General features: G+C 34.5%; 6 protein-coding genes across 13 annotated transcripts; 2 read left to right on the top strand and 4 right to left on the bottom strand.

The window, feature by feature from the left end:
- The first annotated feature begins 15,921 nt into the window (after positions 1-15,921).
- Positions 15,922-29,918, top strand: LOC132044650 (TNF receptor-associated factor homolog 1a-like). 2 transcript variants are annotated; one of them, XM_059435154.1, is made up of 13 exons: positions 15,922-16,031; positions 17,379-17,588; positions 18,720-18,831; positions 20,991-21,079; positions 21,227-21,295; positions 21,382-21,511; positions 22,524-22,682; positions 22,959-23,307; positions 24,301-24,413; positions 25,182-25,320; positions 26,564-27,027; positions 27,144-27,324; positions 27,756-29,918. In XM_059435154.1, the coding sequence occupies exons 2-13, from the start codon at positions 17,408-17,410 to the stop codon at positions 29,712-29,714; spliced, it is 3,945 nt and encodes a 1,314-aa protein (XP_059291137.1). In that variant the 5' UTR covers positions 15,922-16,031; positions 17,379-17,407; the 3' UTR covers positions 29,715-29,918. The 2 variants fall into 2 exon arrangements, with proteins under 2 accessions (XP_059291137.1, XP_059291138.1); XM_059435155.1 differs by having other exon boundaries at positions 17,379-17,524.
- Positions 29,919-46,632: 16,714 nt separating this feature from the next.
- LOC132044691 (flotillin-like protein 6) lies at positions 46,633-51,090 on the bottom strand. 3 transcript variants are annotated; one of them, XM_059435202.1, is made up of 3 exons: positions 50,943-51,090; positions 48,257-49,213; positions 46,633-47,371 (listed from the first exon to the last, which is right to left on the bottom strand). In XM_059435202.1, the coding sequence occupies exons 2-3, from the start codon at positions 49,184-49,186 to the stop codon at positions 46,835-46,837; spliced, it is 1,467 nt and encodes a 488-aa protein (XP_059291185.1). In that variant the 5' UTR covers positions 49,187-49,213; positions 50,943-51,090; the 3' UTR covers positions 46,633-46,834. The 3 variants fall into 3 exon arrangements, with proteins under 3 accessions (XP_059291185.1, XP_059291184.1, XP_059291182.1); XM_059435201.1 differs by lacking the exon at positions 50,943-51,090 and adding an exon at positions 50,776-50,918; XM_059435199.1 differs by lacking the exon at positions 50,943-51,090 and adding an exon at positions 49,969-50,257.
- An 11,818-nt stretch (positions 51,091-62,908) lies between these two features.
- Positions 62,909-66,453, bottom strand: LOC132044648 (4-hydroxy-tetrahydrodipicolinate synthase, chloroplastic). Of its 4 annotated transcripts, none has more exons than XM_059435149.1 (3): positions 66,346-66,453; positions 64,955-65,038; positions 62,909-64,034 (listed from the first exon to the last, which is right to left on the bottom strand). In XM_059435149.1, the coding sequence occupies exons 1-3, from the start codon at positions 66,405-66,407 to the stop codon at positions 63,107-63,109; spliced, it is 1,074 nt and encodes a 357-aa protein (XP_059291132.1). In that variant the 5' UTR covers positions 66,408-66,453; the 3' UTR covers positions 62,909-63,106. The 4 variants fall into 4 exon arrangements, with proteins under 4 accessions (XP_059291132.1, XP_059291131.1, XP_059291135.1 ...); XM_059435148.1 differs by having other exon boundaries at positions 64,955-65,041; positions 66,346-66,407; XM_059435152.1 differs by lacking the exon at positions 66,346-66,453 and adding an exon at positions 65,160-65,862.
- Positions 66,454-76,076: 9,623 nt separating this feature from the next.
- On the top strand, positions 76,077-83,668 carry LOC132044714 (phosphatidate cytidylyltransferase 1). Of its 2 annotated transcripts, XM_059435220.1 has the most exons (12): positions 76,077-76,255; positions 76,586-76,839; positions 78,937-79,088; positions 79,297-79,438; positions 79,968-80,124; positions 80,408-80,455; positions 80,544-80,630; positions 81,562-81,690; positions 81,794-81,850; positions 82,802-82,885; positions 82,963-83,087; positions 83,239-83,668. In XM_059435220.1, the coding sequence occupies exons 1-11, from the start codon at positions 76,181-76,183 to the stop codon at positions 83,050-83,052; spliced, it is 1,275 nt and encodes a 424-aa protein (XP_059291203.1). In that variant the 5' UTR covers positions 76,077-76,180; the 3' UTR covers positions 83,053-83,087; positions 83,239-83,668. The 2 variants fall into 2 exon arrangements, with proteins under 2 accessions (XP_059291203.1, XP_059291202.1); XM_059435219.1 differs by having other exon boundaries at positions 82,963-83,668.
- A 1,843-nt stretch (positions 83,669-85,511) lies between these two features.
- LOC132044649 (magnesium transporter MRS2-I-like) lies at positions 85,512-95,395 on the bottom strand. The gene is made up of 11 exons (XM_059435153.1): positions 94,823-95,395; positions 93,653-93,682; positions 92,017-92,167; positions 91,760-91,881; positions 90,112-90,186; positions 87,644-87,868; positions 87,477-87,521; positions 86,380-86,424; positions 86,266-86,295; positions 86,005-86,124; positions 85,512-85,891 (listed from the first exon to the last, which is right to left on the bottom strand). The coding sequence occupies exons 1-11, from the start codon at positions 95,090-95,092 to the stop codon at positions 85,805-85,807; spliced, it is 1,200 nt and encodes a 399-aa protein (XP_059291136.1). The 5' UTR covers positions 95,093-95,395; the 3' UTR covers positions 85,512-85,804.
- Positions 95,396-98,702: 3,307 nt separating this feature from the next.
- Positions 98,703-105,192, bottom strand: LOC132044712 (protein transport protein SEC23 G). Its single transcript, XM_059435218.1, has 2 exons — positions 103,952-105,192; positions 98,703-100,569 (listed from the first exon to the last, which is right to left on the bottom strand). Exons 1-2 carry the CDS (start codon positions 104,963-104,965, stop codon positions 98,914-98,916), a joined length of 2,670 nt encoding a protein of 889 aa, XP_059291201.1. The 5' UTR covers positions 104,966-105,192; the 3' UTR covers positions 98,703-98,913.
- Between the last annotated feature and the right edge of the window lie 2,080 nt (positions 105,193-107,272).

Genomic DNA, 107,272 nt, shown 5'->3' on the forward strand with positions numbered 1-107,272 from the left:
CTTTTAAGAATATATAATTTAACTTGTGTAATGGACATTTGCTCCTCCCTTATAAGATTAGGGATTAGGAGTTCGAATATGGATATAAAAAATCTTTGGAGGAGCGCTTTTCCAAACGAGCGCGATACAATGCGAATTATCTGGATTAATTGGTGACTAGAATGCGAATATCGAGTACCAAAATAGAAAACCAAAGAATATGAAAAATGAGGTAAGAGGTTCGATAGCTTTTGAAAAGAACTGAAAATAAAAAAAAAAAAAAATTGATAAATAAATAAGAGACCTAAAAGTAATTAATTAAAAAGTTTTAAAAAAAATTGAAAATTCTTGTGAGGACTACAAAAGTCCCTAAGTTTGCCATTATATATAGTAGTAATATATGGCAAGCTCAAACTAAGGGTCGTTTGATATACGGACTAAATTATTCTGAAATTATAATTTCGGGATTAATTTATCGATAAAATAATCTCAAATTTAGTGAGATAAGGTGGATATATCATTCTTAAAATTGTACTTCATTTTATACTCTATTTAATAGAACATATAAATTTATACCTTTCATTAATCATGATACAAAATTAATATCAAAATTAATATTGAGATATCTCAGCTTATACGCACCAAACGACTCCTAAAAAGTTATTGCATAGGTTGTCCTTCAAATACATTGGTATTTAATTTTTTTCCCTCATATTTGTTGTTTTTAATTTTTATCTTCATATCTATGGTCTTTAATTTTTTATCCTGCTGCTCATTAAATAAAAAAGTCAGACCCGTTTCACTCAGTATAAATTATGTAGCATTTATTTTTGGAGATTGAATTATTGCCTCGCTCGACATTAATTATGTTGAAATTAAGTTATGTGACTTAAAACTGTGTGCTCTTTCTGTCTCAATTTATGTGATACACTTTTTTTTAATCAGTCTCAAAAAATAACATATTTATAATAATTTAATTTTAAACTTTATCTTTTACGCTTAACGAGATAATTTATAACTACACAAATATTTTTGGCTCTTTTTTTATCATAAGATTCAAAAAAAAATCTTTATTTGTTAAATCCTGTGCATAATCAAATTATATCATATAAATTAGGACGGAAAGAATTATATTTTTCAAATTTTGTGATGTGCTAAAAGTTTTACTAGTATAATTTATAGAATATTATGATATGTATGTCGAGCAAAAATTTAATTTATGCCGCACGAAAAATGTAAAGAGGAAAAATTAAAGACTACAAATTTGAGGGATTAAAATTAAATATCACTCCCAAATAAGGATATTTGTGCTGAATGACACGAACCCAAACCGACATATCATATTTGGGCTTTAAAGAGCCCGTTCTAGAATCATCCAACTATGACGATGGCCACGTGATATCAGATCCAAGTGCATCGAGCACAGGAACTGTAAAATTAAGATATCCTAGCAACATGGGTTGTGGTCAGGGGCTATTTTATAGTCTAAATTTGGGTAGGGTCTTTCCGTAAAATTAAGTATTTTATGTAAATATTTTTTGTTGATACTCATGCTATGTGAAGGCTAGATTGTGCATTTGATTAGATGTTAAGTTGTTTACCTAGAAGAATATGGAAGAATGTCAACTTAGGGGTCGTTTGATAAGCGGATTAAATTATTTCGGTATCATAATTTTGGGATTATAATGTTGGGATTAATTTATTTCATCTGAAAGGTGGGATAAAATAATTTCAATTATGATGGGATAAGGTGCGATGTTTCATGATTAATTTTGAGCTTCATTTTATATTCTAATTGGTACAAGGTATAAAATTATTCTAAAATAAATTTATATTTTGTATCAAATAGAGTATAAAATTAATACCAAATTATAAATTTTGCCGAATTTGCCTTCTTTTTGTGGTCTTTAAATTTTGCCCTCATATCCTACCTTACCCCGCATACGTGTTCGAAACGACAAAATTTTAAAAAAAAATAAAAATTTCCTTATCTAAGACATACGCTTTTTTTTTTTTTTTTAGTGATATATAAGTATGCGGGTCGGCTAGATAAAGTTTGCCCGTTAAGTATGTCCCCCGCAAGCGTAAATGTTATATCCGCATTTACGTCGAATATTTTAAGTTGGTTCAAGAATTATGGACAAGGTTATCTCTACTTAGTTTTAAGAAAATGGTGTTATGATTTTATTGGAAGGAAAAAAGATTTGGGATAAGAATGTGATGGAAAAATTTTAAAAAATTCAAAATGAGAAATGCTATAACATGGCCACATGGAGATTTGATATATATATATACATATGGAATTAGATGACATGTTCGCATATTAGTCATCTTTCATTATTCAAAGAAAATTCTAGAAATTTGAAAAGTTTTGGAGGGAAAAAAAAAAAGGAGGAGGAAAGTTTTAAGGCCGTTGTGAATACCTATATATATAGTAAAGGTGATGAAAAATAAGACACAATTTATCTGCTCAGAGAATTCAGTAAAAAAAAGGAGGAAAGGGGTATATTGGCATGTGCAAATCTGATCAAGTGGGTTCTTCATGCTACCAGTTAGGTCCCCACAAGTGGAGTAGTTGGTGGAACAAGAAACACTTCCTCAAACATGTTCTAAGTGAAAGGGGAGAAGATGAAAAAATGTAGAGATTAATATGTTATGAACTATCTTGTGTGTCAATGAATCAAACGAACGAAGGGATGTTCGTTTTAAGAGAAATTGCTGGGTATGCATGTGTTTCTGTGGGTGTATTGTGTTACATAAGGAATTACTTGTATTTAACATGTTTGTATGTTGTTGTAAGATGTAGCAAATGAATGAAATCGTTTAAAAATTATATGTTGGTGTTGGTGGCATGGTTTGAAACCCCAACGTTATTTGGTATTTTGGATGTCGTTATGAATTCGATGATGTAAAATGAAGGTTAATGTTCCATGTTGATGTTAAAAACTATGTTTAATTGAGAATTAATGTGATCTTGTTATAGTTTCTTGAATTTGTAAGCATAATGTTACAAAAATGGGATTGTTGATTGATGAATTTGAAAGAGAAAAGTGTGTTGTTGTTATTCTAGTTGAGTTGGAAGGTATCGGGTGCATTGTGTATTGCACGGGCTGATTTGAAATATTATGCGACTTGCGTAGAATGCATTATGAATTGACTATGGATGTTGTTATTATGATTATTGGTTTCATTTGTTGTTGATATTCCGAGTTGAATTCTCGGGGTTGGTGAATATTGGGAGGTGCTGCCGAAATTTCCATAGAAGAAGTGACGGCTTGGAATTGAGTTCTTTAATGCTTATGGCTAATGTTGGGCGTCCAATGACATTTTTGTAGATCGCGAGAAGCCGAGACGTAAGCGTGGATTAGAGAATGTTTTGATAAAGCTTTCTTTCTTTCGCATGTCTTAGTACTATTAGGCTATGACCGAGCCTTGGGGTTATTCCACTTAAAATCCGAGCTCAAATTGACTTTGTTCGATCCTAAAAGCATACCATGGTTTGAAGATCCTTAGGTTTCAAAGGATGATTTTAAAAGGCCTATATTTAAGAGGCATTTCAGCTTTCGCATACGAATAACGCCCCAAAACATAATTAAGTTCGGACATAGCGTTCCCCTAATTCTCGTAGTCGGGCTCGGATGGGGTCGGTCCGTTCGTTTGCCCTTCTTTTACCTTTGGTTATTTTTGAAAAACTTAATACTATTTTCCTTCGACTTCCGCATATGGATTCTTTTGGAAATGAGTTATAGTTATGATTTCGTGAATATGATTATCGCTTCCCGGTAAGTCTGAAATAAGGAACTGTATATATATGATTTAATACGTAACTCTGATTGCTAAGTTATATTTGATATGTTCCGAACAACATTCGGAAGAAATCTGATTTGGTCATTGCTTGGATTCTTCATGATAATCGTTTTAAACTGTTAAGTCTGTGTATATGTTTGGAGATATGACCAAACACACAACAGTAATAATTTAACTTTAAACTTTTTATTTTATAATTAATGAGATAGGTTATAGTCGCACAAATATACAGATTTATTTTACACCATAAGTTTTAAATGTCTTTCTTTCGCTCTTAAATTTCGTATCGAGTCGAAGCAGCCCATAGTGAGACGGAAGGAGTAATGCTTATTAATGCATAGATCAAAATATAAGTTTGGTCTAGTGGTAGATGAAGGAAAAATGAATGTGAGCTCTGATTTAATTTGACATAATCTAACTAGGCCAAACTTTAACGACGAGTGCACTGTGTTGTGATGGCGGATGGTAGTAGATACCGGTTAAATAATCATGATAAGGGTAATTTGGCTCGAAAAGCTCTGATGTTAAATGATGTACTTAATCTACTTTTTCTTTTCCTTTGATGGATTGTGTGTTATGACCCTCCGCTTTTCTAGTCCATCATTTATCTCCCGTTATGATTCCGTTAATACAATTTCCTATAAATTTTGATTATTATTTATCTAGTGAGCTAAAGATTTTAACAAATGATGTTGGCGGAGACTCGGCGAACTACATTACTAATGCTTGATTTTATGATATCCCAGTCTTTAATTAAAATGTGTGTATTTTGTATATTGAATTTTATACATGCATTAAAACACATTTTTATATTTCAACAAATTTGAAAAGATATAAAGTATGTTTGTTCTTTTGAAAATTTTCACGATGTATTTATGAGTAACACCCAATGTGAGTACGGGTATTACGATAGTCGTGAGGGTTCGCTAAGTCTAGATAAGGGTGCCCATCACACCCTAGGAAAGCGGGGTGTGACAATAATCAGGAAGGAATTACCAAACTTATCGGATGAACTTATGACAATTAATGAAGATGCATAGTGACAAAAGCTTGCATTTCCTTATAGTTTGATGTGGATATGAGATAAAACTTCCATAATGCAAGCCGACTCGCCTAAATATGGTGTGTTTGGAATTAGAAAGTTTGTCAACCGTTCATGTCGAAAAGCCCCGTAACTCACTAAATGGGTCCGCATATGCTAGGCATTAAAAGAATGTATGCTCGACACGATACAGATCAATAGTAGCGATTTTTTTTAAATTTATACTTGAGCGGGAGATCTTTCAACCTTTTTCCTTTGAAAGCTCAAAGTTGCCCAAAGGGTAAAAATTAAAAGATGAAGTTGTGTGGCATAATTTAAAGACCACAAATATGAGGGGCAAAATTTAAAGACCTTTTCAAAAGAAGGGCAAACAAAAATTTGGTTCTAGAAGACTATAATGTAGAGACATAATAATTACTTATGTCTCAATTCATCAAATATCATTCTTTTAATTCCATGATACATTTCTATGTGGGCGTTTAGACATGCAGTTTGAAATCATAATGTGAAATCATGATATGAAATCAGCAATTGGACATGTATTTTATCTCATGGCATGGTTTGAAACCCCAAATCATCCAAAAAGACATGATTTGGAGTTTCAAACTATGGTTTCAAAAATTTTAATTAAAAAATTTGACCCATAAGTTTATATTTTGTAAAAAAAATCATAAGTTGGTAGATATCTTTAACAATTACTTCCACTAATCATTTACCGACCTCATTAACTTTCACCAACCTTTATTTATGTTTATCTATCTTTATTTATGTCTACCAACCTCATGACTGTTCATGTTAAATTTTCATTTTTATTGAACTAAAGTTTGGTCAATTGGTGTTGTATTTTTTAGAAAAGCCTTCTAATAGCGTATTAATTTTGTTACGAACTATGACTTGCTCATTTGGTAAGATTGTATAAGAATTGGGAATGTTTTGATAGTTTTCATAACTTGTGGGTTTTATGCCTATAAGAGAAAATACAACTTAAGATATCCAAATTGCATGTCCAAACATAATTTTATACCATGGTTTGAAATCATGATTTTTATTGTCCATAGTCATATATTTACTAGGCGTTCAAGGTTGAGAAATAATCACTTTTTTCGGAATATTTTCTATTTTATTTCAGAATCCTTGTTTGGTTATAAAAATTTCAAATCCAGCTTGGAGTTAGATTTCAAATTTGGAAAAGTGCTCTAGACCTATTTTTAGACTCTATCTTCACAAAGTCCGAATAAAGTGTTTTCTTCTCCCTTTTGCAAAAAGTATAACGAAACACAACTCATCTTCAACTCAAACTTCATAATATTAAATAAAGTGAAAAATATTTGGAGTATGACCAAACACCTGCTTAGTAATGATTTAACTTTAAACTTTTTATTTTATCATTAATGAGATGAGTTATAATCACACAAATATCTAAGATTTATTTTACACCATAAGTTTTAAAAGTCTTTCTTTCATTCTTAAATTTCATATCGAGTCAAACACCTTCACAAAAATTGAGACGGAAGGAGTAATACTTATTAATGCATAGATCAAAATATAAGTTTGGTCTAGTGGCCGATGAAGGAAAAATGAATGTGAGCTCTCAAGTTTAATTTGACATAACCTAACTGTTTAAACTTTAACAAGCAGAGTTACCTAATATTTATGATGGCAGATGGTAGTAGATGCCAGTTAAATAATCATGATAAGGGTAAGTTGGCTCAAAAAACACAGTATTAAAAATGATGTGCTTAATCTACTTTTTCTTTTCCTTTGATGAGTTCTCGTTTTCTAGTCCATCATTTATCTCGCATAAAATTAATACAATTTCCTATATAATTTTTTGATTATTTATGCAAGCAACAAAAATGACAGCTCAACACTACATTACTAATGCTTGATTTTATGCAAATATTAGTGTTAATTAAAATGTTGTATTTTGTATATTGAATTTTATACATGCATTAAAACACATTATATTTACAACAAACTGACCTCTAAAAGTTTTATTGTGTCCATGCACGTAGTTTAAGTAACACAACAACAACAATATATCCAGTGTGATTCCATAAGCGGGGTCTGTAAGGGCAGAATGTACGTAAACCTTACCCCCTATCTCTCATGATGAAGTTATGACAATTAATGAAGATGCATAGTGAAAAAAGCTTGCATTGAGCATTATAATTTGATAGTAGATATGAGAAACTTCCATAACGCAAGCCGACTCACTAAATATGGTGTGTTTGGTATGAGAAAGTTTGACGTTCACCACGAAAAGCCTCATAACTCACTAAATGGGTTATGCTAGGCATTAAAAGAATGTATGCTCGACACGAGGGAGATCAATAGTAGCGATGTAGTAAGGAGATCTTTCATATTTTCCTTTCGTAACTCCACATTGCCCAAGGTTTAAATCATAGATGAAGTTGTGTAGTTTGTCCTCCTTGAAATATTACTTTTCAAGCATTAAGAAACAAAAGTTCTTAACATAGTCACACACTAGGCCAATCTATGTGAGTCCTTCAAATAATCTATAATAATCCATGATGAATTGCTTCGAGGGAGCTAGTCCTTCATTTCCTTCCGCCAACGATCGTAAGTATCAATTTTATGTTTTCCAGCACTTCCATTATCAGTCATATGAGTTTGTCACTATAGTTTAGCATCATTTGTCATAGTTACTTTCTTGTTACCAGGCACGCGAGCAAGAGTGAAGTGTTGTTTCATATTTGGCAGAAATTTCCAACTCCTTTGTACTCTTTGTGAAACCAAAGAATTTGAGTTTCGTCATTTTAGGTCGTTTATAATATATTGGGCTTTATTAAAACAACAATAACAACATATCCAGTGTAATCCCGCAAAGTGGGGTCTGGAAAGGGTAGAGTGTGCGTAGACCTTACCCCTGCCTTGGAAGGTAGAGAGGTTGTTTCCAAAATATGTTGGGCTTTATTGCATAGTGCATTTTTCAATACTACCAACTCAAGGTTCAAATCATTGTTGTCCTTGTGAAGTTTTGTTATATGTTTAACGCAAGCTTTGTGAAAGGCTTTGCCTTAAACTCAAGACATAAAATTCTTGAAACAAGGCTCATAATCTTGCCACATTCAAGAACAACATTGATTAAGGCATCAAGCTTTGTAAGGCGCTCACATAATTCAGAGTCCCAGCTACTTCATGAACACATGCTTCATTACCAATTGGGACTAGTTTAAATACTTTCATAAAAATTCCTTCGTGGCAGACAAGTCTGCTTGACTGGCTTGACCTTATTTGGATCTTTAGGGACTTAAAATGATTTTGGCGACAATGAACAAAAGGAGCACACATAAATACATGTCAATTATGCATCTATTTTATTAATCTCAATTACAAAATGGAAGTTGGCAAAACTTGCAACATTCATTGCCTTAGTAAACTGATAACAACATAAACTAGTAGCCTACTAGTGACAATCACAAAGATAATTAACTATTAGAAATAAATATGTGCAATGAACATCACCATTTTTGGTTATTGTGCGGAAGCCACATTTTTACCATGGTTACATGATCGCGTGGAAGCAACTCTCTTATTGGGGCACCGAGAAGACATGCGTGTTTACCATACCACGCATGGTCTCCACATATTTGACTTGTGGTTTGCCAAAGTTCTTTGCCTCCCTACGGATTGTACATCCCAGCTTGATACAACCTCTCTTATTGGCGCCAAGGGGCAAGGTATTGATTCTAGTAAATTCTTTGTTGATAATGCAAAACCAAAGTCTCGTTCTTTTTTACTTACATGTCAAATGCACATAGGTGGAGAAAAGTCTTTCCACACACATTGTGTTGTTTTACGCACATACCACATTCCATAATTTTTTACTTGCCTTATCACCAATTTTTCTCAGTCTGATCTGTATTGTTCTCAATTTTTACTAACAATTTGAAAGTGATTTTTTACCAATATTGATCAGATGGCTATTTCAATGAACAAACCTTTCCCGATTTGTCAAAACTTGAACCTTTGGATGGAAACAATTTTAAACGTTGGTCTAAAAAACTTTTGATTTTCTTTGAACAATTGGAAGTTGATTATTTGTTTTCTTGTTTTACTTAATGAACCACAATTTGAAAGTGATTTTTTGATGTTCAATGAACACTCTTCACCGATGTTGTCAAAACTTAACGCTTTGGAGAAATTTTTTTTGGTGGTCTAAAAAAACTTTTGATTTTCTTTTCTTATTGATGTTCCTACTCCCGCTAGTGGTTCGTTACCGATGATCTTGCTAATAAGAAATTTGAAAAAGATAACAAAACTGTTAGAGGACATCTGCTGAACCATATGATTAACCCTTTGTTTGATTTATTTGTTACTAACAAATCTGCTAAGGAAATATAGGACAGTTTGGAAAAGAAATATGGTGCTAATGCTGGGAAGAAAAAGTATGTTGTTGACCAGTGGATTAAGTTCCAGATGGTTGACAACAAAACAATTATGGAATAGGTTCATGAGTATGAGAACTTGACTGCGACTGTTCTGAACGAGGGCATGAAGATGTGTAAGGTTTTTCAGGACAATGTTTTGCTTGAGAAATTCCCACCTTCTTGAAGTGATTACAGGAACCAACTGAAGCATAAGAAAAAAGACTTGACTCTTCAGGAACTGATCAGTCACATGAGGACTGAAGAGGCAAACCGTCTCAAAGATAAGATGGAAGCTCTTTGCTTTAATTCTCTTAAAGCTAACCTTGTGGAAACTTCTGGTACTGTTGTGAAAGACAAGTTCAAAGGCAAACAGAAGAAAGTTCCAAAAAAGGGAAATGGGAGTAAGAAGAATTACTTCAACAAACCGGAGAGCCAAATTCAGAAGTTCAAGGGACCTTGTTTTGTTTGTGGGAGCTTTGGTCACAGGGTTGCTCAGTGTAATCAAAGACAAGGGCAAAACTCGAAGCAGGGAGGACAAGGTGCTACCCAAGCCAATCTTAATGAGGGGAATGAAGTTATTGCTGCTGTGGTCGTTGAGGTGAATCTGGTGTCTAACATGACCGATTGGGTGCTGGACATGGGCTCTTCAAGGCATATTTATGCTAATAAGGAGTTGTTCCGTAACTTTGAGGAGTCTACTAATGGCGAATGTGTTTACATGGGTAACTCCACTACTGTTGGAGTTATGAGTAAAGGAAAAATCCTACTTAAGTTAACTTCTGGAAAAACTTTAGCCTTGAACAATGTTCTGTATGTACTCTCCCTTCGTAGAAACTTAGTTTCTGGAGCACTTCTCAACAAAGCAGGCCTTAAACTTGTTTTTGAAGCTGATAAAATTATTATTTCTCGTGGAGGAGACTTTGTTGGGAAGGGGTATCTTAGTGGGGGTTTATTTGTACTAAACGTTGTTCAAGAGATTATTAATAATGAAAATGTTTTCAGTTCTGCTTTTATTCTTTGAGTTTGTTGATTTATGGCATGGTAGACTAGGTCATGTTAATATTGCTTCTATAGAAAGAAAAATGGAATTAATCCCTGCGGTAAAAGTTGATGAATTTTCTAAGTGTCCTCTGTGTGTAGGAGCAAAACATGCTAAGAAACCATTCAAATCCATTACTAGTAGAAAGACAGAATTGCTTGAACTAGTACATTCAGACTTAGCTGATTTTAAGAACACGGTTAGTAAAGGTGGAAAGAAGTATTACATTATTGTTGTTGATGACTTTTCTAGATACACTAAGATATATCTTCTTGAGTCTAAAAATGAGGCAAAAAGCATTTTTTTGAAATTCAATGCAGAAGTAGAAAACCAATTAGACAAAAAAATCAAGAGACTTAGATCTGATAGGGGCGGTGAATATAATGCCAATACTCTAGAGGCTTTTTGTGAGAAAAATGGTATTATAAATGAAGTTAGTGCTCCCTATACTTCCCAACAAAATGGTGTAGCTGAACGCAAAAATCGAACCCTTAAGGAAATGATGAACTCCATTCTTTTAAGTTCAAGTCTATCTGACAACATGTAGGGGAAAGCTGTTTTGTCTGCATGTTATATTCTTAATAGAGTCCCTCATAAGAAGTTAGACAAGACTCCATATGAGTTGTGGAAAGGGTTTTCCCCTAACTTGAAATTCCTGAAAGTGTGAGGGTGTTTGGCTAAGGTTGGTCTACCTGATTTCAAACGGGTAAATGTAGCATCTAAGACTTTTGACACTGTTTTTATTGGTTATGCTCAAAATAATGTTGCTTATAGATTTATGTCTTTGAATGATTATTCTATTTGTGAATCTAGAGATGCAGAATTTTGAGCATGTTTTTCCTTTGAAAATTAATGTGCCTAGTGATGTGCAAAATAATGCTTCTACATCTATGTTTTTTAATTCTTATGTTGTGCCTTCTTCTAATGTTGTTGATAATGAGCATGAAATTGACCTTAGAAGAAGTAAACAACGTAGAATTGAGACTAGTTTTGGTCCTGATTTTATTATCTTTCTTGACTGAGAATTGTGATATTGATGTTTTAAATGATGAATTAGTGTCTATTTACTTAATGGAGGAAGACCTTAAAACTTATGATAAATCAATGAGGTCAATAGATGCTATATTTTGGAAAAAGGCCATTAAAAATGAATTAGACTCTATAGTTTCTATTCATACTTGGGACTATGATTTGCCTAAATGATCTAGACCCATAAGTAGCAAGTGGCTATTTAAAAAGAAATTGAGACCTAATGGTACAATTGATAAATATAAGGCTAGATTTGTAATTAAGAACTTTATCCAAAAGCATGGTGTTGATTACTTTGATACTTATTCTCATGTGACTAAAATAGGGACCATTAGAACTCTTAATGCCTTGGCCGCTATCCATAATTTAGTGGTACACCAAATGGATGTTAAAATGGCTTTTCTAAATGGTGATTTAGAGGAAGAGATCTATATGACTCAACCTGAAGGTTTTGTGATCCCAGGACAGGAAGATAAAGTATGCAAATTAAGAAAGTCCTTGTATGGCCTAAAGCAGGCACCTAAGCATTGGTATGAAAAGTTCAATGGTACATTAGTGGCTGATGATTTTGTTGTTAATGCTTCTGATACATGTGTTTATTCTAAAATGATAGGATCAGATTGTGTGGTTATATGTTTATATGTGGATGACATGTTAATCTTTAGCCCTAATGTGAATGTTGTTAATGAGACCAAGAATTTTTTGTGTTCTAAGTTTGAAATGAAAGACCTTGAAGAAGCAGATGTGATTTTAGGCATTAAAATCAAAAGAAGCATTAATGGCTTTTCTTTGTGTCAGTCTCATTACATTAAGAAGAAGTTGAAGAAGTTTGATTGTTTTGATGTTGCTCCAGTAAGAACTCCTTACGATCCTAGCATACACTTGAAAAAGAATGAAGAATCCAGTGTTTCTCAAACTGAATATGCTAAAATAATTGGGAGTGTAATGTTTCTTATGAACTATACTCGGCTTCGATATAGCTTATGCTGTTAGTAGATTTAGTAGATATACTCATAATCTCAATAGTGAACATTTGGAGTGCTCTTCATCGTTTGTTAATGTATTTGAGAGGTACTATGGATTGGTGTTTGCATTTTAATAAATTTCCTGCTGTTTTAGAAGGTTTTTGTGATGCAAACTGGGTAACTGACAATGATGAAGTTAGCTCCACTAGTGGCTATGTGTTTACTTTGGGTGCAGGTGCTATTTCCTGGAAGTCCTCCAAACAGACCTGTATAGCACGTTCTACTATAGAGTCTGAGTTTATTGCTCTTGAGTTGGCAGGGCAAGAAGCTGAGTGGTTGAGAAACGTTTGGCAAAAGTCCGTTGGGGAAGACAAGCTTCGCCGGTCCTCACATCATTGTGACTCACAAGCGGGGGGATTCCTAAGAACAGTGTAGACAATGGAAAAAGGTGACATATTAGCATCAGACATGGTGCAGTTAAACAGTTGTTGAAACATGGTGTTATCTCCTTGGAATAAATAAGGTTCGAAAGAAATTCGACGGATCTTTTAACCCAGGGTTTAGCAAGAAAAATGATCCTTGAAACGTCGAGGGGATGGGGCTAAAGCCTATGGATTGAGGTAACATGGTGGATACCCGTTTGTGGTCAAACGAAGCCATATAAGGCATCAATAAACACTAAATTTCCTATCCCTATGGCGTGTAGTAGTGTTTATAAGGTTGAGCATTTTTGCTCGATTCCATGATTCCATGTAAGGTGGTCAAGAGATAGACTTGATGGAATTACCTATGTGAGTGTAAAGGTGTGGTCGCCTTTTATGAAAGACTTAGGCCATCTTTCTAAAGCACTCATTAGACCTAAGGTGTGTGCATGACCATAAAAGTTGTGTGCATGACCAAGGTGTGTGCAGTGTGACCAGTTTGCATAAAACTAAGGATATAGTATGTGTTGTAGGGGTCTCAACTCATGTCTATTTAGTTCAAGAGTACTTCACTTTTTGGATATTTGCTATTGCCTCATTTCACTACATGTTAGTTCAAATCGAAAGATATTGACACTTAAGTACATGTTCCTTTTTTTACCCAGAAATTATTCCTATTCTTTATCTTTGCATTAGTGGGGGATTGTGAGAGTTATATATTGCTATTCTAGTCAATTCTTTATTGGTAATGCAAAGCCAAAGTCTCTTTGTGGGTTCTTTTTCCTTACTTATCTTTTCTCCTATATGAATTGGAAATGACTCACATAGGTGGAGGAAAGTCTTTCTTTCCTCTTTATATTGAATTGTGTGTTGTTGGGTTGGTAAATAGGTCATAATAAGAGATGTGCCTAGCGCACATGAGAATTGGGTTCAGTAGGCAAAAGTGATGAATTTGCCTCCCCCTGCGCTTGAGGTATACGTGAGCCCAAATTATATCTGGTTTTGCAAAATTTATTTTTTGATATTTTGGCCTTACCCGAAACAGTCCAAATACATGCTTCCCGGCTTAATGTCCAAATTCATTCCCTAGAATTTATATCCGGTCAAGGTTCATTATTCCAGAGTTAAATTGGCAACGTTATTTCCGTCCACTATCCATAATTAAATGGGCGTTTTTATTCAATCCATTATACCGACTTAATCGTGATATTTATTTTTCCGAACGTTAGAGGACGTTTCTTATCTTGTCCTTTACTACCGAGATATTATTTACTACCCATATATACCACTAGATATTTCTCTTGTGAACACACCGAAAAATACTTATTCTCTTCTACACAAAAGTTAATATTTTCTAGTTTTTGGGCAATAGTTTGTGCAAGCTCCGTACTTCCAACCATCAGTGCAGGTGTTCGAGAGTTGTTGTGGAACCTTGGGAGCGTACCAGACTAAACGATTTGCACTGTGGTCGGTCCGAAAATCGCTTTCAGGGTAGTGGCTTGCCACCACACAACAGTGGTTTCATAATTTGTTTTCTTGTTTTACTTGTTACTAATCTATATTGTTCTCAATTTTTACTAACAAATGTGCCAATCCTTGCCATTGCACAAGCCATGCCCAAGGGTCATTGTTCAGGAGTTTAATGTAGGTTCAATTGATTGGCTATCTAGCCTTCAACCTTCTTGGTGGGGTTTAATTGCTCACCTTATAATTCTCCATGTATAAAAATGACAAGAATAATGCAATCTAGTGATATTAAGGGAGAGATGGATTTAGCCCTTTACAAACTTTTTTTTTAGCTTTATAGTCTTTTTACAAGAAATCTTAGTTTTTTACACATAAGAGATCTGCAAAGGCCATTTTTTTCTATTCAAATTGCAAGAATGCAAGAGATCTCATTTCCCGATATTAATGGGCTTCACATTAAACCTACACTCCAAATGTGAGTCCCCGTTTAATTTTTTTCACTCAAATTTTTATTAAATCAAATAACTTTTTGATAAATATTGGCAGAGATTAAAAGAGTCCAGTTTAGCAAAGTTAAAGAATCAAAAATGTTGAAGATATATTTTAAAAACTTCCTTAAATCTACCTCAAAAATAATGAGGTTTGTTTAATTTTTGATAGAGATCTGAATTGCTCTCTTTTAATAAGTTAAAAAATTTAAAATTGCTCCGGGATATATATGTGAGATTATGTTAATCTTCTCTATATCATTCTATTTTTATCATGTTTTCCTTATGAATTCAATTTTTATTTTCTTTCCCATTCTCTCTGTGTGTAATTAAATAATAAAGAAATAATTACTATACATATAAGGTTTGTTTTGTAGCTGGTTAAAGTTATGCAGATATCATTAATGTAAGGATTGGTCGTGTATTAACTATTCAACTTTTCATCCTGCATAAAATAATAAATAGATTTCCTAATAACTTATACATATTTTAATTACTGAAAAGGATCAAATATACCCCTATACTATTGAAAAAGGGCCAATACATCCTTCGTTATACTGTGACTGGAGAGTAAGGAGGTGTAAAAAAGTGTTTCAACTGCCCAAGGGAAGAAGCAATCTTTTGAGTTATGGGTATGGGTCTTTTAATTGATTATTCCGTTATGAGGTGAATTTTAATTTCAATTAGTTTGAGAATAGTTTAAAATCGTCACCAGAGATCTAGTAGGTGAAATTGATTAACTAATCTTTGGTAAGGTTCGAATCACCAAATTGTAATTAAAACACTAGCCTTTCTACCCTACATGTAATGAAAAAAAAAAAGAATTAAAAAAAGTTTAAAATAGACTACTAGGATGATAACATGTATCGCTCTGTTAAAATGAGAGCTACATCTGTGCCAAAATATAACGGGAAGATATATCTGGACCCAAGGGGATATTTGGCCCCTTTCGTATTAATTATGCGAGTTTCTATATTGCAAATCAAACACTATATTAATTTTACACCTGAATGACTTAAAACAATTACCAAATATATACTTCATTACCTACACTCACGGGTTTGAGCGTTAAAACATTCCCTCTTACGAAATGCAAAATAAAGCGTATAATAATGGTCCATTATTCCCCGAACCCACACATAGCGGAAGGCAGGTAAATCGGTCATAAAACAGTTACTATATATGTATATTTGCCCCCCACACACTCATATTCACAGTGTGACACATTATAAATTAGATAAAATTTTCCTATTAGTATATATAGTATTATTCATTTCCTCATATCGGCTTCTTCAACCTCTAAACTTAAAATCTTTTCAATTCACACAAAAAAAAATAAACTCTTAATTCTCTCTGCTTCATTTCAGCTCTGTGCTTCCTTTATATCGATCTTCTTCAGGTAAATTATAATTTTCACTATTCCCCGATTTGCCCTTTAGTTTTTTATTTGTTTTGCTTTAGGGTTTCCGTGGGTATTTTAGGTAATTTAAGTTTTGCCGATCCTTATCGTAATTTGTTGTTTTGATTTTTTATAATTAGTTTATCGATCTTATATTCAATTTGGGTTTAATTTAATTCTGAACTGGGTTTTTAATAACTAGTTCATATTTTTTTATTTTTTTTTGTTGATAGACTTAATTCAATTAAGTTTAATTATTCAATGGATTCTTGATAACTAGTTGATATGTTTTCTGTTATTTTTATTTAAATTTTGTTGATAGAGTGTTTTTTTTTTTCAATTGGGTTTAATTATTCATTGGGTTTAATTATTCAATTTGGTTTAATTCTGAACTGGGTTTTTGATAACTAGTTGATATATTGTCTGTTAATTTTTTTTTTAAAATTTGTTGATAGACTTTCTTCAATTGGGTTTAATTAAAAAATAAAAAAAAATAAAAAAGGGTTTAATTTGTCACTGGGTTTTTGATAACTGTTGATATGTTTTCTGTTATTAATTAAACAATTTTTGTTGATAGGCCTTTTTTTTTAAAAATAAAAAATAAAAAATTGGTTTTAATTATTTAATGGTTTAATTATTCACTGGGTTTAATAATTCTGTTGGGTTTAATTATCACTGGGTTTTTGATAACTAATGGAAAATTTTGTGAAATTAGGGTTTATTAGGATTTATCTTAATGTGGATTTTCAATCTAATTTAAAAAACCGATCGAATTCGGTCGGTATTTTCAAAAAACAGCAACAACAACATATCCAGTGTAGTCCCACAAGTGGGGTTTGGGGAGGGTAGAGTGTACGGTGCAGACCTTACCCCTACCTTGGGAGGTAAGGAGACCGTTTCCGAAAGACGCTCGGCTCAAGGGGAAGGCGGGCAAGAAGTCAGCCAAGAATTGATGAGAGTAAAGGAACCATGGCAAAATATTATAAATTAGCAGTATGAAAATAAGTAACAGTAAATGCAGCAAGCTAATACGATAATCGACCGAAAAAGGTATTTTCCAAAAAAAGATGTTATATATCGTTGCTACAATGATAACAATTATGCCTTGATGGGATTGTAGTTGGGTCGGTTCGGCGATACTCACAGTCCATTTCAATTCATTTTGCGTGTTTATTAATGAAATTCACACCGTGAATTAAAATCTGCCAGTTTGGAAGGTCAAAAATTTAGCCGATATACTATTCCTTTCTGAGGTTTTCTTAGATACGTTAAATGTAGAATTGCGGTGTTTCATTGCTTTTAGCTCTCTGAATCAATTCTGTAAAAAAGTGTAATTTTTTGGTTTAGGTGAAGTTGCAGGAGTTGTGGAGCGAGAAATGGCTTCAAGTGCATATGAGGAGGCAGGCACAGCTAGGTCTTCGGAGGGAGTGTCAAGTGGGCAGCAGCAATGCCAAAATAGTGAAGCATTGGCGGAATGGAGGTCATCCGAGCAGGTAGAAAATGGAACTCCATCAACTTCGCCTCCTTACTGGGATTGTGATGACGATGATGATGGTGGTATGGTGTTTGCAATCTCTATTTTTTTTTTACCAATTCATTCAAATTTGTGTTTGATAATCGAGGATTCATGGACTTTATGATGTTTGATTTCACAGTATTTTTTATGACCCTACTTGGTAAACAAGATTGTTCGTTTCTTTAGATTTTTCCTTTTTATGTTAAAAGTGAAAAAAGCTGTGTAGGAGTTCTATTATTGATTATGGAGGCTGGACTAACCTGCTCTACTTTTATGTAGAGCTATCTAGTCTGCCCAAAATTCCTTTTTTTGGCCTGCTAATAAGTGAGGCACTTTACATGCTTCATTTTGGATGAGTGTTCTTTTCACTCTTTAGCATAGGAGGCTTGTATCCCAGTCTGTTAAGTCTTTCGAGAAAGTATATTAATCACTTCTTTGTATTTTCCTTGTCCTTCCCTCCTTCCTTGTCGAACTCTCCCCCAATTTTATACTATGGTGTTTACAAGGACAAGAATTGCTTAAGTAGCATAGCTGACATAAGGCCTTTCTCTTTTGGGGTACACCACTATATGAGCATAGCTAACATCATGAGATCCAATCATACTCTGGCTTGAAAGCTACTTTTCTATAACAACGCTCTGCATCCATTCTGTTGTGGTACCCTGTCTTCATTTTTCTAGTTCGTAACTTCGTATAACTTTTAAGCTGTATGAAAATGCCAACTCTTTAGTGATGGTTATAGTTATATGGCTGGCATAAAGGTCTTAGCCATGCCTTATGCCGGGATATTGGAGTTGTATTTGTTTCATGTTTCTGGCTGTTTTTCTTAGTTTTCATAAAATAGTTATTGCAGTTAAGTTGTGAATTTTACCTAAAAGATATAATAGTGACTATCAGCTTTCTTTAAAAGTATTAACATAAAAGATACCATACTGCCTACTTATCACTTGCCCAGCTACATAGATTTTATAACAAATGTAGATTTAAAAAATTAGAGGATTTAGGTCCGCGTTAGATCTAAATTGCAACACAATGCGTCTTTTGCCTATTGGGTAAAGACATGATCTTTGAGGTATAATTGAGAATTTTCTTTTTGTGTGGAACTCCGTGGCATTCTTATTCAGTTTTACCATTTGAGTTTTTATTCAGTTATCCTTTTTTATTGTCTTTAGGCCCTAAACCTTCTGAGCTATATGGGAAATATACGTGGAAGATTGATAAGTTTTCACAAATTAACAAGAGAGAACTTCGGAGTAATGCATTTGATGTTGGTGGCTACAAATGGTATGATGCTTTGTGAAGAATTATTTTGTGAAACGTACTTACTTGGCTAGTTTCAGTTAACCTCTTCTGTAAGCTCATTTTTGTTACTGCATTTAGAATCTTATATAAAAAATCTCCCATGTGCACCCTATATTATTGTTTAAGCACTGAGAATAGGAGAATGAGAGTAGACAGAAAATGATTTGTAAATTGCTTGAGCGTTTTGACACTCGGCAGCTGATATTAACATCTTATATTTGCTAGAATCACAAAGGGTGTGACCTAGCTGTCAATGAAGTGAGATGAGAACCATGAGGTCTCGGGTTCAAATCCGGCGGAGACAAAAACACTAGGTGATATTTCCCATATGTCTAAGTCTTGGTAGACAAAGTTACCTAGTACCTGTGTTGTGGAAGGAAGCAAGTACCCTGTTGAATTAATCGAGGTGCGCGCAAGCTGGTCCAGACACCACGGTTATCAAACAAAAAAAAGTTTATTAGATTCACAATGAATCTTGTTATTTACAATGACTCTAACTCCTAATATCTTTTTCTTTGTTACAATAAGTATTTCTTATTTCCAGTGCTATATTAACTTTTGTTACTCTCTCCATTTCAATGTATGTGAACCTATTTTCTTTTTAGTCCATTTCAAAAAGAAAGGACCCTTTCTAATTTTGGAAACAATTTAATTTAAATTCCCCAATTTACCATAAATGAGAAGCTTTTATAGTCATATAAATATTATAACATGTTCAAAAACCACAAGTTTCACAAGTCTTGTAGTATGGCATGTTTAAGACCACAAGTTTCAAAAGTTATTCTTTATTATGTTCACATAAATTGAAAAGAATGTAGTATCATTTATCAGGCTACATGGAATCTTCTTACTTCCAATGCTACATTAATCTCCGATATCATTTCCACCACTCTTTCTTGCGCTGGCGCGTATCATGAATGGACCAAGCTTGTTATAAATATACTGACTTCTTGAGATCTTCTACGACGTTTCATAAGGATGTCTTGCTGGTTGTTCGTTTGAGCTGACTGTTGAGTGATGAAATTTCCTTGGAGAGAACCTTTTCCTAAACAATTTCCTTGGAGAAACAGTCAGGATTATGTTAGATTGGTTGATAGACCGTTGTAGCTCGGATTGGCTTGATAATAAACTATAAGAAAGACTTGAAAAATTGAGAATTGACTAGGAAAGTGACTTGTGAATTTCTCGGAGTGATTTTCACTCAGCAACGAGAATTTATTTACACAAAAGATAAGTACAGCTTTTTGATAAAGGTGGTATTTTGGGACAGCTTGCGGGTACCTCCAGTGTTCCCTTGGGTACCTGATACCTCCCATCAAGGCTTAGGACAAGGGGGGAGAAACCACCACATATTTTTCGTCTCTACAGGGACTTGAACCCTAAGTCTCTTTCACTGGTTTATGGACCTCTGGGCCACACCCTTGGATACATTAACTACATCTTATATTTGCAAGAACAACAGATCATTTCAAATGCTATGCTAACTACTATTTTCATTTTCTATGTATATTAGCTTTTCTAATTTTTAATGCTGCTTATTTCAGTTCTTCATTAATTGCTAATGCCATTTTCAAGATAAACTATATTAGTAGGAAGAAAATAAGTAAAAATGGAAAAGTGAGTTACTTCCATGGTTTGGTTAGATAAGAAAAAGTTAAGGTGCATGATACCTCTTCATGTAATCTTTCTTCAACCCTTGAGAAAATTGAATGAAAATCACTAAATTCTTCTTACTACGTGTTAAACAACAAGGTAAACCCTTTTTACTTTCCTCTAGAAGTGAATGATCAATAGGTCAGCGAAGGAAAGTAATGATCAACACCCATTCCTGTTCCCTTCCTTCTTCTTTTCCATTGTTGAACCGAATAAACTTTTAGCTTAGTTAGAGGCAGACGGGGTGGTCACAGCAATAATAATGTTCTTGTTACATTGATGTAGAGGTTGGTGATTGTAATTGTAAAATTTGGAGTTTAGGTTATCATGTTTGCCACTCTCATCATCGTAGTGGAAGTTCCTTGGGGAAATGCAATAAAAGCAGCATCTGCTCTATTATCATATGTTCGTTTTCTTTCATTGAGTTGAAATTATCAGTTCATGAATTAATAATGACTGACAAATTTTGCTTCCAACTGTTGCGGCAGGTACATTTTGATATATCCTCAAGGATGTGATGTTTGCAACCATCTCTCTTTGTTTCTTTGTGTGGCTAATCATGACAAGCTCCTTCCAGGTGCGCGATAATGTTGTGATAGTTCTAACAGTACCAATTTTAAAAAAAAAAAAATGTTGTGATAGTTCATCACAAATTCGGTAGAAAGTGACGTGTTAGCTATGGTTATGACTTATGATGTTTCATTCTCTATTTTGATAAGAACAGGTTGGAGTCATTTTGCTCAATTCACTATAGCTGTGGTGAACAAAGACCCGAAGAAGTCCAAGTATTCAGGTTGGTTTATTGGGTGTGTTCTTTTACAGTTGTTTTATTGGTTCCATTTGTGCTCACATTAATATACAGTTGCAAATTTTCTGCAGATACATTACATCGTTTCTGGAAGAAAGAGCATGATTGGGGGTGGAAAAAATTTATGGAGCTGTCGAAAGTTTTAGATGGTTTTGTCGATGCTGATACCCTCATAATAAAAGCTCAAGTTCAAGTAATCAGGTCTATCACGAGCCGTTCCTATTTGAGGCTTTCTAGATTGATGTTTGTTTCTCTTCTCCGTTACACGGACAAATGGGAGGCTCTTCTAAATTTGGAAATTTATTTTTAGGTTCCTTTTAATGCAGCTCACAGTGTTACCCTTAAATTGCATCTTCAGCCAGAAAAATGAAATCCGTTCTTCTTTGATTGTACTGTGATTATTAATTCACCCCTCTTGCTTTCATCTATCTCAGTTCAAATGCATATACCTTTTGTTTTACCTTAAGAGGTTTAGCAGATGCGCTATGGTAAATGTCAAAGTGATATCTTATGTATGCTTGTGAATGGGGTGTAAAACGTACGGTTTGAGCTTTTTTAAAGTGTTATGCATAAAAAAGATCAAGTTGGTTGATCTTAAGTATAGATGTGGAAAACACGCCAGAAGTATGGCATATGACCTGATATGGACATACTGACATGAAGTATGAACATCATTGAATTGGGTTTCCAAAATTTCTATTTTTTAAGCTTTACACACATATTAATCTAAGTAGGAAGTTATACTTTCATTTTGTTTGTGCGTTACAAATTAATCATACAATACAACAATCTCTTTTTCCTCGATGCATTTATCCTTGTGTTTCGTTACCTTCTAATATTCTACTATTATAAGTTGACCTTGCGTATCATAGGACATGATTGAAGTGCCCTTGCTGCATACTGTGAAGTTTGAACCAATCAGCAACTTAGACCATTATAGACCAAGACAACACAATCTTGAAATCGGAAGGCTTCATTTATCTTACATAAATATTCGATCTAACTTTTAGTTCAGCTTGAGAATGTGTAGCAGTTCTTCTCTGAATCCTTCTTTCTGAGGATAGACTTACTGTCCTTTATATTATTTGGCAGTGAGTTGCTCCTAAGCAGTGCCTTTGATGCTTGAATGGGTCTCAAAACAGTGATTATTGGATTTGTACCGCTATGATCCTTGCGATGCTGAACTGCTACAATCTATGTTCTTTGTCTGTAGGGAGAAAGCAGATCGTCCCTTCCGTTGCCTTGACCGTCAATATAGACGGGAGCTTGTTAGGGTATATTTGACTAATGTGGAACAAATTTGTCGCCGTTTCGTGGAAGAGCGACGAGTAAAGCTTGGGAAGTTGATAGAGGATAGAGCGCGGTGGTCAAGGTAGGGTTGTCAATTTTTCTTAATTTTTTGGCAATGTTTTGAAGGCTCTTAGTTTCTATAGGGTAGCTTCTATTTTGGTTTGTGCTCTCCGCTGTATCTAGTCTAGCTGGGTTGTTTGTGGCCAATGACTCATGGTTAATGTTTTTATGTTGAAAAAACTGTGTTCCTTCTCATCTCCTTGAGTGAAATGCTTAAGATTTTGATGTCAGTCTTTCATTGGTCACATTTCTCAGCATTTTCACCTAAACTTAGTGACTACTTGTAATGGAATTTCAGCTTCCGTGCTTTTTGGCTCGGCATGGACCAAAATTATAGATGCCGCATGTCCGAGGAGAGATCAGATTCAATTTTGAAAGTGGTTGTCAAGAACTTTTTCATAGAGAAGGAGGTTACTTCCACTCTTGTCATGGACTCCTTGTACAGCGGGCTTAAGTCTCTTGAAGGCCAGATGATGGGCAAGAAAGGTAAGGCAAAATATTCGGATGCAGTGGAACAACTGGTTCCTATTGTCCGTTTGGAGAAAAACATGTTTGTATTGGTGGATGATGTATTGCTATTGCTTGAGAGTGCTGCATTGGAGCCATTGCCTCCAAAGGATGAGAAAGGCCCTCAAAACCGGACAAAGGTGAGTGACAGAATGCCATTGTTGGAATTATAAGCCAAATATATTCTCATGCTTATAGCTCAGATAGGCTCCTTTATGCTATATATAAAGCTCAATAATAAGGATATTCACAATTAGATACATAAAGATGAAGATGATACATGCATGACAATTTTTCTTCGAAAAAATAAGGAAATTAACAGTTGATAAGAATGTTACCCAACAATTCAGTGCAGGTATACGTAAGACGACACTTTTAATGTTCATTGCTATAAGTCTGATTATATTAATTACGCTAGGTAATTGATTAAGGTTTTCTTATTTCTTGCCTGTTCTTGGTTTTGTTTGTTTGTTTGTTTGCTTATTTATTTAATTATTTATTTTCTGTCATAGATTTGTCCCTTTTATTTAGGAGTGTGGCAAAAGTCAAAAGTATGCTTACAATATCATCGTCTGATCGTTGACAAGCATTTGTATGTAGTCCGTGACCTGTTTGGACACATGTTAAGCTGGTGTACTCGGTAGACTTCTGGACTTTTAGTGAAAATATGCTCCTTTGCCAGTGTTAAATACACCTATTAGCTGGTATACAACTAGTAAGTCTGTTTTCGGGGCTATGATGATTTCAGCTGGAATGCTTTTCCATGTTTGGAAATTTCATACTTGAACATTTAATGGCTTTGGGCAAGTGAAGAATTGAACTATACATCTAACGGTTGTGTACTAAAAAGCCTTTTAACTTAGAATCATCTTATTTCCTGATGCACACCCCCTCCCCTCTTTCCCCAAACACACACACAAGAACTCAGAAGATCCCTTGGGTGGGTGGGGGGATATCATAGACATTTGTTCTTGTTCTTTATACGTCTATTTTTGGGTAATCATATCTTTTGAGCTATTTGTCAACTTCGTGGCCTGTGTCTGCATGCTTGCAATTTATCTTTCTTTTTGGCAGGTAACATTTATGCATACTGCATTGGCATTTTCTTATTGTACCATTGCCTTTTGTTTCAGGATGGCACTTCTGGAGATGAGTTCAACAAAGATTCAATTGAGCGTGATGAGAGGCGTTTAACTGAATTAGGTCGTCGAACCATTGAGATATTTGTTCTTGCACAGATTTTTAGGTAAACTCTTTAAGTCAATTTTTTGGCATATTTTTGACACGTAATTGTGATAGAATGCATAAGAAATGCTTCGGAACAGAAGTTTCTTTTTGCCCTTGCTATTTAAATGGTTAGAACTTAGAGATTTTCTTGCTTTTTAGTTCACGTGCTTTTTACTGAGGATTTTTTTCTCAGTTCTATTTAGCAATTGCATATTAATTCCGAATTCAGTATATTTTGTGACGTCCTTCAATATATCTCATGCACAACTTATGTATGGTTTGACTCCAGGGTTGGATAAGGTACATTTCCAGCAAATCATATCTTCTCCGTTCGACATTCAATTTCAGATTTGCTCCAAATTAATCCAGACCTTAGTAGCCAGCCCTCATACAATTATCATGTACTTTGCTTCTCTTGAATCTCCTTTCTCAGAACCTAAAGGTTTTGCATGTTATATACATGCTAATGCCAACTGATTGGTAGGAAATAAAGGAAGCCAACATTTGAAGCTTCATTTCTATATCGTATCAGTTTAAGGGGAAACTCGTATTATGTGACTAGTGCTCAAACATTCGTACAAGCTGGCTATTATGCATGTCTATAATGACCTCAATTTAATATCTTACTGATTATTTCTTTCTGTGCTGTGCAATTAGATATGCTAACATAAATAGATAACCAGTTGCATCAGTAACTGCATTTTGCTCATTGCGAATAATTAGCAGCAGTTTGTTATCCTTGCAGCTGTTAATGGTTAACGACGACTTTTTCATTTATCTTCTGTAGTAAAATAGAGGTTGCATATCAGGAGGCAGTTGCTTTAAAGAGGCAAGAAGAGCTCATCCGTGAAGAGGAAGCTGCTACTGAAACTGAGCAGAAAGCTAAACGAGCACCTGGAAAGGAAAAAAAGTCCAAGAAAAAGCAGGTATTGTGCTTTATATGATCTGTGTGCAAAGTTTGATTGAAGAGCTATGATATCATAGTAACCGTTGTCAACAATTTATTCTCATGGACCAACAATCAGTTCGTCGGTCTGTCCAACGTGGTCTGGGGTTGTTAAGTGGCATCTCTTTGTTGAACAGTGGAACCTTGGCACTGAGAGTTTAATTTCTGTTTTTAAGCCATTCATCTGTTAGTAATGGGGTGGAAAATTAGCTACTTAGTAGTAGTTTAGTTCAGAAACAAGCTATGCAGAGATTAAGAATGCCGAGATATTTTTTATCAGGCGTTTGGTTCTTTGATATAACAATGGCATAGTTAGGTTAAACTTTAAAATATGGGTTTGTTTTTTAAACTTAATAAAATTGAAAGGGTGTTGAACTGTTGATGGGTTTGATGAAAAGATAAAAGGTAGTTTTTGTCTAATCCATGTATTGCTATTCCATGTGATATTAGCTATAAATAGTACACAAATTTGTGTATTAAATTATATCAGGATTAGCTATATAAGATTGAAAATACAAACCAAACACTAGATAAAGCAATACTAAATTTTGTACATCAAATTGGACGAGTGCTTAATGTTATGTAGGATAAGAAACGAGCTTTGGAATTGAATTCTTTTTACGCACGTTGTGTGAACAGAAGCAATCGATTTGGATCTATTTGTCTATGAGCCGAGCATCTGCCTTAGGTAATTATTGCTTGGAGATCTCGTCTCGGGCACTCAATATTTGCTACAATTTTGTAGTTTTCGGACATATTAACAATTGCATATAGTGGCCTCTTACTCCTTGCTTTTGTTTTCTTAGAGTTTTTTAAATAGGTTGACTCGTTGAAAACTGTTTAGTGACAATTAATTGTCAAAGCATGTTGAAATGATGAATGCTATGTAGAATAATTAAATTGTTGGTGAAGATCATTTCATTACATTTCCTAGATTTTCCTCGGCCCCTCTTCCAACCCAAAAAAGGAAAAAGAAAATTAAAAAAACCGAACCAGAGATGGACTGATGTAAAACTGTAATCTATCTCTGCTGAGATGGACTTAAATGTTCTATCCTTTGTGATTTTGTTTCATGGAAGCACGTTATTTGTCAGTTTCCTCTTTTAATGTTCAGAGAGCACAACCTTTCTGCTTTTCGCCTAACGAAGAAAGAGAGTAGTTCAGAGTAGTGCTATCTATGAACTGGGGTCTTTTCATTTCATCATGCTTGCTTTATATGTCAGGCTAAACAGAAGCGGAATAATCAAAAAATAAAGGATAAGGTTATTGATGAAAAATCTGCTGCGGCGGAGCTATATAAGACTGATCAGGATGGACCTATTTGTGATGGAACGTACATGAATGAGGAGCCAGAAGTGGTGCATGAAAGACCAGATGTACTGGAAGCAGTATCGGATGTTTCTGATTCAATAGATTGTGTCCCAGAGGTAATTAATCCCGACTCTGATGACAGAGATGCAAGTCCTGTCAATTGGGATACTGACAGCTCGGAAGTTCATCCTTCCACGGAAACTAGCTGCAGTGGGTTAAGTGACCTTTCAGCAGTGCAAAATGGGTTAGCAGGAAGGAGAAGTCCTTCTGTAATGGATGATAGTTCATCTACATGTTCCACGGACTCAATTCCTTCAGTGGTTTTGAATGGGCCTTGGACGCCTTCGAACCATAAAAAGCAGAAATCACCCAGCAGGTAACCTCCTTTTTTTCTTTTTGCTTTGTGTGTGTGGGGGTGGGGGTGGGATTTGTTATTCTAAATATGTTAGAAATGTTTGTTTTATTTAAAATTGTGGTGCTTCAACTTTTCAGAGGGAAAAACCAAAGAAACAAATCAAGTTGTAAAGCAGCCGATTGGGATAGCGATACACTAAGTCAGCCATTGGATGCTGTTTCGGATGTAGGGCAGCTAAGTGATACGAGTTGCAGGGCGCCTGGATCTGAGTCTCAGTCTACTGTGCTTTTGTCGAGTGAGCAGCGAGACGTGAAGAAGGTTCTTATCTTCCTTGTACCCATTCATTTTCTTCTAGAGAACAGGCTGACCATCATAAAATTCTTTTACCAAGGAGATAGCACCCAATGTTGATGAAAACAATTATTTTTGGTTCTGCTGTCTCCCTCACTTATCTCTCGTTACTTCCCACTGCTGTTAGATAACCTTAAATTCCCCTCCGTCATCACGTTTGTTACATGCTTAACTAAAAAAAAATGCAAGAGAGGAAAAATCTCTTGAAACTGAGTTTCATGGTCTTACTGTTCATGTAAGGAATTACTATTCTCAAAATTCCGGTAAACTGACTTTTTTTTCAAGATGCATATACCTTTCTGATTATGAGTTTATAGGAAATTTCTTTTCTGTAGTGCTGTGTTTCTGTTGGGCTTCCAGTAAGTACCAGTTTCATGCTACTTTCTTACTCTGAGCAGGAAGTAGTAGCTTCGCCACAGAGGAAGCCGAGGAAGGCTGAGACAGAGAGACCTTCCAAGGAGAAGTCAAGTGTCCAGTCTTCTCTCAAAAGCCCTACAAAAGATGCAGCCTCTGCTGTTCAGCAAAAGTCACAGACGAAGACCCCCGTCACGAGAGATCCTATTTTGGTCAAAAAATCTTCTTCAGATGGTCCCAAGCTTTCTGATAAACCAGCTCAGGTGGCTAATTCATCTGCAACTGCTGTCATGTTGAAGGCTGATCCTCATAAAACTGTAGAGCCAAGGGTCAAGGATAAGCCCTTGGTGCAGGCTGCTTGTGTTACAGCTGGGAAAGCCCCGTCTCAACATGTAATAGTCCCTGCTACAACAGAAAATTTCAAATGGCAACAAGTGCCTGTCATGTCCAGACCTTTGAGTGATCCTTTAGTTTCTGGACCTAGGCCTGCTGCCCCGCCTGCCCCTGTTGTTTCTATGGTTCAGACAATGCCATCACTGGCTCGTTCAGTGAGTGCAGCTGGTCGATTGGGTCCTGACCCTTCACCGGCAACTCACAGTTATCTCACTCAGTCCTATCGGAACGCAATTATGGGTAGTCCTGTTTCTGGAACTCCACCTAGTTTTGGTCAACCTCATTCTCCAATTTCAGCAGTTAACTCATCATACTCCCAACAGCCTCCTGTTTCTGGAAGTCCGGCTAGTCTTGGTCAACCTCTTTCTCCAATTTCAGCGGTTAACTCGTCACATTCATACTCTCAACAACCTCCAGTGGTTTCTGCGGCGTTATTTTTACCACAGGGCTTGGAAAGAACAGAACCTAGTTCTGTCAGACCAAGCTTTTCATATGGAATGGTGAATAATGGCAGCTTGCAGAATGGACTGCAATGGGACAGCAACAGGAGTTTGTCGCAAGATCATGCTTCTGCATCAAATGGAATGGTGAATAATGGCAGCTTGCAGAATGGACTGCAATGGGACAACAACAGGAGTATGTCGCAAGACCATCCTTCTGCATCAAATGGAATGGTGAATAATGGCAGCTTGCAGAATGGACCGCAATGGGACAACAACAGGAGTATGTCGCAAGACCATCCTTCTGCATCAAATGGAATGGTGAATAATGGCAGCTTGCAGAACGGACCGCAATGGGACAACAACAGGAGTATGTCGCAAGACCATCCTTCTGCATCAAATGGAATGGTGAATAATGGCGTCTTGCAGAATGGACTGCAATGGGACAACAACAGGAGTATGTCGCAAGACCATCCTTCTGCGTCAAATGGAATGGTGAATAATGGCGTCTTGCAGAATGGACCACAATGGGACAACAACAGGAGTATGTCGCAAGATCAGCCTTCTGCATCAAATGGAATTAGGAACTTTGCATTGTTCAAAGCTGTAAACAGCAGAACACATGATCACCTTCCTGATTCTCTGGCATGCGCGTCAGGACGAGGGCCCCAGAGTGTAGCAGCTGCTGATGAATTTCCTCATCTTGATATAATTAACGACTTACTGAACGATGATCATGGGATTGGAAGGGCTTCTTCTATACCCGACTTAGGCTTTCAAAGTTTTAGCAGTGGGTTGCAGCATCTGAATCATGGGTTCGCTTTCCCAGGCGATATTGGCACGCCAGTTGATCTAGGTCCCTCATCGATCTCGTGTAGGTTTGAACGATCACGAAGTTTTCATGACGTGTTCCAGCATAACTACTCTGGAGGCCTTTATGATAGTGCTAGTGATATGATTATGCAGCAGCCCGATCCGCGACTTATGAACGGGCATCATATCGATGGGTTAGTTCCTAACCAGTGGCAAATGATGGGTTCTGATCCCTCATTTCTTGGAATGAGGAATGGGGCCATTGATGGTAGTCACCCGTATCCCGTCCCAGACTATTCGAACTTGGCGTGTGGTGTAAATGGGTATGGAGTATATAGGCCTTCAAATGGCCTTTGAGAGCTTCTATGGTGGAGCCTAGTCTTGATTATTTTCCCTGTCTTCCTTTGTAATAATGCATTTGAGAGGAGTCTTTTGGTCTTTAAAGGAAACATTTTGTATAGAGTGGTTCTGCTTTGTTTCAAATTTTTAACTTTAAAAAAACATGGCTTTGCTATTGCTCCAGACTGGTATTTGACATTATAGAAGTTTGGCCTTTTCTTATTCCTCAAGTTTGATGTATGCTATTAATCCTGATGCTGTTGTAACCAATATGTTATAATAAAATTATATCATATACTAGGGGTGTTTACAGTTTGGTTAAAAATCGAGCCAAACCGAAAATCAAATCAAACCGACTAAATAAACCAATAATTAATTGGGTTTGGTTTAGTTTGGTTTTGAATTTTTAAAAACCAATAATATTTGGTTTGGTTTGGTTTGGTTTTGGTTTTACTAAAAGCAAATCGAAGAAAAAATCAAACCGAACCAATAAATTTTATACATAATATTTATAATTATACATATACAATATGTTGATTTTTATAATTATATATATATATACAATATGTTGAATTTTATAAATGCTTTTAAATAATTTATATACTTTGTAAGCAAATTTTATTTATCTCTAACAAACTAATGAACTTTATACCTTTAAAGCCGATTTTACAAAAGAAATTCATGAATTTTAACTCATTTATTCAAAGAAACAACTATGAGATTTACTCGAGTCCGTTGCATTTTGCACCCTTAATGTGTGTTATGTTTTGTGATTTGCACCCTATCCTATTTTATTTTATGACTTGCACCCTAACCTCTTCAACTTTTAGCAAAACAATAAAATTACTCTTTTTTTTTTCTTAAATGCACTAGGGCAAAATTGGAAATACAAAAGACAAAAAATAAAACATCAAATAAGAAAAGAGAGTTCAAATTTAAAAACGCAATAACTTCATTCTTCAACAAGATGACTACAAGGTAAGTTCATGCACTTACTGGTCTTTTATAAATAGGTTCGCTTGGTTACCTATGCTCAAACTATGATTACCTCGATTTTCTTCTCTAAGGAATGAGAGAATTTAGAGCTTTCTTTGCAAATTTAGTGAGTTTTTCTTCTTTTGATTCCGGGTGGATTTGGGAGTTATTATAAACTTCATGAACATTCAGTTGCTCTTCTGCTAACTTATAATGAATTATCAGCGCAATTATATCTGGATATTAGTTTACGAAGGTTTTCAATTTGAAGATTCCATTTAGAATGCCTATAAAAAAAAAGTAAAATCTATATTCTAGTTTTATTCTTGTAATTTAAAGAAAACTCTGATGAATTCTACAGTTTTTAATGTCACAAACTTCACGGACAATTAGGATTAGGGTACTTAGAACTAATGAGGTTTCCTTTAGACTAATGCTTTTGATAAGTGAAATTCCCATCTTGGATGCACATATGATGATAAATATGGTTAATGCAGCTAAAATAAAACCAACAAAAGGAACCAAAAAGAAATTGGTGGATATAGTTTATGCACTACTGGGTCTGCTTAGTAGCTTCATCACTTGATATGCATTTAATATGTTTTATAAGCCTATTGGTTCTCAATTTCTTCTGGATTTGTGGATAGCACCAAGGACAAGGGAGGAAGTTTGGTGAAAAGGGCCACCAACTTTAATCATTAGCTTGGAAGTTTTCGTCACTAAGGAGCACCGTGCAACTACTGTTTGTCTCCTGCAAAGAATGAATTTGGTGGTTAGGAGTTACAAATACCCAAAAGAATTATAATAAATAAAGAACAATCTCAAAAATCAGAAAAGTTGTATGTAAAAATAAATAAGCAAATATAAGAAAAAATGATATATTATTTGTATTTCCAGTTTTTCCCTAGTGAAAATTAACAAAAAAGTAATTTTATAGTTTTGCAAAAAGTTGAAGAGGTTAGGGTGCAAGTCATAAAATAAAATAGGATAGGGTGCAAATCACAAAACATAACATAGATTAAGGGTGCAAAATGCAACAGACTCGATTTACCTAGATTCATTTTTTGTATTTCTTATAAACTTTATTCACTTAAATAAAATCATAAATCCTAAGCATTTTATTCATAATACAAAAGCCTATAGCTACCACAATAAAAAGATAATAATGAATTATAAGTTGGAAAAAGTTAAAAAATTCTCTCCTAATTGTAGGAAAAAAAAACATGAAAAAGAGAAATACTATTAGTTTTCTTAAAATCGAAAAATCGACCCAAACCGAACCAAAACCGACTACAACCAAACCGATGGTTATGTATTATATTTAGTTTGGTTTGGTTTTAAATTTTTTAAAAACCGACTTAATTGGTTTGGTTTTGGTTTTCCTAAAACCGACCCAAACCGACCCATGGACACCCTATCATATAGTATTATACTTCAAGAGCTTTGGGTCAGTGGTGTAGAGACGCAACACATGATGCGTAATTTAGATGCATGTCGTGGATTTCAACCCTGTCGCGGACAAAACCTGCAATTGAAGTTGGGAGGAAGGTGGCAAAAAGATAAAACTTCATTTCTACTTGAAGTAGGGATCTAGTAGCTCAGTTGGTTGGCTACCTGAACTTTCACCTTATTGGTGAGAGTTCGAATTCTCACGTTGTAATCCCCTTTCCCATTTCACCTTCCCCTACCCCCTATGTAATAATTCTTTTTTTTTTAAAAAAAAAAAAAAAAAAAAAAACTTTCACCACTATTTATGTATGATTATTTAATTTGAAATCCCATTGTTTTTGAAGTTGGGAGGAAGGTAGCAAAAAGATAAACTTCATTCTACTTTCATCATTAAATACGTATCGTTATTTAACTTCAGATTTTTATCATAATATTTTGAACCCATAAAGTACAAATCTTGTAGCCGCTTCTACACAACGAGCCACCATTTTGCATGGTCGCATGAAACACTCGCATTTGAGTGTTTACTCCTAGCAAATGTTCGAATACGCAGTTTCTATAATTTTCTTCTTATCCAACCAGCATTTATATATAATAGTATAACACCACCGAGGGACGTGGAAGGTTGGATGAGATTACTTTCTTCGCTTTTAACGCGACTTGAATCTGGATTAGTTGACTAGCGGGTTTCGAATACTTAAATGTACCGATTCTTGAGTGCACGTTCATGTGACTTTCTCAAGTAAAGCTCTTCGCATTGCAAGCGCTTATTGTGTCGGCTCGGCCAATTGATAAGTGGAGACAGAATAAAGCGACCATCGTAAAGGCGTTTACTATTCGTTCTTCGCATTCACTGTAGTGTCTGTGTAGATACTGCATGCTATTTTCTCATGAACCATAATACTACTCTCTTTGTCCCAATTTATGTGCTACAGTCCGGATTTCGAGCGTCAAACTTCTTTATTTTGATCATCATTTCGGACATACAATCTTTAAGTTTTTTTAAAAATAATTGATATATTTAGAAACTACATGAAAGTAGTAATATCAGTCACAATAATTAACAATCTAAAAGGGCATACGAGTAACTTCGCGGTCAAAGATTTTCTTATTTGACTCTCGAAAAACAAAAAGTGTCATATAAATTGGGATAGAGAGGGAGTCTTATATTTGATTAAATTATCGAATCATTTATTTCTCTTGAGATTTTTTTCTAATGTTTCGTTCTACACATGTCTTATGGTTATACCCTAAAGAAGAAGAAAAGACGGAACAACGACTATAACGAGCCTTGTGTTGCATGCGTTGATTTACTTGGACAAGACTTTGTATGGAACATAAATTTATACACATGACACATGAGTAATATTATTTATTTTCACAATCTTTTTTCATGTTGCCAGGTTATGTAGCTAGGAGAATTAACAACTCATTTCTCATCAGATATAAATCATGAGTTGACCAAAATATTCACCATTCACAATGGAAAAAAAAAAAAAAAGAACAAAGTAATTGACAACCTTAAATAAATTTTTTCTGTATCTCTATTTACATCAATTACCTGGATTTACAATCAAAGCTAACCATGCATGCTATACAGCATCAAAAGAAAATGAAACAAACCAAAGAATTAATTAAATAATAATGGTGGACTAATACTATTTACACTACTAAAATTCCGATGAATGTTTTGGTTGAAACCCGTTGGAAATTCGCTTGTCGGAAACGTTTTCAACGAAAATCCCGAATATCCAACGAATTTAGAATGAAAATGTCCATTGAAAATTCACTTGTCAAGAATGCCATCAGAATTTTGCATTTTTTAGTTGCGCATGCATAAAGTGAAACAACAGAAAAGCAGTAATTTGACTTTTCGTCTCATTTTTGTCCATTCACGGGCACGAGCTAGCCACCGCCGCCCTGACCGGGAATTTTGGTGCAGGGAGAAGCACCGGAAGGTGGAACAGGAACCTCTAGGCAATGATGTTAAAAAGGGTGTTTTCTTGTTTCAACCATTTTCCCATATCCAAGGGCCTTGATGCTTTTGCTAATAATAGAACATTTGGAGTAGAGAAAATGGAAAATATGAGTACGAATGTAACAAATACTTTAAGAAGAACCATGATATATATATATATATATATATATTATGTAATATTAGTATGAGAATCCCTTTTTTGGAGTTTGGTTTTTGGTGAGGAAGAGAGTTATGAAGGTATAAAGTTTATAGAGGTTGTTGAGATTATATTGGGAATGAAAATACAAGGCAGGTTGATGTATTTATAGGCAAATGGATATACTTTAATTAGGGTGTTCAAAGATTAAGTAGGTGTTTGGACATAAAATATGAGATATGTGAAAAAATAGTATTTGAAAAGAAGTTGAAAAGGATATTTGAAAATCGATTTGTATTTGAACATGCATTTAACTTGAAAAAAAAAGTTTAAATTTTGTAAGTCGAAAAAAAAAATTCACTTAAAAAACCTGATCAATACCATTTTTTCAACCTTGAAACTCACCTTCAAATTAATTTTTTCTTTCAAAAAACCAATCTAATGTATATTCAAATGCTATTTTGAAATTATTCTTGACAAAAATGGAAAATTTATGAACGGGAGTAGGAATTTCCTTGTATGTGCATTAATTTATTCAAGTTTGACTTGGAAAAAAAATAAGTATTTTTAGTTGTTGACTTGGCCATGGGTAAGAACTAGGAATGATGAATGGAGAATTTTTTTTAAACTTTAATTATGACATTCCAAAAAGGACACGCATTCTTGGGCACCAAACTGCATTTATTACTAATGGAAATTTGAAAAAGAAAATATATGTTTCCTAATTCCTATTGACTTTTGTACATATGTATACTAGGCACCCAGGATTTGAAGACGACGCCAGCACCACCAAAGGTAGATGCCACCCTTTTATAATTAATAGGTTGTCTGTTTGAAACCTGGCAACAACGCCTTCTTTTTATGCATTTTTGTCAATTATCAACTAAAAACGAAAATGCAAAATAAATTCTGTAGCCTAGGTTCGAACTCGGGTTGGGTGGTAGAGAACAAGGGCCTAAGGGCACGCTGACCAAATGGACCACTCCAGCAGATATGCTTGATGGGTCTTTTTAAATATATGATAGATATTTAAGGTATATACACATATATATACAGAGTTTTTTCCGAAGTTACCAGGGGCACGTGTCACATCTCGTAGTACGCTAGGTCCGCTCCTGTTATACAACACCGAGGGACGTGGAAGGTTGGATGAGATTACTTTCTTCGCTTTTAACGCGACTTGAATCTAGATTAGTTGGCTAGCGTGTTTCGAATACTTAAATGAACTGATTCTAAGTGCACGTTCATGTGACTTTCTCAAGTAAAGCTCTTCGCATCGCAAGCACTTATTGTGTCGGCTCGGCCTTTTGATAAGTGGAGAAAGAATAAAGTGTCCATCGTAAGGGCGTTTACTATCCGTTCTTGATTCAACACACATTCACTGTAGTGTCTGTGTAGATACTGCACGCTATTTTCTCTCGAACCATAATACTACTCTCTTTGTCCAAATTTATGTGCTACGGTTCGGATTTCGAGCGTCAAACTTCTTTATTTTGATCATCATTTTGGACATACAATCTTTAAGTTTTTTAAAAAATAATTGACATATTTAGAAACTACATGAAAGTAGTACTATCAGTCACAATAATTAACAATTTAAAAGGGCATACGAATAAATCGTGATAAAAAATTTTCTTGTTTGACTCTTGAAAAAAAAAGTCTCATATAAATTGGAATAGAGGGAGTATTATATTTGATTATATTTCTCTTGAGATTTTTTTCTAATGTTTAGTTCTACAAATGCCTTATGGTTACACCCTAAAAGAAGAATAAAAGAAGGAACGACTATAACGAGCCTTGTGTTGCATGCGTAGATTTACTTAAACAAGACTTTTTATGGAACATAAATTAATACACATGACACATGAGTAATATTATTTATTTTCACAATCTTTTTTCATGTTGCCAGGTAATGTAGCTAGGAGAATTAACAACTCATTTCTCATCAGATATAAATCATGAATTGACCAAAATATTCACCATTCACAATGGAAAAAAAAAAAAGAACAAAGTAATTCACAACCTTAAATAAAAAATTTCTATATCTCTATTTACATCAATTACTTGGATTTACAATCAAAGCTAACCAGAGGCGAATTTAGGATTTCTGGAGCATGGGTTCACCACTCAATTTTCAACTGTAATTCATTGGTCTTTTGTAGTATGTGTTCCCGTAGGTAGTATTATACTAATTTTAAAAAATATATACATAAAATACATAGTTTATTTTCGTTCACGCGCTCAAAAATACCCCCTAAATTCGCCACGGAAGCTAACCATACATGCTATACAGTATCAGAAGAAAATGAAACAAACCAAAGAATTAAAATATAAGCCGTACTACAATACCAAAGAATTAATTAAATAACAATGGTGGACTAATACTATTTACACTACTAAAATTCCGTTTAATGTTTCTTGTTGAAATCCGTTAGAAATTTGATTGTCGGGAACGTTTTCGACGGAAATCATAAATTTCCAATGGATTTGGATCGAAAACGTCAATTGAAAATTCACTTGTTAGAAACGCCATTGGAGTTTGGATTTTTTTAGTAGCGCATGCATAAAGTGAAACAACAGAAAAGCAGTAATTTGACTCTTCGTCTGATTTTATCCATTCAAGGGCACGAGCCACCACTGCCCTGGCCGGGGATGTTGGTGCAGGGAGAAGCACCGGAAGGTGGAACAGGACCTCTAGGCAATGATGTTAAAAGGGTGTTTTCTTGTTTCAACCATTTTCCCATATCCAAGGGCCTTGATGCTTTTGCTAAGAATGTAATATTTGGAGTAGAGAAAATGGAAAATATGAGTAAGAAAGTAATGAATCCTTTAAGAAGAAACATGATATTTTATGTAATATTTCTGCAAAAAAAAAAAAAAAAAACCTTTTGTGGACTTTGGTTTTTGGTGAGGAAGAGAGAGTTTTGAAGGTATAGGAGAAAGTTTATAGAGGTTGTTGAGATTATATTGGGAAAAGAAAATACAAGGCAGGTTGATGTATTTATAGGCAAATGGATATAATTTAATTAGGGTGTACAAAGACTAAGTAGGTGTTTGGACATAAATATGAGATACGTGAGAAAATAGTATTTGAAAAGAAGTCGAAAAGGATATTTAATCGATTTGTGTTTGAACATGCATTTAACTTGAAAAAAAAAAAGGTTGAAATTTTGTGAGTCAAAAAAAAAGTTCACTTGAAAAACTGATCAATACCATTTTTTTGACATTGAAACTCACCTTCAAATTAATTTTTTCTTTCAAAAAACCAATCTAATGTATATTCAAATGCTATTTTGAAATTATTTCTTGACAAAAATGGAAAATTTATGAACGGGAGCTAGGAATTTCCTATTCAAGTTTGACATGGGAAAAATGTGTTTTTAGTTGTTGACTTGGCCATGGGTAAGAACTAGGAATGTGAATTGAGAATTTTTTTTAACTTTAATTTTTACATTCCAAAAAGGACACGGATTCTTGGGCACCATACAGCATTTAATTTATTACTGATGGAAATATGAAAAAGAAAATATATGTTTCCTAATTACTATTGACTTTTGTACATTTATACTCTACACATGTCTTATGATTACACCCTAAAAGAAGAATGTAAAAGATTCTTGAGTGCATGTTCATGTGACTTTCTCGTAAACTATAGCATTTATTGTGTACGTTGGCTCGGCCTTTTTGTGGAGAAAGTTGTCCATCGTGCGTTCTTGATTTACTTAACACTATTTTCTCTCGACTCTCTTTGTCCAAATTTATGTGTATGGAACATAAATTTTAATACAATCATATTTAGACACATGAGTAATAATTATTTATTTTCACAATCAAAAAAATGGAATAGAGGGAGTATTATATTTGATTAAATCATCGAATCTTTTATTTCTCTTGAATTTTTTTTCTAATGTTTAGTTCTACACATGGTTATGATTACACCTAAAAGAAGAATAAAAGAAGAATTAACAACTCATTTCTCATCAGATATATTAATCATGAATTGATTTTCCAATCTTTTCATGTTGCCAGGTATTGTACTAGGAGAATTAACAACTCATTTCTCATCAGATATAAATCATGAAAAAAAAAAAAGAACAAAGTAATTCACAACCTTAAATAATTTTTTTCTATATCTCTATTTACATCAATTACTTGGATTTACAATCAAAGCTAACCATGCATGCTATACAGTATAGAAAGAAAATGAAACAAACCAAAGAATTAAAAAATAAACCGTACTACAATACCAAAGAATTAATTAAATAACAATGGTGGACTAATACTATTTACACTACTAAAATTCCGATGAATGTTTTTTGTTGAAATCCGTTAGATATTCGATTGTCGGAAACGTTTTCGACAGAAATCATAAATTTCCAACGGATTTAGAACAAAAACGTCCATTGAAAATTCACTTGTTAGAAACGTCATTGGAGTTTGTATTTTTTTAGTCGCGCATGCATAAAGTGAAACAACAGAAAAGCAGTAATTTGACTCTTTGTCTGATTTTATCCATTCAAGGGCACGAGCCACCACCGCCGTGGCCGGGGATGTTGGTGCAGGGAGAAGAACCAGAAGGTGGAACAGGACCTCTAGGCAATGATGTTGAAAGGGTGTTTTCTTGTTTCAACCATATTCCCATATCCAAGGGCCTTGATGCTTTTGCTAATAATGAAATATTTGGAGTAGAGAAACTGGAAAATATGATTAAGAATGTAATGAATCCTTTAAGAAGAAACATGATATTTTATGTAATATTACTGCAAAAAAAAAAAAAAACCTTTTGTGGACTTTGGTTTTTGGTGAGGAAGAGAGAGTTTCGAAGGTATAGGAGAAAGTTTATAGAGGTTGTTGAGATTATATTGGGAAAGAAAATACAAGGCAGGTTGATGTATTTATAGGCAAATGGATATACTTTAATTAGGGTGTACAAAGACTAAGTAGGTGTTTGGACATAAAATATGAGATATGTGAGAAAATATTATTTGAAAAGAAGTCGAAAAGGATATTTGAAAATCAATTTGTGTTTGAATATGCATTTAACTTAAAAAAAAAAAAAAAGTTAAAATTTTGTGAGTCAAAAAAAAGTTCACTTGAAAAACTGATCAATACCATTTTTTCAACCTTCAAATTAATTTTTTCTTTCAAAAAACCAATCTAATGTATATTCAAATGCTATTGTGAAATTATTTCTTGACAAAAATGGAAAATTTATGAACGGGAGCTAGGAATTTCCTATTCAAGTTTGACTTGGGAAAAAAATGTGTTTTTAGTTGTTGACTTGGGGAAAAAAAATGTGTTTTTAGTTGTTGACTTGGCCATGGGTAAGAACTAGGAATGTTGAATTGAGAATTTTTTTTAAGGGAAAAGGGTCAAAAATACCCCTCTACTTTGAAAAAAGGGCTAAAAATATCCTCCAAACTTATTTTGGGTCAAAAATACCCCTCCTATCCTTAAAGTTTTCAAATATACCCCTGCCTTGACCGAAATTATCCCCCAAAATAATCCGAAATTATTTTTTAAACCCGCTCCATCATTTAAACCCGACCCAACTAAATAATAACCCATAAGATCCCCTTAGATAGGTTTGAAGTTTGAGGCAAATGGATATACTTTAATTAGGGTGTTTAAAGACCAAGTAGATGTTTGAACATAAAATATGAGATATGTGAAAAAATAGTATTTGAAAAGAAGTTGAAGAGGGTAGTTGAAAATCGATTTGTGTTTGAACATGTATTTAACTTGAAAAATAAATTAAAATTTTGTGAGTGGGAAAAAATTCACTTGAAAAACTGATCAAAACCATTTTTTCAAGCTTAAAACTTACCTTCATATTTTTTTTGTCTTTTAAAAAAACCCGTCTAATGTATAACCAAATGTTATTTTGAAATTATTTTATGACAACAAGTGAAAATTTTGTATGGACAAACGGGTGCTAGGAGTTTCCTTGTATGTGTATTAATTTATTCAAATTTGACTTGGAAAAAAATGTGTTTTAGATGTTGACCTGGCCATGGGTAGGAACTAGGAATGTTGAATTGAGAATTTTTTTTTTAACTTTAATTTTGACATTCCCAAAAGGACACGGATTCTTGGGCACCAAACGGCATTTATTAATGATGGAGATTTGAAAAAACAAAAAAAAAGTTTCCTAATTCCTATTGACTTTTATACATATGTACTAAGTGACTTGTTTAAATCGACACCATGACGTGGAAAATAAAAAGTACTAAGTCTTAGACTGGATTGATATTAAGACCAAGAAAAGAGAAGAAAATTATAAAAGAGATGTACTTTAGGTTAAACAAGTTATCTTCAGGGTCGGTTGTGACGTCAATCCAAAGGAAGTCGTAATCCAAGAGCGCAATGAGATGGATGAGATAGATGATGTTCGGCTTAAAATACATATATTTATTCATTGGTTGCCTCACATTTAGTATTTTTAATTGTCTTTTGAATATTAATTAGAATGAATTGCGATTAATATTACTCCCTTTGTCCCAAAAAAATTATCTTAGTTTAACTTAAACGCATTTAATTTAAGAAATAAAAGACTTTTGAAATGTATTGGTCAAAACAATGCTTAGATATTTGTGTATCAGAATCATCTCGTAAAAGTTAAATTGTTTAAGTATAAAGATATCAATCTTTTTGAAGACGATTAAAAAAAAGGAGCTTTAAGATATTATTTTTGAGACGGAGGGAGTCTATTTTTATTAAGTAGATGAAGAGAGTTGGAACAAATTGAGCAGAAAACTATTGAAGTTGGAAAAGAAGGAAAAAAACATAATTTTGTAATAAATACAAGGCTGCTTTGAAGAGATGAAAATGAAAAGACAAGCATTGTTTGCCCACGTGGAATCAACAAGAAATAATGTAGGCCTTAATCTAAGTGCTTGACTGTGCCTTAACTGAATTGAAAGGTAAAACCTTGCGCTCAATAACGCACGCGCTAGTAGGCTACGCAGCCAAGGAAATTTCAGAAGCCAACTTTCTCCTATTTTGTTTTGGATTCATTTATTTTATTTGAATTTTTCTATACCTATAAATATTTCATAAGCCACAATTTTTAGATCTTTGGAAAACTTGAAATCCGGAGTTCAAAACTTTGGACCTAGAAAGAGCTTGGAGCTGCCATGGAGGCTGGAGTTACGGGGTTTCATATTTTCTTCTCTGTAATGCTTATTTTTACGTTTTTATTTGGATTATTTGTTGTTTTTCTTCCTTATCTACGTGGAGCTAAACTCTTTAGTTCTAGGGTTTTGACACAAACATGAAAGTTGACGTTTGATTATTGTTTATATCTATTGAATTTCCATCTTTCGGTTGCTTATTTATTCTTGTGCTTAATTGTTTAATTATTTGGCCAATAGTTAGATACTATCTGTGGTGGGTAAGTTAAACTTGAAAGAGGGAATTCACATACGTAATAAGAATAAATAGAGTTTGTTTGATTTACTCGTTTCACTACTGAGGATAGAAATATACCCTTTAGCCCTACTTAGTTAGTTACGGAGAAGTAAATGTGTTCTTGTTACCTCTGGCGACCATAGAAATATAGGGTTATAGTAGCATCTACAGACTTGTGAGTAGTTCGAAAGAATATCATAAAGTTACAATTAACCCGTCAACTAGTAACTCAGGAAATTGATAGGTAGAACGGTTTAAAGACTCAACTGGATTGTTAGTGGGCATAGCCCTAGATCTATCTCTTCTCCGATAAAAATCTGTTCTTTCTTGGTTGAAGTTCATTATTTGCTTTCTTTTATCTTTAGTTAGTTTATAAATATAACTTTCTATTTTATTTCTTGTTTAGATAATTAGCATTAGTTTAATTTAGTAAATAGTTAATCATAAGTCCCTTTGAGTACGATATCTAGACTTTAAATTGTATATTACTTGTACGACCGCGTATACTTGCGTGTGCATTTGGGAGCAACAATAGATTTACCCTTAATCAGGAGTTTCAGATTAAAATTTTGAGAGTGAAAAAACTGATGATAGGAAATGATTATCCCTTTTCATGGGCCCTAACACGGTGCAAATCTGAAGTTGGATCAATGGGTATCTGATAACATGGTATATCTTATAAAAAGAAGCAAAGATACCATCACTCATGCTTGTTGATTTAATGAGTTCTACGTGGAGTGAATCTCAATTAGTCGGACTAATATCGTATAACAGAAAGTATTGCAAACCCCCCACAAAAATAAAAAGATGCAAAGGAAGCCACCATTCATGCTCGAGGTTAATGAATTTATTAATTTAGGTATCGTCATTGTACGTAATAAATTTTTACATTATCAGATCATCTAAAATTAGAAATCTATAAGTAACCCTCCATAAAATATGAAATTTACTTGTAAACTACATATATTACCTGCTACAACATGTAAATGTGACCTGATAATGTAATTTTTTTTACACTATCGATAGATATTAGTTAAACTCTTTCAAAATTCATTTTTTTCACTTTTTCTTTTAAACGAAGGGGTCAAAGTTGGTATACGTTCTTCCTTCTCCGTTAAGTCTCCTTGTGAATACACTATTGTTTTATAAGAAAGATTGTAGTTTCTTGGCAACTTTTGGTGTTCAACATGATATTGTTCAGAAAATAAATAAATGATAGCACAATGAAGTTTGTCAATAACGGCGAATGACCAAAATCAATAACGGCGAATGACCAAAATCAATATGAAGAATATTGAAAATATAGTACTCACGTTTGGAGTGCTATGTCAAAATGGAAATGAAAACTAAAATATTGAAGTATAGGTCATAAATCTTGGTACAATTTAAAGTCAAGACTCAAGCACTATAAGTAATACCAACGAGTTACACGTACAAGTTACAACGGTACGAGTGTATTAAGTAAATTAAACATATACTACAACAATAGCAACACATACTCAGTGAAATCCCACAATGTGGGTGTTTGAGAGGAGCGCAGAGTGTGACGTATCTTACATTACCTTGGAAAAGTGAAGTTGTTGAGAAGACACGGCCAAGAAAACGTAGCGAAAAAATGATAGGACAAGAATTCAAAATTGAAGATCAAAATAAAATACGAAAACGAAAAACCATGATAAAACAAATCCAAAAAAGGAGCAGTAGCTACCGCAGAAAGCATATACTAGCTGATTTGACTTTTTTATGAACATTTCAATCTTTTTTTCACTCTTTAATTAATTTTTCGTTATTACTTTTTAGATTAATACGAACTAGAGTAAAATTGACGTAGATTCATATATGTACATCGCTTTCTCTTTTTCTATTCATAGATGCATTTCCGTGTACAAATAATTAGCACATCAAAGTGGAAATTCTTAGTGTATACACTTTTAAGTAAACTCCAAAACCGATACAATTGTACCCCTTAATAGGAAAGGAAAAAAAAGAAAAAAAGGAAAACCATCAATTATAAAGTTTCTAATGTTCACACCATAAACAAGAAAATACCAAGAAATAACATTGAAAGAATGTAAGTATAGAAGTAATTAAATATTGTGATAGCAACGCATGCATCACGTAGCTTTATGTGCCACTGTACCTAACGAGTACTAAATTTTGATAGTGTACGTGCACTCCAAGAAAAAGTTATTCGTAAACGTACACGTACGTATTTTTAATATTAGCATGTGTATTTCATGGTATACATGATTAAAGAGATTTCAAATTGAGACGGATCCATGATTTAAATTTGATGAATTCGACATTTAAGGCTCTTAGCACTAGCTGAACTAATTATACTTTATGAGTCATATCTAATAGTTGTTGAAATGGTAGTGGATTTTCACATATATACGTCTATCAATAGAGACAGAATTAAAATTTTGGTTTATGGGTTCTAGATTGTAAAAGAATAACTGATAACTTTCTTCTTTTAGAATTGGTAACTTTCACATTATATGTTACCAAATAGAAACTTTCTTCTTTTAGAACTGGTAACTTTATTTTTGACACAAAATCTGTACCAAAGCTAGCTATTGGGTTATGCCGAATCTATAAACGAAATGCTAGTTCCGCCCCTATGTCTTATTTCGCGTTTAAACTAATGAGTTCAGATGAATTCATGCAGAAGAGCTGCATTCGCAGAACTAGTTTCAAGTATAAGTTGACTGATTATTTTAGAGATCTCAAGTTTAAAATTTAAAAAATCATGAAAAACTGGTAATGATGAGGTTAAATATATAATGATATATATATATATATATATATCTACAACTTTGTGTGACTCTCTTTTATTTTTAATCTGCTTGGAAAAGTTTGATTTTTTAGTTTCTAAGATCAATTTAACTTTAAATTTCTTATTTATCCTTAATGAGAAAATTCAATAGCACTAAAATACTATGACATGTCTTAAAAAAATAAGTTTCAAAAATCTTGTATATATAAACGCACAAATGTTATGCACATATATATACAAAGACAGGAAAAACTTCTAACTATCTAACTGCACTAATCGAATTGATCTTGGGGACCAACGATATTCATGGTGATTAAAAAAAAAAAAAAAAAAAAAAAACATACACAAATTCACAACAAACCCATCATAATTGTCGTGTATACGAAATCTACTGATCTGATTAATTTAGATTCAGGTAGCATACGTCAACCAAGTGTAGGCACTTGACTGACAATACCATTGCCATCAACCCAAACACGAACTCTATCACAACGAAAATCATCAGTCACAGCACTATTAGGCTCCACAATAGAAACTTTCACTCTCCTATTTTCATTCTTGATTGTAGCCACTGCCACTTGCCCATTCATGCCCAATAGCTCTGGCCACATGTTTTTACCAACACCTATATGGAAAATTAAACATAAGTACAAAAAAAAAAAAAAAAAAAAAAAGATAAATATAAAAATAAAACCATAGTGAAAGCAAAAATGAAATAATAATTCAAGTCATATATAGTTGTGGACCACTGGAGCTCGATCGAAAGGTTCTTTCTTGATTTAGCTAGCTAGAAGAATATGTAATAGCATAAAAATAAAATAAAAAGAAATTTACCAATACGAAGCATCCAATATTCACGTAGATGGGAGAAATTTTGCGCTTTTTGAAGGTATAATGTTGGGATCAACCCGACGCAAATATCAATATTGGCTGATCACACACCTCGAATGCATGACCTATAGGTCACACAGTGACAACTTTACGTTGCTCCTAGAATATGTAATGTAATGAATTTACTACGGTGATTTTGCCCAAAGAGCAGGGACGGAAATAAGGGAGCGCAAGGGGTTCATTTGACACTATGGCCATAATGAAGGAGATAAGAAGCCTAGCTGTAGAAAGATTTGAAAAAAAAAAAAACAGAGACTGACCATTGCATCGAAGCATTTTGTGATTATACAACTTGTTGAGTACTTGTTTATCGCTGTTTATGAGCAATGCTTCTAGGAAGATGAAATAGGTATTTAATCTATAGTTGGAGAGAACAACACTGAGGCCAATAATTTAAAATTGCCGGCCAAGATCTTGAATAATTCATAGACAAAAATTATTTAGGAACTTAATTAATTTATCGGTTTCGACCATTTTATATTTTAGCATTTTTGGGGCTTATTTTACTAGTAATTTGTCTGTAGCATGCAATCTATTGTGTAACTACAATATCCTGCCTATAGCGAGAGTAATGGGTCGGGTCGAAATCATGATCGAACATCTTTAACTTGGTGAAGAAATGAAATTACGACTTTGCTATCAGCTATAGCTTTTGGCACGATTGTAAGCGTTTGATCCTAACACAATCAGTAGCCAAAGAAGTTTTGCATCATAAAAAAAATAAAAATAAAAAATAAAAAAAAGATGGTATATTCAGTTACCCTTCAATCATTAGAATTTCCAATATACTTAGTTGTGGAGGAGTTTTACCATTAGAATAAACCTCATTTGTCTTTGCAGGTGCATTAAGTTTTTCTGATATTGTAGCAAGGGAATTGTCTCAACATCACCAATTGAGTTAGAATTTCTGCAAGCTGTAAAAACCTTTTTTTAATTTCCCATCAGTGTCCATTATTCGCTATGGTGCCCAACTAATCTGAATTCCCGTTAGGAAGTCCTACTTTGGAGATAAAGCGCTTTCTACCAAAGACGACTTCATACCCAAAACTTGAACCTGAAACCTTTGGTTTAGGAGGAGAACTTACCACTCCACCACAACCTTCGGTGGTACACGTTGTAAGAAATTGTCATTATAGTGTAAGTTCCTAACATTCCCCACTCATTTTTCAAAAGAAAGAACAAAAAATACCGCGCCCCTCAACTAATTCCATGTGGTACCTGCTACCTTCCCACCAACACATGTACCAGATAACTCTGTCAACCAAAGCTTAGGCAGATGGGACGAAATCACGTAATAGTTTTGCCGAATTTGAACCAAAGATCACATAATTCTCAACCCACTTCATCCACCCTTGGGTACGAAAAGAAAGAAAAAGTATGTTTGTGAACATCATACTAGTTAAAGCATAGTAATCTAACTGTTAATTCCTTTACTTCCCAATGAAATATTGTGCCTAAATTGAGTCTACTAGTAGATCATTTACCAGCAAGTTAGCTAATATCAACCATTTTGTGAGAAACCATTAAGCTGATTCACTTGATGTGGCCTTGTTTGTGCTGCAAGTACTCAACCATGGTGGAGGCAGCATCTTAGTTTGCTCATTCACAGTCTGTAACAAGTGAGGGATTACACTATAAAGTTCGGCCATCTCCTTCATAGCTCCATTTCCTTTTCGTGCATTCGTTCCATCACTCATCTCCCCATCACCATTTGACCAAATAGTGATCTTCGGTTGCAGTCCTCTAATAGCTTCCGCATTGAACTTGGCGATGTCCTTGTATATCCCTTCGTTAATCATCAAGTAATCCCTTAATGCTATGTAATTTCCTCCCAATGCTGACAACAATGTTTGTATGTAAAATCCTTGTGCTGCTGCAAAAGCCACAAGTCCTTCTGCCTCTTTCGTCTTGGCATAGAGCGCAACATCTGCAGCTTGTTTTTTCGCATATGTTTCAGCGTCTGATTCGACCCTTCGAGCCTCTGCTAACTTTTCTTTCTCATACAGTATTGCATCAGCTGCTTTTTGCTTTTGGTAATACTCCCAATTTGCCTCTTGCACCTGGATTTTCGCAAGAAATCAGCTATATTATGAGGATTCTTTATAAACAATAAAATAAGATTTGATATTTTATAGATCCAAATGTCATCTGACGATGCCACTTTTGAGTAGAACATCAATCTTATTACGTATATCAAATTTGAACAGTTTTGTTAGATGCTAGAGACCATTGAACCGTCAAGTGAAGATATAATCAATTGATGCCATATGGTTGGAAACATCAAATATATACTTCATTTCATTTTATACGGCGTGTTTGATAGAGCTCCAAGTTTAGGAAAGAAAGAAAGACTTTTAGTACTGATCAAAAGGACCCTTAGAATTTTTGGTTTCATAGCCTGTTTGGCCAAGCTTTTTGGAAGCCAAAGTGCTTTTTTTTTTTTTTTCTTTTCAAAATGCTTATTTCAGAAAATTGAGGTGTTTAGGCAACCTTTTGGGGAAAAAATAAGTGCTTTTGAGTAGTAGCAGAAGCTAAAAAAATAAAAAAAAAAAAAAAAAAAAATCCCCCAAAGCACTTTTGGAACATTGGTCAAACACAAAGTACTACTCTAATATCGGCAGAAGTGTTTTTCAAATTAATTAGCCAAACACAAATTGCTACTATCCAAAAGCACTTCTGACAAAAAGCACTTTTCAAAATAAGCAGATTTTGAAAGCTTGGCCAAACAGGCTATTAAACATTTTATGAAATTCTTTTTATGATGTATTTTATGACATTTCTACGGCTACAAGAGGACGTCATTAAGAGTGAAATGGGAAGTATAAAATTAATAAGTTTTCAAAGATAGAAAGGTACCTTTTTTTTAGTAGACAAAACGGAAACAGTGTCATACAAAATAAAACAGATAAGAGTAACTGAAACACAGTTATACACTCAAGACTCACCTTAATCTCATATTCCACATTAGCCCTGCTGAGGAATTGAGCCTTGAAGTTCTCAGTCTTAGTCAGGACATTCCTTTGCTCGACTTCTCGCTGTAACTCAGCCTCCCGTATTTCCACGGCTTTTTCAGATTCCACCTCTGCCATCTTTGCCTGCTGAGCCCATGCCGCTTTCTTGGTTGCTAGTTTTGCATTCGCCTCGGACACTTCAGCTTCTTGCTGATTCTCAAAAATCTTAACTTCTGATCCCACCTTGATCTCCTCCATTTTACCTTGACCTTGTCTTTGAGTGGTTATTACCTTTGTCTCGACATCAATCTTTGAAGCACTTTGAATTGTCAATCCTTCACTCTTTTTGGCACCAACGTCGCCCTTCATTTTTGCTTCAGCAACATCAACTTTTGCCCGGTTTGCTGCTTCCATTTGAGTTTTCTGGCCTAAGTATGAAAAGTACTCATGACCTCTGACATCAACTAGTTGCTTAATGTTAGCATTATATATCAGAAGGCCAAATTGGTTAAGCTCCACCTGAACCTTTCCAAAAACTTCGCTTTTGAAATCTTTTGTGCCTTTAAAGACGTCTTCCATCGACATTGAAGCAGCCAAGACACGCGTTTCTCCCTCAATGATGCCTTGAACAAGTTCTTTTACGTCATGGGAATCGCGCTGATGAAGAGAAAGAAGCCTCGCGTATTTGACAAGGCTGTTGTGGTCATCAGCCCGGGGACCAATAGTGAAAACGGCGGGGAGTAGGAAAGATAGCTTCTCCACGCTCATGGCATTGACTTCGAAGGTGTAATTTACAGGGGTAACATCAATTCTTGTGCATTTCTGAAATGGCCACACCATAGCCCTCTTTGCAATTTTCAACTCATCAATTCCTCTGCCAGTGATCACCAAGAATTCGGATGGCTTTGCCACATGGTACCACATTGTCCCGTTCCTCTGTTGTTTCACTTCCTGAAAAATTTCCAGAAACAATACACCTTTGTGAGACACAAAAGTACACAATTATTAGCCAAATCAGCAGAATTGCAGCAAAACATAGCTTTAATTCCAACTACTGATCCTCTTTAGTTTCCAATTAATTGGCTGAAGCAGGTGGAAACAATTAATCTACACATCATAAATACAAGAGAAAATTAGAGTTTACGTATTTGATCATCGTTTGGTAACGGGGAGAACTCAAAAAAATAAGGTGAAAGTGCCTGTAAGATTAAGCGCGTTCATATGTAGAACTTGAAGTTATGAGTTCATTCTAACACACTAACTTTGGTTCAAACTAAATAAGTACATATAGCTGACTTCGAACCCAATAAGTCAAATGAGTTATGGTAGAATCCCGAACTTGAACCCATAAAGTTCAAATCCTGAATCCGCTCATGTGCATATGAATCACTTGACTTGATAAACCAATTACACACAAAAGTAGAATCAACAAGAAAGAGAAATTGACTAAATAAGTATTAAAAAATTCAAACCCTGTATATGTGTTAAAAATTTCACTAAGTAAAAATAACTGAATTCGAACCCAGTAAATCAAATGAGTTCCGGTAGAATCCCGAACTTGAACCCATAAAGTTCAAAGTCTGAATCCGCAGAATAGTGTTCACTAACAGTGATTTCTCATACATCTTCAAGTGTTAAACTATTTTACATGCAAAATCAGAACTGCAGCAGTCACTAATAGCTCCAAATTTGATGAAAAAACTCACCTTGAATCTTACTAGCATACTTGTGACACGTGTAAAGCATAAAGTTATGAGTTCATTTGAACCCACTAACTTTGGCTCGAACCCAGTATATGTGTTAAAATCCACTAACTAAATACAAATATTTGACTTCGAACCCGGTAAATCACACGAATTGTGATAGAATCTTGAACTCATAAATTTCAAATTCTGAATCCGCCTCTATGCATGTGAATCACTTGACTTGATGAACCAAATTCATAGACATTAAAACCATGAAGAAAGAGAAATTGACCCCTTTTAAGCAAATTGAAAAAGCGAAAAACAACAACATACCCATTGTAACCCCACAACGGGATGCAGGGAGGTAGAGTAGAGTGTATGTGTGAGCCTTCTTACCCAACCTTGGGAGTTAGAGATCGTTTCAATAGTTTCTTCCAATGACCTCGGCAAGGAAATATTTCAAAGCAGGTCGGAAAAAGAAACAGCGAAAATGACCTCGGCTCAAGGAAATATTTCAAAGCAGGTCGGAAAAAGAAATAGCGAAAATGAAAAGTCATGTCAAAATACTATAGAAAGCATGTCAAAGCAATATGAAAAAAAAGGATTAATAACTACAACAAATAATACGGTGATCGAAGTGCAAGAAACAACATATAGTAACCAAAATCAAAAGACAAGAAACTACAAGAGTAAAACTACGATGCTAGTAGGGAAGAATAAGCGAGACAACACTTTGAAAAAACAAAATATGTAAGATAACCTAAATAGTGTTCACTAACAACTATTTACATGCAAATTGCAAAATCAGAACTGTAGCAGTAAACATACCTTTGATTTTGAACTCTAACTCCCTAATATTTATATATGAGAACAAGAATTGTAATATTTATATATGAGAACAAGAATTGTTTTTTTACACGCCTCAAATTACGGTATAATCTAAAAATTAAAACCCTAGTGTAGCTAAAAAACGTTCAAATTGTTGATGGACAAACCTTAGTCAATTTTCACTCAAACCAATTGGTGCATGACATGTGTACTTTGAGTAAACCTTATTGCCTAGTGTGGTTATTATAATTACGCTTTGGTCCCAAACAAGTTAGAGATCAGTGGCAGAGGCAGGTGGGAGCAAGGGGGTTCGAATCTCTTCGACGGGTAATTACACCGTATACTCAATGTTAAAATTATATATATATATATATATATGGACAAAGTTAATTTTTTTGTATGTTTACTTCTTCGTATTTTGATAAGTTAAAATAGACGAAGTTAATAAACGGGTGAGATATTAACCCGCCTAAGGTTAATATCTATTTTTTAGCAAATTTTAGTTTATTTATTTTTTGTCTTGTAATTGTTGTATTAAGAATTTCTTTATTATGGTTCTATATAACAGATCAAACAATTTATTTTAAAAAATATATAGATAAGGTTTGTTATTGCATTTTTTTTTTGTGCGGATTGTCCTTCAAAGGCATTGGTCTTTAATTTTTGTCTCTCAAATTGGTGGTCTTTTTTTTTTTTTTTTTGCCCTTCGCCTAATACCCCAAGGTTCTAGGTTCGAATCTCAACAACAACAACAACATACCCAATGAAATCTCACAGAGTGGGTTTGGGGGTAGGGGGTAGAATGTACGCAGACCTTGCCTCTACCATGGTAGAGAGGCTGTTTCTGGTAGACCCTCGGCATAGGAACAAGCAATTTAAAACAAGACGAAAAAGAACAAACCATGAAAACAGATTAATACAATAGTCAAAGTACAAGAAATAATAAATACTCCCTCCGGATAAAAAAAAAAGTCCACTTAGTCATTTGCACACCTCTTAAGAAAACACTAACTCCTAGACAAAAATAGATACTTTGACTAAACTACCCCTAATTAAATAAGCATTGGGATTTGATCATATAACATTTAATAGGGGCAAATATGGAAAAATAGGATTAATTCTTTCTTGATTTGATAAGTGGACTCTTTTTTTTACCCAATAAAAAAAGGCTAAGTGGACTCTTTTTTTGATCCGGAGGGAGTAGTAACAGAAATCGACGAGCAAGAAACTAAGAGTAATACTACGACTACTAGTCGAACCCCAGCTCAGTAAAAAAAAAAAAGAAGGAATTTCGCAAGGCAGACTTTTGCATTCAAAACTTTGGCCCGAACAGGCCTAACTTTGCTACGAAACTCTGCCTTGCGATTTTTTTTTTTTTACTGAACCAGGGTTCGAACCCCAAACTTCATGGTATTAAGTGAAGGACAAAAATTAAAGACCACCAATTTGAGGGATAAAAATTAAAGACCAGTGTCTTTGAAGGCCAATCGTGCAAATGACCCCGCCAGTGAGCCTAATAAAAATTGAAAACACAAAATCCCTCCAATAATTTGACTACCCGGAAGTCTCTACTCCTTCCTCGAGAAGCTTTGTAATTCAACAACTTCTTCACTCTACATGCTACATAAAATTATCACCCATTACTACTCCTTTTAACTTAGCTTTTTTAATACACTTTCAAATTTCTAGGATTCTCATAAATACTCACAAAAACAGGCACGAAAAAGGATAAATAACATATGCTCTCAAAAAACATAATCTAGTTTTTGACACTACAACAAATTTTTTGAAAATACTAAAGAACTTCTGCCGAGCGAGATAAAAGTTCAGTTTTCAAAGATAAAAATGTTACAGAAGTTATGCCGAGCGAAGAAGGCCCGAAATATTTTCAGTAAATGAACAACAGGACAAAAATTAAAGACCACAAATACAACGGACAAAATGGAAAGACCAGTGTGTTTGAAGGGATATCCGCACAAAAAAGTGTCAATAACATGTTTCATTTGAGGTCCAACTACAAGGCTTTGGTCCAGGGCAATTCGCAGGAATGCCCTTATTTTGGGGTGGTCTTTAATTTTTGTCCAGCAAATTGGTGGTCTTTAATTTTTGCCCTTCACTTAATACCATGAGGTTTGGGGTCGAACCCCGGCTTAGTAAAAAAAAATCGCAAGGCAGAGTTTTGTAGCAAAGTTAGGCCTATTCGGGCAAAAGTTAGGCCTCAGGCAGAATTTCGAATGCAAAACTCCGCCTGCAGACAGAGTTTTGCAAGCCAAAGTTAGGCTTCAGGCATAGTTTTGCTAGCCATCAGGCATAGTTTGCTACAAACTTTACCTGCAAGCAGAATTTTACAAGCCAAAGTTAGGCCTCAGGCATAGTTTTGCAAGCCAAAGTTAGGTCTCAGGCATAGTTTTGCAAGCCATCAGGTATAAGGCAAACTCTACCTAGCAAATCTAAACCTCGGCCTTGCGATTTATTTTTATTTTTTTGTTTGAACGGGGGTTCGAACCCGGAACCTATGAGTTTTTAGGCAAAGAGCAAAAACTAAAGATTTCAAATTTAAGGGGCAAATATTAAAGACCGGTGCTTTTGAAAGGCAATCCGCACAAAAAAAAATGGTTATTGATTAACTTGGGCTATATAGCAATCCAACTTTTAGATGGGCTCAACTCTAAAAATATCCAAATTTGTATGGACTTTGTGAAAAGGTCATATATACTCTTGGCGTTATAGAAATGGGTTGCTTTTCGACATGTGGTCATAGAGCCTGTTTGGATGGGCTTAAAAAAACAGCTTATAAGCCAAAAAAAAAAAATTGGGGTAGCCCAACTTATTTATTTTTTTAGCTTATAAGTTGTTTTCAGTTTATAAGTTGTTTTAGATAAACTAAGCCAAATGGATTCAATTATTTTTTTTGGGCTTATTTTAAGCACAAAATGACTTTAAGTACCAAACACTCAAAAAATCGAAAACTTGACTTATAGGCCGTTTTTTAAAGAACTTATAAGTCAATCCAAACGGGCTCATAGTAGTCCAATATGGTTAGAAATTCTGAAGTAATGGTATTTATATGACATTAAATCACATTTCATCTCATGAGAATGTACATGGACATATTCTGGTAAGCATGAATTTGAACTTTACTGGTAAGCCCAAGAGTATAAGAGTAATTTTTGCAAAATCAGGCCTCACGTATATCTCGCACGCATAGGGAAAATCCACCGCTATCTCTTTCATGCCCAATTTTTCACATGTCTGAGCCCATTCTTCTTTTCCCAACTCTTTATAAGTCCACTAAAACCAATTCCTTATAAAATGGAAAGAGAGATCTTCTTATTCCATAAGGGACACTTTTTAATTAGATACATTTGTAAAATTTACTTGGCATAGCTTACATTATTACCTATTTATGGAACATAACTAAACTTTACAATAATTATATTTAGTAGCTAAAATATAACATATTTACTTCCTATAGCTATCACTTTTTTACTACTCATCTGATAACTTCCCACACCCCTAAATTTAAGCCAAAAAACGTCCCTCTCTCCTATCCCCCTAAATACACGCCATTATGCCCAATATCCCTTAATTTTCTCCAATTTCAAATCGATTTACAATAGTTCAACTTCCTTATTTATCTCTAATTAACTACTCATTAATTTCACTCATAATTCAAATCTAATTCCCAAAAAGGTAAGATTTTATCGATTTTTACGTTTCACCGTGTATTTAACTTATATTTTCATTTTTTTTTTCCGTTTGAATCAGCAATGCAACTCTAAATAATTAATTATCACTGTTTGTTCTTGGTTGTTTTTTGTTAGATTCAAGTGAAATGGCTAAGAAAGCTTCTACTCCGATGAGGACTAGAGGTATAGAACCCGAATTTCCAATTCCTAATGTTTTGGATTGATATTTTAATAGTTGTTTTTCATATATATTTTGACTATATTTTTAATTGTATTTTGATTATTATGTTCAATATTACTTATTCGGTTTCGTTGACTATATTTCGGTATATATTTTTCATATATTTTGACTATATTTTTCAAAATTTCGAAAAATAAAAAAAAATAAAAAAAGTTGCGGTGAAAACGTTGTTACAATTATGAACAATTATGACTATATTTTGGCTATATTTTAATTGTATTTTTTATTATTATGTTCACTATTACTTATTTGGTTTCTTGACTATATTTCGGTATATATATTTTTCATATATTTTTCAAAATTTTAAAAATCAAAAAAATAAAAAAGTTGCGGTGAAAACGTTGTTACCTCAATTATGAACTCAACTTGAATTCGATATTTCAACGAGATGAATTCAAATATATATTCGTCGTTTAAAACGAGCTCGTTCCTTCGGTTTGATATTGTTATTTTTCAAAGTTTTTTTATGAACTAGTTTTTGAATCTTTTTTTTTTTTTGGTTAAAAATATGAATGTACTTTTTGAATTCAAATTTTTTTGAATTTGTTAGCTGTTTGAATGAGATATGAGATCAGATATGGAATGGGAGGATATTTGCGTGAATCAGGGAACATTAAAAACTAATTTAAATTTAAATTGGAATAGATTTTGTTTCCATAAATATAGCACTTTCAGTTTTCTCAGCGTGTGTATTTCCGCTATATTTATCCTATATTTAAGGAGACGCATCTACAAGCTAAATATAGGTCCTCTAGCTACGAATTGTAAATGTAGAACATGTAGTTATAGGTTGTTAGAAGGAGCTAAAAGGTAGCTGTTTGTGAAAATTTTACTACTTATAACACATATTTAGTTAGATAAATTGGATTTGAACAAAATTAAAATAATTCAAATGAATCTGTATGTTATACTTTGCATTCTTTCTAGATTTCATAACCTACTTTCTCAATTCAGAACTCACAGCGTCTAACTGAATCAACTACAGAAACATGAATTTGTGAGTTGCATATAGGGGCATGTATAACTAAGGATTAGGACTTTTTTTGCTTTAAGAATTAAGGAACTCTTTTTCATCGACTTCAAGATAGCAAAAAACTTGTTTAACATTTTAGATAAATTATTACTCCTTTCATTTCAAAATTATCTGTCACTTTTTGCTTCTCTAGATTTTAACCATGTGAACATTGACTAATATTTCAAAATACTTTTTTCATCACATGACAAGAATTGCGACCTAATTATAGTTTTTTTTTTTTTTTTTTTGTATACCTTTTTAATATCTAAAATTTTAATTTTAAATTATTGAGATGATCTGATTTAATTTAGCTTTAAAAATTAGTCAAGCTAACTCTTGAAAAAGGAAAAGGCATTTTATTGTAACATTACCTCATCGTTACGTTGGGTTGTAACTTCCTTAGCAGTTAAATGTGATGTGCCTAGTCGTCTAAATCAGACCTTTATTTTGGTACAACAACTTATAAATGCTCTTGTTAAATGATTTTTTAAAAGTTATATAGGAGACACATGTTATTATCTATATTAAGGACAAGTAGCCATGCATAGTCTAAACTAAACCAATAATATATCTGTTCTCACTGCTGTCCCCTGAAGAGTTCTCCTTTGTTCCTCAATAAAAGAACAAAAAAGGTACCTTAAACTGAGTATTTGTTCAAAATTTGGGGGAATTTTAATGTCTCTAACATAGTGAAGGAATTTCAATTATTATTATCTATACTAAGGGAAACTATAGCCATGCATAGTCTAAAGACAACCTTAATGATTTGTTCGTCAAAGTCATCATTATAGAAACATCTACCAGAAAAAGCAAAAAAGTGAATCACAATGATAAAACAAAAAAGACAGCCCCTTCTCACTTATATATAAAGGGCTTGGGAATTAAAATTAAATGACCTGACCCTTACCAAAAATATTGAAGCAATATTCAAGTATCCCAAAAATCCCCCCACCCCCCCCCCCCCCCCCCCCCCCCCTCAAACAAAAAATATGTTTACATATAAATTGAGATCGGCTATATGAGTACTTAGTTACCATTCGAAGAAAGAAATAGGAAAAACAAGATTTGTTAAGGAGAATGTTGTCTGGTTCGTGATCAATTAAGTGTCGACTTTGATCACTTAAATGATCTCGGACCAGGCTTCATTCCCCTCAACTCGATGTTTTATTTCCAAGAGCGTCGATCATCTTTTTATTTGATACTCATGAGAAGTGGCGGAAACATGAGTATTTTTCACCAAAGGAATTCACCATCTATTATATATACATAAAAAGATTAATCTTATATATATAATGTGATTTTCCGGCAAATTAAAGAAAGAGCTCTTTATTTGCATTAATGTCAATGTTCTTGTTTTGACAGCCAAAGAAGAAGAACAAGAGACAGCAAGTCATTGATACTGATCATCCATCTTCGAAATTAATCTGCAGGTAATAATTAAGTAGTAGAAAACTTGTTGAATTACTATATCCTTTTAATTTTCTAGTTCTTGATTATAATTACACTTCTTTTGTACAGGATATTGACATGTTTGGGAAATGCTAAGTAGATAATTAAAAAAAGAATGTCTCGATTTGTTTTTCAGCCATAGAAGTGTGTAAGAGAAGATATTTGAACAATCAGGTCATTTATACCGTCATATATTACCCATAAAAATGTTTTTTTTTTCAAGTCCGGTGAATTAAGCTCCCACTAAACTAATAGCCTACTAAATAGCTTAAACTATACTGATAGTAGGGGCGGATCCACATCCATGGGAGGGGGTTCAGTTGAATCCGCTTAGTAGATTTTTTTTTGTTTGTTTGTATATATAAACTATATTGAAAAAACACAAATTAAGGTTGTGTATTTTCTATTGAATTTGATGATCTGATAGAGTAAAAAAAAAAAGTACGTATATTAACGATGTGAATAACTTAAGGAATATATGAAAACAAAGTTACCTTTACATACAGTTAATATATACTGAGAGTCTTTCACAATGAACTTTGCTTGCAGAAAGTTGCAAAGGATATAGGGTTGATTTAGGGATTTATTTTCTCTGTTCACTCTATGAGAGGCTTTAGTATAATGTGAGAATTTACTTGAATGTGTCTCTCTTTTCATCTTGAGACTTTTCATCATTAACATTATGCCCCATTTAAGGCTTTCTACTACAGTAATCATATTGGGTCAGCTGATTGGGTCACTTTTGCATGGAAATTCTTTACAACCATGTGGCTTGTCATGGCCAGACAGTTTTTTGTCTAATGAGTTTTATTTTTTATGGCGTAAACAAATATCTGCATAATCGGGTCACTTGAAAGATAATTGTAAGTGAGTTTAAGTTCTATACATTGATGAAAATTATTTAGGTACAATGGTCAAAAACATAGCTGAACTATCACTTCTTCGTGAGTTTCAAACCTCAACTATCAGTTATTCCCTTTTCCTCCCTAAACTATCACCGTCTACGTACTTTTCCTCTCTGAACTATCATCATCTATGTACTTTTCCTACCTGAAATCACCATCTACGTACTTTTCCAACCTGAAATCACCATCTACGTACTTTTCCTACATGAATTATCACCATCTATGTATTAAAACACACCTAGTTGAGTAAATAGTGATAGTTCAAGTAGGAAAAGGGAACAATTAATAGTTGGCTTAATCAGCTTCAAGGTGTGTTTTAATAGATAGATGATAATAGTTCAGGTAGAAAAGGGGAACAATATAGTTGAGGTGTGAAACTTGCAAAAAAAAATGATAGTTCAGATGTGTTTTGACCATTAACTCAATTATTTATATGACCATATAGATTAATTGATATTATGTTGAAAACAATAACCAACTTGCTACCATAAATAGGTTGAAATTCACTAATAGTAATATTAATATATATAACTTAAATCCAATCAACTATACCTACCTATGTTAATAATCATTGATTGGTATAACCTAAAAATATAAATAGTAAATAACATCCAATGACTTATCAACTTCGAGTTAAATCTTCTTTCAACCGTTATTTATTACGCGAAAGTTGAGCTAAATTTACTTAATCTTCATTGAGATCATATATTTGTACTTCTAAATTTCAAACAAGTCGAGTCAGTTATATGAATCTCACTAATAATATCGTCCATTTAAGCTTATCTCAAGGGAGGAGAATTTATCTTATTATACTTGTAAAAATCCATGATATTTAGAGAAAAATGGTTTTTAGGGGAAATATTTACTTTTCGAAGAGTCAAAAGTATGGAAGAGAGACAACTTGAGTGTGTATGAAGAAAAAGCAGTTTCTTTGTTGGATAAAACCTCATCATTAAAATGGAAAAATTGATTGTTCAAACACTTACTTCCTTTCTTTTCAATGAGTTCAACTATACTTGATGGAAATTCTTGTAACAACAAAAGAAAAAAAAAAAGAACCATTCAGAGAGAAACTTTTATTCTTTTATGAAAAAAAATCTGTGGAAGCTTCAAAGATTTGTTGAGCGTCAAAAACTAAAAAGCTGCAATAGTATAGCAATAATGAAAAGGGCAGGTTTATAAGTATGCACCTTTTACTTTTTCCTTTTCCCTTTGGGTTTAGCTTACATAGGCATGATGTGGTTCATGACACAAATCTAAAAACTAAACCAAAAAAATCTTGAAATTATTTGAGACCATTATGGAATTGTATTTTCAATTGGGTACACATACTAAAAAAGAGTGTTTGCAATTTTTTAGTTGAAGTTTTGTTAGAGATGATTGTCATTGAAATATGCTACAACGATGGTGTCCAACATTCATATATTTTTCCATGAATATGTGTCGTTGAGTTTTACTCAAAAAGGATCATCCTCATCGTGGTGATTAGAGAACACCTTTATTAGTTTACCTCTAATGTGACACGTTTTCTCCATAACTTTATCAAGTTGAATAACAAAAGAGATGGATGTCTAATCTTTTTCCTATTTAAAAGTGCAACTGGTCATAGGAGATCATACCATTTGTGCAGAGAATTTTTTCATCATGGATCATTAGAAACAAATAATCAATTCTGAAACTAGAAACTCTCTAATTTATATGCCATTAATTCTCACGTATGTAGGATTCACCAGGAGAAATGTTGAGAAACCGTAGGCAGAATGGGGAATACACAACCCGCAGGAGTGGTCAAGTTGGTTGAGCAGGGATCTCCATAATGGGGGGTCTCAAGTTTGAATCCCCCTACATGCTTTCGGTCAATCTCGTCGCACGGGGCTTGCCTAATGCGGTTTATCTCTCCTCTATGATTTGCGGGCTATTACGCTGGAGCAGCGCACCCAAAGGGTAGCGGCTGCAGGCTCCCTTGTCATAAAAAAATGGGGCAGGGGGGTTACACAGCTTCTCTAACGAGTAGTCGATCAGGTTCTCCAAGTGATAATAGTAACTCGAAGCATCGGGTTATCTTAATATTGCAGATAAAGAAGAAGCAGAGAAGAAATTCAGGGCTCTCAAACAAGACTCATTTGCAAGAGGAAAATTAATAAGGCGACTCAAGTCTTACAAGAACAACCCAACAATGTCTCTGCATGCCTCGGAATTTGATTCTTTAACCAAAGCAAGTTCAGAGCTTCATCATACTAAAAACACATCGCAAGAAATAGTCGCAGAAGAAAGCTCGTTGCTGGATTCCCTTCAAGCAGAACTAGATAGCTTGAAGGGCCATAGATAGGATTAGATCTTGATAACAGCATGAAAGAGCACGAAGCAAACAAGCCAAAGGGAGATTCACGAATCCAACAGTTTACATCGGAGGCTGTTCAGTTTCTACAGGAGCGAGGCAGAGGAGATGAAGAAGAACGTGGAATTACTCAGACAAGAAGCTGTCACCGCTCGAGCTTCAGCAGAAGAAACACTGAAAAGAGAGGCGAAAGCTGCAGAGACGCTCGCAAGTCAGCAGATTCACAAGATGAGATGTGATAAGCTCAGAGTCTAATGGAAAGATAAAATTGGCAGTTGAGAAATACCAAGCTTTCAGCAAAAGAAGTCGAAGAAATCAGAAATGAGGCTGACACAAAAGTTGCCGCTGCCATGGCTCAAGTAGAAACCATCACTGCCAAGGAAAAGGAAGTTCTCATGAAAGTGGAAGCAGGTCTGAAAGAGAAGCAGGACATGGAAGTTTCAATCAAGGATGCTTTAAAGGCGGCAGAGATGGCTGAGGCAGCCAAAAAGATCGTTGAGGGCCAACATTTCCCTCTCTTGCTGTTAGGAAACGCACATATGTGTCCCTCGGACAGTCTTGATGTATATTCTGCAAAGTAGAGGAAAAAGATCATTTAATGAACTATTCGTTATAACGCAGTAGCATAGATCCAAACTTGAAATGCATGACCAACTGATTTATCATTCACTTCAAAGCTTTAGCTGAACTAAGAAAAGTCACACACAATGATAGCTATGACATGAATCATAGATAGCAGCCCATACAGTGATGTCAAGAAATAAAGTGGTCAGCAGTACTAAGCTATTTTCACACTCATCTACAGCTCTTTGCCTGGACAACCATGCTTCCGTTGGTTACAATTTACGATCGCAAAAAATCCCAGTGTAAAATATCTATTGGTCTCATTTTTAGTGTTCTATTTGGATACTTATTATACATTTTCTAGAGACTGACAGTTATTAATACGCTGGCAACGCAATATTCCAGAATCGTCTCGAGTCCCAAACACGAGAAACTTGACTGAATGCTCTCAGAACATCAATTCTCAAAGAGAATTCATTGCTTTCACCAAATAAGAGATAAGAATAGTATTTTCCTCTTTTTTAAAAAAAATAAGTTTCTCTTATCCAATGCCTGAGCATTCAGAAAGCTTTTTGGGATGATGAGGCTTTCTTAGTTTCTTTAACTTCTTCCTTTTTGATAAGTCTATTAGTTTCTTTCACTTTAATCCTTTTCCAAAAAGAAACGTTAATTTTACAGCAGGAATGGCAGAAATCAGTTGGGCTTGTTAGGAATTATGAACAAAATGAAAGAAAAATATAAGGAAGTCTGCAAACATGTCACAAAGAAGCAGTGGAAGTATGCATTTACGTGCCACAAAGGAGCAGCGGCCAGCGAGTACAGGGGTAATCTGCACAAACTGGCTTAAATCCCATGAGAACATATAACAGGCCAGAACAAATGAAAATGCTTCATTCATTTGTTTATTCTTTTTTTTTTTTTCTAACTTTTTAATAGTAAAATACCAGAACCAATTTTACAGTTCTAATTAACAGTGTAGAACGGATAAATTATTGTTTACAGAATTACAGAAGCTGAGATGAAAAGGAATGCAGACTAAAGTCAAAAGAATTAAAGTTTCAGAACCATTGCAAAGTAAGATGGTGAATCGGTTATCAGGCTTACATTGTTTAAGTATGACTAGTCTCATTAGTCTCAACCGACAGCTAAAAGTCCTAAGAACACAACTGAATTAAGAATTCCAATAATGACACATCACTAATCTTCCAAGAGATTTTGTTCAACTCAAAAATCAAGAAAAAAAGCCAAAAGATGTCTACTTTACAAATGTCCTTGAAAATTAGGACCATCTAACAACAGCAAAAAAAAAAAAAGATATGTCTCTTTGTATCTTTCTACTCATTGGCACACAATTAAAAGAAAACGTAGGAGGGGGGAAAATAAGGAGAAGAAACAGGCTAGATGCCCAAAAAAAGAAGAAGTTAGGATAAAGTTATACAGCCGTAAGCATGAGAAGAAATTAAAAAAAAAAAATGCGAAGAAATTAAAGGAAAGGAAATTAAACTGTAGATAGTGTTAAGGGGCAGATCAGAGAGAAAGAAAGTCAGCAAAAGGGAAGAATGTGAACCTGAAAAATAGTTTGAGTGCTTCATCAACAGCTAAAAATGAATGGGAGAAACAGCAAATTAACAGTGTTGAAGGAGAGATCAAGAGGGAGTAGAGTATTTATTACCTTGCTCCATTAAAGATGCAATTTTTCTTTACGCTCCGTTACGGCTAGGCTTTACGCATAAGGCCAGCTGCTTTCTTTATCTCACTTGCCATTAACTATTTCGAACACAAAAGCAAACCATATACTACAACCCTCTAAAACAAATTATAGCAATCCCTCTCTCCATCTACATAAAGTACTTTGGAGAAAGATGACAATACACCAAACATAACGAGGCAGAAGAAGATTAACCAGGATCTAATCCATAAACACAGAAAACAGAAGAAAATGATCCAGTCCATAAACTAACAGCTACGATGTACATGCCTCCCCAAAGGGAAAGCAAACAACAAGAATACTAAAGCTGTCACTGATACATGCTGAAATAGAACATAGATAAATATATCTTCATGCCAAGAAACTTTAAAGTTAAGCAGCTAACAACAAAAACTTACTTCTCAACACTATTTGGTAAAAAGCTAATACCTACCAACCAAAACAAAATCATTATCATCCAAAACTTGGACATCTCTATCCCCTATAAAGTTTTCCCGTCCAATTTCCTCAACAATCTTCACAAACTCCACTCTTTTTGGCTTTGTAAGTGGAACATACGGAAGGCGAAAGACAGGCCTCACGACTCCAAGTTGAGCTAAAGCTGTATTTATAGCAATTGGGTTTGGCTCATGAAACAACCATTCAACCAATGGCATCAGTTTTGAGTTCAAAGCAGGGTTCTTTCCTCCAAACATTAGTTCACGCATCAGACCAGGAACCAAGTTGCTAGTGACAGAAATAACTCCTGCAGCACCATGATCCCACCTTGAGTCATGGCATTCATCATCATTCCCACTCCACACTACGATCCCATTACTTGTATACTGCTCCACTCTATCATTTCCAACACACTCTTTGACACCGGCAAGGTTAGGGCTCTTTGCTAATGTTTGAATTACACGTGGGGGAATGTCTTGACCAGTTCGTGATGGCACATTATAAATGATAGTAGGGCCCATGGGGAGCACACTGTCAAAGTGAGAAATCATACCCTCTATGGAGGTCTTCCCATAGTAGGGATTAATGTGAAGAGCTGCATGCATACCTACAGCAAATCCCTGTTCTGTCGCATGGATTGCTTCCCTCGTGGAGTTGCTTCCCGTGTTCCCGATGACTTTGATTGATCCCCCAAAACAATTGATTGTGTGACCAATGAGCATGATATGTTCATCCCAGCTCATCAATTGACCTTCACCTGTAGTGCCACCAACAATCACACCCTCAACACCATTTCCGATTTGCAAATTTACTAAGGCATCATAAGCCTCAAGGTCGAATCTGCCATCCGGTAGATATGGGGTTTTGATTGCAGTAACCAATCGAAGTGCTTTTATGTCATCGGCAAACGTCCTGCATAAGAGAAGGTTAAATGAATTTATGTTAACATCGTGTTTGCATGTATCCCTTATAAATTTCCTTGATGCTGATATTCACTTAATAACTGTTTGCTTTAGCTTAAAGGGAAATGTTTGTCCATTTCCAATGCATGTATCATCGATTGCTGCTAATAGCTTATCAGATTAAGATGATAATGAATGCCCCATTTTGTTCACACAGCAATACCTAAGCATTCAATACACTAGATAGTTCCTAATACCGTGTAATCACGGAAGACTGAAAATATGAAATCTAAAACTGACCTCATTACAAGGCTAGGAATAACATACCAAACAGATGAACCATTCATCCAATCACACACACAAAGAGATGATAAAACTATGCTCAAGGAACCACCAGTGCCTTCTAATCTCTTATTCTGTAATATATGTTTTGCTAACATCGAATTCGCCAACTACAATTGTGTATCTACTAGTACTATTGAGACATTGTGATGGTCAACATACTTTTCTTTTGTAAGTAAAATTGGTGAATATACTACATTCTTTCTTTTATCATCTCACCTAACACTTTGTTCAAATAGGAATTAAACAATCTGTGATTTTTCCTAACCTTTTTGCCTTTGACAACTCTTGCAATAATCATAGTTTCCACGTTGACGTTTGCATGGACTGAAATTAACCCCAAAAACGCCACTACATTCCAATTATACACAAATAATCAAGTTGTCAGGCACTTGCAGAACAAGAAGTGGCATTATCCAATACGCACCAGACCAGTCAACAGCAGTGTGTCAATTTAGCAACACCTAACTACATATGATTTCCTCAAACCAATTTAGAACAGTAAGAATACTGAAGGAAAAGAAAAAACTTCGATCACATTAACCCCAAATCAACGTCCCTAAGAAACTAAAAGGCGGATAGTATTACCTATTTTTAACTTCATTACTGCGCATTGGGAGGTGGAAACTTGGAATTACTGCTGCTCTTGGTGACCTCCATCTTGCAGTTCTCCTGCTAATCATTTCATATTACACAATTTATCATGTGATACTACCTGGAACAATTACGAAAGGAATTGCTGGAAAAGAGCTAAGCTAGCTAAGAAGAAAGGAAAGAAAACTAGGAAACTAACAGTATTCTCATTGATAATCCGAAATGCAGCAAGTACTATGGTACTTGAAGGGGAAAACAGCTCAATCCATGTAACTGCAATGAGCAGGCGTAACAACTTTGACAGGGACCAACAACAACAACGTATCCAGTGAAACCCCACAAAGTGGGTCTGGGGAGGGTATAGTGTACGCAGACCTTACTCCTACCTTGGGAGGTAGAGAGGATGTCTCCGAAAGACCCTCGGCTTGAGAGAAAACATGACCAAAAAGGTCATATAAGGACAAACAATTCAAAACAATATGAAAATGAAAATAACGAAAGTGAATAAGCCATGATAAATCAGTCTGAAAAAAAAGGAGCAGTAACTACCACAAATAAATAAGATAATCGAATTACAAGAAACAACAGATAGTAGCAGAAATCAAAGGACAAGAAACTATTTCGTTATCACAATGCGTAAATATCAGAACATGTATCTAAAAACTAAAGGGACCCAAATATTAAAAGAGAAAACCCAGCAACAGTTAATTGAAGTAACAACTATATTTGCCATACAAAGTTCAGCGTACAACCCTGCAAGCAACTCAATTTCCAGACTATATCATCACGCAACTTATGGCTTTTCCATTTGCAGGGGAATAAAATGATTGACTTCACAAAAGGACACAAAACTTGAGTAAAAACGATTTCATTATAGGTCTATTAAAAGACTCATCTTATCAGCTAAGCAATTGTTATAGGTATATTAACGGCCTTTTAAGCGCCTCTCACAACGGACTCGACACCAATCATGATGGGGCGGGATTGGTCAATTGATATTCCAGCAACATACATACCTCTTTGTTTCAAAGCTATCGAAACTGAAGGCTAAATGTGTTTAGTGGAATATCACAAGGACCAAAACTACAATATACATATAATTTAGACACCAAAAATGTTCTTATCCCAAGAATAATCTTATATATCAGCTTACTACCTGTTATTTACCAAAAAACATTATTACACATATTAATAAACACGCTTCATTGTTTCAATGATATCGAAACTGAAGTTTAAATGTGCTTAGTCAAATATCACAAGGACCAAAAATGCTAGTATCATCCCAAGAATAATCTTATCTCTCAGCTTGCTACCTGGTATTTTTGAAAAAACAATTAATAAAGCGGTTAATTCTTATAGATATTAATCTCCAGCAACATAAATACCTGTTTGTTCTGGAAGTTTCAAGGGTGGAGAAATGGCAGCGACCTATAATTGAAGATGACATTTTTCGGAGATGTAAGCAGAGAGAAAGGTAAGGGAAAGTGAGAGAGGCGGCGGGAAAGAGATAAGCGAAAGAGGCGCTTAGGTTTTTTTTCTGGATATAGCGCCTGAGATTTTTACTATTTAGGGCAAAATGATATTTACCCGATTTAGCCCCATGTATCCATTTATTACCTGATTTTAGCATTAATTATATGCACCCAATTTTTTTTGATTCACTGCGTAGTGGCAGACTCAAAGGAGGCAATAAGGATTTTTTTTTTCCGTCCTCGTATTAGAGTTGGATTAAATTCAGACACCCGCCCCGTAAGGCCCATTAGGTGAAGCTCTTCCTACCCAGGGTTATCTATAAAGTGGCTGCGGATAACTTTGGTGAAAGAGTTTTTAGAGCCCATTTGGATTAACTTTACATTGTAAATAAATGATAAGCATTTTTAAGTACTGAAATTAATTTTATAAATAAGCAGTTACATATTTAAATAAAAGTGTTAAAACTATTAAATGGTTTCTTGATGTGTTTGGCAAAAAATGCCAATAAACTGTTCTTTTATTAGAATGACTACATTACACATAAAATTTTTGCAAAAGGATATAAATTTGAAAGTATCCGTATTAAAAAAAAAAATGTGGAACTACAGATATGGAGTGAAGGGAAAATTAGGAGTCATGTTTTGGAAATATATTTTGAGAATTCGGAAAACAGAGAAAGGGTCATATATACCCTTGTACTATCCCAAAAAAGTTGTACCCGTTCTCCGTTTCACTTTTCGATGATACATACCTCCACTGTTATTTTTCTCTTTATTTAATAAAAAAATACACAAATCCCCAATTATGACCCATACCCGTAACCCATTAGAAACCCCTTCTTCTTGATCTTTGTTATAGCTACAAGCTATGAAGAAATTGCTCAAACCTAATCTTCTTCTACACCATTATTTTTATTGCCACATACATTGAAGTGCTCAAATAAATCAGTCCAAAAGTCATGCACAGTATTTCGGGTAGTTTTAAAACATGAAAGAGCAGTGGGTGAAAAGAGGAAAAATGAAGCAGTAACAGCAAATAACAACTACTATGTACAAAACTACAAGAAAAACCGACGGGTCTTCAATATATGTGTCCCCATTAAAGGAGTCATTTATATGTTAAAAAAGATAACGGTGGGGTATATATCATCGAAAAGTGAAACAGAGGATGGGTACGACTTTTTTGGAATAGTACAGGGATATATGTGACCCCTTCCCGTTAGGAAAAATACTAAAGATAAAATATTAAAATATTTGGTTAAACTAAAAGTGCTAATAAGCTAAAAAGCTTTAGATTAGGATGATCAACTTATGACTTTTAGCTGATTTTTGCTTATAAGTACTTGGCTTATACTTCTTCCGTCCCAAAATAAGTGTCACCTTAGCAAATTCACGCTCATTAAGAAATCAACAAATACAATGTGGAGTTTACTAAACTACCCCTATTTATTAGATGCTGTTTTTTATCATTGAGCAATATTAAAGAGGACTACTTCTTTAATGTTAGGGTATAATTGAAAACACTTGCCAATTTTTATCTTAAATTCCTAAAGTGACACTTATTTTGGGACAGTGGGAGTAACTTACAAGCACTTTGGTATTTACCTAACACATAAATAAGCTAAAAAGAGTGATTATAAGTCAATTTGACAAGCTTATAAACTTAGCCAAACACCTTCGTCCGGCCATGAGAATTTTTCATTTTTTTTTTTTCACTTTATTTGAAAATTAGTGTTTAGTCATGAAAATTTCCAATACAACTTGAAGTTGTACCTTTGGAATTTAGAAAACACCTGAAACCCTATTTTTACTTTTTGTCACTTTTTTCACTTTCAGTACATTCAGACAACCAAATATTCTTTGCAAACTATAACCAAACACAACTCCAACTTCAAAATTCAAATAAAGAGAAAAGTATTTGGTTTTGATGAACAAACTTCTGCTTAGTTTCTTTTAAAAAAAAAAAAAAATTCTATTACTTGGAGAGAATAAGGAACGGTGAAGTGATAATAAACATTGAATTGATATTCATGAAAAGAGTAAAAAGAAAATACAGAGTGCATGCTATAATGCTAATTTTCCATTTCTTAAAAAGTTAATTGTGGCTGAAATATCATGATTGTTGGAGTTTATTACATCTTAATATTAAAATAATAATATTCATCTTAATATTAAAATAATAATATTAAATTGCTTGTATTTTGTCTTAGTGCTCTAAAGATGAGAAACTGATTATAATTTTATATAATATTGTATAATTTTGTATAATTGTGAGTGTGTATAAACATCTCATATACATTTTTATACAAGGTTGATACATTAAGTGCATAATATTTGCATTAAGTGTGTAATATTGTAAAGTTGTATATCGAAAGACAAAAAACAATATATAGTAGCAGAAATCAAAGGACAAGAAACTATTTCGCTATCGTAAATAACACCACATGTATCTATAAATTAAAAGGGACTCAAATGCTAAAAGAGAAAACCCGTCAACAATTAATTGAAGTAACAACTATATTTCCCATCCAAAGTTCAACAACCTGCAAGCAGCTCAATTTCTAGATTGTATCATCACACAACTTATGGCTTTTCCATTTGCAGGGGAATAAAATGATTTGACTGATAAAACACAAAACTTGAACGAAAAGGATTTTATTAGTGGTGTTTAAAAGAATCATCTTATCAGCTAAGCAATTGTTATACGTATTGATCTGCAGCAACATACCTCTTTGTTTAAATGTGCTTAGTCAAATATCACAAGGGCCAAAATTACAATATACATATAATTTTAGGACCAAAAATGCTAGTTTTATCCCAAGAATAATCTTATCTATCAGCTTGCTACCTGGTATTTTTGAAAAAGCAATTAATTATTGATCTGGAACAACATACCTATTTGTTTTGGAAGTTTCAATGTTGTAGAAAAGGCAGCGACCTATAATTGATGATGACATTTTGATAAATGTAAATGGAGCTATAGAGAGAGAGAGGCGGCGTTAATGAAGATAAGGGGAAGAGACGTTTTAGGTTTTTCCTTTCCGGCTATTATTGTCTATTTTCTCTATTTTGCCTTGTAATGTATTTGTATTACGTTTGTAGAAAAGTCACCAAGGGCAAACTTGTCATTTGACTCACTCATAAATCCCTTGATGTTTTCTGTCACATGAAATGTCTTGAAACATCTGCTCTTCAGTTCTCCTTCAGACTCTCAAATACACTTTGCTAAGTTCTCGATTCTCATATAAGCCTATCAAGCATGGGAAACCTGGTATTGGTGCTACTTACTCATCAAGGTTCATTCCATTGAAGTGACTAGTGAGATATAGGTCTTTATTTATATGATACACTTTTCTTTTTAGTCAGTCCAAAAAAGAATGACACATTTCCTTATTTAGTAACAATTTAACATTAAACTTTACTTTTTACGCTTAACGAGTTGATTTATAACCACACAAATATTTTTGACTTGTTTTAGACCGCAAGATTCAAAAGTCTTCCTTTACTTTTAAAATTCTGTGCCCAATCAAATTACATCATATAAATTAGGAGGAGTGTAATGTTTTTGTTGTAGCCTTATCAAGTCCTTATTTCAATGTGATTTTTGAAAATCATCGATTATTCAAGTGAGTTTAGTTCAAAAGACTACTCCCTCCGATTCAAAATAAGTGTCCACTTAGCATTTAGCCTCTTAAGAAAATCCTAAATTCTTAGAAAAAAATACTCCATCCATCCCAATTTATATGACACCATTTGGATTGGCACAGAGTTTAAGAAAAAATGGAAGACTTTTTAAATTTGCGGTCCATAACAATTCATATATATTTGTGTGGCTATAAATCATCTCATAAAGTTAATTGTTTGTAAATTAGAAATGTGACAATCTTTTTTGGACAAACTAAAAATAAAAGCATGCCACATAAATTAGGACATTTTGACTAAACTGCCCTTAATCAAAATTTGCATATTATTATTAACTTATAGATTGAGAAATGGTCACGTAGCACTTAATAAGGGAAAATCTGAAAAAATAAAGTTAGTCTCTTCTTGATTATGTAAGTGGACACTTAATTTGAACCAAAACTAAAAGGCTAACTGGACACTTAGGGTGTGTTCGGTAAGGAGGAAAATGTGGTCTTGGCAAATAAGTGAATTTCTTACTTATTTTCTCATGTTCGGCCGCTTAGTAAAAAGTATTTTTTAGAAAATAGCCACCCAAACCCCACCAACACCACCCACCCCAACCCCACCCACACCATGGATCCACCCAACCCCCCTCCCAAATTTTCTATGTCATATATTTTATTTTACTTTTACAAAAAATGAAAAAAAAATTCTTACCTGCACCACCCATCCCACACCAAATTTAACAACGCAAATTTTTCATATTTTATAAAAAAATTATAAACAAATATATGAAGTAGAAAATTAGGGAGGGGTTGGGTGGCGTAGAAAACCAAATAAGAAAGCTAATTTTTTTGGAGGGGTGATGGGTCGCGCGGGGGAGGGGGGTGGTGTAAAAGCTCTAAAAGAAACTTTTAAAAACTTTTTTTTTAACAGAAACAATTAATTTTTTTTTTTGGAGGGTGGTTGGGGCGGGGGGGGGGTGTGAAAACCAAAAAATAAATAAAAAAATTAAAACTTTTGAAAAAAAAAAATGGAGGGGGTTGGGTCGGGTGGTTGATGAAATGTCAGACTTGTTTTCCTTATTTTCATTAGGAAAGTCATTTTTCTCATTTTTAAGGAACTTATTTTCATAAAGAAAATATTTTCTAAAATTTTGGCCAAACGAACATGAGAAAATTGAAAACCTCCATACCGAACACAACCTTATTATGAACCGGAGGGAGTAGTAAAGGAAACAAGGTTTTGTTTGAAAGACTAGTTCTCTATTGCAATGTTTTTTTTTTTTTTTTTTTTGGTCATAAATTATCTCCATTTTTATGTGAATAATATGCTCAATTAGACATTTAGCCATGCCTTCTATTTTCTAAAGTGGTTCCTCTATTGTAAGCTTTCATCTGAGAAGTAAGCCTAAGTTGACTTGTGAATTAGATTTTGCTTTATGTCTTATATTCCTGGACTTCCAAGCTGGAAATGAAAAGGGTACACAAATACCAAAGTTTCACAACCAAGGCGTGGCCCAGTAGTCAATAAAGTGGGTGAAAATCGTGAAAATCTGGTTCAAATCCCAATAAAGATAAAAAGAAGATATTGTAAGTGATTTATTCCAACTGCCCTAGCCTTGGTATGCAAAGTTTATTGATACATTGTTGGTGGAAGGTAGAAGGTTCTAGCCAGTAAACTTGTCGAGATGTGCGCAAGTTATTCCGGACACCATCGTTAAGAAGAAGTACAACAGAGGTGCTTGTGTGATTTCAATTGTTTCTTTTGTGTAGACAAAACATTAAGGGCCTGTTTGGAAAGCCACCTGCTAATTGGAATTGGTGTAATTACTAGGGTAGTAATTACACAACCTAGTAATTACACAGCAATGTAATTACAATGACCTGTTTGTTTGTCATAATATAATTACAGTGTAATTACAAGTGTGTTGTTTGGTTGCACAAGTGTAATTACATAGTTAGTTTAATTTAAAAATAAAATCTAATTATAAAAAATTAATAATTAAAAAATATTTGCCTTTAGAAATGATATTAAATTAGTTATTTAATAACACATTGTTTCTTGAAAGTATTTTAATTAAAAATCATATATTTGTAACTAATATTGTAAAAAGTAATTGATATATATTTTTCAAATTAATAATATTTAATTTTAATTAATTTTAAACTTAAAAAAGACTTTTTTGTGAGAATGTCATGGATTGGATGTTTGACAAAAAAAAAATTTGTAAATATAATGCCATAACATTATTCAAATGTTTGACACAAAAAACCCATCAACTGTTAGTGAAAAATAAACAACATGCAATGTGAAATAACAAGTCAAAAGTACTAAAACAAATAACTTAAAATTGAAAACATAACCTAAATTCAAAATCCAAAAGAAAAAGTTTAACATAATATTCTTATGTCAAATTCAACATTACATAAATAAGTTCTAACGTAACTTAAGTAAATAATTCAAAAGAAAGGGAAAATATAAGTCTATAACCTCATTCGCATCGAAATTCTACTTTAATAACGCCACTCGTTATATGCTAAGTTTGTTAATGACTCATTCTTTCCAATATTAAGAGGTATAGTTTCAAAAATTAAAATAACAACACGGTTATGCTAAATGAATCAAATAAACAAATAAAAAAAATATGAGCAATTACATGGAACCACAAGAAGTAAAGGTTGGAATGAGAAGAAATGAAATGAAATGAAAATAAATAATATAAAAATAAAAATACATTTAAAAAAATAATAATTAACAAGTAAAAATAAAAAATAAATAAACAAAAAAGAAACAAACTAAAAGCAACCATGTAATTACACCCAATTCCCCCCGAGAATTGGAGACTGTAATTACACCCTCTCATTACACCTAATTCCCACTTAACTGTAATTACTTGTCAAAAACTGCGCTAAATCGCGTAATTACACCCAATTCCAATTAACTGGGTGGCTTTCCAAACAGGCCCTAAATGCAGAATTTTGCTTCATAATCCAGTCGAAAGTAACTATTTAGCTTTGGGACAAATGGTTTTGTGGTGTGTATTAGCCAAAAAGAATCTAATGTAAAGATGTGATTTGTGGGAAAGCACAATCTTAAAGTGATATAAGAATCTTTTGAGCGTGAAATGCACTCACTCAATTTATAAAAGGGATTCCCTTTATGAAAATATAAGTTATGTCAAACACATTTGAATTAAAGTCACCTTTTCTTATGACAAGAAATTCTTGAAAGTGAGTCGAAACTCGATAGATGATAAATTCATTTTTCACTTTCAGGCTCCACTCATGGAATTACACTTAATATGTTGTTTGTTGTTGTAATTATTTTTCACTTAAATATCAGAATTTTTTATCCATAACATGATTCGAACCCATAACATATATATTATGCTCTACATTTTTACCACTAGACTATAGCTTGGACTAAATAAAGTTACTTTCTCTTATGCTTAGCTTTACTATAACCATGAAAAAAGTCAGATACCATTGCCATCTAATAAATCATCATAAAGCTTCCCAATAAAGCAATTCAATGTGAAAAGCATGGTACTTTGCCCCTCGACACGAATTAAAAAAAAAAAGGAAGAGAATAAAGTAATATAATAGTGGTAAAATATAGGCACACAATAAGAGGAACGCATAATGGATCAACATAATCAATTTTCCGGCGTAGAATGAAAGCTATCGGTTAATATTAAAAAAATGACAAGAAGCAATATATGACATGATAATCTTTTAAAACAAGTAATATAGAAGTAACAAAAAAATGTGTCATGTATTATTCGTAATTGCTCAATTTTATTATCTGTTACACTTTTGGTCAATTCATACCTTCATTGTTAGCAAATCATCTCGTATTTGTTCTTGTCATTCAAAGCTCCACTTTGAAATAGGTGCTACGTGTCCAAATTTTTCAAGAAACATGTCCATTTCTTTTTTATAATCATAACATCTGGGCCAGCTTGCACACTTCAACTAATTCCCCGAGTTGCCTACTATCTCCCTCTAGTGACGAATGTCGAGTAACTTCATTCACTAAAGTTTGGACAAATGAAAAGAAATCACCTAATATTTGTGCCTCCACTAGGATTTACACCTGAGATCTCATGATTCTCAATACATTTTGTTGGCTGTTAGACCATACTCTTGGATACTCGTTAGTTGAGGCCACACTTTTGGATACAAAAAAGGTTTATATTTACCCCTTAATTTTTATTAAGGTAATAAGCTCAAGTAAGGATTAAGGACAAAAATGACATTTTATTCTAACACTAGAAATAATGTTAGATCAAAAGTTTAAGGTGAAATAAAATTGCTAAATTTCGAATAAGCCCTCAATTCCCGTAGTTATTACTCCCTCCATCCCAATCTAAGTGGTACCATTTGGATTTCAAGAGACGAGATTCTTTGTTTTGACCGTGAATTCGGATCTTTACGTTTTTTGTAAAATTCAAGCTCCTTTATTTTGACCGTGAATTCGGACATACAATCTTTATGTTTTTTTTTTTTTTTTTTTTTGTAAATTAATCTACACATTTAGAGACAAATAAAAAGTACTATAAGTCACAATAATTAACAATTTAAAATATTTAAAGGGCATATAAATAAATCGCGGTAAGAAATTTTCTTATTTGACTCTTGAAAAACGACAAAAAGAGGGAGTATTAATATTATAATATGAGAATATTGGATAATTTGTTATTTATTTATAAATACACCATATATAACTTGGGTGGTTTTAATAATTCTAGTATTTTTCTTCTGAAAGTTAATATCATTTGCTTATTAATAATATATAATATATATACCACCACTAATTGACATCCAAGTGCAGCCAAATAGAGCCAGTGGTGTTTCCCTCATTCCTTCACTCAAACAACAAACTTCCCTCTCTCAATTAGGTTCGATCTCTTTCTCTCCTTAATTAAGCAAAATACCTAATTTTTGTCACATTTTTTTTTTTAATAAAATTAATGTGTAAACTGTTTAAATTGTTTTTTTTTTTTTTCCTTTTCTGTTTTGTTTTGTAAGATTCAGTTTTTTGTTCTGCATCACAGTGCTTATAGTTTGTTTAATTAGGGTTTATTAACTATTTTAGCTTTAATTTGGACTAGTAAGTGGGCTTTTGAACATAAGAATTGTGAAATTTGGACGTGAATATAAATAGGAGTTGTTTTTGATTTTTTTTTTTAAATGATTTGGAGTGAAAATTGTGAAAATAACTTTTTGGAGTTTTTCGAGTTCCGAAAAAATAACTTGAATTTTGAAATATTGTAACTCCTTTTTGCACTAATTGTAATTACATGCCTTTGCACCATTATGTATACAACAAAATTGGAATTATTCAATTCTTATTTGTATTGGCAGCTTTGTTTATTTAATATACTTACAAGTATATGATTAGAATTACCCTTATAGAGAGAGAGAGTAGAAGTAGAAAATCTAGTTTTTTTCCACATTTTTTTGGGTTAAATATCATTGTGTAAACTGTTTAAATTGTTTTTTTTTTTTTTTTCTGTTTTGTTTCGTAAGAAATAAAGGATGGTTTTTGAAACTTGTGGTCTAAAATAAGTCGTAGATATTTGTGTGGTTGTAAATCATTTCATTAAGGGTAGAAGGAGAAGTTTTAAGTGAAATTATTTTTAAATATAGAAATGTATCAGTCTACTAAAAAGGAAAGTGTATCACATAAATTTGGACAGAGGGAGTAATTATTTTGTCTGATGCTCATATTTATTTGTTGTTGGACTTGAATTCATTGACCTTATCACACTAGTTGAATTGTTTATTTAATAGTACTTTATATGATAAGAATTAGCCTTATAGATTGTCTAAATGTAATTGGTTTAAACTTATTGTGTAATATTTTATTTGTCTTGTTGAATTATTGACCTTTTCTAACTGCTTATCTAATACTTACATGGTTAGAATTAGCCTTGTAGAAAGTCTAAATAAAAAAGGTTTTAATTATTTTGTCTTATAATCTATTTTATGTTGAATTCATTGACATTTTCCAACTGCTTTAGCTTTTTTATGATTTCTTTATATTCAGGTTGTTTTAGGGATTCATGTGCTTTTTGTAAGTTGAACTACTAGTGGGGTAAGGACTTGATAAAGAAAGTATGCACAACGATAACAATTCCAGTGCCCCAGGAACACCTTCAGGACGAGTTCGTCGTCGTAGAGGATCAAATGAGGTGACTTGACCTTTTTTATGTTTGTTCTATTAATGGCTTGAGCTATTTATATTTTTTTTTTTTTACTCTATGAGTTTTTGTTAATTTGTTTAGGAATGAACAAGTACATTAATCAATGGAAAGATAAGTAAATGAATTTGAGATTGGTTTAGTGCCACCTTTTTGGGATTGGAATATTTTATTTTGTACTGTAATATTTTTCTTGATAACCGAGAAATCCTCTGTCTTTTTTAGTTTTGAACTTTGTAGATAATGGGCCTGCCCCTTTATTTTTCTCCACTTAATTACTGAATTTTCTTGATATTCATCGTCCTCTTCCCGAACTTACAGGTTCCTCCAGAAGTTGCCAGAGCAAATGGAAACCATTTGCTTGTTAATGATCGGTCCAAGTACAAATCAATGCTTATCCGTGCATATTCATCTGTGTGGATGATTGGAGGCTTTGCGTTCATCATTTACATGGGTCATCTTTATATTTGGGCCATGGTAGTTGTTATCCAAATCTTTATGGCAAAAGAGTTGTTCAATCTACTTAGAAGAGCGCATGAAGACCGACAACTTCCTGGTTTCAGGCTATTGAATTGGTGAGTAAAATCAGTTTTACATGAACTTGTCTTCTTACTTTCTCATCTTATATGTGCCATATCACGTGTGCATATTCTACTTCTTTTGGGAGATCTCACAGGGGGTTGGTTCATGTCGTATCCAACTTTTGATTAAAAATTTCACTTTCTTAATATATTTGCTGGAAACTGAAGTATATAGTGTGGGTAAGACAGGGTAACTATGTAGAATCTTTTGGATCTGAATATACCTGCTTTTTCTTTATTCAAATGTATGGCATAAGTTTGAGCCATGCAAGTATTAGAGTCTCTGCTTTAAGAATAAGAATTGTTTAGAGGCATTAGCTACTCTAAGGTGCAACAGAATCCTTCCTCTATTTATATGAAAATATCTAAAAAATGCTATGAATACCAATTATCTACGTCGAGCCTTTTGATGTTTCATTAAATAGAGCATATGGTGTCCGGTTCTACTTTTTTGGTGGATATGTTAAAATAACTGTTGTTAAATGTGCATAAATTACAATGTGGAAGCTATAACTAATTAAATAAAAGTGTGCTCTCTCTAACAGTTTAAACTTCTAGATGAGTTGGTTACCTACTTTAACATAATATTAAAGTAGACAGAGGTCACACGTTCAATTCTCATAGCTACCATTATAAAAAAAAAAAAAAAAAAAAAAAAAACTTTCACATGTTTGGCTCATGAAAAATCAAGCCTGCACGTGAGGGGATTTGTTGAACATATAATTAAGTAAATAAAAGTGTGCTCTCTAACAACTACACTTTTAGATGAGTTGGTCACACACTTTAATATACAATATTGGTGCAAGGCGATTACAGTCAAATTCCTGTATAAAATGTAATTACAAGAGGAAAGTGTTGGTGCAATGTGATTACAAGAGGAAAGTGACATTGACTAACTAAACATAGAGTTCCTCGTATGCTCTCAATGTTGTATAAATATTTTACTATAAAAGAAGTAATATGAGTTATTAGAAAAAAATAGAGGTAACATGAGATACTTTTGTATCAAAAAGAAAAAGATTCAACTTCTTAGAAATGTTAAAATTAATTAAACCACTTCTATTTAAGAACGATAACTTTCAAATTTTGTAGCAACCTGAACAAAAAGAAGGCACTTGAATTGAGATGGACGATAACGTAAACTTGTATGTGTATTCAAATTTCAAACAACAACTAAAAGAACTAGGCCTCATATTTTTTGCTTTTTTGTTTGTATATGTAAACAAAAAAAGAAGTATCTGATCCCAGATCAAGCAAATGTTTATGCCAAGCCCTATACCTCTACCACTGCCTTGAGCCCTTGATCAATTAGTGGGGCATTCTAAACCTTCGTCAACAATCCTCTAGAACATATTGTTTACAAAAAGTTGGCTAAATATAGATTTCCCATCTGTACCCAATCTCAATGAGAATAGAAGCGAGTTGCTTCCGGCCGATCTTGTAGTCGTAGTCTTTTAGCTCATGTAGCCGTTGATCTTCTTATACGCATGCATCGTCTAGAATGCCTCCTTGGTTTGGGACGAAGCCAAGCCGATAGATACGGTAGGTGAAGGAAACACCCCCGTTTTATAGAGACCAGGGAACACAGGTTTGATCGAGGATTGGAGATGAGAGGTGGAATAAAGGGCTCAGGATGGATTTAGGAGCCTTTGTCCGAGCCTTATGGGGTTAGAGTCTCACATACTGTAATGAGGAGGGTTTTGGTTTTGCATCTGTATGTGTAAATTTTGGCCATTCAGGGAGAAGGAGAGTTGTTGCTATGAGGTCTTAGTTGTTAGTTTTGGTTAGCTATCAGATTTTCCTGTGGAACTAGGACTACTTTTGCCGACGGATGCATACTGCCTATCTCACACGATGATACCTCATAATCATCAGTCTCTGAAGATTAAACAGGCAGGTGCGCTGCTACTTTGCACCATTTCGGGCGGCTTATAGTTGCAAATGTTGAGTGCCATAACATGTGATGTGACATACAGTTGCATATTGTAGCTGACTCTATCCTGAAGCTTGGCACTAATTATCATATTGGCATGATATCATGGTTTTCTCGACTAGTACTTTCTGACTTTGTTAAATTCCTACTTTTTCCAGGCACTTTTTCTTCACAGCAATGCTGTTCGTATATGGCCGCATGCTAAGCCAGAGGCTTGTCAACACGGTTACTTTAGACAAGGTCCTATACAAGCTTGTCAGCAAATTTGTTAAGTATCACATGGTCACGTGTTATTTCTTCTATATCGCAGGTTTGTTCTATCTGTTAAGCATGTCCTTTCATGTAGTATTTCAACGTCGAAAGCATTTCGCAATTTGACAATATCCAAGACGTAAAATAACAAGTTGTTCGGTATTCCCTGTGTTCCGTTTTTCAAGCCTTGGGTTGTCACAGTACATGTACTATCTGCTGATTGCTTGAGAAATTTTACTGAAGTGTTCCCTCTCCTTTGAAATCAGGTTTCATGTGGTTCATTCTAACACTGAAGAAGAAGATGTACAAGTATCAATTTAGCCAGTATGCATGGACGCATATGATTCTTATTGTGGTGTTTACGCAATCCGCTTTCACTGTTGCCAATATTTTTGAGGGAATTTTCTGGTAAGGCGCCTTTAGTTTCATAGATGTTACGGATTATTTTTCTTCCTTCAGCTACCTTAGGTAATATTGGTTTGAGATGAACTTAAATGCAACGACATGGATAGTGAGGATTCATATAACCGATCCAACTTGCTTGAGATGGAGGTGTAGTTGCTATTATATCCGCCACAAATAGAGAAGGAAAATGCTGTTTTCACTGGCTAAAATAACCTATCATAACTACCCTAGCATACCGGCTCTTCTCTCTCTAGTTCATTTTGGAGATTTAAATTTGTTTCGGAAACTAGTAATTGTATCCCAGCTTCAAGTTTTAGTCCTTTTCCTCTTGGTGGATATATCTAGTAGAAATGCTTGGCGGGCACCTTTTAGTTCTTGGGGAGCATACATTTTTTTTTTTTGGTTCTAAATTTGCTTTACACATCGCCCATGTTTGTATTACTCCCCTTCTTCGTTTTATCTTTTTCTTTTTCCTTTTTTGTTAACTTAAATATAGATATAGAACTTCAAACACAGGTTCATTTTAATGCAGGTTCCTGCTTCCAGCTTCGCTCATTGTGATCAATGATATAGCTGCTTATTTTTTCGGATTCTTCTTTGGACGAACTCCTTTGATCAAATTGTCCCCCAAGAAAACTTGGGAAGGCTTCATTGGAGCATCTATTACAACCATTATCTCTGCCTTTCTGGTAACTGTTATTACATGCAATAGTACAGTACATTGGTCATTCTTTCAGTTTGGAACGTTGGCATAATGGTGCTATTTTTTTTTTTAATCCTACTCTTATGTGATTATGCCACCTTCTCAAGACAGGCTCATCTAAATTCCTAGGCTTAAATTGCATTGTTGCTTTTATAGTTTTATGTATGTTTATAGCAATACACTAGAGGATTTTTCTTCTGAACTGTTTATGAGAAGGATATATGGTTGTCTTATGTAGATTTTCTAATCATTGTTTGTTGTTTTTGCAGCTTGCGAATATGTTTGGTCGTTTCCAGTGGCTGACATGTCCTAGGAAGGTAATATTTTCTGGCAAAGTGTCTCCCAATTGGATTGGTAGACTTGCTGCTCAGTCTTGAAGCCTAAGTTCCATATTTTGTGATGCAGGACCTATCAACTGGTTGGCTTGATTGTGATCCTGGCCCACTGTTTAAACCAGAGTATTTTACTTTGCCAGAATGGTTTCCTGCATGGGTAACTTCTCTGTCAGCCCTAGAAACTTAAAGTTGCATTTTTGTGTACTGTTGTCAATACTGATACAGCCCTGTTCTATTACAGAAGCTTTTCTTTTAGTCATAGCTTTAGCATACGTTTGCTTTGCTCACCTCTGTTACTCTTTAAGGGGACATTCACCTTTTTCTTCTTCTTTTTCCTGGTGAATTTGTTGTAGGAAATAGATATGAATTTGTGATAAGATGTGTGTGTGATTACGTGTGTATCCGCCCGTACACTTACATATATACATATGTTATACCTTATTTTGGAATTTACAACAACAACAACATACCCAGTGTGATCCCACAAGTGGGGTCTGAGGAGGGTAGTGTGTACGCAGACCTTACCCCTATCTTGTGTGAGGTAGAGAGGATGTTTCTGATAGACCCTTGGCTCAAGAGAAGTGTTTTCAAAAACAGGTTTGACAAATGCAAAGTAAAAGCTATGGTGAAAATACTGTGGAAAGAAAGTTCCGACAACAAATATAGTAAAGATAACCCAAGTAATAGAAAAAGCAATAGTAATAGAATACTAAAAATGGTACTGATAAGTATAAGAGGGAGCAAACAAGGTGCTCTAAGCTAGAACGATACTCTCCCACAGGAAAGAGAGAAATCGCTCGACTACCTACTGACCCTCAACCCTAGTCCTCGACCTCCATGCTTTTCTATCTAGGGTTATGTCTTCGGTGAGCTGAAGATGAGCCATTTCATGTATAATCACCTCTCCCCAATTCTTCCTCGGCCTACCTCTACCGCTCCTTAGACCTATCGCTGCGATTGGTATAATTTTGATTCTTCTAATAGTATACTTGAGATTATCAAGTGATTCATACTGCATGAGAAATGTAGCTCTTTTGCTGCCAGATGCATAAATAAACTGAAGTTATCTTTGATTCTTATTTCTGCAGTTTCTGTCGAGAGAGATTGCTGTTTTGCCTGTACAATGGCATGCTTTATTGCTTGGCTTGTTTGCATCTATTATAGCTCCTTTTGGAGGTTTTTTTGCCAGTGGCTTTAAGAGAGCCTTCAAGATCAAGGTAAAACATTCACTATTTTTTATCTTAATTTCTAGATGCCTTACTAGGTCCTTTACTATTACCTTACTGAATAATATGGTTTATCTTGTTCAATTCACTGCAGGATTTTGGTGATAGTATACCCGGACATGGCGGTATGACTGATAGAATGGATTGTCAGGTAACTAAATTAAATACGGGTCCTGAACTTTTGTATGAACTGGTCCTATTGAATATTTAAGAATCCTTTTTGGTACACTGCATGTCTGAGCTATAAAATTGTCTTCCATGTATTCTCTTGCTGTAACTTCATGAATTAATTCAGGAAAAACTTAGTTCTGTCCATGAAAAAGGGTTACAAATCTTGGAATCATACAATTTTAGCTTTGATGGATCCAAAGATGAAAGTTGCTTGGCTTCCATTCCTATCATCTTCCTGAACTATTACATTTGAAAAATTGATAATTTATTTAATACACTTGATGAATTTTCAATTCTTGCAGTAATATTTTTAATTTTTTTTTTTCTGATTTCCACTTGTTCGATTATGTGAGCATTAGGATAGTCTATGAGAAAAATCCTCCTAATTATTAGTTTGTGATTTAATATCCTGAGTTCCTGGCTGATATAAGAAATCGTAAAATCTAGTGTCAAGTTGCTTTCATTATGATGCTGAACCTCCTCTTGGAAGGGGTGTAATTGCTAGCAGAGATCACTTCCTCTTTTACATTTTATCTTTATATGGAAGCTGGTGTAGACTCATTATGTGTTGAACAGTAGAAAAGCCTCAGCGTAGTCGGCGTAATTCCCCTCTTAACAATAAAACATGTTGGTGTGGATCCCGTAATGGATCTATCCCTATATCTAAATATGAAAGAACTGACACTTCAAGGGTGAAGTTGACAGAAGGTTCTTACCCTTCCTCACACGCATAATAATTTAGCAGGGACAGCCAAAGAAATGTTGCATACTGATTTCTACTCTTTACATTGCTTACTAGAATTATTATTTTCAGAGACTGGTATTCTTTCTTGTGCTTCACCTTTCCCTCACTGAGCAGTAGTACTTTGTAGTTCTAATCTGAATGGTCGAGATCGTGAATCTTTTTTCATAACGAGTTATGTTTCTGCAGATGGTGATGGCTGTTTTTGCATATATCTATCATCAGTCCTTTGTTGTGCCACAAAACTTGTCAATTGAGATGATCTTGGATCAGGTATGTTTCTCGAGTTGATAAAATCTTGATGAAATACAACTTTTAGTGATGATTGATGTTCTTGTGCTATGGTGTAGATAATACTGAACCTCACATTCGAGGAGCAGCTAGCTGTGTACACGAAACTTGGGCAGATCATCCAGGAGAAGACATTTGGAGAATCTTGAGTATGATTGATGTAGCCTTCAGATAAGAATATCCTGTATATGTTCTCTCTTTTTGTTTTTTCCCTCAGAATTTAGCATTTCCCACTGGCCTTGACTTTTTCGTGAGCTGTACAGTGCTTCTCCCTCTTCTTTTTCCGTTTAGATGTTCCGATAGTTCAGTGAATCTCTATCTTCCCCAAATAATAGGGCATGATGAAGCATCATTTTTCAAAATTCCTGTGCCAATTGGTTAAGTGAGTCAATCCATACCTAATTGATCTGGTTTTCATGAGGAATTACAAGGCCAAACTCGTCGGTTGAAGAGAGCACTGAATCATTCGAAAGGGGAAGAGTCAGCATTTTAATAGTCATCTACTATGACGTTTTAAAGTTAGCTTTGACAGAAGAAATACAATGCTTGTTAGACTCGAGTCGAGTCATGGTAAAATTTCCTTGATTATTGACAGGAGTCTGGTGTAATTGGCAGTTTTTACATAGTATCATCGTGTATTTGATGTTTGCTTCTTGTGGAATTGCTACTAATTTATGTAAAACAGTTCCACATTTCTCGAGCTGGACTTTGTTCAATGTGTTGTAAGCAGTTTGTTACTGATATAATCTTTGCATTTGTAGTGCAGTGTCTGGTTTTTAGTATCAGTCGCTGTGCAATTTATGGAGTCCAATAAAAAGCCAAGCGAGCGTTACTTTTTTTTGTGAAATAGTGATGTGTATACAGTAGCATCTAAAGATAAAAGCATCTTTGAATAGACAATCCCTTACTACAATCCATGCATATACTTTTTTTGTGTGATAATCTATGCATTGTCTTGCTGCTATTATCTTTGGATAATTATTGCAATATTTAGCTTTTAGTTTCGAGTTGAGAGTCTATCGGAAACGCCCTCTCAATCCCATAGAGGTAAGGTAAGGTAAGGTAAGGTCTGCATACATTTTACCCTTTCCAGATCCTACTTGTGGGATCGCATTGGGTGTATTGTTTTGTTGTATTTAGCTTTTTTAGTTTCAAACTGTGTAATCAATGGAGTCTGATAACGAGATTATATTATGAGAGATTGTGAAATAATAATGTGTATTAACAATGTGTCATGACACTAGTGTCTCAAGGTAAAAGTATCATTCAATAGACAATCCTTTACTACAATCCATGCATTATCTTTTTGGTGTAACAATCTATGCATTATTTTTATTCAATCACTATATATGTTATTTATCGCGTAACTATCCAAATGCTATTTTTCAGGCAATGCAAGACCTTGAACCAAATGACCCTCTAAAGTGAAGAAAAGAGTATTAATCCTTGGATTTTTCTTAAATGGGATTAATGATAGGGAAAAGGGTCAAAAATACCCCTCTACTTTGAAAAAAGGGCTAAAAATATTCTCCAAATTTATTTTGGGTCAAAAATATCCCCTCCCATCTTTAACGTTTTCAAATATACCCTTGTCTTGACGAAAATTATCCCCAAAATAACCAGAAATTATTTTTTAAACCCGCTTCATCATTTAAATCCGACCTAACTAAATAATAACCCATAAGATCCCCTTATTCCCCCAATACGTAGGTTTGAAGTTTGAGGGAATTAGGGGATCTTATGAATTATTATTTAATTGGGTCGAATTTAAATGATGGAGCGAGTTTTAAAAAATGATTTCGCGTAATTTTGAAGGATAATTTCCATCAAGACAAAGGTATATTTGAAAACTTTAAGGATGAGAGGGGTATTTTTGACCCAAAATAAGTTCAGAAGATATTTTTAGCCCTTTTTCCAAAGTAGAGGGGTATTTTTGACCCTTTTCCCTTAATGATAACCAAATTTAAGTAGAATTAGGAACATAGAACAAATTGTCCTTTCATTAAGATTTGCATTCTATCTCGAGATAAGAAGAAACCAACTTGAATATTGCTACATAATTTTGCGTTGGACTAATAGTAGATAGATTTTGACATCTCAAATTAAGATAAGAAACAAAAAGACAGTTCATTACAAGTGAAAATTCAGAAGGTAGTCGTTAGCAATGGTAACCATCAAAATAGACCCAGTGCTTTATATTTGGCCTTCAAAATGAAATAAGCTATGGATCTTGAGAAGCTTAGGGATTTACTCATCCTTCATGCAAGTTAGGAACCAGTAAAGTAGTTGGAAAGCAACTACTCCCTCCGGTCCAAAATAATTGAGGTTTTAGAGTTGCGCACATGAATTAAGGAATTCACTTAGTGTATTGACTAAAGTACCATTAATTGAGAGGGAATTTGAAATTATAACAAGCATTAAATCTGTTCATTAAATTAAGAATGTGTCGAGGGTAAATTTGAAAAAAGAATAAAATATCTTCTTGATAGACTAAAACCTCTATTATTTTGGATCAACTTTTAGAGGCTAAATCCTCAATTATTTTGGACCGGAGGGAGTATTTTCTTTACTTTTAGAAAACACTGCGAAAAAATTGCCAAAGCATAACTGGATTAACAGTATTTTCTTTTAAAAAAAATCTTCATTACACCTTTTGGCTGCGATTGACATTATCAATTATAACTGGAATAAGATAAGGTAAGCCCTGCATTAGATATCTCAAACTTGTTTTGTTGAAAAGAGTGAGGAACTGTTATGACTGCAAAAATTATGGTCATTCACAGCGTTGGATTTGCCATATGGTCCCTTACCAGATAGCCATCAAATGTATCTTCATTGTGTTCTAGACTTTGGCAAAAGCTTTTGCTTGCCATCGGATCTGTCTTAACTCGATAGTAGAATTCACGAACCAACAAGCCCTTTGAAGCGAGCGTAAGAGATTATAAATATGAAAAACACGGCACAAAAGATGCCACTACCGATTACCACCTGCACAGCATTAAACCAACCATCAACCAAATAGCTAGTGTGTTTTCCCCTAAAGGTATGGCACTCGGACAACAATGTTATAGCTGGTCAGCACTAAGAACTGTCGAACTTACCCATTTAAACATGTAGCCATGTTCATGATTCCAAGAATATGGGATGTTCATCCCAAAAATTGCAGCAATCAAAGAGTAGATAGACAAACACACGGTTCCTGAACTGAGAAAGAGTTCTAACTGCAGCCAACATGACAAAAGCCCATGAACATAGAGACAACTCTCATCGTGAGTTTCAACGAGATTGTCAATAACACAGTAGGAAACAAAAATGATAGTAAAACATAAGGTATGCGATTAACATATGCCAATGAAGAGCACCTGAATGAGCTGATTTCGATGATTGTCCAGCTGAAATAAGAAACATAAGTTTTACATCATAACCCATTCAGATGAACCATATCAAAAAGAAAACTATCTTGCCATTTCAACTACCTGAATGTTTATGTAATCTTCTGTGTTTTCAATATATTCTCGTAGCTGCAAATTAAAATACACAAATATTAACTGGAAAATGAAAAAAAAATAAAAATGCATTCAACATGTCACTCGTAACTAAAAAGTCCCAACGAACAAAAACTAAAAGATCAGTGCATTTCCACCCATCTAATAGTCATGTCAGAAAGGCCATCATTTGGAACAAAAGGTGCACATGCTAGTAAGTAAAGGAAACCGAAGGGCAAGTCATTTTGTTGAACGAATGGATTCAATGAAAGCAACAAAGACTGGTCCACAATGACATCCCATTACTCGACGATGGAAGGCCTCATCCCTATTTGCAACCAACTCAAAATTACTTCATTTTTCAAAATTTGACCTGATTTTCTGTATCTTCAAGACTAAAGAGGCATGAAAGAAAACGTAAAAGAAAGCAATAACAATTCGGGTTCAGATAGAAGGAATATATATATATGTAAGCATAAGCAGACTTGGTTGCTCCCTGTCCATTAAAAAACAATGACCACCAGTATTGACAATTGAAGAGCATTGAGAAGAGGGGTAAAAGGAAACAAATTTACTTTTGTGCCAAAGTGAATTATTGGGATGGATTTGTAAAGTTTTTTTTTTTTTTCAATCAAGGGGATCTGTCAAATATTAATCAACAAGATACGCAACCAAAAAAAAAAAAAAAAAAAAAAGCACCACAGATTGGAATTGTAAGGAAGAGCCAAATCACTCAAGGCCCGATAATCAAACACACACATATATTATCCAAGAGAAAAGCTAGAAAAATCAAGATGATTTTTTTTTTTGTGGGGAAAGGGGATTGGTGAAGAACTGGACTATTTGCCCAAGTCCGCTATTCAATTGTCAAGGAACTTCAAAGCCAAGCATACAACTTAAGACTCTTACAGCCATCTAAAGCAATAATATGATATCTCTACTATAGAGGCACATTGACCAAATTTAAAGAGGCTGTCAGACTTAAAACTCCACAAAAACATACATGCAGCAAAGGTTCTAAAAGGCTTTGCCAGCTTAAATTATCCCACTTCACATCACTAAAGCTAAAGAGGGCAAAACTTGCTTACCGTAGTTAGTTTATTAAATGTGCCATCAATTTGCATGAAGTAAGCCTGCGAGAAAGAGAACCACTTCCTTGTAAGTGTGACTCAATAGAAGCATTCTTTTTTTTTTTTTTTTTTTTAACTTTTCTTTCTCTTAGGTATAACCAATGATGGCATCAGAAGAAGTTTACCTCCAATAACATTTCAAGCTCTTCAACATCATTCTCATCCCCCCGAACTGTTGCAATACTTGCTCTACTAGCCCTAGATATCTTTGAGCCAATGGTAGGTGAGGCAAGAAACCAACTGGCTGCACCTGATCCACTTACAGGTGATGCACCAGCCAATTTTCTGGACAAATAAAGGTCAGCCATGTCATCATCATCATCCAGAAGTTGCTCAAGCTCATCTCTCACCTGCAATACATAAAGAAGCAAACATAATGAGTTGATGACTGTTCAGTGCATAGCTGACAAAAGATGGAGCAAGGGCAGGTGGGAGCATTGGTATTACACAGCTGATATATTCTCCTGTGTTTTTTTGGGATAAGATAAGATTTATGATATCAAAAGAGCTCTATGTAAGCTGTCTAGTGAATTGAGCAACTGAAGGAGGCCAGTTACATCATGTACAGGGTTCTGTCTGCTATACAAAGTAAGGAAATAGACATATAATTAAGGCTAATTACATTTTCCTTTCTGCCTTACAAATTCTAAGATTTTTTTCTATCCCATCAGTCCATTAAGTGCCTGTTGGAACTGTATTCCAAGTGTTGGTGGCCATTTTGCTCAGGTCCTTACTTTTCTGATTCAAGAAACAAAACAAAGATATGGCAAGAACAAAATGCTCAAGATAAAACCCAATATGCTCCCAGGCACCTTCTAGTTGTATTCTTCAAACACTGAAGGACTAACTTAGTCGAGATGGATGACAATGCGATTTTTTTTACCTTAGGTCACAAATAATAAGATGTTAGTAGAAATGAATCAAGAGCAGAGGTATGGTAAACTGGACTGAACGAGATCAAAACATGATCAGAACAACTTTTTTTGACAAGGAACATGATCAGAAGAACCTTTTTCAGCCAGAAAATGACGGTGTGATTATGCTATCCACTAGAGGAAGCCTCGAAGGTGAAGGGAAACTCAGTAAGAAGATGCAAGTTCCAAGATCAATTCTCAGAATTCTTCTGCTCGAGAAGCTACAACAATCACCTCTTGCAGAAATGCAGGGTAAGGCTGCGTACAATAGACCCTTGTGGTCCGGCCCTTCCCTGGACCCCGAGCATAGCGGGAGCTTGGTGCACGGGGCTGCCTCGAGAAACTACAGCAATCATGGGCATCTATATAAGTATTATAAGCATGTAAGGCGCGAGGTAAGAGAAGACCGGTCATTATTATCCCGTAAATGCCATTTAATGCGGGGTAGATGGATACTGCACTTAAAACCTCACTTCATTAATATCAAAGCCCAGAAGGCAGTTACAAAGTGTTCCCAGGAATACAGTGGAAGGAATCCTCTACTCAGAGTCTCAGACACAGTCACAAGGAATAAATGGACTCCCAGAGAAATGAATGAGGCCACAGTTCAGGAGAAAGGTGGTATCATCAGCATTTCTGGAGGAATCAATAATTCCCAAAACGCACTTCTTTCTAGGAGCATGGGGGGTAGCCTTCACCACTTGGGATCGTTGGGCTAGTAGCACTTGGAAGCAGGCACACCGAGTGTTAACATTTATGAGATGGGGCAAAACCCTTCCTCTTCGAATTCTCATTGAAGACAACTGCAGACCATGTTCTAAAAGGGAAGTGGAATTGAAAATGTCACAAGTTTCATCCTCAATGGTTGTCGCCGACGGTGGGCTCTCTCTCAAAAACTGCAGGCACCAATCATGTTTGGATCAGGCTCGTAGGTCTCCCGCTACAATTATGGTCCCATAAAGTTTTCAAGGAAGTAAGAGATTACTATGGAGGTTGGATTCAAACTGAAGAAGAAACATAGCTCAGAAGCCATCTGAGCAAGACTGAAGGTGAAAGGGAATGGGGACTTAATCCCGAAGGTGGTAAAGGTGGAGAATAAAGGAATGACTTTTTCGATTCAAATATGATGTGAAGTGCGGGTGAGATTCAGCTCCGGTGAAGGCCGCAACGAAAAGGCTTTGAACCAGCGATCGCTTAAGGCCAGTACGATGTCAGGGGAGGGGCTCAAGGATACAGCGATGGGATGGGACATGTCGGTTGCTCCAAAGATGTACAATATAGTATCTTTGAGGGCTCATATGTTTTGGCATGTGAGAGGACGTGTCTTTTAAGTGATCCAACAATAACAAGATTCGGCAAAGAATTTGATGTAGATTTCCACGGATGCGAAAAGGAGGCTTTATAATTGTTCATGAAGATTGATCACATAAATTCAGCTCAACACGCCCATTTTGACACTTCTAAACGACATGAAGGCTGGATTCAGTGATCATGAAGAGACATTTTTAATGAAATAAAGCTATATCACAAAACATGCCTCTTTCAACAAAATATCCTCAACAATCTGAAGAGGAAAGGTTCAAAGGATTTACATGTTATTCAGCCTGTTAGAACAGACTAATAAAAATGAAAACATAAATAAGAAAGTTGTCAATGTAACTTAATTAATAGGTTCTAACCTTTTGTACACGAGCAGTCAACCGTGTCATTTGACTCTTTAATTTCCGCACTCTATCCAGATTACGGCTACTAATCTGCATTATAAATTATTTTGGAGAAGTTACCCCATGAAGGACAGATAAAATTCTAGCAATCAACCTTCTAAGGATTGAAGATACAAAGAAATGCACATTTAGGTGCATGCAGCACATTATGGGTGAGAATCAGGAAACGGACACAATGTCCAAGATGCCAAAAGACACAAAATAGACCAGCAAACTAAGAAAACAGTATACATTCTTCCTTTTTTATATGTAAAAAATCATATGCATTCTTCCAATAGGAAACAATATTTGAAGGAGAAAGAGCTTTTTCTGTAAGTTTTTGGGAAACACCTTTCATTGAAATAGACATGTAGAGGGAGAGGTCTCTCTCTCTCTACATATATATATATATATATATATACAGAGAGAGAGAGAGAGAGAGAGAGAGAGAGAATGCGTAAAACGCCCAACAGTTGTGCTGAGTGAGTATGGCCTGTACTAACTGACATCTGTCCGTTATCCTTTAAGAAGCAAATATGACCAAATTTTACTCCAGATACCATCAAAAGTTTTCTGTGATATAACATGCGCATGAAGGGTACTCATTCTAAAATTAACACTAGGGGAAAAGGTAAAAAGCGACGAAACCTTTTTTGGGCATAGTTCAAGCTTCCTCATCGGAAAAGCAGTAAAGGAGAGTCCAAACAGTATTTAATATGGCAAGGAATTTTCATTTTAAAGGAAAACAAAACTGCAAGTACTACTGTTTATAAAAAGGAACTACCGTTAAGGAATTATTTACTGTTAATAACAAAGTATTATCTGGCATAGAGATAGTCCAACACTTTTACCCAAATATATTTTAATTTTTCTTTGCCTTACAATTACTCGTTGAATTTTATGGTGTTTCATTTCCTTGAGAAGATAACAATGGCCAAAAGCAATTGGGAAAAAAAAGAAGTGTGGAGAATGACATATAGGATCTTAGTTCAGGTAAACAAACAAAAAACATAATACTCCCTCTGGTTCAAATAAGTGTCCACTTAGCCTTTTTATTTTGGTTCAAAATGAGTCTCCACTTACATAAGGGGTGTGAAAAAGGCTAAGTGGACACTAATTTTGAACCGGAGGCAGTAGTTGAGATAGAAGGTTTCCAGCATACACACAGAACAACAACAACATCATACCCAGTATATTCCCACAAGTGGGGTCTAGGGAGGGTAGAGTGTATGCAGACCTTACCTCTACCTTGGGAGGTAGAGAGGCTATTTCTGATAGACCCTCGGCTCAAGAAAAGGCATTTCAAAGAAGATCAGTCACGAATTAACAAAAGTAAAAAAGTCATTGCAAAATATAAAAGAAAGCATAACAAAGCATTATGTAGAAAAGAAACAGTAACTGCAGCAACTATGTGTTAGTGTGCGTGCAGGGAACAGTTAAGGATTGCGAGTCATCAATTGACATATAACCGGAAATTCAGGGTAAACGAGGAAAAAAGGAAAGATAAGCATGTTTGCAGAAGTTTTTTTTCCCCCTAATGATGGAAGTGCTATATCCTTTAGCATACTTATGATGCAAATATAGCAATGTGAGCACTACACAGATTAAAATTTCATATACACACCTTTGATGTTAGCATATCTAAAGCAGGGTAAACAGCAGTTTCCAATTCTAATGTGCGAGCAGCAAGGAAACTGCAGATGGCTTCCAAAGCAACCTCTAGAGCTCGGAATTCAAATGGAGACTCTGCATTGTGTTTGGCACAAGAAAAAGATCAGCATACTCACTAAAAGAGAGCGAGCAATATCCAAAAATGAGATAAAAAATCCGATGTGAGAGAAATTCACAAGTACAGAAAATTGAACATGATAAGAGGAAAACCATCTTCTTCAGTTGTTTCAATATCATGCTGAACATTTGAATCTTTTTCCTCTCTCTGGTCTTCACGATTTCCATCCATTGGTTTCAGTCGCCTTCTAAGTTCCTCAACAACAGGAGTAACATTTTCGTCTGATGGATCTCGAAGAAGAATCTGTCCAATAGAAAATTAAGAAATGGTCATATATGTGGGGCTGATCTTATAAACAAAAGTTGCTCAGTGTGTACAAGTTGATGTGAATATCCACAATAACAAGATCAAACTGCCCACATGGAATTTCAATGACCCAACAATAGTAAAGACGTATGTACTCTTTCTCCTCAACAAAAATAAAAAAACATGGGAGCCAAGGGAATTGGGTCAAATCAGAATGGTAGGACCGAATCTGACTCATCTTGTCTAATTACAAAGATTACTTTTGTTTATTCCAAATGATATCTGGCTCATGTGGCAAAAAATAAAGGGCATTGTACTCATTCCTCTTGACTTGAATTCAAAAGAATATGGTAACAGCAGGAATTCTAATCCTACTTGGGATCCAGATAAATCTAGATTAAGAGCCAGTTTGTTTGGGTTAGCTGATCGTAAATAGTTGATAAACTTTAAATAGTGGAAAGTATTTTTAAGTGTTGAAACTGATTTTATGAAAAAAACGGTTACGTGTTTGGATAGTAGTGCTAAGACTGATAATACGAAGCTAATGTGTTTGGTAAAGAAGTGTTGATAAGTTGTTCATTTGTTAAAATGACTAATTTAATGTTTCACAAAAAATTATAGATCTAGAAGTATCCTTGTAAAGAAAATTTGAATGATAAATACGAGTGAAGAGAAAGATAAGGTTTTATTTTGGAAAAGGTATTTTGAGAATTAGAAAAAATGTTAAGGATAAAATAGTAAAAAACTTGGTCAAACCAAAAGTGCTTATAAGAGGAAAAGCCATAAGTTGGCTGACTTTGGCTTATAAGAGGAAAAGCCATAGGTTAGGTGTTTACCAAATGCGTAAATAAGTCAAAAAGTACTTATAAATCAGTTTGACCAGCTTATAAGCTTAGTCAACATCCTCTCAGATGCAAAACAAAAATAAAAACCTCAGTTCCTATCTTCCCTGGATTGAACAAGACCTGAATAAAAACTAATATGAAATCACTCCGTTCAAAGTATGTTTAGATCCGAACGGGCTCCATAGATCCGAACGGGCTCCAAGAGGAAAAAGGACATGGTAGCATTTTTTGACTTCACAGAAAAATAAAAGTGAGTTCTGCCATCTAGACAATAAAAGATGATACACAAGTTGTCAAATCCAGTCTTTCTACCCTTGCAATTGTAGTCTTAACTCCTAATTTCAACTGATGAAACTCAATCATAAGATTTTTCAACACACAACACATACTATCGCCTTAATAGAGTGAAACTGTTGGCACACCCTATAATTAAGCATTGATAGTATACTAAAGTAGTTAAACCTCAAAGTGAATTAGCAAGAACACAGTTGACTGCATCCTGCCTTTGAAAGTACAACAAAATGTAGTCCCATAGACTCCATACATACAATTAACAGAAGTTAAAATTACTTTGTAAAAGAAAAAGGCAGAAAACAAGATGCTTCTGCAAAAAAAAAAAAAAAAGAACATAAATTACCTCTTCAGATGTAATAATAGCCTTGATATGCTGCCCTTAACACAATCAAACAAAAAATACAATGATCAGTAAACAAAACACTCGAAAATGAAAAATGAAAGTAAAAAATAAACTTTCAAACAAAAAAGCAAACTGTGAAAAGCAGCTATAATTATTTACAGGAGAAAAAAAGGGAAAATTATTCAAACATTTAGCACATTATCTCCAAACACATAGTGCACATTGGGGGACGGTTTTATGAATTCTTAATATTCTTTTTGCTCCATTTCGACCAGTCTCATTCCAAAACTCAACAATAGAACAAAAAATGCAATGATCAGTGAACAAGACACTTGCAAATGATAGTAAAACTAAACTGTCAATTGAAAAAGCAAACTGGCAAAAGCCGCAATAAAATTTACAGGAAAAAAAAAAGTAATAAAATTCAAAAAATTTAGCATATTATCTCCAAACACAAAGTGCAAATTCCTAATTGAGGACTGCTTTATGGATTCTCAATATTCATTTTGCTCCATTTCGACCTATCTCATTCTAACAACAACATATCCTGTGTAATCCCACAAGTGGGGTCCAACACTCAACAATAGAACAAAAAATGCAATGATCAGTCAACAAGACCCTTGCAAATTAAAGTCAAAAACAAAATGTCAAGCAAACAAGACCCTTGGCTCAAGATTTTATCTAATAATAATACTATTACCTTCTGGGTTGAGCTCGTCGCAGCACAGGGCTTGCCTAGTGCGAGTTACCTCTCCTGTGTGGTTTGCGAGCTATTGCACAGGAGCTGAGTTTTACCCTATGCACGCCCGAAGGGTAGTGGCTACGGGTTCCCATGTCATTAAAAAAAAAAAAAAAAACTATTTTATCTAATAATAATACTATTGCCTTCTGGGTTGAGCTCAAAGCCGCAAAGACGGGCTTGCCATGCAGCTTACCTCTCCCCGTGTGGTTTGCGAACTATTACAGGAGATGTTTACCCTGTGCGCAACCTAAGGGTAGCGGCTACGAGTTCCCATGTCATTAAAAAAAAAAAACAAACTATTTTATCATTTACCCTGATGTGTGACACTTGTGTAACAACAGCAAACGATACAATCTATCCAAACCTTGTATTCATCAAAACAATACAGTACGATACAATACAATATGATAAAAAATCAATCAAACTACCTCTAAATTGAGAACAATAGCTCTTTCACGTCCCATAATAGTAGAAGGATAAGATAATAACGGATCAATAATCCTCAAATCACGCGCGTGTATTTGCACGCGATGCATAATCTCATATTTATCAACATCTAAAACCGTTTCCTGACCCGAATCATCTACTAATAACCAACTCCTTGACCCGGTTCCCTTTTTCTTCAACCCGACCGTACCCGTACCCGTACCCGTACCCGGATCCATTACCGGTACCACTTCTCGACCCCTCATCATCATCAATAACAACAACCATTACCAAAATAAAACTTAATTGAAAACATATATTATCAATTTTGTTTTTTAATTTGTATGTTTATGTAAATATTTCTGTACAGAAAAATTGAATTGGAGAAAATTTAAACCCTAATTAAATGAACTGATTAGGGTTTTTGGGGCAAAAGGGAAATCTATAAGGATCACATTTCTATATATATATATGCACAGATTTTGTGGAGAATTTTTTGTATTTAGATTGAAGAAGGAAGCTTTATTTTGAGTTTTTAGTGAAATTATTCGTTTTTTGGTTACTATTTGAAATTCGTTTTGTTTTTTGGGGGTTAAAAGTTGTTATATGATGGCCAACATGGGCCCGACTTGTATTTCATTTGGGACCACAGTTTTGTAGAATAAATACTTTATTTGCTCACATTTAGCCCCTGTTTGGCCATAAGAATTATTCACTTTATTTCGAAATTTTTTTTCACTTTTTTTTTAATCGTAGTTCGTAGAATTCTAATACAAACAGATTTTGGAATACCAAAAACTCAAAAAACTTATTTTTCAATTTTTTTTCACTTTTTTACAGTTTCATTTCACCAAAAATTATAATTTCAAAAACTATGGCTAAACACAACTCCAACTTCAAAATTTCAAAAAAAAAGTGATTTTTTTTTTTTATATCTACGGACAAATGGGGCCTTAATCTTAGTGTTAAAGAGTTTGTAGTGAGAATAAATATCATTTAATCATAATAATTAAGTGATAATCGTGTGCAGGGGCGGATTTAAGTAGAGGTGAGTGTGTTCACCCGAACACCCTCTGCAAAAAAATACAGTGTATAAGGTAGATTTTCTGTATTTATGCATATATATTAACTTTTGAACACCCTGAACATATGTAAAAGGTTAGCTCAAGTGATCTACGGTGTTCAAAATTGTCTCTAGCATCGTAGGTTTGATTCCCATCAACAACGTTATTTTTTATATTTAGCTTTTTTTCGAACCCCTTGAATAAAAATCCGGTATAGCTTTTATCACTTTCTTATTTATTTTTTGTGTTTGACACAATTTTTAGTATTGCAATATCTGATATTTGATGGGACGTTCCTGTTTTTCTGGATAAATATTTTTTTGACAGTGCCAATAAAATTTAACAACCAAAATTACTAAACAGATATCAAAAGTTCTTCTTTAGACGAATTTAGCGAGCAAAACTGCATAGTAATATATTTAAGGGAGCATTTTGAGCTTATCCCAAACATAAGGGATCATTTTTGCTATTTTTAATCAGTATACTCAATAAATAATAGGAGTAATCAATAGTTGGATGAGGTCAAATTAGGATAAGTTTCAAATTAATTACACTAGTGTTTCATTTCAAATTAAATGTATTATTGACTGATCATCTTGGTCGTTTGTCTGGTAATTTACTCCTAGTTGAGCTACTTATGTTGTCCTTTTCTTAATTTGTTGACTATTAATTTGGTTGCTTCAGTATTTTTTAAGTTGTTATTATCCCTTTAGGATGTTCCCACTTAAGTAATTAATTTGAGATACTTTTTACTTTATAGTGTACTAGTGTCACTTAACTACTCCACATTGTCTTGTTTGGGCAAAAATGGCATTTCACTATTTATAAAAATTGAAGTTCGATATTGACAAATGTTAGTTTGTCATGAATAGTTGTAAATACGCCACTTCAGTATTTGAACGTAAAACAAACTATTAAAAAATATTGAAAGTCTCTTTTAAGTGAGGTAATATCTTCGTCAGAATTTTTCAATTTTTACTTCTTCTTTTTTCCTAGTGAAATTTGTATTTAGATACTATTACAACTTTCAACTTAATTTCAAATATCTTTTTCTTAACTTCAACTTCAATACTCATCCAAATACTTACTACATTATTAATCAACTAGAATGTATTGTTTATAGAAAATTCATATTGACCTAGGAATCCTTTTATTTGTTTTGTAAATCGAATAAAAGCATCTACATCCATTTGTTTTTAATATTATTATATAAAGATGAATAAGGAATATGCCCAAAAAGACTGCATTAATTTGAACCACTACTCTAAGATATTCTTCTTAGAACCACTCCACAACAAATATATTCTTTTCTTCTTCTGAATTCTGATAGAACTCTTACATCAATCAAACCGTAAGCAGTATTATTATAAAGCTAATAACAATCACATATCAGCAAGGAAAGGAACAAAAAGGTTCGGCCTTACAAATTGGTGACTGTTATAAATATACATAGAAAACTGAGGTTTTACTTTAAAAAAGAACCTAATAATCGATGTCGGTTTTTAGAATTGTTTTGACACCCGAGAAAATAAATAGCCCTTATCTTTGTTAGCATCTAAAAAATGGCCCTTAACTATACACTTACCGATTTTGTTTCTTAACTATCCAAAAACTTATCAAATTTGTCTCCGTCTTTTTTTTTATACAAACAACAGACAAACTCATAAACCGCGATTAATCATTAAACCATTGAGATTAATCATTAAACCATTCCTCGTACTCTATATTTCTCTCTCCCGCTTCTTTTTCCTCAAGTTCCTCTTTTGTTTTTTGTAAAAAAAAAAAAAAAAAAGCATTCTCAAGTGTCGCTCTCGAGTCTCTAAAATTCGAAAAGACAAACTCAGGCACAAAATTTCTATAACCATTCTTCTCAAACACTATAAAAAAACTGGTAAAAACCGATGGAAAAAACCAACGGAAAGACCGACAGATTTTGTCGGTTTTTTCAATAATTTTTTTTTTTTTTTTTTTTTTTTTTAAGAAATCGACGGATCAACGCTTATTATTTTTTGCACAAAAATGCGCAAAAAAATATAATTATTTGTTATATTATTTTCTAAAATAAACCGATGGAGTCCGTTAGTTTTTTATTTTTATTTTTTATTTTTTAATAAAAAAACCGATGGAGACGGAGTCCGTCGGTTTTTAGAGTGAAAAAACAGTATAAATTAAATCAATGTAAGTATTTGAACAAAAAATATCAGTGGTCTAGTGGTAAAACCCTTTAATGCCAAGGAACATACCCGGGTTTGACTCCAAGTTCCTATGGAACATAAGAATGTAAGTCCGTTTTTTTTTTTTTTTTTTAACAAGAGGAACTTGACGAAAAGAAGCGGGGAGAGAGAAATATGTGTCCAAGGAATTGGTTTAACGACTAATCTCACGAAGGTTTATGAGTTTGACCTATTTGTATAAAAAATAGATAGAGACAAATTTGATAAGTTTTGAATAGTTAAAACTAAACCAGAAGTATATAGTTAAACATTTAAATCTACTCCCATAGATAAGGGACTATTTATGGCCTTTTCTCTTTGACACCCCTACTAATTTAGTGTCACATTAATTAGTCGAGTAAACTAAGAAACTCGAAAAACATGAGCTCAACAATGTGACTTATTAGTAACTGTGATGATAAAAATTACAACAAAATGTTTTCTTTTTCTTGTAACGAAAAGAAATATTTTCACTATATATTATACGTCATTAAAACATGGAGTGTTGTGGAACACGTAAGTAAAGCATTACTACAGGCCTATAGTTCATAATTTGTCTGCTCCAAGTACTTCCGCAAACAAAGGGCTACTGCAAAATTTTGTAATATACTTCCTGTACACTAATTTCGTGTAAGCCAAACGTTCCATAAACAAAAAGTTAAAATAGAGGCAATGAGGAAATGATTACTTATCTTTTTCACCCCCCAAGAAAAAAAAAATACTAATTACCAAAGAGACATTTCACCTTGGATCTAATGTACAACACTTCCTCCTCCATATAACTACTTGAACAACAACTATATACAAAACTCAAAATTAACCCTGCACTGCTAAAGCTTGCAAATGCTCAATAAAAACTTGTAAGCTCAGTTCTTCAGTAAACATAATATCTGAGCCTTGTGTGTAAGTTGAGTTGTGTGTAACAGATGGATTCAACTTAGCAAGTAGAAACCTAGCTTGACTACTGTGCTGATCACATTTTATAAGCTTTGGCACAGGGATCCTTTCCGATACCAATTGTTCTGCATCGATCTCGGGAGCTTCTAGTAGTTTCCGGAAACTGTCTTGGCTGGGATCTTTGTGGTAACCAAGTTTACGCCATTGTGCAATCTTAGAGCCATAATGAATAACCACGTAGAAGTAGGAGTCGAAGAGCAAGATAATGTCCGGAGAGACGGAGCAGATGTCTAAGAGAACTGGGATAGGGGGGCCGTCAAATGAATACTGGAAAAGGGTTGGCTGGATCATAATAAGTGAGCCAACTACCCCCTCACGGTTCAACAAAAGCCGGAAAAAAGCAGTCTCGTCTGGGGTGCAGTTGAAGACGTCGATAAACTGAGACCTCCTTAAATAATACATGAACTGTGGGAAAAGAGATAAATTAGTCGCGAGACGGAATGATGAGGGGTCTTCCGGAACATAATCTCCAAACTTTGAAGCAAAACGTATCAAACTTTTATCTAGCCACCGGACAATATCTTGAGAAAAATTGCTCTCTGCTTTATGAATTGCAAGCCTAGCCATTACTGAAGCTGCTGCTTCCTGATCAAAACCGGAAGCAATTTCCGGAGAGTGGTTCGGGACCCACCTTCTTGCAGCAGTAATCACTCTCTTACGAATGCCCATGCTTCCATATCTATAGCGTGTTATGAACTGTATGAAAAATGCAGAGCTAGGTTGGGCTTTCTGTTCATCCCCTACTTCAAAAAAAAAGGCAATACACATTTTATCAGTAAGTGCTCCTAATTTCCACATATAGGTACCTCCCTCGCCGATTTCCTTGTCACTGACTGAACCGTTCTTCTTCTGGAGAGACACACATGAACCAAGGGCCCCACAAATTTTAACGTCCTTCGTAGTTATTATCTCGATAGTTGCATCAAGGCACATTTTCAAATTGCCAACCTCGTCATGGCTAAATATGTGACGTAAACACTTTTTGAACTGGTCCGAGTCAAACGACTCTGTTAACATCATGAACCCCCCTGAACTTTCGACTGGAACTCTAAGCTCAGCTGCTCCAACTTGATCCAATGAACAAGCAAAGAGATCAAGAGCGATGGACGAATTGGACAATCTTCTTGATATCTTCTTATAGAATTCAATGGACTTCTTGTAGTAAGGTGCATAACCATTACCAATGTCTCGCTGATTCCTAATGGCATTGCCAAAATCAGAGCTTACGATCATCCCGGGGCCAATTGTTGCTGGCCCTGAGGTGAAGATCATGATACGCGAACCTGCAGAGACCAAACATCCTTCTAGTAGTCCAACAGCAACCGATACTGCTACTCCTGTAGCCCGTAAAGGTCTATGCCCTGGCATAAGCTGCGGTGAAGAATGGATATCTTCAATTGCTGATGTGATGCTGAACTCCCCTTCTGATAGCGGTATCAGGAATCCCTGTTTTGGAGCCATATGTACCATTCCTGGTTGGTACTTCATACGATGAATACCCAGGAGTTGCTTGGTCTGTGATAAAAAGAATACATTAGCAAAATGAGCAAATTAAAGCATAATGCACAATAAGTTTCTAAAAACTGCTGTTAATGCATTTTTGTGTGCTTGTGGGGGGCAAAACAGGTTACGCGAGGTAGCTTACTTTAATTATTACTATTTCATTTTCTTTGTGGTTCAGAATAATCAGTAAATTTGGTCATCCAGAAACTCTAAGCGCACCGAAACTCTTTAAATTTTAAACTATTTTAAATTTGGGCAAACGCCTTGAACTAACTAACCCTCTTTTTTATCAAGTATAATTTTATTGACAATGGGAGAGTCATATACAAGAGGTATACCCAAAAAGTAGAGAATTTACACATAGATATGATTCTCTATCTCTACCAAACACGCCCAATCTTCTACACCAATAGGGACCACATGGGTACACCAAAAGGACACTATAAGCAGGAAGCTATTCATCATATTCACAAAATCAAGCCAATACTAACCACATAAGTTCTAATGCCGCAACACCCCCCACGATCAGTGTCTTGTCTTTCGTCTTCTAAGACCCAACTAAATAGTGCATGCTTCACAGTACCCAACACGGTCCATCGTATTGGAGACCATCCTAAAAACTCCACCATAGACGTGATGCTACTTGGCAATGCATTAAGACATAATCTATGTTCTATCCTGAGTGTTTTCACATGAAGCTGATCCTCCTCTTCCTCAAGTTTTCGACTGGCATAATCAACCCTAGCCGTCAACCAAGCGAAAGAAGCACATCTCTTAAACTAACCCCTTAGACAAACATTTGTGGGCCTACCTTTTAACTTACAAAGAAGCAATTGATCTATTGTATTAGTTTTCACCTATGTTGCTCAGACCCTTCAATAATGTAGACGGGTGTGTCTGATCCTCTAAAAGTAGTGCATTCTTGAAGGATCAGATAAGGTACGACAACATTTTTGGAGAGTCTGAGCAATATAAGTTTTCACTAAGCAAAATTAAGTCTAAGGGGTGCAATAGCAATACCTTTTTCCTTTTTGTTTTCTTTTTCCTCACCTGTGCACGATCATTGCTAAGCATCAGTCAAACGCTTCAGATGCATTGCTCCCTTGCTAAGATGGAAAATAGTTCTTCTAATAATTTTCTTACTTTTTTCCCATGCTTTCGCTCTTTATTATTTTCAGGTTTCTCTTTCTTTATTTCTTCAACTCCTGTTAGGAATTGCTTCTCTGGCCAATTTTCTTTCTGCCAATACTTTACCAGAGTTGAGCTATGGAACGAAAAATAATGTTGCAGCCAGTAGTTCAATGAAGGAGAAGGAAATAATCCTCTTTCCACCCCCCCCCCCCCCCCCCCACACACAAAAAACAAACACACACAAAAGAAAAAAATTTAAAAAAAAGGAGAAAGATGGATAAGTTGTTTTTTTTATGACAAGGGGCTACTCAAAACCCTTTGAGTGCACACAAAAAGATGGATAAGTTCCTGGGAGACAAGATTTCACTAGCCTGTGAAGGTGGGGGTGTTGTGTTGGTTGTCGAGAAAAGAGACTGGAAGAGACATGAGAAAAGAGCAAGAGGGGGAGAGGGTGTTTTGGTTTTGGGGGGGAGGGGGGGGGGGCGGGGGGAAGAGTTGTAGGGTGATGGTAAAGAGGATGATGAAGGAGCATATACCCATTGAAGTACGATGGAAAAAACAAGTAAACAGTGGAAATTAACGAGAAAGAAACAATAAAGGAAATTAGAACTCAGGTTAGGAGAGAGCTAAAGGAGAGAATAAGCAAAGTCTAAGAGAAAAAAGAGAGCACATAAGAAAATTAGGGGAAAACTAATGGAGCAGGTGACTACTCCTGAACAGTGAGCATTGACAAGAAGAAACTAGGAGAACTGGAATTTCCAACAATTCTCTCACTGTTGAAATTGATCTTAGTTAAAAACTGACGTAAGGGACTAGTTGCCACCTTCTAAATGTTTAGGTGGTTATATGTCATTAAAGATGGTTTACAGGGTAAGTTGCCAAAGTTTAAATAGTTATAAGGGGCTCCGTAGCACTTTAATATCCCTAAAACAGGTTAAAGATGTTAGGCACATGTTCATTAGTTAGCACGGAGTTTTGGACTAGAATTAAAGCATAGACATGGGCGTGTTCAACGACATCCCTAATATAAATAAAACCAATGATAAGTTGTAGAAGGAGAAGCCACGAAAGTGAAGACCAATTCATCTCAATCTACACCAAAACACTTCCTCTTAAGCTAAGTGCTAACTACATCTTCTGTGTCTCTCATCATAACGAATAATACTTCCTTTCAAATTGAATACAACTCTTTGACTATAATCTTTAAGATGTGTCGATCAACTGTACTATACAAAGTGGAGCAATCTTGCCAGCTGACTGATTTACTTCTTTTAACGGTAAATATTAGGTTTTGTACGAGCAAAAGTGAACCTTATATTCATCTACAGAACTGAGAACTTCAAAACGACGACCCTCCAACTTCCTTTGACACTTCTTTGGTGACAAGAAAAAAAAGACTAAAAACTCAACTTGGAGTTTTTTAATTCTCCTTAAAAGTATAGTGCATGCCCCCCACCATAAAGGCTTATTCATCTCACATTTCTTACCGAAAGAAATGCATCAACATTCAATCAGAGATCCACAGTTCAAAAACAATTAAAGAAGGAATTGTGTTAGTCTAGCTAAAACTACCCGATATGTTATATTTCAACTTTATTATACGTTTAAAAAGCAGCTCACCATTGATAAATCATACATACTAGTAAATTGAACTAGATAAATCCATTAGCAAAGACTTAGAGAAACGGTAAGTCTTAGGTTTTATCTGATCAAACGAGAACCTTATATCATCTGCAGAACCTAGAACTTCAAAACGATGATCCTCCAACTTCCATTGACACTTCTTCGGTGATCGGTGTTTTCTTATTCTCCTTAAGAGTACAGTGCATGCCCGTCCACCCCACCCCCAGCCACAAACACACACTCTAAGGTTCCTCTTTTTTTCGCCTTTTTACTAATTCCTTGCACCGCAAAGGCTCATTCCTTGTACATTTCTCATTTCTTACTGAAATAAATGGTCAGCATGTCCCCTGCTTCATCAAGGTTCAATCAATGATCCAAGCTCAAGTACAACATGCACTACTACGCGATATATTATAGTTCAACAGTATTATCCGAAGCTGCAGATGGTCAGCATGTCCCCGCTTCATCAAGATTCAATCAATGATCCACAACTCAAAAGCAAGTATAACATGCATTACTACGCGATATATTACAGTTCAACAGTGTCATACGAAGCAGCTCTATTGATAAATCGGACACATTATTAAACTGAACTAGACAACCACATCAACAAAGATTTATATGACATGTCACATTTTACCTGCTCAGAAGAAAGCTCACGCTCACCATGGAACACCACAACTCTACAACACTCTCCAAAACCAAGATCATAAACGCTAACCATTGAATCAAAGACCACCAACCCAACCAATGCACTTTCAGGCAATTGAGCAATCACATGAAGTAGCTCATTTTTCACTACCCTAAGCTCCTCATCCGATGTACAACCATCCACAACAAACACAAACGCTGGGCCAAGATCGAAGCCCGAAGAAGAGCCCGATAACGAAGGCATTTTCGATAACAACGACACATTTCCAAAACTAGAGCTCGAATTTGAATTTTGAGCTAAACCCTTTTTCCCCAAATGATCCTCAACAGTACTGTACGTCGGGCCAAGCCCATGACCCGATAAACCGGACAAAGAGCCCGAAAATGACACATTTCCTAAATTAGAGCTCGAATTCGGATTTTGAGCTAAACCCTTTTTCCCCAAATGATCCGAAAACGATATATTTCCAAAATTAGGGTTTTGAGCTAAACCCTTTTTCCCCAAATCCAAGCCCGAATTCGAGCCCGAAAACGACGAATTTCCAAAATTAGACCTCGAATTCGAATCTTGAGCTAAACCCTTTTTCCCCAAATCATCTGAAAACGACGAATTCCCAAAATTAGAACTCAAATTAGGGTTTTGAGCTAAACCCTTTTTCCCCAAATGATATTCAACAGTACTATAAGTAGGAAAAAGCTCAGCAGGTATATTATTCTCATTAATTCCATGACCCGATTTAGGAAACGGGTTTTTCCGAAAACAAAACGGGCAAACCCAAATTCTTGATTGATAATCAACACGAGCATAAGGGTTTAAAACAGCATTACATTGAGAACAAATAAGTGGATCATATGGTAATATTGGAAGTTCATTAAAATGCATTAATGGTGTACACATAATTGATAATGGAATTACTAATGATGAATTTTGAGATTTTGTTAATGGCCATGAGTTCCATGACCAACGTAGACCTTCAATTGCCTCCAATTCCACGAAATCCATTTGGATTAGTGAAATCTGAAGGCAAAAATAATAATATTTGGACTGATTTTACATAATCGTTGAAAAGTGAAGGGTTTAAGTGGATTTGATTTTTTGACGTAGGGATTAAGTTTGAGAGAGATTTCGGGTCGGGCGGCCAACGGAAAAAGAGAAGTGGTGGGCCGCCGAGTGGAGGAATGGAAAGTTAAAGGGGAAAAGATTCGATTCTTTGATAGTGATGAAGTTTGTGTGATCACGTGATTAAAGTCATGTTATAGATGTTTGACTTTGAGTGTAGTTCTTAGGTGGCTTTTGTTTTGTTTGGGGGAGGAGTAAGGGGGTGAGTGGGGTTGTTTGGGGATGGGTAGTGGGGTGTGTGGGGAGGTAGGTGGGGGTAAGGGGTGTGGGTGGCGGGGGTGATTGGTTGGATGGGTGGGTGGGGTAGGGGAAAGGGGATCCATTGGGTTAGGGGTTTGGAATTCGACACTCCGTATTGTACATTTTAGGATTTAGAATTTTTTTTTCATACACAAGATTCAAGCTGAAAACTTTCATTAAAGGTGACGGAATCATCATATCTATCCACCACAACTCTCGTTGATTCTTAGGAGGGTTTAAAACAAGACTACTTGAATCAAATAAGTGGATAATATATATCCAGTTCATTGAAATGCATAACGATGTTAATTGATAATGGAATCTCTGATGAATTTTGGGATTTTGATAATGGCCACGAGTTGTGAACCTTCAATTCCTCCAACTCCACGAAATCCATTTGGAACTATCACCAAAAAAATTTGGATTAATTTTACATAATCGATTTTCGGGATTATTTAGGGATTTGATTTTGTTGCATAGGGATTGAGGTTTAGAGAGATTTCGGGTTGGGCGGCCAACGAAAAAAGGGAAAAGCGGCGGGCCGCCAAGTGGAGGAAAGATTCGATTCTTTGATAGTGGGAATTGTGTGATCACGTGATTAAAGTCATGTGTGAGATTTTTGAATGTAGATTCGTGGCTCTTTCACATTTTATTCTCAATGACAATTGACAAGGGGATTCTGTGTCGTTGTACATTTTAGGATTTCGACTAATTTAGATATTATTAGGGGTGACGGAATCATAATATATCCATCCACCATATCAAAGTTTTAAAAGTAGTATAATTATGCAAATATTATAACATATTTAAAGTCATAATTAAGAAAAATCTTTTGTTAGACTATTAATGCTTTCAAGTATTATAGGTCTCGGTGAACACTCAATTGATTGTTTACTTGTAAAATACGACTGACGATCTATCCAACATCTCGTTTACCAAATCAAAACGGTTCAATAATGTAGTGATCTATCCAACTATCACTAACTCTATATATGATTCGCTAACCAAAGTCTAACCAAAAGGTAAGCCGTAACCTACCTGGAATGTCGAACAGGAGCCTTGATCAATCACGCTGGCGCCTTGCCTTTTCGTTGCGCCTCCACGTACTCAAAGTCTAGTCATAATCGAGTTATATATTAAAAACCATGAATATCAACAACTATATTGCTATACTTCTAGTTAGGTCAATTTCTAACCCATAGAATTGGGAAACGGGCCCACAAGGGTAAAACGGGAAATTGAAGGATGGAATATGCATATTCAAGCTCTAGGTGATCAAACCCACTAATCAATTGCTAAATCAACTCAAGATTAGGCCTAATTCGGATTTAAAGTAAAACTCCCAAATTTGAGTATAAACCTTAACTCTTTAATCCTCAAATTAATCACTAATAATGGAAGAACAAAGCTTAACAACAAGGAATTCATCAATTTCTATGATTATTTTAGTCAATTTCATCATCAATTTCTATTTAGGAAGTCTAAGGCCCAACTCAAGAAATAATCATGAAACTAGACTTTCTATACTTAGATTCCAATGATTCTAAGCATGAATTAATGAACTAGGAAGGTAAATGGTAGTTGATAGGGTCATAGCACCTGTTGACACCCAATTTTGTCCTCCTTTATTTCAGTTTATTTCCTTGGGCTTCTTTTTAAAATTAATTAAATCTAAATATTCTATTTTCACTATTATTTCTACTACTATCATTACTTTCATTTTCATTATTCTACTACCAATATTAATAGTATTACTTTATCACAATTTTTTAAAAGGGGTTCGTTGTCACTTATTTTCGTTAAATTAATCATACTTTACCAAGTCTTTATTTTCTACGCGTTGATCATTAATTATCATAGTATATATACTAGTGGTTAAATTAGAAGCCCAAATCAATAATTAAATAGAGGAGGAAAGACGCACATTTTCAGCCAAATTAATGGCCCAAA

The sequence above is a fragment of the Lycium ferocissimum genome, unplaced genomic scaffold (assembly GCF_029784015.1).
Source record: "Lycium ferocissimum isolate CSIRO_LF1 unplaced genomic scaffold, AGI_CSIRO_Lferr_CH_V1 ctg51, whole genome shotgun sequence".
Lineage (NCBI taxonomy): Eukaryota > Viridiplantae > Streptophyta > Magnoliopsida > Solanales > Solanaceae > Lycium > Lycium ferocissimum.

Coding starts and splice junctions, on each gene's coding strand:
- LOC132044650 (XM_059435154.1), top strand. CDS start 17,408: ATGGCTTCAAGTGCATATGAGGAGGCAGGCACAGCTAGGTCTTCGGAG. Junction 23,308..24,300: donor GCCCTCAAAACCGGACAAAG/GTGAGTGACAGA, acceptor CTTTTGTTTCAG/GATGGCACTTCTGGAGATGA. Junction 25,321..26,563: donor AAAAGTCCAAGAAAAAGCAG/GTATTGTGCTTT, acceptor TTTATATGTCAG/GCTAAACAGAAGCGGAATAA.
- LOC132044648 (XM_059435148.1), bottom strand. CDS start 66,407: ATGTCATCTTCAATTATAGGTCGCTGCCATTTCTCCACCCTTGAAACT. Junction 65,042..66,345: donor GAAACTTCCAGAACAAACAG/GTATTTATGTTG, acceptor TGAAATGATTAG/CAGGAGAACTGCAAGATGGA. Junction 64,035..64,954: donor AGTAATGAAGTTAAAAATAG/GTAATACTATCC, acceptor TCTCTTATGCAG/GACGTTTGCCGATGACATAA.
- LOC132044691 (XM_059435199.1), bottom strand. Junction 47,372..48,256: donor ATGTGGAATATGAGATTAAG/GTGAGTCTTGAG, acceptor GCGAAAATCCAG/GTGCAAGAGGCAAATTGGGA.
- LOC132044649 (XM_059435153.1), bottom strand. CDS start 95,092: ATGATGATGAGGGGTCGAGAAGTGGTACCGGTAATGGATCCGGGTACG. Junction 91,882..92,016: donor TGAAACAACTGAAGAAGATG/GTTTTCCTCTTA, acceptor AACACAATGCAG/AGTCTCCATTTGAATTCCGA. Junction 87,522..87,643: donor AGCTTGAAATGTTATTGGAG/GTAAACTTCTTC, acceptor TCTTTCTCGCAG/GCTTACTTCATGCAAATTGA.
- LOC132044714 (XM_059435219.1), top strand. CDS start 76,181: ATGCACAACGATAACAATTCCAGTGCCCCAGGAACACCTTCAGGACGA. Junction 80,631..81,561: donor CAGAATGGTTTCCTGCATGG/GTAACTTCTCTG, acceptor TTATTTCTGCAG/TTTCTGTCGAGAGAGATTGC. Junction 82,886..82,962: donor TTGAGATGATCTTGGATCAG/GTATGTTTCTCG, acceptor GCTATGGTGTAG/ATAATACTGAACCTCACATT.
- LOC132044712 (XM_059435218.1), bottom strand. CDS start 104,965: ATGGATTTCGTGGAATTGGAGGCAATTGAAGGTCTACGTTGGTCATGG. Junction 100,570..103,951: donor GTGAGCTTTCTTCTGAGCAG/GTAAAATGTGAC, acceptor TTTTTATCACAG/ACCAAGCAACTCCTGGGTAT.